At 51.6% G+C, this 138,953-nt stretch overlaps 5 protein-coding genes and 1 non-coding gene across 21 annotated transcripts in view; 3 read left to right on the top strand and 3 right to left on the bottom strand.

Annotated features, from left to right (window-relative positions):
- Positions 1 to 11,334: 11,334 nt before the first annotated feature.
- On the top strand, positions 11,335 to 19,193 carry SAMD10 (sterile alpha motif domain containing 10). Its single transcript, XM_059481030.1, has 5 exons — positions 11,335 to 11,404; positions 13,611 to 13,807; positions 17,237 to 17,405; positions 18,713 to 18,853; positions 19,129 to 19,193. The coding sequence occupies exons 1-5, from the start codon at positions 11,335 to 11,337 to the stop codon at positions 19,191 to 19,193; spliced, it is 642 nt and encodes a 213-aa protein (XP_059337013.1).
- An 8,987-nt stretch (positions 19,194 to 28,180) lies between these two features.
- Positions 28,181 to 58,167, top strand: ZNF512B (zinc finger protein 512B). Of its 3 annotated transcripts, XM_059480898.1 has the most exons (17): positions 28,181 to 28,246; positions 32,095 to 32,217; positions 33,189 to 33,268; positions 34,030 to 34,158; positions 34,508 to 34,680; positions 34,845 to 35,098; positions 35,887 to 35,958; positions 37,934 to 38,068; positions 39,381 to 39,505; positions 41,899 to 41,991; positions 42,773 to 42,871; positions 43,566 to 43,853; positions 44,424 to 44,615; positions 50,790 to 50,891; positions 51,887 to 51,949; positions 53,911 to 54,009; positions 54,366 to 58,167. In XM_059480898.1, the coding sequence occupies exons 2-17, from the start codon at positions 32,097 to 32,099 to the stop codon at positions 54,657 to 54,659; spliced, it is 2,319 nt and encodes a 772-aa protein (XP_059336881.1). In that variant the 5' UTR covers positions 28,181 to 28,246; positions 32,095 to 32,096; the 3' UTR covers positions 54,660 to 58,167. The 3 variants fall into 3 exon arrangements, with proteins under 3 accessions (XP_059336881.1, XP_059336883.1, XP_059336882.1); XM_059480900.1 differs by lacking the exon at positions 28,181 to 28,246 and having other exon boundaries at positions 32,029 to 32,217; positions 43,566 to 43,736; XM_059480899.1 differs by lacking the exons at positions 28,181 to 28,246; positions 42,773 to 42,871 and having other exon boundaries at positions 32,029 to 32,217.
- A 1,049-nt stretch (positions 58,168 to 59,216) lies between these two features.
- On the top strand, positions 59,217 to 80,858 carry UCKL1 (uridine-cytidine kinase 1 like 1). 5 transcript variants are annotated; one of them, XM_059480705.1, is made up of 15 exons: positions 59,217 to 59,274; positions 66,779 to 66,972; positions 67,542 to 67,648; positions 68,011 to 68,181; positions 68,422 to 68,493; positions 69,900 to 70,089; positions 70,484 to 70,545; positions 75,595 to 75,614; positions 77,895 to 77,993; positions 78,332 to 78,425; positions 78,723 to 78,785; positions 79,100 to 79,222; positions 79,523 to 79,630; positions 79,802 to 79,958; positions 80,487 to 80,858. In XM_059480705.1, the coding sequence occupies exons 1-15, from the start codon at positions 59,225 to 59,227 to the stop codon at positions 80,561 to 80,563; spliced, it is 1,587 nt and encodes a 528-aa protein (XP_059336688.1). In that variant the 5' UTR covers positions 59,217 to 59,224; the 3' UTR covers positions 80,564 to 80,858. The 5 variants fall into 5 exon arrangements, with proteins under 5 accessions (XP_059336688.1, XP_059336684.1, XP_059336683.1 ...); XM_059480701.1 differs by lacking the exons at positions 59,217 to 59,274; positions 75,595 to 75,614 and adding exons at positions 62,728 to 62,986; positions 71,809 to 71,825; XM_059480700.1 differs by lacking the exon at positions 59,217 to 59,274 and adding an exon at positions 62,728 to 62,986.
- An 11,688-nt stretch (positions 80,859 to 92,546) lies between these two features.
- On the bottom strand, positions 92,547 to 123,227 carry DNAJC5 (DnaJ heat shock protein family (Hsp40) member C5). 2 transcript variants are annotated; one of them, XM_059480494.1, is made up of 6 exons: positions 123,126 to 123,227; positions 108,615 to 108,678; positions 103,705 to 103,841; positions 101,275 to 101,488; positions 100,064 to 100,235; positions 92,547 to 99,374 (listed from the first exon to the last, which is right to left on the bottom strand). In XM_059480494.1, the coding sequence occupies exons 3-6, from the start codon at positions 103,809 to 103,811 to the stop codon at positions 99,271 to 99,273; spliced, it is 597 nt and encodes a 198-aa protein (XP_059336477.1). In that variant the 5' UTR covers positions 103,812 to 103,841; positions 108,615 to 108,678; positions 123,126 to 123,227; the 3' UTR covers positions 92,547 to 99,270. The 2 variants fall into 2 exon arrangements, with proteins under 2 accessions (XP_059336477.1, XP_059336476.1); XM_059480493.1 differs by lacking the exon at positions 123,126 to 123,227 and adding an exon at positions 114,237 to 114,396.
- Positions 123,228 to 123,486: 259 nt separating this feature from the next.
- On the bottom strand, positions 123,487 to 123,558 carry TRNAE-CUC (transfer RNA glutamic acid (anticodon CUC)). The gene has a single exon. It is a non-coding gene; the product is annotated as a tRNA-Glu (tRNA).
- Positions 123,559 to 125,652: 2,094 nt separating this feature from the next.
- Positions 125,653 to 138,953, bottom strand: part of TPD52L2 (TPD52 like 2) — a 15,900-nt gene continuing 2,599 nt past the window's right edge. For 2 of the 9 annotated variants that reach the window (XM_059480515.1, XM_059480516.1), the window contains exons 4-10: positions 138,719 to 138,778; positions 137,213 to 137,272; positions 133,154 to 133,255; positions 129,276 to 129,302; positions 128,872 to 128,913; positions 127,600 to 127,648; positions 125,653 to 127,386 (exon numbers count right to left, since the gene is read on the bottom strand). In XM_059480515.1, coding sequence (XP_059336498.1) covers positions 127,291 to 127,386; positions 127,600 to 127,648; positions 128,872 to 128,913; positions 129,276 to 129,302; positions 133,154 to 133,255; positions 137,213 to 137,272; positions 138,719 to 138,778 — 436 coding nt within the window. In that variant the 3' untranslated portion in view covers positions 125,653 to 127,290. Of the gene's footprint in view, positions 127,387 to 127,469; positions 127,519 to 127,599; positions 127,649 to 128,871; positions 128,914 to 129,275; positions 129,303 to 133,153; positions 133,256 to 137,212; positions 137,273 to 138,718; positions 138,779 to 138,953 lie in introns of all 9 variants that reach the window. The other 7 variants (XM_059480518.1, XM_059480517.1, XM_059480522.1 and 4 more) reach the window with 7 other exon arrangements.

Here is a 138,953-nt window from a genome sequence, read left to right on the forward strand (position 1 = left end):
GGTGGGGATGAAGATCATGGTGATGTTGAGCTGTGCAGTCATGGAGTTTAACATTTATAGCAATTTATTATTTTTAATGTGACAGGAAACAAGCAACAGCTAAGGGACATCCCAGGCAGCGAGCGGCTCTGCAAGGAGCAAAGCTGATAATTTTGAGCTGTGTTTAACAAACCCTGGGCAGAATGGGGTAGAAAAGGGGGGGAAAGAGCCAGGATCATCCCAGGAGGATCTGGAGCTGGACAAAGCCCCCGTGCTGCTCACCCTTGTGTCCCCCAGCCTTTGCTTGCAGGGCTGTGAGCTGCAAGCCTCGCTTCCCCCCTTCCCTCCTGGTAAAAATTTCCAAGCCAAATTCTCTCTGGGAGCAGAAGATTTCTACTCATTTCACCTCATGAACAGCTTTTCTACTCATTCCTTCTGAGGGGTCTCACTTCCAACTCTGCTGTGTCCCGATGGGGACAGGGCTGGGAGGGGATGGGGCTGATGGGGACAGGGCTGGGAGGGGATGGGGCTGTCCCCACGATCCCGATGGGGACAGTGCCATCCCACAGCCCCCTGCCAGCAGCAGCAGGCTCCCTGCCAGCTCTGGGAGCAGAACCCAGCTGCTGGGAAGATAAATAGCCCCATTTTGCATGCTAATGGCATCCCAACCCCCAGCCGCTTCCCATCAATCTATTTTTGGTTTTTCGCCGGAGAAAAAAAAAATTAAAAAATTAAAAAATAAAATCCCTTTTGCCAAACGGTTGGGGTAGCAGAGAGGGAGGGAGGCTGCAGGGTCCCAGCTCTGCTGTCCACCCTGGAGTGAGGGCAGAACATCCTCAGCACCAGGGAGAGGTGTGGGACACCCTGACTCCCAGCCTGAGATCAGATCCCTCTGAACACCCAGAGCTGCACATCCAACGTCATGGAGCACCAGTGGGTCCTCCCGGTGGGCTGGTTGTGGTAAATTTGGGGGTTTTGGAGGTAAATTGGGTTCTCCCATCCTGCCAGCAGATGAAGGATTAAAGGGAGCCCATCAGGAGCCTCCCTGAGCCATGGATGGATGGGGACAGCAGGGAAGTGCCCAACCTCTGCTGAGGCTCTGAAAGCTGCAGGAATTTCACATTTGGGATGATCTCCTAAAAAGCAGAGCTGAGGTGAGGGATGGCAGCAGGGTCACCTGCCAATGGGGCTCTGGTGTTAGGGCTCTAAACCTTCTCTCTTTACACAGCAACCCTTACACAACAAGAAAACTCAGAGTAATTTATAGGTTAAGTAAAATCAACCTTGAATGAGCTTTAATTGTCTCTGGGGGTGGTTGGTTTGTCCTGGTAAGTGCAGGGCTGTGTGTCCCACCAAGCCTGGGCAGCAGGGGCATTGTCAGCTCTGGGCTGGACACAGCAGGGATGAGCTGGTCAGGATCCAGCCCTCAGGCATCCTCTCCAGCCCAGCTCGACTCTTTGGGCACTCCAGGGGTTTCTCCTTGGGTTTCATTTTGCTACCCTGGGCTGCTGCAGGAACGTAGCCAAAAGCTCGATGGGGCAATTAATTAGCAATTATTCTGATTAATGCAACTGAGGGGTGGTGGGGTGGGAAGTGAGGTGGGGAGAAATCCCTGAGCTGCTCCTGGGATCATCAGGATCAGGATGTGGCTCATCCCCACGATGGGAAGGAGTGAGGCATCTGCATTGTGCACTGTTCTGTCCTCCCAAAACACCTTAAAGCAGGGTGTGAAGCAGGAGGAAAAAATGTTTTCTCCCTGGTACAACAAAATCTGAAGGGGTGAAGGGGCAGCACCCCTGTTAAAGTTGCAAATATGCTGCACTTTAACCTGCAGGGAGCTGCTGCTGGGTCTGCATGTTGGCACAGTGCTTCTCACCAACCTCAGCAGCGTTTTTGGGAAAGGAATTAAACCCCAGAGGGACGAAACCACCCACAGCAGGTCCCTCCTCTCTCCTGGGTGCACAGAATCACCCCAATTCTGCTTTGGGACTCCCCAAGCTCAGTTTGTGTGTGTGTGGCTGAGCAAAGCGAGGTGGGAGGGGATGCTGGGCACATCAACGCTCAGAATCGCTCACAAAGGTTTGAAACTGAAAAAAATCACTGGGATGAGCTCAAAGACAAGCTCCCCAAGGCAGATCCTGCCAGGGGCCGGCATCGGGGTCAGCCCAAAGCCCAGCCAGGAGCAGCCCAGCCCAGGGCAGGGGCACGGCGGCCCCTCGGTCGCACAAAGCCGCCTCTGTGTCCCCGGGGAGAGCAGGGCAGGCGGCGGCTTCTCCCGGGACAACGGGACAACAAACCCCGGGGCTCTCCCGAGGCTGGCAATCCGTGTTTCAAATATCACACAGCGCTGAAGGAATGCATCCGCAGGGCAGGAGCAGCGATGGGACTCTTCCCAAGTGCCGCTGCCTGCTGCCTGCCTCTGGCAATCAGAGACGGGGAAACGGCTTTAAACTAAAAGAGGAGATTTAGGTTAAATATAAGGAAAACTTTATTACAGCAGGGGTGGTAAAACACTTGTTCAGGGAGCTGGAGTGTTCAAGATTAGGCTAGACAGGGTTTGGATCAACCTGGTCTCATGGAAGGTGCTTCTGCAAAAGCCGAGATGGGATGGACTTTAAAGGTTCATTCCAACCCAAATTGTTCCACAATTCTATAAAAATCCCTGTTGCAAAACACCTGCCTGCAAGTCCTGAGCAGAAATCCAGCCCCTTCCTTGTGTGTGTGCCAGTGCCAGGCACAGGGACAGGGACAGGACATCCCAGAGGCGCCAGGAATGGCTGGAGCAGTGTGAGCTCCTCAGCTGAGCCCTGAGAGGGCAAAGAGCCCAAATTTGGCCACTGAAGCCCCACATTTGAACCCTCAGCCAGTGTGGTGCTTGCTGGGTGGTGGTGCCGTTGCTTTGCACTCCCAAATGGGATGATTACTTGGATTTCAGATGTGGAAGTGCGAGAGGAACAAAACAGGGCTTATTTTTAATCCCTGTTGTCTCAGTTCCTAAATTAACACTTTTGGAGCCTGTTCTCACTTGATTATCACCCGATGCCGTGAAATCCTCTGAAGGCAGGATGTCCTACTTAACAAATCAACTCCCTATTAGGTAAATATACATTCTGAAGTTTTAATTAGTCCCATGCTACGACACAGAGGTGCCCTGAGGATTCATCTGCAGCACCTGCCCCCCTCTGCACCCCAAGCTGAGCTCTGGTGTGGGGTGGGGATTTTGCCAGAGCCAGCAGCAGCAGGTGCCAAGATCCCACAGCAGCTGGGAGGGAGTGAGGTGCCTTTGAGAGTCACCTCCAAGCCATTGGAGGTCTCAGGGACAATTAGCAGAGATTCCTGAAGGGTCGTCAGCACAAGGCTCACACTCTCAGCAATCCAGAGAGCGGAGTTGGCACCAGCCACGGGTTTGCTGGGAAGAATCCCCACGTGGGAGAGAGCTCAAGGGCACAGTGTCTTGTCAGGAGAATGTTAATGATGCTGCCCAAATGGGATTCCTTAAAATTGTCTTTTCATCTGGGAATGGCCAGAGTCAAGAGCTCTGGCAGATGGACAAATGTTTCCCAAGGTGCTCTGTGATTTGGGCAGCTGGATGAGCTGGAGGAGGAGGGTCCCTGTGCCAAGGGCAGCATGTCCATAGTCCTGCTCTTCAAACCACTGCCCCAGGTTCATCTCCCACAGCTGAGCCACCAGCAAAGCCTCTGCTCATCACTGCCCCAGAGTAACAGGCTTGGGTCTGGGGGATTTTCACTCGTTCCTGCCACCCAAGGTAGTGCAAGCTCCAACCATGGGCAAGGTGAGGAGTGAAGGTGAAGGCAAAAATGAAGGTGAAGGTAATGATGATGGTGAAGGTGATGATGAAAGTAAAGGTGAAGTGGTGATGAATCCCCCAACTGCTAAATCCCCCAAAACACCAAGTCTCCCATTTGCTTCCCAATTCTGTTGTTCCCTATCCTTTCTGCTCTCTCCATCTGTCCTGTGCTCCCACCCATGGCTCCTTCCTAAAAACCAGTGTCACCTGCCCTCTCCAATTCCCCAAACCTTTCTTCTTCAGTAAGGGGTGCCATTGAAATCATCTGATCTCTGCAGCACAGGGGTGACAACCCTTGGGGAACACCAGTTAATCGATCCCACCGCCCCCACTGGGACCAGCACTCCCTGCATCCCGAGAGAGATGAGAAAGATGAGAGCAGAACACAGAGCACTGGGCAGTTTGAACTCTGGCATTCCCCAACTTCTGATTTTGCAGCCTGGCTGTGTGAGCAGCCAGCTCCCAGATCCCAGAGCAGCGTGCAGTGGCAATCAGAGCACAGCAAATCAATTCATGCCAGGCTGTACCTTGCAATGTAAATAATAAATCGGATTCAGCAGCAATTGAATGCAGCCCAGAGCCCTGAAATCGGGCTTGGAGAAAATAAGAACTTGAGGCTGTTAAGATGCAGCAGGGTGGTGTATGGTCATTAGCTGTGAGATGCTGGAAAACTCTGCTTGGATAATGGTTTTCATTTGTGCTCATTCTAGGCACTGGAATAACAAGTGCAGCCCTGGGATGGTGGCAGTGCCCAACCTGGGGAGAGCCCTGGTGAGGATGGGAGGATCTGCTCAAGCTTCAGTTCCCTAATGGAGAGCAGATGGAGCTGGATGGAATTATTTTGGCCCCAAAAAATTACAACACATGTAAAAATAAAAGCCTGTAATTAGTGGGAATTTCATCAGGTTTCAGCTGGGACAGAAAAAGCCAGAAAGTAGCATTCAGCTGCTGCAGAGTTGCAGCTGGACACGAGGCAGTCTCAGCACAGGGTGGGCTGAGCTACTGCAGGACCAGCAAAACCTCCTCACTCCATCAAGTACCCATGATCTTCTTAAAACACTTTCTTTTCTTTTTTTTAAATACAAAAAAAAATTAAAACATTATTCTTATGTGTTTTGCCCTTGCTGGGAATCGATTAGGAGCCTGGCAGAGGTGTATCCTGCTGTCCTGCCATGTCCTTGCAGAGTTACATCGTGTGTGTCCTCTGATTGGATTAAGTTGCAAATTCACAATTTCACTTGGGGAAACAATATTAAAAAGAAAAAAGACAGTCCTCTGTTCTGAGGGAAAGGAGGCGATCAGGCTCTCAAATAATTACAGAGTGCCTTGAAAATAACCGTGACATGCCAAAATCCAATTAGAAATATATCTATATAAACCTCCACACAGGACAGTTTTTTTTGTTTCAACCCCTCTCTGTGTGCCAGACAGCAGCAAAGAGGGAGCAATGCCTTGGATGCCCTCTGCCAGTAAATCATGAACCTTGGGAAGGTGCAGATGTCACACTGTGAGTGACAAGAGGGTCACCTGCCCAGCCAGGGGCCAGAGGACAGCACAAGCTCCTCCTGGTCTGTGTAAGCCAGAGCCTGACGTGACCTGCAGCATCCCCACCCTCCAACGCTGAGCTTTGGTTCTTTTATTATCAGCATGAAAATAAATTCTTTTCAGGGAGAGGTTTTCATAACACTAAACATTTCCATGCCTGGTTGAGATAAGCGCCATCCATCAGCCCGCACCAGGCAGGAGGCTTCAGCATGAAGCTGTTTTCGATTCTATCTCCCTGCAAGTGCCTCAACAAATTCATTTTGAAGTCTTTGCACAAAAAATTGAGGGCGGGGGGCAGGTAGGGGAAGGGTGTTGGGATTTAGGAAAACCAATCCATGGTGTTTAGCTTGGGAGTGTCTGCTCTCAACCCATGGGGCTGCAGTGAGGAGGGGTCCCCAATACCCAGGTGCATTCACAGCCCCCAGGCCTGTGGTTGGGTGCCATGGGGGGCTTTGTGGAGGTGACATCCCAACAGAGCAGCATGTCCCAAGGCCACCAAGACATCCACACTGATGGATGTGTGATTCTGGTTCCTCCCCCTCGCTGGGTGCTCCCTTTTCCTGCTGATGAGCGGTTTTCATTAACGAGCAGACAAGCAAAGCACCAGAGAAATTAGCCACTTTTCTCCTTGGACAAATAACTTCCGTCTGAAGGCTTTTCATCTCCTCCCTCTCATCCTCGCGGGGCGCGGCGGGAGGAAAGCTGATGTTTAATTACTTCCTTTATTCTCTGAAAAACGAACGTGCTGAATCATCCCAGCCTCACCCCCTCTGCAGAGCCAGGGGCCTGGGGAGGGGTGGCACCCACGGGAACACTGGAGCTCTCCATACCCAAATCCATGTGCAGGGGAAGCCTGTTGGTCTAGAGCTTTCTGCAGGCACTGTCCCCACCTTGTCCCCTTCCCACACCGTCACTGCCTTGGGAAAAGGAGCCCTGGTTCACGCTGTGAGTGTCCCAAGCTGTGTCTTGATTTAGGACTTTCCCTAAAAAACTGTTTAACTCCTGCTGTTTAACTCCTGTTTAAATGTGGAAAGTCCTTAACCAGGCATTAAAAGACCCAAAATCAGACCAAAACCCAAGACAAAGTTGCTGGGGCTGTTTAAAATATGCTTCAGGGTGGGAGGGATTGAGTGAGCCCAAGAGTGATGCTGGATGCTGTAAAACCAAGGATGGCTGGAGCATGGAGCAGGTGTGGGGACCACACCACCAACCCTCCCCAGCCTCAAGGCTTCTCTGAAAATCCTTTGGAATTTCAGATGGATGAGCAATCTGAACTTGCCCAGGCACCTACACCCCACCACACTATCCCCAGGCATTGGGATACTGGTTTGGCACCAGGCTCATTTGCAAATGAGGAGGAAACAAATTCCATGCCCTGGACACGTGAACCCTTTACTGGAGAAGTGCAATTGCTACCAGAAAAATCACAGAAAGCAAAGGCTGGAAGCAGCACAGCACTTATTTTTAATAACAGCTTGGTGTAATCTGCACACATTTCTCAAGCGGCATCAGCCTTTCCCTGCCAAGGCCCCTCTTTAGCCATATTTCTCTTGGAAATTTTCTGCCATGGCTCAAAAGCTCTGTGTGCAGACAAAGGCTGAGGGAGAAATGGGAAATTCAAAGTGATGGAGAACACGTTCTTTCTTTATCTGCCTGCAACAAGCAGCACTGCCCTGCCCGCTCTCTTGAAGCCAGAGGAGGAATGCCAGCTCCCCCCAGGAATTCTCAGAGGATTTTTGCAGGCTACAGGCAGGGTTTGGGGCCTGATGTCCCCACTACACGCATGGTTTGTGACTCGATGTCCCTGCTCCCTGCCTGGCAGCATGGTTGGCTGGCTGACTGTGTCAGCCCTGGCCAGCTCCCAGCGCAGAGCTGAGCCAGCATCCAGCCTTGACAGGGGCTTGAGCCTCATCCAGAGCAGCTCCTGATTGAGCATCCAAAATTTTGGAAAGCTCCTATTGATTTGGGGAGCTGAATTTAGTTTTGGCAAAGTGCTCCACTCTCACACACACAGCTGCACAGCCCAGATCCAAGAGGGTTTTATGGTGTAGCTGTGCAAGGCTGATGAGCAGGCACACAAACCCTACCCCAGGCTGTGCAAGGCCACTGCCACCTGCTGCACCTTCCCAGCCCACAGGGAAGGTGGGAATGCGTCACACAATGTGTTTAAGTTGAGTGTTCTTCCTCTTCAAACAAGGGTGGGGATGCTGCTCTGTGCTGCAGTGGGTCTGTGACAGGGAGCCCTTGGGAAGGTGGAGTATCACAGCCCAGGCATCTGCTTGTCCTTGTTCTGGGCAGCCAGAGGTGCCCCCAGCCCTCTCCCAGCCCAGGGCAGGATGAGCACAGGGTGCACAGCCAGACCCCTGTCCCTTGGTGGCTGCAGGGGCTGGCAGTGACGCTCCCTGGCTGGGTCAGGTGTGACAGCTGAATGCAGGCACCTAAAAAATACCTGTGGGATTGTCACTGGGGATAGTGACAGGTTCTGGTGACACCATTTAGCTCCATGCTGGTGTGCCAAGCCCCAGTGAGGTTTGGGGATACCCACTCATGCAGCACCCCGGGGGTGAGCCCCTTCCTCTGCCTCCCCCATCCAGGGAGCTGGAGATCGGGGACACCAGAGATATTTGGGGTGGAGGAACAAGCAGGTGTTTTCCATTCTATACCCCCTGCAAACATGACAAAAACCTGTCCATGGTGCCTCTGCACCCTGCTATCCCCAGGGACCCGTTCCCGCAGCTGGAGAGCGGCAGGGGGGATGATGCCCGGGGCAGGGCTGGGGGGGATGCAGGAGCGGGGGATGCTCGGGGATGCTCGGGGATGCTCGGGGATGCTGGCGGCAGGCGGCAGCGCGGGGCCGGCGGCGGGCGGAGCCCCCGGGGGTGGCGGATGGCGGCGCCGCCCCCGGCGCGGACACCGGGGCGGGGCGGGGCGGGCGGGAGCGCCCGGTGCCGCCGGCGGCGCGGGGGGCGCGGGGCTCCGTCCCCGCCCGAGCGCGGCGCCGCTGCCGGAGGATGAGCTGCGGCCGGCCCAAGGACATGGAAGGTACCGGGCGCGGGCGGGGGGCTCAGGTGCGCGGCGGGACGCGCTTCCCTCAGCCGCCAACGCGGCGGGCACGGACCTGGCGAGCCGCCCCATCCCGGGGGCCGCCCTCCATCTCCCCCCCGGTGCTGTCCCCTCCATCGTGGGGGTCTGTCCGTCCTCCATCCCCCGGTGCTGCCCCCTCCATGCCGGGGGTCTGTTCTTTATCCCACCCCGGTGCTGCCCCCTCCATCGCCGGGGTCTGCCTGCCCTCCGTCCCCAGTGCTGCCCTCTCCATCCCGGGAGTCAGTCCCTCCACATTCCCCTTTACTGCCCCGTTCCAGGGAGAGGCTGTCCCCCTGCCCTACCCTTGGGATTGTGGTGTACCAATGAAATGGGCTGGAAAATTTGGCTAGAGCAAAGGGATGCAGGTGTGAGGACAGGGCAGGCAGGCCTGGGGGTGCTGGAGCAGGGCAGGACCCCCGGGAAGAGCATGTCAGGGTGGAAGGGGGCTCACTGCAGGCAGTGTCTGTGCCTGTGGGCTCCCACACCTGCCAGGAGAACCTGCCCACAGCAACCTGGAGTCCTGCTCACTGCCCTCACCCCACACTCTCACACTGTCCAACCCAAGTCCTCATGGGGTGCTCAGAGACCTTTTGGCAGTACCCCTGGCAGTCTCAGGAGCACAGATATCCCAAAGGCATGGACATCCCCCCAGACACTGTGCCCATTCCCTCAGCGTGTGCCCAGGGCACCCATCGTGCTTCACAGGGAGGACAGAAAGGACATTTGCCTTTTGTTCCCTTCCTCCGTCCTCGGGAGGCACCAGCAGTGGGCAGCCACCAGCCTGAGCTCTGGCCGGGGCTCTTATCTCATCTCTGCAAGCCGAGAATTCAGAGGGAAGCGCTGGGGTGACACTCACCACACCCAGGGCCTGAGCCAAGTACACTCCAGGGGAAGCTGGAGAGGCTGGAGGGGGTGTCAGTCCTCTTTGGGTCTGGTTTCATCTTCCTCAGATCTTTGGGAATAGCTCAGGACAGGATCTGGTCCATCCTATAGGCAAAGCTTCAAAGATGGGATGTGTGGGGATCCCAGAGAGCCTCACTGGAATGATCATCCCTGGAGGCTCCACCAGCTCCTGCACCAGGGTGAAGCCACATGGAAGGGGCAGAGGGGACCAGGGCAACGGCAATGCCAGCTGAGCTCATGGCTCATACCACTAAAAGCAGGATGAGTTCTTCACAAAGCTGCTCCCTGAATTGAGCAAATTCCCTAGGTCCTCAGAGAGTCCTGGGAGTCCTCAGAGACTTCTGCTCCCATCCACCCTTCACATGCCTGCAGGAACACAAGAGAGATGACCAGCTCCCCAAATCCACCTCCAATTATAAACAAATCCCTAAGTTTATTCGGTGCTAAACATCTCTTTCCCTCCCAAATGCCGTGTGAGGACCCACCCTTAAGGGTCATCACACACAGGCAGCCAGGCAAGCCAAGAGAGTGATTTCATTCCTTGTGGGGCTTCTCTCAAGCATCTCCCCTTAATCCCGGGAATCCTGTCTGACCCGGGAGGCCTGGCTGCCCCCACCGCAGCTGCCTGCAGGCACGGCCCCATCTGGAGGGCAGGTCTGCGGGACAGCCACGATGGCATCCGAGACACGGGGATGCTCCTGAGGCCGTGGTGAGAAGTGGTGGCAGAGGACAGAGCAGGAGTTTTTGCCTGCCCAGGCTCCCTGTGCCCCTGCCCGCTCCTCCTGCAGCTCGGCTGTGTGCCACCGTGTCCCCTGGGCAGCTCCTGGTCACCTGCGAGCAGGGAGCACCGGCGGGAAGTGCCCTGGCAGCCGGTTTGCTGGTGGTGATCATTTCGGGGAAACTGGCGCCCACACGGAAATGCTTTAGCCGGGGAATGCTGCCACATCCTGCCCCGAGGTGCCCAGCCCCGGGAGGATTCCCGTCCCTGTCCCCACCAGCAGCTGCTGCTGCTCTCAGCCTCTCCGGCGCTCACGTTTCACCAGCCATAAAAGTGTCTGAGAGGGAATGGCAGCGGGAGCAGCGCCGGGGACGGGAGGGGACGGGAGGGAGCAGAGGCTGTCCCTGTCCCACCGCTGCCAGTCCCCCTGCGGTGACCTGGACCTGGCCTCCCCCTCCTGCCAGGCTGGAGAGGTGCCCAAAATGGATCAAAGATCCATGGAAACAAGCCGGCAGCGATTCCCCCGGCCAGCAGGCAGTGGGTGTCACTCACGGGGACAGGCAGAGGGGCACAGGGAGCCGAGACCAGCTGGCAGGGACTCGGAATAGTGGGGTCACAGTGGCTGTTTGGGGAGCTGAGCTGAGCTCTCCCCTGCCCACTCCAGCTCAGGCTCAGCCAGCCTGGAGGTTCTGCGTTCCCGTGTCAGGGTCCAGCACAGCCTCTGCTCTGTGGGACCCCCACTTCTGCCGGGACCCCAACACGACCATGGCCATGAGAGCTCTGTCAGGAGCAGGTGCAGCACACACCGAGCCCTACGGCCCCTTCCCCTTAAGGCTGTTCCTCACCAGGCTCCTTCTCTTTCCTCCTTCACCCGGCCGCCCTCAGCCAGCGGTGCTCCGACGCTGCCACACTCGTGCCATGGCTCGCTTGTGCGCTTTGATGCCCGGGGGGTCAGTGTCCCCTGCAGCGGCCCCCCAGGCTCCCTGCCCACCCCAGTGCCAGCTGGCCCTGCCGCGGGATTAGACGGGAGCAGGAGAGGAAAGCACCGAGCATCCCCCGGCTCAGACGCCCCCGGGGCAGCGGGGAGGGGGTGTCGGTGTCATTCACCCCCTGTCCGTGTGCGAGCGGCTCTGGCCGCCCGGAGCGGGGCTGAGCGTGCAGCCGGGGCTCAGAGCAGCGGGAGGGAGGCGCTCGGGGGAATCAGTCAGGTGTGGACGAGGTATGAGGGGAGGCAGGGATGGAGCCGCACTCGTGACAGCGGTGCCGAGCGCTCACGCGCATCCCTCCTCACGCCGAGATGCAGCAGGGCCGGCCATCCCTCTGCTGCGTCTCCACCATCCGCAGCTCGCAGGGACCACCCGAGCCAGGTGAGGGCTCTTCAGGGCATGGCCGGGGGGCTGTGGGGCCGGCGGGCCTGGGGGGAGATGCTGCGTGAGCGTTCCTGGCGGGAGGGCACAGCCGCAGGCTTGGCGGAGAGGGGCGGAGGGGATGGAGGGCGGCTGGTTGCTCCTGGGGATGCTGTGGCTGCTCCCTGTGCAGGGCATGGAAAGAAGAGCCAGTGCTGGATGTCACCCCCTTGTCCCTGCATGGAGCCAGCCCAGGGCTGTCCTGACACGGGGCTCCTCTGTCCCCATCCTTTCCTTGCTCCAAAACGCTCCCGCATGCCCTGCTCTCACTCCCTACCGTCCCATGTCAGGTGCTGCCAGGTGATTGGAAAGTTGGGATGCAAGGGCTGGGCTGGGGAAACTGAGACTGTGGAGGAGCTGCTGGAGCCAGGGCCTCTGGGCTGCAGAGCAGCCACTGCCTGCTCCCATGCACAGCCATGCCCCCAGAGCTCCCAGAGCTGCCTTTCTTCCTGGTTCGTTTTTCCTTCCCACTTTCACCCCTCTTTCCCATCTGCTCCCACTCCTGGGGTTGCCTCCATCAGAGTTTGCTGCAGGAGCAGAGATGCCCATGTCCTGCTGCTGGAGGCAGCTGCTCCATGGCTCCCTATGGATTTGGGTCCTGCTGATGGCCAGATCCTCCTTCCCTCCGCTTCCTGTAGCAAGCCCTGGCACAGCTGAAGGACACAATTCGGGCAGCAACCCCTCCAGACCTGCCAGGTTTATATCTGCCACAGCACCCAGTGGGATGGGCAGGTTCCAGCTCAGAGGTGTCCCAGCACAGCTGCAGTGCTCAGGGTGACAGGGACAGCACAGTGGCACCTCAGACATCCCAGGCTGGAGGGAGCACAGCCCGCTCTGGTCCTCACCCGACAGGCCCAGGGTGTCTGAGACTGCTGGAAGTCACCCAGGACAGGCACAGAGACCACCCCTACCAGTCCTGCCTCTGTTCCCCACTGAGCCTCTCCATGGATCTCCCTCCACCTTGTTTTCTCTAAAATCACTTCCCCAGCCATCAGACAGGTCCCCTGCCTCAGCTTCCCCATGGCAATGCTTCCTGCTGGGTGTGTTTAAGAAACAGCACTGTGTGATGTGGTCTGGGTATCCTGGGACAACCCTTTTTTTCTCTATTTTGACTTTTTTTTGGTCAGTTGTTCTCCTATTGCACAAAGGTGTACTTGAATGGGCTCTTTGAAACCTCTTCCCTCGTAAAACCTGCTAATTAAGAAAATGAGCTGCATCAGGATTTCTCCAGCCCTTCTGCTCTCCCAGAGTGGTTTGTCCTGGAAATGGGTCTCCTTTGGGTGCTGCTCTGCTCTTAGGGGTGGTTCATGACTTGCCTGGCTCCCTGTGGTGGGAGCAGGTGAGCTGGGGGATGCTCCAGTCTTTGCCTCTGCAGATCAGAGCTGCTTATGTCAAGCTGTCTGGCTTTTATCCGGAGCAGCCAGAGCGTGAGCCCCTAATACCCACTCACCCTCCTCCTGTGCCAGCTGGGGCCCTTCAGCCCCCCTCAAAGGAAAGCTTTGCAACCTCATTGTAACCCCAACACCCCCAGCTTGTTAAAACACAAGGAATTGGATTTTAATGACCTTTCTGGGTCCCATCCAAATCAGGATATCCTATGATTCTATGAATAAGGGACAAAAAGCACTTGTTGTGGGTAAATGTCTGTTTGTGGTCGTTATTGAAGGGCTGGTGTGTGTTTGGCCATGTAGCTGTCCCCAGGTACCCATGGCCTGTGCTGGGGGAACTGCCTGCATTCTCTGCTCCCCTTCCCTCGGTGGTGGCTGTTTGCTGCCAGCCTGGGCCATGGGATGCAGCTGCCCTGGGCCTCCTCCCGGTCCCTGTCCCGGCAGGGTGGCAGTGACAAGCAGGAGGTTCTCACCACGTGTTGGGGATCAGCTGCAGGTCCTGTGTCTGCTCGGCTGGCGGGTGTCAAAACAAGCGTCGCTCGTGAGGGGTTTGTGTGGGCAAACATCTCGTCGGGCGCCTGCTGGATCCCAGCGCCAGCTGGCGTTCCTGGGCTGGTGGATTTTCTTCTTGGCAATGGGGAAGGAAGGCAGGAACGGGGAGTTTTTGGAGAGAAGGGCCCACAGCCCGAGTAGAAAAAGGGTAGAAAAGGCACTTTTGGGTGCCCCGGAGTGGGATGGATGGGCACCACGGCCGTCTCTCACCCCCCTTCCCTCTGCAGCCGCCGCTGCCGCCTCTGCTCACTTCAGCTTCTGCCGCAGCCTCCTGGAGCACACGGTGTCGGCCGAGAACCTGAGCTACCGCCTGCAGCGCGCCGCGGGCAGCAGCCTCACCTGGCACGACGGCCGCAGCCAGCGCCCCGACGGCCCCGGGCGCACCGTCAAACTCCTGCGGCAGCCGGGCACCGAGGGCTCGCAGGTACCCACACACACCCCGGGTGTGCCCAGGGAACACAGCTCCTTGTGTCTGCCAGACCCCTGCAGGTACCCACATCCCCTGGGTGTGCCCAGGGAACACAGTGTGTGCCAGACCCCGTGCAGGAGTATCCCCTGTCCCTGCAGGATCAGGCCTTCAGATCGTGCTTTGCTTGAAGTCCTCGTGATTGCTGGGTGTTTAGTTATAGTGACATGTAAACATCATCATGTGTTTTCACCAGGCCTCGTGCTGTGCTGGGGTGAGCTCTCTGTGTCACCTCCCCTCTGTGCATCACCTGCCCTCCCACCTGCAGATGGGACTTAAAACCATTTTGCATTAAGTATGCCAGGACCAAAATCCTTATAATGCCTTAAAATCACTTGCGTGTGTCTCTTAGCCAGGTTTGGACCATCGTCTTCCTGAAATTTGACAATTTTATTTTATTGTACTATGGATTTTGTTGTACTATGACAATTTGATTTTATCGTACTATGGAGGCTGTGAGCCAAAGATTTCCCTCCCTTCACTGCTGCACAGACATAGGAAGGAATATCATCCCTGCAGGTAGCTCCTGCTGCTTCCCAGCCCCTCCTTAACACCCTGGGAATCAGGTTCAGAGTGGCACATCCAGACTGTGAATGCTGGAAAGAAAAGAGGGGAAATCCAAATCCAAATCCAGCTGCCAGCATGGAGATGCTTTTGTATCACAGGGCCTCCTGTCTGGTTTGGCTTCAGAAGGGAGCAGGGACCCCACAGGGATGGGTATGGTCGTGATGCTCTCAGGAGCAGCAGCTCCAGGACAGACAATGTCCCATGTGCTGGTGGCACTGTCCCATCACCTCCAGGTGGCTCCTGAATGGGGACACACCAGCAACCCTCCAGCTGCCAGCTGCGGCTTATCATGGTTCTCCTCCTCCACCTCTATGTGCTGCCCAGGAGGATTTAATGAAAGGCTCTTAATTTGCCATAAGCAAAGAAAAATGCCAGAGCGAAGGGAGGAGATACAAGTTGCTCCTTGCAGTGCCCCCGGTTCCCCCAGCCACTCCTGCCTTCTTGCCAGAGCAGCCTCCCAGCCTTCCTGCCTGCTCTCCTCCACACCGGCGCTCGATATTCACGGCTGAGAGTTCATCAGAGAGACAGCGCGGCTCAGCCGGCTGGAAAACAAACCCACGGTCCCTTTACACCTCCCCTGCCCCTCTGGGCTCACTTGGGGACCCTCCATGGGGAGGGGGGATGCACGCCGAGCAGGCAGCGCGGGCTTTGGGGATGCTGGGACGGTCCCCGGTGCAGGCGGTGTGTGATGAGCGATGTGCGTGCAGCCGTGTGCGTGCCCAGGGAAATTGCCGCTTGTTTGTCACCTCTTCCCCCGTGCCTCGGAGGGTTAGTTGGATAATAGCTGTGGGAAGCCCGCGGGAAGCTCCCGGGAAGATGGTTGTTATTCCCCCCAGCCCCTCCGCTTCTCATCATCGCTCGTTAGTGAATGCAGAGCAAATCGCCGCCTCCTCCTCCTCCTCCTCCTCCTCGTCCCCACGGCACACTCGGGCGCGCTCAGCCGAGTGTGAAGGAGCCGCAGCCGACGTGGGCTGGGGCTGCTCCCGCAGGCAGGGATGTGTCTGCTGGAGCCGGGTTGTCCCCCAAAGGTGAGGGTCTGGTTCAGAAACTGAATCCTGGGTATTGTCTATTGGATTTTCCATCATTTGGAGACGGACTCCTTGCTTATTAACGCACAGCCTCCCAACTTTGCCTTCTTCCCTCTTGCTTGGATGTTCCCAACGAGCTCTGCTTGAGGAACAGTTCCTTTCCAAGCTCAAAGGCTCCCCTGGGCACAGGCAGCAGCCCCAGCAGGCTGGCCATGCTCCGTGGCAATGCCTGGCACGGGGCAGGGAGCACATCCAGCCCAGCTGCCCTCCACTGCCTCCTCTGCAGCATCCCTCAGGAATGTGCCAGTAGTTTCAGTGACTGCGGGATGTCTGGAGTCCCTCTTACACTAATTATCCCGCTCCTCTATTAGACATGCTTAATTAGCCAGCGTTCACAGGCAGAGGTCGGTGTTGGCACACCGTGGGCCACACGTTGCCGACCTTTCCCGTGCATCAGCTGCTATTCCTGCCCTGTCCCCGCCGTGCCTGGGCCATGGGTGAGCCCTGGCAGTCCAATTTCCTTCTGTTGTGGGAAGCAGGGATGCCTTTTCCACCCCAATTTGCTGTGATCCAGCCCAGGACAGTCCCAGCATCTTGGGCACAAGTGAATGCTTTGGAGCAGCAATGTTTGCTGGTGCTGCTCAAGGATGGAGTCTCAGCATCAGCAGCAGTGGAGAGCTCACCAATCTTTCCTGGGTGCTAAAAGCAGAGAAAGGGGAGTTCCTGCATCCTCCAGCCCATTTCCCCGCCAGCCTGGAAGATGCCCTAGGAGAAGCAGCCTTGCTCCCTGGGCAGCCACAGCTCAAGATATGTGATTTGCTCTGTATAAGTCCAGGCTGCAACAACCTTGTGAGGCCAGAGTGGCTGTGATGGGGGAGAGAAAATGGAGCTGCCAAGTGGCTCAGGGTGACACTGGGTGGCTCAGAATGAGACTGGCCAGTGCAGCAGACAGCTGGAGGGAGGGAAGGTGGGGTGGAGGGATGCTGCCAGAGAAGCCCCCTCTCCCTGTGGGCATAGCTTGGTACTGTGCTTGGCACAGCTCAGCAGGTGCTGGAGGTGGCCAGGGCACACTGGGGTGCTGGGGACTGTGGCCCTGCTTTATCCTGGGTGTCTCTGAGCACAGCAGCACCCCAGGAACAACTGTAGGATTCAGAGGTGGCCTTGGACACCTGCAAGGCTGCAGGACCTTGTTGTGACCAGTCAGCTCAGGGTTGAGGGGGTTGAGAGGGAGAGAAAGGGAGAGTCCTTCCTACTCCAGGGCACAGGCTGGCTGCTGGCTGCTTTCCTGGGGAATTCTGGTGGGGATGAGTTTGCACCAGCACCAACATCTGGTGGGGATGTCTTTGCACCAGTTCCTACTCTCCTCCAGGATCTCACTGGCTGCATCCCCACTGAGAGCTTCCAGCAAATGCCCATCTCTGCCTGGTGAGATGGGGACCCTGAGGACCCCAGGACATCTCCTGAGCCTGTGCAATGTTCTGCTGGGCTGGATAATATGTAGGGGAGGGGAGTTGGGTCCTGCAGCAGGAGGCCTGGGAAGTTTAAGGTGTTGGGTCTATATACGGCAGGACAATCAACTTGACCTCCCATCCCCACTCTCTGTGCCTCCCTTACTGGTTCCTCTGGTTTCAGGGTGAGCCTAGAAACTCCAGAGGGTGTGGAGCCAAAGTCTGCCAGCGTCACCACAATCCTATGCAGCCAGCCAGCATCTCCCCCATCCCCATGCACTGATTTCTGTTTTCCTCCTCCCAGGATTGACTCCCACTAACACTCTCCCCTCCCACTCCCTCAGGTCCGTGGTTGTGACCACTATGGCATCTACCACACCAGCCCCACGCTGGGCAGCCTGGTCAAGCCAGTGGTGCTGTGGACCCAGCAGGATGTGTGCAAATGGCTGAAGAAGCACTGCCCACACAATTATCTCATCTACGTCGAGGCGTTCTCCCACCACGCCATCACAGGTACAGAGTGCCCTCTAGACCATTTGCCATTAGCATGTGCTCCTGGGAATGGCTGTTTGGACATTGAGGGTTCAGAAGATGGACGTGCCCCCCATTTCTGTCCCCTCTCCCCATGAGATGCAGCCAGGGTGAGAGCAGGGGACACAGTGACACTGACCCAGGCTGGGCAGGAGGCATCTGCCAACAGGGTGAGCTCCAGGACAGGCTGGAGATTCTTTATTAAATTGGTTTATAAGACAGGGAAGAGTCTTCTCATCACCTAGTTAATACAATAATAGTATTATTAATTTTTTTTAAATACTAAAAAATTTTTGCAGAAGAGAAAAATCTCTGCCCAGTTGGAGTCCAAGTTTCAAAGGTCTTTGTCGAGGTCCAAATCCAACTCCCAATCAAGCAGACTCACCTCTAGGATCTGCTCCCTCCCCTTTGCTCCCTGGGGACAGTGGCTTTGACCTCTGTGTAAGAGCATCATTCCAGCCCAACTTCAATATGTTCAAAGCCAGACTGAGCTCTGCCAGGGCCAGGGGACGGTGGCAGGGAAGTGAGGGCAGGAGCTGCCTGGGGGAGATGAGAAATCCTAATGCAAAAGCTCAGCCAGCCCTTGCTCAGGCAACAAAGGCAGAATTAGTGAGTGTATGCTGTAAAGCAAGGACAAAAGCTGGTTTAAAATCCCTCCTGTAATAGCCCCAGACTGGAGGGAAGTGGCTCGGTGGGGACTGGAGCACTAATGCATTGTGATGGGCACCCCTATTCATTGCCCCAGGACCAGCAGCCCTGTGTGGGAACCCTGTGCTCAGAAAACATCTCCTCATCTGGGAGGTGGAGCAGAGAATAAAAAGCTGCTGCCTGCGGGGATGGGTTACAGGATTGTGCTGCTGATACCTGGCAGAGGCTGGGGACATGAGCTGCCACCCGGCGCTCTCTGAAAGGGAGGTCACAAACCAGAACGGAAGGGACCTGAAAGCTCATCTCGTTCCACACCCTTGCCATGGGCAGGGACACCTTCTGCTAGAACAGGTTTCTCTAAGCCTTCTCCAGCCTGGTCTTGGACACCTCCAAGGATGGGGCAACCTGTGCCAGGGCCTCACCGCCCTCACAGGGATGAATTATTTCCCAACACCCAGTTTAACCCTATCCCCTGCCAGTCCTTCCCCCTCCCTCCTGTCCCTCCACGCACTATGCAGGCAGTGAGAGAGCACTCCCTCCTCAATCCTTCATGCTGATGGGTTCTCCTTTGTGCTGACCTTTCCTGGGATCATCCCCCCCTCTTTGGGCTGGTGGGGCACTGAGCCACTCGGTGTTTGCAGGCCGGGCGCTGCTGCGGCTGAACGGGGAGAAGCTGCAGCGCATGGGGATCGCGCTGGAGGCGCAGCGCCAGGAGCTCCTGCAGCAGGTCCTGCAGCTCCAGGTGCGCGAGGAGGTGCGGAACCTGCAGCTGCTCAGCCAAGGTAGGGCCTATAGGGTAGCCCAGAGCTGGCTGTGGCACAGGGATGGGTTGTGGGGCCATTCAGGGAGCACAGGGGGAGTTGGGATGCGCAGGGCCAGGCTGCCACACACAGCCCAAAATCCATCAGTGGCCCTGTGCATGGAAGGGAAGAGATTCTCTGGGGATGGTGGTGGGTGAGCTGCGACGTGCCACCCTGCAGGCTGTTTATTCCTTCCTCTCCCACCTTGTTCCAGCTTCTTTTGGAAATGTCTCCTAGCTGATCCGTCTGTTTGGCAGATTGCACCAACACTGTGAACCGAGCTCCGCTGGGATGGGCTGTGCATCGCCGATACGAGACCTGAGCCACACGCTTGGAATAAGAAGAGACAGCTTCCCAGACACTCCAGGGCTCCTCTCCTGCTTCTTCCTTCTCTTTCTTTTAAAGGAACACATTCCTGTGCAGGGGTGGAAGGTTTCTTCCAGCAGACACGGCTCTTGGCTGGAGGAAAATCAGCAAACCAGCTGCTGGGACAGATGATGAACTTCCATCCACCTGAGCCTGACGGTTCACAGGGAAAGAGATGGAAAAAAGGAGATGGCAAAAGGCAGGGCTCAGCACTGTGGAGAAAGGGAATGCTGTGATTCCAGGGACAGCTTGGAGCCATGTGCAGGACACTGAAGCATTATGCACTTGGGCAACATCCCAGCACCCAGCAAATCGTGTCCATGCCTTGGAGCTTATTTAGGGAGCTTTGGTTTCCTCATCAGACTGGGCTGCCTTCCAGTGGCCGGGGAGGTGACGTTATCGGTAGCAAATAAGATGATACAACCAGCCAAAAAATTCACAGCGGGGCCAAGACCCCAGCACCCAGCTCCACTTGGTGAGTTAAAAAGGGAGCTGAGTCATCAGAGCTGGAAAATCTGCAAGTGAAAGCAGGCTGGATGCACCAGGAGGGTGCCACGGCTGGGAGGAAGCTGTGCCAAGAGCTCATCCTTCATCAGCAGGCAGAGGGAGAGCCCATGCAGGGCTGGGGGCAGCAGGCTGGGGTGCTGCTGGGTGGTTGTGGGGCTGGGGGAACACTGGGTGCCCCAGCTCCCATCCTGGTCCTGCTCTGCTCCATGGTCCCGCCAGCTCTCAGAGCTGTGCTCATCCAGGCATTGGCAGGTTCCTGTGCTGACCTCCTGCCAAGGGCTGGTGATGGTGCCATCACCTTCCTGATGACCTTCACCATCATTACAGTCAAAGTGTTTGCTGTCAGGTCCCCATCTCCCAAACTCTCCCATACAGAGCTACAGATTGCCCTTGTGGGTAGATAAGGAAAATCCATGTGTAAATCAGGATTTTGGGCCAGGGTGGATGCTGTCACCTCCCCACATTCCACCTCAAGTGATGAGGGTAGGGCTGTGGGTCGTGGGGGTCCAAAAATAGCAGCCCCAAACCCCCTGGGGCACTGGGATGTGGAGGCAGGTCACGGTGCTCCCTGGCTGGGCACCCTCCTGCCTGCTTCTCTGCTGGTAATAAATTAGAGACTGTTATTTTAACTCACTGATCTTCTGACTCTTCCCATACCTGAACCTGCCCTGTGAGTTTGGTCCTTCCAGTCCTTCCTGGGGATTCCCAGGAGATGTCTACAGCCCTAAATCCCTCCATGCAAGGCTGAACATCTTCCCTCTCTGCCTGTGGGTCAGGGGTCTGTGACCCTCAGCTCTGTCTGCAGGGAAGCAGCTCCAGGTCTTTGCTGTGTGTACCCCAGAACACAGGAATTAGAATTTCCTCCTCATTCCACACTGACCTTTTCTAATATGCAGCAAAATTTGCTCTTCTCACCTCACCAGAGACTCACGAGCAACAGAGCTCGGAGAATTTACTGAGTTTAAAGACAAAGAAAAAGAAGCCAGGAAAAAGCCCATCTTGCCCTGATGGGGTTTGTTTGTGTCCTGGTGGGACAGTGGGAGCTGTGGGGAGGCAGGGGGAGCTGTGGGGTGATGAAGGGCCAGAAGCCCAAAGAGCAGAACACTGCAGGTGTGTGCACATCGTTAGAGGGAGACGCTGAGCTTCTCTCCAGAGCCTGGGAGCTGCACGGGGGAAATGCCTTCTCCAGGCTCCAGCTGGGCTCATGCAGTGAGCTGGTGGAGATCTGGCCTGGAATGCAGCTGGGGTGCACAGAACAGTGCTGGGGCTGCCCTGGACCCTCTGGAAAAGGAAGGGTTTTCCCCAGATCCTGCCCCAAAGCCTGGCTGCCCTTTGTTGTGCTCCTGAGGATGTTCTGGCTCTCTCCAGCCCCTCAGCATGGAAGAAAGGAGGCACAGAAGAAAGCAGAAACCTGACCTATTGCACTCAGCCAAAGCCCCAGACATGATCCCTGTTTGGGTATCTTTCTGAGACCCACCAGCACAGGATGAGGTGGAGGAGCAGTGTGAAAAAATGTTCCCAGGGCTGGCAGGACGATGCTGTCCTGCCCCCAGTCCCCTGCTCTGTCTTTGCTCTGATGAGGGTGGTGATAGTGAGAGCAGAGCATCTTGGCAGACTGGCTCTGAACTACTGCTCTGGCAGTGTCTGGTGCCACCTAATGCCCATGGCTTGTCCAAGGGACACCCAGGACTCTGCCCAAGGCAGCAGGAATGCATCCAGGACAGCCCTGACAGGGTTTTGACTTCTGTAGCACTGGGCATACAGCAAAATGCATCTGCATGGTGGATCAAAGGAAGGACAGTCCTCCTCATGAGTGAGAATTTGGGGTGGTGAGTATTGCACCAGGACCCTGGGAACTGGGGGCAGATGCTGCTCAGGATCCTCTCAGACTGAGGCATAGTTTGGTCACTCCTCATCTTTGGCCGAGCAAGAAAAATACCTTCTATTTGTCCAGCACTTATCTGCCAGTGATATTCCAGGCACTGCCCCAAAACAAACAGGGCCGACAATGAAACACAGATGAATCAATTCATGCAATATTAAAACCAGACAACAATTAAAGTAAACAGAAAACACCAGCAAGCATCAGTCAGTCCCCTGCAGCAGGCAGGAGGATACAGGCAGCACCACTGGGGCACAGGGGCAGGCAATGGCCACACAACTCCTGGCTCTGATAGATTTTTTTGCCATTTTATTTGGTGGAAAATCTTTTGAATAAGAGAGCCAATGTGTCACCAGCATCAGGAGTTATGTTCAGCACCTTCTTAGAAAGGAACAATCCAGCAACTCCCTCCCAGTGGCAGAGGCAGTTTGCAGATTCCAGCAAGGTTTTCAAGCAGAAAATAAAAAAGCCAGCAGAAATGCCCATAGAAAATGCATGCAAATTTGTCTGAGTAATTACTGAGCTTGATGATGTAAACACCTCCCGCTCTGAAGCGCTGCTGATTGTGGCTCTGATGCAGGGAATGCTCCCCTTCCCTCCAACCCTGAAATTCACAGTGGGTGCTGACATTAACAGTGCGTGCTGGAATTCACAACCTGTGCTGTCCCTGGCTGAGCGGGGTGGGAGGACACGGAATGCTGGGCACAGAGGTGACAGTGCCTGCCCCTGGCTCTGCTGAGGTGCAGCTGGTTTAAATTGGAATGTCTGTCCCCAGAGGTTTGCATTCTCCATCTAATTAGGACCCATCATCCCACCAGGGCACAGGGAGGATTACAAACCACCCCAAGGCATTGGGGCAGCTTGACATGAGCAACAAGTGCTGGCAGCCCAGTGAGCCAACCCTGCCCTGGGCTGCATCCCCAGCACCATGGCAGCAGGGAGAGGGGTTTGTCCTTCCCTTCTCTGCTCAGGAGGGACCCCACATGCAGCACTGCTTCGAGTTCTGGGGATGCCAACCTCAGAAGGTTGTGGAGCTGCTGGAGTGAGTCCAGAATATGAACCCAAAGGTGCTCCAAGGGCTGGAGCACTGCTGCAATGAAGACAGGCTGAGAAATCTGGGGTTGATAAACCTGGAAAAGAGAAGGTTCTGGTGAGATCTTAGAGCCACTTTCAATGCCTAAATGAGCTGAATTACTTTGAACAAGAGCCTGAAGTGACAGGACAAGGGGGAATGGCTTTAAACCAGCAGAAGCCAGGGTTAGGTTGGATATTAGGAAGAAATTCTTCCCTGTGAAAGAGGTGAGGCACTGGCACAGGCTGCCCAGAGTAGCTGCGGCTGCCTCATCCCTGGAAGGGCTGCCTGGGTGCTGCCCCAAGTCAGAGCATCCCAGGGAAGAGTGAAGTGCCAGCATGTGGCAGGGGCACAGTGAAACAGCCACTCCTGGGATGCTCCAACAGCCACATCCCAGCTCTGGCACAGCTCCCTCTGCCTCATCCACAGCCCTGCTCCCCATCCCACTGCCTGGTGCTGGAGGACACGACAGGGCTTGGGAACACACACACAGAGTCCTGCAGCAATGGCAGCAGAAGTCTTCTGCTCTGGTATGTTCTTGCTGCACATCCAGGACTAATCAATCTTGATTTATTGCTAATGAACTTGAAAACAGTGTTGGGATGGATCAGGTGCCACTCAGGGTGAGATGGATAATATAATTAAGATTTCCTCAAAGGTCCCGTTTTTCTTACCTTGTTAATTAAGCTGATGTGGTGCCCTCCATGCAGAATACGTAATGAGAGGCTGCCAAGACAGAGCTGGCTGTTAATGGGAGGTGATGCAGGAGGAAATGCTGGCTTGGCAGGGCTGGAGACATTTGGGCAGCTCTTTGGTGGCTTGGTCCCCCAGAGCAGCCAGGAGCTGATCTCTGCTGAGAACTCAGCACATGCTTTGCACAAATCCGTTTGGAGCCCACAGGGCAGAGTGTGCAGTCACAGGTGGAGATGGATGGGTTAATCCTGCTTGGGATAGGCTGAGCTACATCGCAGAGCACACCAAAGCACAGCCCCGGGTGTGGGACAGGGCATTTCCTGCAGGAATCCATGAGCAGCCCCGAGCAGCAGCTCTCCCTCAGGGCTGCAGCCTGTGGTGCAGGGAGGAGGGGAAGCTGCTCACTCCCCATGGCCCAGGCACGTTTTTGGTACTTGCACTGGTGGTGACTTATGACAATGAATTAATGGCCTCTTAATAAGGGTGACACTTTCCTTAATTAGAAAGTATCAGAGCAGGGATAATTGCTTCATTTCATTTTGTTCCCCTGTATTACTTCCTTCATTTTTGGTCCTCATTCTCGGCTGCTGGATGCCCTCTGAACACTCTGCTTCCCCAGAGCCAGGAACACTCCCAGGGACTGTGGGCATGGCACAGAGGCAGGAAGGATAGAGAGAAGTGGGTGTGGGTATGGCTGTGGAGATTTCACTGAGACAAGGATGGAGAGGGGTGGGTGCAGACGCAGCTACAGTGCTGCTGCTTCCACCGGGGGGGTCCCAGGTTTGCAGCAGTGCCAGGTGCAGGGTTGGTGGCACATGGGACCATCTGGCAAAGCTGGAGTAAGGGAGAGGCAGCATCCCCAGGCTGGAAGCCACCAGAGAGAAGGCAGCAAGTGTTGGGAGTTGGGCAGCCCAGGGAAGGCAGCAGGACTGAGATAAAGAATTGATCCAAAACAATTGTCATTTGGGTTGACAAGGGCTGTTCCCCCACCAGGGCTCTTCCCTGGATGCAGTAGGTTTGCTGCAAAGCCAAGCTGAACATCCACAGCATTTCACTTGGGCCTTTTTTGGAAATGCAGGTTTGGGGTTTGGTTTTGGCACAACATTCCCAAGCAGCACATTTGCACAGGCTGTTACTGAGGCCTCCAGGAAAATCCTTCACACCCCCACAGAAAATTAGCCTCTTCACTTCCCATCAGAGGAGGCACTTTCTAAAACTGGGAAGGATTTGATGAAGCCACATAACTTCATCACCAGCTGCATCCCCACAGCTCCCACTGCGTCTATGGGGCTGATGGATCCCCATGGGACATGCCCCCTATGTCACCACAACCCTGTAAATTATAAAAAGCAGTCTTAGGGCTGCTGGCAGCTTTACAGCTCCAGCTCCTCCTTGAGGCAGGAGCTTTTCCCCCTTAGCCTTCCCTCTTTGCACTGCAACCATTTGGCTTTGTCGCCATATCTAAAATTGAATCTGTTTGGATTTTCTCTCGCTCTTCTTTTTTTTATTTTTTTTTCCCTTTTGCTTATATTTGCTGAGTGCATTCAAGCACAGGGAGGGGGAGAAAAATAATAAAAAATCCATCAGCATAATTCCTGGCTGTGGGAGTGATGGCAGGCTCGGGTTTCCAATCAGCGGCCCGGGCTGGGAGGAGGCTGGGGCTGCCCCGGATGCTGCAGCACAAACCAGCTGCAAATCCCTCTTTGTTCGGGAATCACTCTCTTTCAGCCTCTGCACAGCCTGTCCCGAGGATGTGTGAGCATGTGGCTGCTCCAAGGGGCTTTGTCCCCCTGCCACTCCAAGGATAAAGGGGGTGCAGCAGCCGGCTGGGATCCTTTATCCCAGGATAAAGCCTTGGGAGACAGAGAATGCAGAGTCTCCCATCCTGGGTCTGGGCATCAGTCATGGCCTTTCCCTCACCCGTCTCTGTGCCTGGTGCACAAGGCTCAGCAGATGTGGGCTCCCAGTGCTCCCAGTGCTCCCAGTTCCATTAAGCATCTCACCATCCCACCAGTGGAGATGCTGGCCCTGCACAGCCATTAGTGGGAGTTTTTGGGATGTCTCCAGAGCAGTGACATGGGAAAGAGGCTCTGCAGACTCAGCATATGTTTCATTCTAACAGACTTTAGGGTCTGAAGGATGCTGCTGCAGCCCCTGGATCAGACATTGGCACAGGCTGCCCAGAGAAGCTGTAGCTGCCCCATCTCTGGAAGTGTTCCAGGCCAGGCTGGACGGGGCTCGGAGCAGTCTGGTGTAGTGGAAGGTGTCTAACTGTGATTCTAAAATGTGCTTTTAAGTTACTTTTTAAAGTGCAATTGCCTCATCAGTCAGGCTCATTCTGGGCAAGGGGCATTTTCCTGCCTCTAGATCCCATTCAGAAAACCAGATTATTTCCTGCCTTTCCGCAAAGGGCGGTTTTCACATTTGTAGAGTTTTAAACTCTTGGCCAGGTATCTTTACAAGCCAGAACTGACCCTTGTAGGGGATACCCAAATTGCTGCTGGGTTTGGGTGGAGGTCGCTGTGCTGGCTGCATCTGGCAGGCACAGGACAGCTCCAGGGAGATCTGCTCAGCACCAGCACGAGAGGCTGGAGAAGCAATGTCAGGACTGCATGGAGGGTGGCAGCACCTCGCTGATACAGGCTATGTAATTGTTTTTTCCCTCATCACCTCTTCCTGGGGTCCGTATCAATTTAATTTCCATGTTCAATGGCTTGGGCTGTTTCATCCCTGCTGCCAAGCACCTTCTCCAGCATCCACAGCTGCAGTGTGTGCCTGGCTGCTGCTCCTTGGCCTCCTCCTGCCTCGGGTGGTGGGAACAGTGGGGACAGTGGGAGCAGTGACCAGGGGGCTAGAGCACTGGGGAATAACGACGTGCACCCCTCCACAGCATCGTGCTGGTCTGCAAGGATGAGCTCTGATCCACAATCCACCTCTGCAGGAAAGTTACCGCGCAAGAGGGGATGTGATGGTTTCCTGTGAGCACATGGAGGAAGGCAGCACCGCTGCCCCTGTTGCTCTTCCTCCTCCTCCTCCTCCTCTTGCCTTTCCCAGCACAGCTCTGCCTGTGAAACAAAGCCCTCCTCAGCATCTGCTTAACATTTGCTGCTCTTTTCAAGTCCATCCCTTGGCCCGCTCTGCTCAGCAGAGCCTGAAAATAACAACAGTGGGTGCCTTTCTATTGCATAATTTCAGGGGTTTGTTCCTCACCCAGCCAGTAGCTGCCTGCTCTCCTTGCCCCTGTCTAACCCAGCATGGCCAAACTCCCTATCTCCCCTCATCTTCATCCCCTCCTGGAGATGCAAATCTGCCCTTTGTGGGTGCAGAAAATGGACATGGTGGCACCTTTGCACACATGGAACAGCTGCCAGGATGAGCGATGGGCAATGTTTACTGCGAGGAGGGGACCTCGAAGGTGCTGAAGGCGCTGCCTGGTCTCAGCGAGCACGTGGAGCTGCCCGAGAGCCACCCCAGCTCTCCCGGAGGCAGCTCCCTGCCTGGGAAGTGAGCCCGCCTCGGATATGCCTCATTTTATACAAAGAAGGTGGGCTGTGCCTGTCCCTCCCACCCTGCTGAGCACCCTCCGCTCCACCGATAATCATACCTAGCAATTACACCGAGATTTCCCTGCTCTCTGCAGACGTTAATTAAGCTCTTTTCCCCGCAATGGAGACAAAGAGGGGAAAACCGCGGGGAAACTCCCGGCTTGGGTTGGGCTTTTTTTTTTTGCACAACTGTGCCACAGGGCCTCCCAGCGCCCGGCAGGATCACGCACTGGCAATGGCAGAGAGGGTGGCCCTAACAGTGATTGCTCTGGGTTCTGCTCTCACCTGGCAAAATTAATATGATTTTCCCTAATTTCTGGGCTACTGCTGGATGCTGGTGTGGCTATGCATTCCTGCAGCCGGTAATCAAGGCTGGCTGTGCCCTGCAGCCCCTCCCCAGGTGCCACAGGCTCTGCAGGGGTGACATCCCAAGCCTGGAAGCTGGGAAATTGCCCCATGGACATTGCAACAGGCTCGCACGCAGCATCATTCCCAGGGGCTGGGGTGGCTTTACAAGGGGACCTGGAGCACCCTGGGTTTTGATGTGTTGATGGATGGGGAGGGCATCCTACCCGCACCTTTGCAGGCAGGATGATGAACAGGACACCCCGGAGAGAGCAATGACATACAGGACACTGCCAACACCTTGGGAGGTAGGAAGATGGGCAGGACATAGAGTAAAGGGAAAGGTGTCCTGCCTCCGACCTGGACGGCAAGATGACAGGCAGGACACTCAGCGCCTGCACCCTGGAGGGCAGGACAGGACGGAGGGCAGGACACGGTGCCCGCACCCCGGGGTGTGACAGAGGCCAGACAGCCCGGAGGTGCGGAGGGCAGCTCGGCACCCTGCCCGCATCCCGCATCCCGCATCCCGCGGAGGCAGCGCAGCGCAGCCCTGCCCGCACCGGGCTCCGGCCGCACCTGCCCAGGTCAGCCCGGTGCGGGGGGCGCTGCCCCGTCCCGCCCTCCCGGGGCGGCGCCCCCGCCCGTCCTCCCGGTGCCGATCCCGGTGCCGGTCCCGAAACCAGGCGAGGCCGGAGCGGCCCGGTGGCGGCGGTGAGGGGCGCGGGGCGGGCCGGGCCGGGCCGGGCGGGGCGGGGAGCGCGCATGAGCCGCGGCGGCGGCGGCGGCGGCGGCGGCGGCGGCGGCGGCGAGGGGCGGGCGGGAGCGCGGCAGCGGAGCGCGGCGCCGCCGCGGGTGTGGGCGCGCCGGGAGCCCCGCACGGCGGCCCGGGGGCGGCGGGCGGCACCGCCTGGCCGGCCGGGGGGTGCCGGCCCTGCGCGCCCCGCACCGCGGCCCGGCCCGCCGAGGTAAGCACCGAGCGGCCCCCGGCCCGCCCGGCCCCGCGGCGGGGACCCCCGCGCCCCGCTCCGCTCCGCTCCGCCCGCCGCCGCGTCGCCATTTTGCCGCTCGCTCTTCCCCTCCCGGAGCGCGGCCGGGCCGGGCCGGGCCCTCCGTCCCCTCGCTGCCGGGCCCGGCCCGCGGGGAAGCCCCGGCCGCCTCCCGGGGATGGGGCGCGGGCCCGCGGGGTGACAGGCCCGGGCGGCGCTGCCCGCGGGGTGACAGCGGGGAGGGGAAGCGAGGGGACGCGGGCGGCTCGGCCGGGCCGGGAGGTGACAGGACAGAGGTTCCCCTGCCCGGGAGGTGACAGCGGCAGCGGGCAGGGCAGAGCTCCCCGCGCCCAGGAGGTGACAGCGGCAGCGGGCAGAGCTCCCCGCACCCGCTGACCCCCGGGACAGGGGGCACCCCAGTGCCCGCGGCTCCGTGCGGGCTCATTGTCTGCCAGGCATGTGCGGGCGCTTCTCCCTTCTTCATGTCAGTGCCCGGGGACGGAGAGGGGAGGGACGGGATAACGCGCCTCGAACAGAAACTTTACACCCTCAAAAGCCTCGTCTGCGCCTGGCCAGAGCCATGTGCGGCAGGAGCGGGGTGTGCGGCCTCTGCTGAGGCTCTCCCTCGGTGGGTGTCACTCGGTTTGGGTGACAGCGGCGGGATGCGCCGTGTCCCTCCGGGGCTGCCCGGCTGCCTGCCGTGCCCAGGGATGCAGCGGCTCGCAGGGCTTCATCCGCCACGTGCTTCCCTCCCGGGGAAACCTCCAGCGAGGGCGATTCTTCGAGAGGAAGCCTCTCCCTCCGCTGCCTTGTCTTTATTCCCTGCAAGTTTTTCCCAGCATCTCCGGTTCTGCCAGGAGTTCATGGGAGGGAGCACAGCTCCTCTGACAGCGACAGGGATGGCAGTGCCCTTTGGCATCCATCATCTGTGCTGGCACACGGCTTGTCCTGGGACAGGCAGCTCCCTTGGCTTTTGGTGTTCGGTGCCTCTGTTGGTAAATTATTGATGATAGGTGGAGAAGATTGACAGGTGACCAGGCAGTTGTCATGCAGCAAAGTCCATCCGTAGGGATGGGACTGAGGTGGGAATCCCGTCAGGAAAACTTGTGGTCATGGTCTGCAGGTGACTTTCTGCTGGTAAGGACGTTGTGAGAGGGTCGCAGCCATCCTGGCTGCATACATGCTCCTTCAGGCCTTATCCAAATTAATGAGCAGGCATTTCTGCATGGTATTATTTCCCCTTTCCCATTCTCTGCCAAATTTCCTGCTGCACAGTGCTGCCAGTGGCTTGGGAACAGTGTCTTTGATTCCCAAATGTCACTTTCCCCTTCCCACAGCCATGAGTTTCCTCCTTACCCTTGTTCCCAGCAATACCAGCTTGGCCTTCACTCATCACGTTTCGGTGCCTGCATTCACAGGAGCTTTTTTCCCTGGAGCTGGAGTGAGATGTTTCAAAAATGTTGCCACAAAGTTCTAAAAAGTTACCTGGAAAGAGCTGGAGACCTCATAAGATGTTCCCCGGCCCAGCCTTCCCACACCACATCCCACCCCTGGCTCATGACCAGAACCTGTGGATGCCTTCTCTTCCCATTACGAGTTGCAAAAGAGTTTTCAACAAAACCTTAAGGAAAGTGTGGAAGAGCACAGGCTGTTGCCTATTTTCAGTGTGTGTTACTCAAAAATGAGTGAGAAGTTTGAACATTACCAGAAACCCCCACAATGGGCTGATTTTTGCCCTGTGGCTCCTGGACAATTCCTCTGTGATCCCTGGGGTTGTTTCAGTGGCCAAGGAGTGGATTTTGGCTCTTGCTGACAGGTTTATGAGATTTTTATTTTTCATTTGGTTAAAAAATAATGGGAAAAATGCAAAGGAGTATTTGGTGTGGAAAAACAGAAGATTCAGAACCTCTTAAGCTGGGCAGAGAGGATTCCTTTGAGGGGACAGATGTGTTCAGGGGGATGAGAGGTGTCCAGCTGCTGGAGCAGGGCTGAGCTGGGCACTTTGGATGTTTTGGGAAGGGAGAGGTGGGAGGGTGCTCACTGGTGTGCTGTGTCATGAGGTGCAGGAGGAGAGCACCAGAGTTGTCAACAGGGTCTGTCCTGGCTGTCACTCTTTGCGTGTCACCTCGAGCTGGCCAGCGAGGCAGGCAGGGAGGTTCTGTGCTCCATCCCCCATGGCATTTTGGCACTAGCCCTGGCTGGATAGAGGTGTCAGTTGTGTGGATTTCCCCTCGGTTTTCACCCCATTGTAAGCACAGAAATCTTGTCTTCAGCTTTCACTTCACTGGTTTTTCGTGAGTTTTTTTTTCCCCTTTTTCCTTTGAGCAGCTTGAGTGAGGGTTGCTCAGAGGTGCCAGGACCCAGCATGGAAAGGAAGGGGACTGGCACTTTTATCCCTGGAGGACTGGGGACAGTAGCAGTGTCCACACTAATGGGAGTGGAGCAGCGATTTGGGAAGGAACCACAGGGACCCCTCTCTGTGCCTGCTCCAGAAAGGAGCTGCTGTCAGGCAGGCTACAAACTCCTACCCAGCTCTCCCACCAAAAGAGCCCAAATTAGTTGAATCAGCGATCCCCATGTTCAGCACCAAATGCCACAGAACCAGTTGGCAAGCTGGAATTTCTCACTTGATCCGATTAACCTTTGTGCCCATGCAAACAACCACCACATATGTGTCACCAGCCAATCACATGCTGGAAGCTTTTGCCAGCTCTTGGAGCATGTGGGCTGCATCCCACATGGAAAGTCCCTGATCCTACACGGAAAGTCCCTGGGGACACCTCAGAAAGGACGGCTGGACCCTCCTGTCCCATATGTTGGTGGCATGGCTGGCAATCTGGCCACACAGGAGATGCTCCTCCATCCTCTGGGCATGAGGATAGACAGGGTGAGTGTGGATGCTTTTTGGAATCAGCTCCTTTAAGTTAAATGATGCTAAACATGTGGGAGGAATTGCAGGTGATGAGTCAAATCCGTGTTTTAAAAAACACATGGGTGAACATCAGCATCCCGTCCCAGCCAAGATCTCAAGGCCATGGTGGTCCAAGGAATCTTTTCCCAGGGGCCTGATGTTCTCATTGTGGAGGCATGGAGGACTTCTTTTCCCCAAATCCATATATGGATCTCCATATCCATCTCCCAGAACAGTCCCCATCCTCAGATGTGCCTTTGCTTGTGCTGTCGGGAGGGGAAGAAGGAACTTGAAGCCGGAGGCAGAGCCAGTCATGCCGTGGGCTTCCTCTTGGCACTGCTGAATGGAGGGGTGTCCTACTGCCCACTTCCATCAGGAGTGAGAGTGGGCCTTGTGCGATAATTCCTGATGTTCATTATTTATAGAGAAGCCAAATTGAATTATTAATACGAAAAATTCAGATAACATTAACAATTCTCAGTTTATAACAGTTTCCCATTAATAAGGAAAATTGGAAATTTATCATTACATCTGTTCATTAAAACTCACTTTTTTTTTTTTTTTTGCTTTTGGTGTCTTAAATGAAAGCGGAGAAATAAACGAAGAGGAAAAGCCATTTATTCACTCCTTCTCTGGGCAAAGCCAGCCCATAATTTTTAATAAAGTCTTTGCCATTGTATGTGAAGGGGAAGCCAGGCTGTAATGAAAGCAGCTTTCCAGCCATGCCTGTGGCGTTCCTCAACTGTAGAACAAATACTCGGAAGCACGTCCCGTTTCTTCTCTTTGTGGGAATCTTGAAGCTGCGTGATGGTTTTCTCATTTCCCTCCCTCCCTCCCCAGCAGCTCTCCTTGCTCTCACCATGTGTTGTTCCCAGCTCCGAGGAGTGAATTTTAACGCCTCCCCTGCTTCTTTCAGAGATGGCGGATTCCTATACCTGTAAAGGTGGAAGGAAAACTGCAGGCTCTAACAAACCCACTGCCAGCAAAGAAAGCAGGACAGAGACGAGGATAAACCCACCGGCAGAGCTGCCCAAGCTGGGTAAGGAGCTGATTTATCCTTTCAGTGGAGGTGGATGGGGCAGAGAGGATTAGCCCAGAGGCAGGAGCTGAGGGGTGGCTGCCAAAACAAGTGCCTGGGTCTCGATGTGTCTGCTCCTCACTTTGACTCACCAGTGAGGGCTGTGCTGGCCAAAAAGCCCCAGCTCTGAGAGCTGGTTGCTGGGAGCAGGAGGGGAGGGATGGAGATGGTCTCTCCCTTCCGAGAGGCGTGTGTCTGGCTTAACGAGATGGGTGTCTCACCGCCCATTTATCGTGTTGGTAGCTAAGTGCTACATCAAAGGATGGAAAGGCTTAAATGAGTTCAGGCCATCTGCTGCCTCCCGTGTCGCGGCCCCCGGGATGGAGGCTTGCTGGCGTACAAGCCCCAGGGGACCCTCACACTAAGGGCTGTCACGCTGATGGATGGCTGATTTCTCTATCCAGGAATCTCCAGGCCCAAGGAGATTTTTCCTCCTGTCTCTTTATGCTGGACAGATCCCCTCTATGAGAGAGGGTCCCACTGCCTTTACCTTGCTACCTGCACCCCTGGGGAGGGTTGGACCCCAGCGATGCAGCTCAGATGGGGCTTCCAAAATCAGTGGCTTTGTGGGGAAATGCGTGTGCCCTAAATGTTTCCCAGATGCCACTGTTACCTTGAGGGGATTAAAGTCATAATTGCAAACAGAGGAGGATAAGTTATTGCTAAAGGGAATGAACTCCAGCTGTCCGCAATATGAACACGCCTGTGTTCAGGAGACTGCTTTTTCCTATGTCACGTCTTATCAGCACCTCATTTGCAGGGGCGCTGGCATTGCCTTCCAGAGGGGCATCTCCAGCCTTGCTAGGACAGACAATGGCTAGCCTAGAGCTGAGGGTGCAAGGCAGGGAGCAGGGAGCTGGGGCTGGGCAGCAGAATTATTGGGACAGTGGCTCCTCTGGCACAGCTGGTGATTGTGCTGTGTCTGTTTGCAGGAAATGCAACCAGTGACAAAACTGAAGGCAGGAAGAAAGGAAGACCCAAGGCTGAGAACCAGGCGCTGAAAGACATCCCTGTAAGACCTCACACACTCCAGTCCCTGAGCCCTCCCTGCTTCACTCCATCTGACATGCCCTGCACTGTACACTCCAGCCAGCCCTATTCCACTGTGGTTCAATCTTCAGAGCAGCCTTGTCTTGGGCTGAGCAAGATCTTGGTCCCTCAACCCCTACATGCAGGCACCCATTACTTTCCAAAGCCCTGGTTAAGGAGCTGTACCCCTTTCCAGCCTTGCTTTCCCAGGGCCATGTCCAGATGACTGGATCCTATCACAGCCATGTCAGGCTTGGCTAATGAGCCAGCAGCAATGGCAAGGGAGTGATTTATTCCCTGCAGAGTTGTGCAGTTTAATTCCTGCCTGGTAGCATGGACAACACATGGAGCAGTTTGGATTGAGAGCAGGGGCATGGGGTGATTTATGGACTAGATGAAATGTGGGGTGATTAAATCAGCCAGGTGACTTCAGGCCTGATTTATTCCCCAGCCTGGTAGGGAGTGTGTGTGTGCTCTGGGAAGCACGGCAAGGTAAAGCCTCAGCAGGAACCATTAGCCTGTGGAGCCTGCAGCATCTGTCCCAGCAGCTCTCACTGGAGTGAGCACTGATACACTGAAACACATCCCTGGGGTCCTCTTCATGACTGGTGGTGGAAGGTGGAAAGGATGGATGGGAATGATCAGAGGTCCCATGTGTCCTCCCAGCTCCTTTGGGATGCATCAGCACACACACAGGCACAGGGTGCTCTTCACTCAGCTAGCTCTTGTTTTTCCTGTTCCCAGCTCCCCCTGATGAACCAGTGGAAGGACGAATTCAAAGCCCACTCCAGGGTGAAATGTCCCAATTCAGGCTGCTGGCTGGAGTTCCCCAGCATTTATGGCTTGAAGTACCACTATCAGCGCTGCCAGGGGGTAAGGAGACTGCAGAACTGTCTGTCCTTTCCAGTGGCTGGCTCTTCCATTACCATCTGCAGGGTAAAGCTGCTCTCAGGCCTTAAACACCAGGAAAAACATGAGATTAAAACGAGGAAATGGGAGGGCAGAGGTGGGCCAGGAGCAGTTTATGAGGTGAGTGTGTGAGAGGAACTGAGATCTCTGCAGCTCAATGTGAGGTCTGGCCCAGAGGGATCATGGACTCTGGGTAATCATTTGGAAGGGCAGAAGGGTATTACACATGATTTATGTTCATGCCTGTGTCAGAAAAAGCCTCTCTTTTGTGATCTAACATCTGTGCTCACCTGTCTCTCCCTGCTCCTCTCAGGGTGCAATCTCAGAGAAGCTGACATACTCATGCTCGTACTGCGAAGCTGCCTTCACCTCCAAAACCCAGCTGGAAAAGCATCGGCTCTGGAATCACTTGGACCGGCCAGTGCCAACCAGCAAAGCAGAAAACAAAGTGCCCAAGGCCATTGGGAAGAGCAGTGGAAAGAAAAGGTACCAGGCTGTGGCTGGGCTGCATGGCAGTGGCACAGGGATGGTTGGGAGAAGGGGAACATACCTGCCTCCATTCCTACAACCTGGGCTGGCGAGGGGGGAGAGGTGTCAGGACACTTGTCTAACAAGCCCTCTTTAAACAAGCCCTCTGTGCTTTGCCCTAGACCTGCTGAGAGTTCAGCTTGCCCCACCATCCATCCCAAACAGGCAAAGACGGAAAAAGCCATGGCCCAGGAGCACGCGGAGAATGGCGAGTGCCTGGCGGAGAGCCGGGAGAGCAAGGAGTTCCAGATTGCAGCAGCTGAGGCCATGGCAGCTGCCACCCCCACGGCCAAATCCTCCAGTGGCAAGGATGTCGGGCAGCAGAGGGGCAGCCAGGCCTCCCTGCAGGAGGAAGACCCCGAGAGGATGAAGCACAGTAAGATTAGAGCCCAGGGCTACGCTGGTTCAGAAGGTGTCCCAAGGGAAGGGGATCTGCTGCAGCCAACACTGCTGAGAGTTGTCTCTGATTCCAAGGGGTGGCCAAGCCTTGTTTCCAGACCTTGATAACTTGCCCTGCTCTCCAGTTTCTTGCAGCTTCAGTGGGAGTTAAAACCCCATTGTAGCTGTGGTGGAAATATTTCTAAAGGACCTGTGTGATGGTTGGATTCAATGATCTTAGAGATCTTTCCAACCTTAACAATCCTATGATGGGATTGGAAATGGGTTGAATTCCTGGCAGCGCAGCAAGCTGCTGTGTCAGCCTGTCTGTCCTGAGTGTTTGAGGTTAAACCAGGATGGTTCTGGCAAACCCATCTTCCTGAAGGATTGGGACAGGGTGAGGAGTCTCTATCTGTCCATGGCCACTGCTGACCTGCTGACCTGCTGTAGGGCAGTGGTTGTCCCCACTATGGTTTCCACTGTTTGCAGCATCAAAGCAAACCACCATAGCCACATAGCCACATGTGGGAGCTGCTTAGCTTTTGCACTAGACAGAGCCACCACTTTCACTCATTGAATTAATCCTGAATAACAGATTTATCCTGGTTTTGTGGAGTGGGAAGCAGCAGTCTGTTGGTGTTTAGTGGGTGGGTGCTTCATTTGGCAGCCTTTGACCCACTCCTAACACGGAGTATGTGCCCACCCTATGCCCCAGGACTGATGAATCCCCCTGGCAGTACAGTTATTTGACCAAATCTCTCTCTGTGTTTCTCTTTTTTGAGTCAGGAAGGAAACAGAAAACTCCTAAGAAGTTTACGGGGGAGCAGCCATCCATCTCGGGGACATTTGGACTGAAAGGTAATACAGGACAGCTCTGGGCAGCTGTAGGTTGTACCTTCTCCCCGGGGCATTGCAGGGAAGTCCCTTCCCCAAGGAGGGGCTACTTGTGATGGAGCCAAAGCCTGAGGATCTCACACTGGAGGAGCTGGCACTTTTTACCATGAGAGAGCCATGAAGGGTGTGATGGTGGTCACAAGGAGAGAGAGACAAGAATGTTGATTCTATGATCAGAAGGCTTGATTTATTACTTTGTGATATATATATTACATTATGACTATACTAAAAAGAAATAGAAGGAAAAGTTCTTTGAAGGCTAGCTAAGCTAAGAATAGAAAAGAAAGAATGAATAACAAAGATCTGTCTCTCGGCAGAGAGCGAGAGCAGCTCCGCCAGTAGTGGTTAGTAAAATCTAAACATCTACAAGAGACTAATCACAGATCTACCTGTTGCATTCCACAGCAACAGATAACCCTTGTTTACACTTTGTTGCTGAAACTTCTCAGCTTTAGCAGGAAAAATCCTTTTCATTAAAATCCTGAAAGGATTTTAATGAAAAGATGTCTGCGACAAAGGGAGTGAAAAGCAGCAGCAGAGCTGGGACTGATTAACCCTGTCTGCTCTGCTCTGGATCTTGGCACTGGGAAATGAGGGGACAGAGGAAAGGATCTGGGTATGTTCATGTGTAACACAAGAGTAACGAGCTGCTGACACCAGTGAGATATGAGAAACATCACCTCACCAGCATCCCACCATGCTGCGTGCCGCAGCGCTTCCAGCGGCGTCGGAAGGAACTCTGCTGCGTAGAGCGGCTCGTGACGCACCCATCCCTCAGCCTCCATCTCCTGGGCTGGTCGCCCACGTTCAGGAGAATGAATCCAAGGCAGAGGAGACATGTTGCCGGGATGTTTGCTGAGAGGAGGCCCAGGAATTGGCTGCTGCAGCCTGACAAAGCAAGAGCAAGTGAGACTTTGGTCATGCTCCATAAATACACCCAAATGGGCTCAGGAAGGAGGGGGAAATCCTGGAGCATCCCTGGAATGAGAGCAACTAGATTCAGGCTGACTATGAGATATGTTCAGCCAGAGAAATAGGAGGCAGATTTCCAGGCACTGCAGGAGGCAGCACCTTCCAGTATGAGGCACTCAGGGGAGAGGCACTAATGGCTTTGAAGGAATTGAACACTGACAAGCAGGCTGGATGTGGTCTCTGTGATTTCCTTTCCTCTGGCTCCTGGGAAGTCTGGGCTTGTTTCCCTTATCCTCCCCGCAGAGGCGCTGCTGGAGGCTGAACCATCTGCTGTTGGTTCCTGGAGAACAAGGTGTCCCCATGACCCAGTGCCTCAGATGGGAGGTGAAGATGGGGCAGGGGTCTGCCTGTGCTCCCCAAGCTCCATGTGGCAGTCACTGCCCAAAGACAAGGGTTCCCCAGCATGTCATGGGGTGCTGTCTCCATTCAGACCCTGGGTTTGCAAGAGTCACAGACCCCAGGTTTAGGGGGATGTGGATCTGACCCTGGTAGTCACCTCATTGCCTCCAGCACCTTCTGTGGAAACTCAGGCACGGGGCTGAGCTGCAGAAGGATTTGGGGATCCAGGGGAGTTAAACAGCCTTTCCAGTGCAGGAACATCAGCAGGAACATCCCTTTTACACACTGAACTTGCTGTTCCAATTCCCTCCTTCAGTTTCTTGCAAAACACCCTATTCCCTTCACCCCAGCCTGTCTGCCTGGCTGGAGGCATCCTACCTCACTTTGCCACAGAGTTTCCATAGTTCATAAACTTGTGTTGGGGAAAATGATGCTGTTTGTAAAACACCACAAGCTGTTAGAATATTGCTTGTCATAATTATGGACCTGAGCCTACATGTACAGCCTTGCAGACATGCAGCCAGCTCAGTGTCCCTGGCTTAGAGGGAGAGATTTTTTTACCTGTTAAATGTGAATTGCTCTGAAGGCATTAAAGTAAGTAGTGAACAAAAATCCTCTTTCTTTACAGGTCTTGTCAAAGCAGAGGACAAAGCAAAAGCTCATCGAGCCAAGAAGCTGGAGGGAAATGCCAGCATGGAGGAGCTGAAAAAGAAACCTCCAGGAGTTGGTGTGAAGAAGGAAACACCTGTGCATCCACCAGCAGGTGAGGCTGGTGGGGGCAAAGCACAGGCAACAGCTCTGTGTGCAGTTTAGCTCCTTTTCTGTGCACTGCCCCAAGCCTGAATGGTCCCTACCTTGATGCCTCCATCCCCACCTTCACCTGCAGCTTGTGGTCCCCACACCCTCTTGGCCCAGCGGGTTGTTTGTTGAGTGAGTTTTCTGTCAGGTTTGTCAGGAGAACCAGCACAAAGTCAGAGGTAGGAGCACACAACTCCTGCCCTTTTGAGCTATAACACAGATGAGGAAACAGCCACTGCTGCTAAAATATTGGTGTGCCACAACTGACGTCCTGAGGAGCACCTTACCTTCAGTTCACTGCCAGGTCAATGTGATGAAAGTGCTGGGAGTTAAGAGCCAAGTTCCACCTGGCTTCACTGTGAGTCAGCATGTGACCCATGTGATGATGGCATTTTTCTAACATCATTCCCATGAATGACACCAGTGCATAACTGTGAGCATAATTATTCCTTGCCTGAGCCTCGAGGTGCAGCCTACACCCAGCACAGGTTGCTTGCTTTCCCTGAGAGCTCTGACAGCAGGAGGAACGCAGGATGTGCAAGATAAACACAGCTGCAGTGCCTTGCACTGCTTTCAAATTCAAATAAACGACTCTCTGATCTCACAGCCATGCAAGAGCATCCAAATAAACAGACTTGGCGGATTTTGTTCAGCCCAGGCTTCCCTTGCTGGAAGGCCAGCGCTGCTCTGCTGAGAACACAGTGTGAACTCTGGGCCTGGGAGCTGCTTTTGGCCCCACATATCTCTTATTTTGGGTTTTTTTAGGACCAGTCACAGCCATTCAAATAAACAGATGCCTGGAAGCCAGCAGTCCCCAGCTTCCTCCGTGTCTGTCAGAAGAGGATTGCCAGGGAAGCTTTCCAGGCACACATCCGGATGGAGCTGAGACGCTCACCTTTGTTTCACTCCCGCTAATTGTTTCACTTGGCAGGGGGAAGTTATTCCAAGCAGGGCAGGATCAGGTGGCTGGGGGCATCATCATCTTTTTATAACTCCCAGTGTGCAGGATACCAGAGTGGTTGGAAGGACCTGGGTCTTTCCCCAGATCACCAGGTCTGGTAACTCCATGTAAAATTGACCCAGTGACCCAGTTTACTTGGGCAGCTGCAGGAGAGTGGGAGAGGCAGTGCTGCATGGTTCATGTCCAGTTTTGGCTTTGCCTGGGAGAGCCTCTCTTTTTTTAATATCAGGAACTTTCCCACTTCACTGCTTTTCAACTTATCAAATCAAGCAGCTGAGGCAGGTTGGATGTAACACCTCTTTCTCTCCCTCATCAGCAAACCCCGAGGACCAGTGGCAGCGGGAGATCAGCGAGAAAGGGGAAGTTTGCTGTCCAACCTGCAGTGTTATAACCAGGAAAACAATTGTGGGACTCAAGAAACACATGGATGTCTGCCAGAAAGTAAGGCCTTGCTTTATTCAGTCAAACACATGGATTTTGGGGAGGAATGGATGTGTATGTGTGCCTCTCATAAATGTGCAGTGATGCTTCTAAAACCTTTCTCAGCTGTGTTTGATAGAACACTTGTTGGTCATCTTCAGCTTGCTGGCTGGCTTGCATTGACCCAGAGGGATTTGGACACTAATTCTCAGCAATTCTGAATCCCTTTGCCCCAGTGTCTCAACAGAGTCAGGTATTTCTAGTAGCTAAAGGAATAGTTTTAAGGCTGGAGAGATTGTTGGGGCTGTCTCTAATCTGGCCTCCCCTGGAGCCCTGGCTGTGGGGTTTCACTGTGTGCTGTATCAGACCAGATAAACTGGTTGCATGAGAGCGTGTCTCAGGGAGAGTCTGAGCCTGGATGTGCTCAGGCAGGCTGTCAGGATGCAGGAGTTCAGTAATGGTGCCGTGAAAAATTGTCTCTGTGCCACTCCACCATCCATCAGAGCACAGGATTACATCTTCATCCGTCACCTGGCGGAGCCGTCGCCACAGAAAGCCAACGTGGGATCGATGCCTCCTGCTTTGAAAATATGTGGCTGGGCTTTGATTCCACATTCATTTGCTGTAAATGCTTCCCCAGCCATTGCCTTGCTGTTGATACAGCAGTGGGAGGCTGCTCTCCCTCCCAAACCCTACAGCAGTCGTACAGAATCCTGCCGCCTCCAGTATCCTCCTGGCCTCAGTGGAGCAGGGATCCTGGCCATCACTGGTCATATTTCCTCCACTTTGGAGCATCTCCCAGGCCAGGCTGGCTGTGTGCAGGCTGCACAGCCAGATGACCTGCTGAGCAGGGCTCTGCTGGAGCAGTCAGCGGTGTCTTCTCTGCTGGAAATATGCCAGCCCTATATTCAGCTGAAGATCTCGGGCTCCAGCCCTTGGAGTGGGTGTTGTGTCACACTTCCTGAGAGGGAGAGTCCTTGCCAGAGCTGGCTGTGCTGCTCTGGGAGCTGGGATGCTTCACAGAAACCAGACAGGACAGTCCCTAAGCTCCAGGTGTGTGACCAGAGGTCCAGCTCTCAGCATTCCATCTCTGAGATGAACCTGTGGCACAACCTGAGTGAGACCCTGCTGCTACAGCCATGTGGGATCCCTATCAGAGCCAGCCTGGGGTTGAGGCACCCCCTCTTTTTAATGACTGATATATTCCTTAGCTGGACAATGGAAAAAGGATGTGCAGGCTCCCAAAACTCTTATTAAGAAAAAGGAGCAGTCTGCACTAAGCAGTCTGCTTAGGGACTTGTTTCCTTTGGTTTTGGAAAGGAAATAAGGGATGAAGAGGGTTGCAACGTGCTTGGGCCTGAAGGAGGCAAGGGCAGTTATATACTCCTGGTATCCCAGGTGGGAGGGCTTGTTGGAATGTGGACATGGTATGTTTTTAAGTGTTGACCAGAGGAGTAAATCCCAGGTTAGCTGCTAGTGGCATGTAATGGGTCAAGGAGCTGTTAGCATCCACCTTGTTAGGATGAAGTGCTTGGGTCTGGGACAAGATTAACTGATGGGAGTGCAGGTGCCATGAGTCACTCCCAATTGACTGCAGTGAGTCTATTCTTCATTTTCCTGGAGTTCCACAATGAGGAGAGATTTGCAGATCCATCTTCATTGCCTCTTCAGCTTTTAGTTCAGTCTTGCTTCTCCTTCACCACTCTCCCTTCAATCATCTGGCAGGAGAAGCAGGAATGACCACGGCTGGCCGGGCACTGGCTCCCTGTCGAGATACTCTGTCTCCTGGTGCCCAGAGCATGAACCTCCTGAACCAGTAAATTCTGGTCCCTGCCTCAGTAAAAGCCAAGATCTGTTCACCCACTGTGCAAGTGCCCCTTGTACCTTGGGGTGTGCAGTTAATGCATTTCCCCACACACTCAGGAGGTCGAGTTGGGTCAAACAGCAGGGCAATGAGAGGTAGAAAATATCCTCCTGTGATTGTGTCCTTAATTTCACACAGCCCAGGCACCCAGAAATTGCACTGTATGCCAGGATCTGTCTTACTTAACAGGACTGCAGAGCACAGTCCACTGGCATTGGTAGATCAAAGCTTCTTCTCTCTCTAACCCTTTAACAGGAAGAGTAAGACGCCAGATCCAGATGTTTTCAGCCAGTGAGGCTTTAAATCTAAATCCAAAATCGAATGTTTTCCAAAAATTGGGGCATGTGGGTTTGATAACAGTATCCTGGACAGCAGAGAGAAAACTGTGAGCTGCAGGCAGGGCCTGGGATGGGAAACAGGGGTGCTATGTTGCCTGCTGGGTCCCACCACTGGGGTACAGCTCCAGCAACAGCCACCCATGGGGTTATTGACCAGCAGCAGCCCTTGGGAGGATGTGGCCTGTCTGGTGACTTGCCTTTAATTCCTTCAGCTGCAGGATGCCTTGAAGTGTCAGCACTGCAAAAAGCAGTTCAAGTCCAAAGCTGGGCTGAATTACCACACCATGGCTGAACACGTCAGCAAGGTAAGGGAGCTGGGCTGTGCTCGTCTTGTGCCTCCTTTATCCATGCAGGTGAGGAAGCCATCCATCAAAAGTCCTCTCTCCATGATCTTTGTAAAGGAGGGATCCACCTTTGGAGCATTTCACACACTGCTCAGCCTGGATGGTGGCCTTCCCCCTTCCTCCTCTGGTAGTGAGTTAGGCTCCTGTTGATCCTGATAAGTAGAGCAGAGGACTGAAAAAATAAAACAGGGTTTCAGATCCCAGCATGGGGAAGATCTGGTGAGTATGGTGAGGTGGATTTTGAGTGGCAAAGCTCTGCCTCCAAAACTGTGCCTGCAAATCTGGGACTGATGGGTTCTGCCTTGCACAAATCTCAAAATCTGATCTTTAGCTCTTCAATGTGCATGGGAGAAGCAGCCACAAAATTTATCATGAATAAATTTTGTACATTTCTGAGATATCAGGGCAAGGCATAACTACATTTCTACATGTCCCATGCTTACCAGTTGTGACTTGTCTTTTACCTCTGCCTTAACCTCCTGCTCTTCAGTCTTGCTGGTGAATCCTCTGTGCAGGAACTGCTCCTGGGTTTCTCAGCTGGCCCTTTGGGTGTGATCACAAGAAAGGCCTGAGCAGATCCAGCACATACCAACGAAGCAGTGGGAGATCCAGCTCTCCTAGTGAGAGGTTCCCTCCAGCCCAGGGCAGCTCCCTGCAAGGCAGGGCTTTACCATCCACTCCTGGCACAGAGGACATGAGTAAATGGTTGACTCTGTCGCTTCTGTTACTTCCTTGTTTCCAGCCTGTTCCTGTGGAAACCGCTGGACTTGGTGAACAGGAAGAGCGGGAAAGGCTGAGGAAAGTGCTAAAGCAGATGGGAAAACTGAAATGCCCCAATGAGGTACGAGAACAATTCTTGTTTCTCGTTCTGTGAAAAAGTGGAAGGAGAGAGTCCCATGCAGAAGGGGACATGTACTCTGCAGGCATCCCTTGGCATGTGCTCAACGTTTCCACCTTAGCTTAGCCGTCCCAATCCCTGTCCCAGTGTGCACTCCAGCAATGGGACAGCCCTGCAGGAGGGTGGGCACAGGGCAGACTGAGGAGCGCTGGAGGGCAGGTTCTGCCTCCTGAGCTCAGGAAGGAGCACAGCCTGTCCTGGGCACAGCATAAAACCAAACCACACCAAAAGCAGAGCCAGCGGGTTGCAGACAAGTCACGAACAGGTAAGGGAGGCGTGTGGCAGAGGTTTGTCCCGCGGGTGTGCTTTGCTCTCCGTTCAGGCAGCGCCTCCCCAGTGCCTTCCCGTCCCGCTGCCTGCTGTGTGTCTGTGCAGAGAGCTCTGTCCGTGTGTTGGGGCAGGGAGTGCCGGGGCGGGGACAGCTCCTCCCATCCCTCCAGGGCATTGTCTGTTGTGCTTGTGCCTGGCTCTTTGGGAACTGTCAAATTCCCCAGCACTTGGACAGGATGGGTTGGCAGAGCTGCTCTCCAGAGTGGGCTCCTCGGGAATGTTCCTCCCTGGAGAAATGGCACCCCAACCTTTTGGCCACGTGAAACCCCAACCCTGCTTAACCTTCGCGTTCTCCCCATCTCCATAGGGCTGCGTGGCCAACTTCTCCAGCCTGATGGGCTACCAGTACCACCAGAAGCGGTGTGGCAAGCAGCTTGCCGAGGCCGACAAGCCCGTGTTCAGCTGCCCACACTGCGGCAAGAAGTACAAATCCAAGGCTGGCCACGACTATCACGTGCGGTCAGAGCACACGGCCTCGGTGAGCCCCCCGGAGGCCCCCGCGGCCCGAGGAGCGGGGCCATCCCCCCCCGGGGGGGACTGCAGAGCTGCGGAGCCCGTGGGCAGGACCGAGCCGGGCAGGGCCGGGCCGGGCAAGGCAGGTGCAGCCGTCGGGCCGGTGTTGTTTTCGCCCTCAAATCACCATGCACGTGTGTTGTACCATGCAGTGTTGGGGGGAACAGGGTGCACCCTCCTCCACCCCTCCAAAAATGCTGTTTTATGGGAGTGGCCAGCAGCATTGCCTTTCCCCAGTGCCCACAGGGCTTTGCTGCAGCCCACCCTGCATCTATGCTGTGCAGGAATAAAAAACCAGACCTCAGGCCGCTCCCTCACAAGCGCCGGCTGCTTGCCAGTGCTGGGGTGGCAGGCTCTATCCCTGGGGAGCATCCCTTTCTGTTGTGTTGATCCCTACTGACAGTGCATCCAACGCTAATCACTCCCTAAATCTAATAACTGGAGACATTTATACACGTGGGAGCACGGAGGGACACAGCCTATGGCTGCTGCTGGGCTCAGGGAGGCGGGTGCTCCCCTTGCTCCCATGCTCCAGGGCAGAGGCACAAAGCAAGCCTGGAAACACACAGCCCCAATCCCAGCATCCCCATCCTGGGCCGGAGAGCTCACTTGTTCTCTTGTCATGCCCTCCCTGACTCTGTCTCTCTTGCAGCCTCCAGAGGAGCCAGAGGTGAAGCCAGAGCCTGCTCCTGTAGAGGATTTTGAGAGGACCCCGAGCGGCCGCATCCGCCGGACGTCAGCCCAAGTCGCCGTCTTCCACCTCCAGGAGATAGCAGAGGATGAGCTGGCCAGGGATTGGACCAAAAGGAGGATGAAGGATGACCTCGTGCCTGAAACAAAGCGGGTGAGCAGCTTTTAGTTCTGCTTTTGGTTTTGCACTAGCTGTACACAGAGATCCCAGGATTCTAGCCTGGCTCCAGCTGCACACGGAGATTCCAGGATTCCAGCCCGGCCCCAGCTGGTTGAGGGTTCACATGTCTCACTTGCTGTGCCTTAAATTAATTAGCTGTGATGGCAGATTTATTGCTGAAGAGCCCACCCAGCGCAGGCTGAGCCGCTGTGGTCTGGAGGCTCCCAGCACAGGCAGCTGTGCCCTTTGAGGAAGAGGTGCACTGGGAAGAGATCAAGGTCTGGCCCCGAGAGTGTTGGGGTGGGAGGTCATTTCTGGTCCATGCTGAGGAGGGAAGTAGAGGCTGGCAGCCAAGAGGAGCATGTGAAGAGAGCAGATCAGCTCTGAAACCATCTCCCTTGTGCTGTCACAGAGCAAAGATGCCCCAGGCAGAATTCCCTCCCTTCCACGTCTTTTCTTTAACTTCTGGGAGATGCTTTCCTGGAGGTAAAAGGCCTGCAGCATCCCAGAGCAGTGCTGCTGGGAGCAGAGACAGTGAGTGGAGACAGAACTGAGCCCCCCGAGCTCAGCAGCAGTGCTGTGGGGTTTGCACAGGACCCCAAAGGCTTGAGCTTTTTGTAGGCATTGGAGTGAGTACACATTAAACCAAACCTCCCTTCTGCCTGTGGGAGGGCTTGATTATTCCTGGGGGTGTACTAAAGCTGAAATTCCCTCAGGTGTGCTCCTTCTGGATTGTAAAAGGAATGAAACAGCAGTAAATCATAAACCATTTCAGTGTAAAGGGAAAAAAGAGAGGGAATAGTTCTTTTTGTTTGCCAGGACTCAATGCAGAGTCTGTACATGAGGTGCAGCCTGTTTCCTGAGCAGGTGACTCTGCAGGTAGGGGCCAGGCCTGTTCCCTGCTCTGAAGAGTTGGGCATCTCTTGTCCAGTGCGCTGAAATTCACTCTGGCAAGATATTGGGCACATTGCAAAGATGAAAGTGAGGATCAGAGGGCAGCAGGACAGTGTGAACAGGCACAGCCCAGAGAACCTACCCCAACCCACGAGAACAGCCCAAGTCTCAGAGCCAGCTTGGAGAAGTGATGGTGGTCACCAGGAAAAGGGGTGGCAGGAGAGCAGAGCTTGCACCAAAATGCCTTCCTGCTCCCATAGCCTGTCCCATGCTGTCCTGGCACCTGTGTCTGCTCAGCAGAAGTGCCACCATGGTCCTGCGGAGACCCAGAGAAGCTAAGCCTGGCTCACCTCTGGTCTGCATGTGGTGGACAGCTGGAAAACCAGCACAGAAACAAACCAGTAGTTTCTTTACCTCCATTGGCACCCCAGTGAGGCACTGGCGCAGAAGGGGATCCAGCTGCAGCTCTGCTATCCACCTTGGGGCAGAGCTGGGCATTTCAGGGCCAGAACTGCTTGCAAACATTTTATTTCCCCAGTGCTTGGTGTTGCCATTTTTGGTTTCCAGATTACTTCAGCTGCTATGCATTAATAACTTTAAAAACTGAGCCCAAAGTACCTGTTTCATTTCAGATACTGTGGGAGAAGTGGTGTGCTGCTCTCTTTTCCCCTCTCCTGTCTCAGCTCTTGCATTCTTCTCTTTCCACTTAGAATTGTTCCCTTTACTCATGACTTTGGGTATTTTCTTTTTTGAATTGAGGGAGCAGCCAGGACCCCAGGCCTGGAGCAGGGGCACATGCTCAGGCTGACAAAGGCGTCGTAAAGGTCCCAGCACTGGTGTAATTGCTCCATGAAGTGCTGGTGGGCTTTTTTAATGAGACATTTCTTGTGTTCAGAGCCTGATTGTTTAAGTTTAACCGAGCCCCATCTCAGTGCTAAAAAGCAAAGAATTGCTGTGAGGTTGGCAGAAGCAGTTTTGCATTAAAGATGGGAAAGGGGGGAATTGGATCAGCTCCCAGATGGCAAAACAAGGCTCTTGAGTTGGAGGATCAAGAGACCTCAGGCCCTGCATGAAATCCCCCATGGATTTTGGAGGAAGTCAGTGTAGTGGGTGAATCCGTACAGAGCCGTGCGTGTGCCTCTGGGTACGTCTTGCAGTGACTGTCACGTTCCCTTGACAACACTTTATAATCTGTTCAGTCTATGACATTTTTTCTCGATGAGCGATGCTGGGAGGAGGTTGGAGGCAGGTTCTGCCCAGGCAGGCTGGTGGGAGCTTGCTGACTTCAGCATGCTCTGAGCTGCTCTGCTCAGCCACGGTTTGCATTGCTCAGGATTGCTTTGCATTTACAAGTTGGTTCAGTTCAGGGGGTAGAAAGAAACCTCCCAGCAAGTGCCCAGTTTGACCTCATTATGGCCCCAAAACAGAACTGCCTGTGGGACAGCTTTGTGTCACATGGAAGGCTCAGAGAAGCCAGCAGTGTCCCCATGTCCCCGTGCCACCACCCCATCACATGTGTGTGGTGGCCCTCCCTGAGGGAGCTGACAGCCCAGAGCCACTGGAGCAGCAGGAGGATGATAAACACCAGTCCACCTTGACCATGGGACTGGTGGGAACTGATGGAATTCCCAGAAAAGCCACCACACCACCACCACCACCTCTTCTTCCCCCTGAGTCGTGCCCAGCCATTGGGAACACACTGCTGGGCCTGCAGAGCCTGTACTGGACACGGAGAGAAGTGGGATGTCAGGGATGTCAGCAGATTGCAGCTGCTCCTTCGCTTTTCAGCAAGCCCTAGGGATTTCCAGGATTCCAGAGGTACAAATGCTTCCCAGCTCAGGTCTGTAGCCAGAGGTGGACGGATACACCCAAACTCCCTGCAACACAGGACAAGCTCCATCCCTGAACTCTCTGATTCCCCACCATGGTCCCAGCAGTCAGTGCTGATTTCAAGGAAGCTGATGAAGAAAGCCACTGCTATCCATCCCTTTTCCAGGCAGCAAAACCTTTTCCCAGGGAAAGGCACAAGCCCATGGGACACAGGGGTTCTCAGCCCCACTGCAGCTCCTGCTCTGGGGCCACGTGGCAGCCAGTCCCAGCCGGGGACAGGGACAGAGGGATGCTGGCTCTGGATGCCGTTGGTGGCCTGTGGTGGGATGTGTTCGCCTTTCCCCGGGAGGATGGATTCCTTCACACCAAAGCAATGGCAGCAGAATAAACGATTGCTGCTCCATCCCAGGCCCTGCGCTGCCTTCGGTCTCTGCTAACCAAATCCAGCATTTCTAAATATACACTGGAGTCTTATTTTCTTGCTCCGATCTTTATTTGCCTCCAGATAAGCTGAAACAGATGGGGTATTTCACAACAGCCGCTTGCTGGGGATGTCAGATGGGGAAGGGCACACCCCTGCTGCTTTTCTGGGAAAAATCCCCTCTGCAGAAGCTCTGTGAAGATGATGCCGACCCTCCTCTGGCCTTTGCTGGGGCTGTGGCCTGCCATGAGCAGCCTTGAGGCTGCAGGTTCCCAGCTCATGGCAGTGGGCTCTGGGATGTAGTGGGGCATGAGAAACAACCTCCTAGAGCAGAGAGAAGAGGCATCTAAAAGGCAGAAGGGGAGAAAATGCTGTGGATATTCCACTGTTTCAGTGTGACACTTTCTTGGTGGAGCTTGAGGTGGGGTTCCTTGCTTTAAGGTGCTGGAGGTTGTGATGGGCTCCTGCAGCCCAGGCAGGAGCTGTGCCACACAGGGATAGATGCACAGCTCCTCTCTGGGATACATGGACATTCCATTTGCCTCCCCACAGCTTGGGGTCTCAGTGTCAGTAGGGGCAGCCATTGAGTTTGCACGTCCCTGTGGAGTTTGGTGTCGTGGGGTGCCAGGGATCTGGAGCAAGGGGCAGCTGTAGGCCAGTCATAAAGCTAAAGGGGAAAAGTCATCTCCAGGCTTGAGGTTTTATACTGGAACCAGGATAAATTCCAGAGCAGAAGAGGCTGGCTTGGGTTTGTCCCCCAAAACAATGGCCCTGCAATGCAGGCAGGAGCCAGGCTGAGCCCTGCAGACTCGTGGCACTGGGGGCCAAACCGGATCCCAGCTCCAGCTGTGGGGCCGAGTCCATCCTTCCTCCCTTGCCCTGCAGACCCTCCAGTGGGACCTGGCTGCTGCCCAGCACCCCGGGTGCATTTTGCCTTCACAGCATCACCCACAACTTCCTCAGGATGGAGAGCTGTACCTTGTGCTGGGGACCTGGTGAGGCTTCAGGGGTGCTCGTCAGCTGAGACGTCCTGCATGGTTCTCATTTAGTGTGATATATTTTGGGGAAGGGGAGAGCTGTCTAGGGAGTAGAAAGGATTGAAATATGAAAGTTAATTAAATAAAACCATCAGTCAGAGGAAACAAACCTTCCCAGCCCAGCATCCTTCGACTGTTCACAAGAGATGGGCTGTAGCCAAAACCAGTTGTAGTCGTTTAATGATTTGGCCATGAAAATTTTCACTTACAGGCTGTTTGAGGAAAATAAATGGAAAAGAAAAAAAATATAAAATATTCCATGCCTGGGGCTTCCTCTTAATAGAGACATAAAGATGACTTTGACATTCCCAGAACCGCAGCGCCCTGGGAAGACATGGGATTTGCATGTTATTGTGCAGGACTGTTGGAGGAGAGCAGGGAGGGATTTTTCTCTGGAGTGGGAAAGCAGAGCAGCAGAGTCCACATCTCTGAACATCCCCCCTCGCCTCCTCCCTGGGGACTGGCAGAGGGAGAGGTTGTTGCTGGGGCTGTGTGCGGTTACCGTTAATGTTTGCTCATTCATGGGATTGATTGGGTTTTAATTATGGAGGCTGTTTGGCATCCTGGCTCTCAGTATCAATGGCAAAAAGGGACTCCTGTGTTCTACCCTGGAGGTGGCATTGCCTTCCCTGGGCTGGGGACCAAGCTTTTGGTAGATGCACCATCCCAGAGCTTCAAAGAGCTCTGCTGGCATCTCCCCCAGCCGCGAAGCACGACAGAATTGCAGCACTGGGGCTCGGGGGAGTTTTCCACATCCACATCCATCCTTAGCACTGTTCACAAGGCCCTGTGCCCCTGCCCCTCACATGGAGCCCAGTGCTCCCTGACCCAGCTGTGCCCTGCCACGTGCCATGGGGAGGGCTGCAGGGGCACATGGATCACTTCAGTTTGAGCGGAAAGGAGGGGCTGGCATCTGAGCCTTCAACATCCCCAGCTTCCCTTTGCAGGGAGGTTTGGGAGCAGCTGGGGTGAGCTGGCCAAATTCAGCTTTATCAGCACGTTCAGGAAAAGTCACGGCTGGAAAAGAAATCCAGCCAGCCTCCTTTTGCCTCCAAACCACCAGCTCCAGGACCTCGGGGAATGTTTGGCCTGGTTTGCACCTCTGCAAGCACTTTGTGGCTGTGCATCCTTTCATCCAGCATGGATGCAGGGATGCAGTTGGGTCCAGTGCTCAGAGGTGCCCATGGAGGGTGGCAGGTGCTCAGGTACCCACACCTGCACCATGCATTGCTCCCACTCAGAAGGTTTGTGGCTCAGAACTGAAACAGCACCCACTGGCTCTAGCAGAGCTCACCAGGCTGGGCTGGCAGTTGTGCTGGGGTGGCTGTGCAGCCCAGTGTCCCCTGCAGACCTTGGCACAGGGCTCAGGGTCAGGCTGTGAGCAGCCCTGCAGGTAGGGCCAGGCACAGTGGCTGGGAGGCCTGGAGGTGCCTGGAGCTGCCACAGCTGCCTTGGCTTGGGCTGAACAGGCAGAACTGGAGTTGGGAAGGCCAGCCTGCTATGCTAACCCTCAAAGTCGCTAATAAAGCGCTAATTAAAAGCACTTGGAAGGAGCAGCCCTGCCAGAAGGAGAGGCAGAGACACAAGAGCCTTTCATTGTTTAACGGGCTGTGCCCATTCATCCATGGAAGGCAGCCATGGAGGCCCCTCAGCCCAATGTGCAGGGTTGTTTATTCCCCTGCTTATAAAACATGGCAGAAGGGCTGTGCACCAAAAGGCTGGGTCCAGTCCTGGCCCTGTGGGCATGCACCCGGGAGCAGGAGCCTCCTCTCCTGTTTGCCAGGGACTCCTCGCTGGTGGCAGGGCACTGGGCAGAGCCACCTCCCTGCTCTGCAGTGCCCAGGGGGAGAATGGCATCTCAGGAAGCCTCCCAAGTAGTTTTCAGCTCCTATTCCCTTCAGAGCAGTGCAAGACCCATGTGAAGAGGCAGGACCATGGACTGGGCTGGGGTGTGCAGCTCTGCTAATCAACTGCTATTGTTCACAGCTCAATTACACCCGGCCAGGGCTCCCAAAGCTCAATCCCAGGCTGCTGGAAAACTGGAAGAATGAAGTGAAGGAGAAGGGCCGCATCAACTGTCCCAACAATGTAAGGATTGTCTGTTCTTCTGTGGGGTGGCTGGTCTCCATCTGCAGGAGGAAGGGGGAAATTTTGGGGCAGAAACCCACTAAGAATGGTTCTCATTGGGCCCCTGATCACAGTGATGCTCAGACACTCATTTCACCTCCTTTCCCTGAGCTTGCTGCTGTGTCTGGTTAAAGCATGTCCCACCTTTGTGATCCTCCTTGTGTGCTGATGCCACCGGGCTTGGGGACAGGGCCACCCTTGGGCTGACGATGCAGCGTTGCCCAGTTTGAGCTCTGGAGCTGCCTTTGGGAAGCTCCTAAGATCCTGACAGGGTGAAGGCTGCACATCCTGCACAGCCTTTTGATGCAGAAAACCTGCTTTTCCCAGAGTTAAGCGAAAATAGATTTAAGCCAAGCTTTTTAAAGCCCTGAGACAAGCACTGGCCTCAGGCATGGTGCGTGTGCCTCATCTCCCTGTGAAACACAGCCTTGGCCCGAGCTGACAGAGAGGTGAACCCCACCCTGGTGCTGAGCCTGGATTTATCGTCCCAAACAAAGCCTTGCTAATGGGAGTTCTGAAGGAGGCAGTTCCCACAAGGCCAGGGGAGCCGGGCTGCCTAATTAATGTCATACACAGGCACTTGGAAAAGACGTTGCTCAGAAACTGGTCATGCTGCTGCCTGGGTGATTTCTCCTCTCTGTTAAGCCTCTGCTGCGGCTCCAAGAGCTCCTGTAGCCCAGCAGGACCTCCCGACAGCTCACAAATGTAGGTTTTTCCACGGAGACATTGGGGGGAGACGTTTCTCAGCCCTTTGCAGAGGGATGTGGCCACATGACTCCCATTAGCGTTAATGGGAAACGTGTGACCAGAGCCCCGGGCGCCTCGCAGAGCATTAACCTCACACTGCTCAGCCGGGGCCCGTGGCCGTGCTGCCTCAGCAGGCTCCTGGCCACAGCTCAGAGGAAGGCAGGGGATGAGGGGGATCGTGTCTAACCCTGCTTTGTTTTTTCCTGCAGTGCTGTGAAGCCATTTACTCCAGTGTCTCGGGGCTGAAAGCTCACCTGGCCAACTGCAACAAGGTAGGTCCTGCCTTTTACACCCTTTTCTCAGAGGTGGCTTTGGTGTTGGGTTTTCTCTTCCCCTCCCCCCAGCTGGTTTGGAAGGAGCAAGGCAAGGGACAATGGCACAGGTTAAAGGACGGTGGTGCTGGAGGTCTGGCTGGCAGTGCTGCTCCAAGTGAGTTGTCACCAGGCAGATGGAGGCAGAGAGGCTTGAGCTGAGTAGGTGGGATAGAGGGGATGTAGCTGCTATTCAGTTGTAGAGAAATGGTCCCACAATACAGGCTTCTCGCCCAAGCCCAGACCTCTGACACACAAAGTGTCATGGGGAACTCCAGACACACTTGGACCCACAGCAGTCCTGCCTTATGTCCTCCTGTCCCACAGCAGCCCCTGCCCAGCTGGTCCCTGCAGCCCCTAGATCACTCACATGCCCTTGGCTAAGCATGGCCAGCATGTCACACAACCACAGCAGCTCAGAGCCAAGGAGCTCAGTGCTGCAAACTGAATGTTTCCTGAGGCAGGTGGGAATCAGGAGTCTTCTTCCATCAATTTGGGCAGCCCTACAGCCCCTCTGGAAGCCCAGCTGGAGGAATGCTGGTGTGGTGCCTCCTGGGATAAGCTGGGTCTGGAACCTGGTCCGTGCAGAGAGCAGTGCCCTCCCACTGGAGGGATGGAGCAGCCCTGAGCTCCAGTGCCCTGCAGCTGCCCCAGGGGAGGGATCAGGAGCTCTGTGTAGGTCCCTCAAATTGGAACCAAGTAAGAGCTGCTAAAGCTTTATACCCTGAAACATTTCCAGCTGCAGCTTCCATTGAATGGAGCTTCCAGGAGGCAGCTCCAGTACATACCCTGTGGTTATTAAAAACACCAACTCCTGCACTCCTCCAGTGCTAGCTGGAACAGCAGCCCTTAATGAGATCATTTAGAAAATGGGCTGCAGAGATCCGGCAGGAGAAGCTGGATTTATGCAGAATAAAAGAGCAAACACGCAAAGACTAGGACAGCTCCTTCTCAGAGAGAAAATGGAGCTGGTTTCTGGTTGGTTCCATGCACAGGAAGCAGCCAGGATTTGCATGAACATTTCCATGAAGCACAGAGCTGCACCCTCTGGATCTGGCCCAGCTGGGGCCAGGTATTGGGAGTCAGCAATGGGGAATTGCTCTGTGACCCCCACACTGCCATCAGCAGGATTCTTCTTCCCCTTAGGGGAGAGGATTTACTTTGAAAGCATGTGCCAACAAATTTGGCATAAATAAATCAATCACAGCCCCTCCAGAACTGGTCTGTGATTCCCACTCTAAAATCCTGCAGAACTGGTTGCAATACACAGAGCCCTAGCAAGAGCAGAGGCTGCTCCCAGGCAGCACCCCATCCTCAGTGGGGATGGATGCACCAGCATGATTTTGCACGAGGATTCCTGAAGCCAGGCCTGTCCTCTCCTGAAATGAGAGACCTGTCTGACTCAAGATTTACAGCTGTGGAGAAATTCCCAGGGAGGAAATATATGGCCCAGAGGGGCCCATCCGTAACCCCCTCATCAACAGAGAGCCCATTATCTCCCACGTGCCATGACCTACAGCAAAGCCAGGAGATCTGTCATCCCACCAGGGCGCTGGTGACAGGAATCCAGTGCTCACCCTGGCTCTTTGACAATGTAACAGGAAAACGAGGTGAGTGTTGGACATAAATCTGATGGTGGCTCAGTCCCAGGGGATCACAGATCTGCTGATAGCGAGGACAGGGGGCAGTGGCCCGATCACCTGATGTTGGGGACACACAGCAGCACGAGTGGCATGCACTGAAACTCAGAAAGAGGATGTGGCTGTGAGCTCCTGACCCAGCACTGAGGCTGTCAGAGATCTGGTGGTTCAGTCATGAGTGTCTGAACCACCTGTGTCTGTTTATTTTGTGTCACTTTGAGGCCAGGGGAGGGCCACCCCTTGGGGCGCTTTGGGCTCTGCAGGAGCTGCTGTGTCTTGCAGGGGGAGCACTCAGTGGGCAAGTACCGCTGCCTCCTGTGCCAGAAGGAGTTCAGCTCCGAGAGCGGCGTCAAGTACCACATCATCAAGGCTCACTCGGAGGTAAGGAAACAGCTGGAGCTGGGCTGGGCTGGTCCCTGCTCTGACACACACATCCTTGGGCTGTCCCTATCCATCCATCCATCCATCCATCCATCCATCCATCCATCCATCCATCCATCCATCCATCCATGTCTGTTAAGAGCAGAGCTGACTAACAGCCTGGGGGCTTCTTCCCTGTCCCCCTTGGTGTCCCTGACACCCCCAGGCTCATTGCAGCAGCTCAGCCTGAGCAGTTTGACCTCAGAGAGGTGATGCCAGTGGGGTGAGGGGTGGGCCAGGCTCGGGGTGGGTGTGCTGGTGCTCCAGTGCCTGCCCCCAGGACTGTCACTAACCCCCGTGTCACCCCACGGACACAGAACTGGTTCCGAACCTCCTCAGAGGCCAGCCGGAAAAAGAAAAACAGGGAACAGCTTTCTTCCAGCAAGGAGGAGAAAAAGAAAAGCACAAACGGGAAGAAAAGGGGGAGAAAACCCAAGGAGAGGCCTCCAGAAATGTCCCCGAAGGGCAGAGAGAGCGTGGCAGCAAAGACTAATCACAAGAAAAGCCTCGAGCACTGGGAAGGCTCCCGGGGCAGCCCCGAGGGGGACGAGCTCGGCCTGAAGCCCCCGAGCCAGCGGAAGGGAGGAGCCAGCAAGATGCCCGAGAAATGAGCAGCTCAGAGACTCGTCTCCGAGGATTCGTTTACAGCCCAGGGTAACAGGGTGGGGGTCTCTCCCAGTTTTATGTCCCCTCCTCCCCATCCCACCTCCTCTCGCCCCACCCTCCTCTCACCCTCTTTTTACAAAAAGAAAAAAAAAAAGACAGAGAAAAAAAAAAAGACAGAAAATACCAGTTAACCACTTTAAACAAATCACGGACCTTGTTTCACACTGGAAAACAAAGAGGATCAAGGAAGCTGGAACGTTCTCCACCCCCTGCCCATGTACATAGCCCTCGGTGGGGCCCCGCTGCCTCCCCCGGCCCGTGGTTCCCCTCCCCTGCACCAACCTGGTGACGCTTGAGCGAAAGAGAAGTGCAATAGCAGCGGGGTGCCGTGGGCAGGGACCCTCCCCAGCGGCTCCAGGGGGAGCTGCCAGGCTGCCCAGCGGCCTCCCAGCTCCGGCTGATGTTTCCAAAGATGTTTGAGCCGGCCGGGAGGGGATGCTGCGGTGTGGGAGGGTTGGCAGCGCTTCCCCTGCAGCCGCGGCTCCGGGGGAAGGTGCTGGGCAGGGAGCGGCTCTGAGGGCTCGGCAGGGTTGGTTTGATTGTCTGCAAGGCACGGGCAGAGCAGGGAGCAGGGGGAGGGATGCACACTGGCAGTGTGAGCAGGAGAGGAGGTGCTCTGCAGCTGGTCAGGTTATAGAGGGTTTAATGGGAAGTTGTGGGAGTGCTGTGGGCACTGTGAGAGTGGCAGTGCAGCTGTGGAGGGGGTGCAGTGAGGGAGCTGTGCCTCGGTGCTGGGGTTGTGTGTGCCGGGCCTGGAGTGCTGTGATGGCAGAGACACGATGGCAGTGCCAGGGTCAGGGGGAGATGGCAGCCAAGGAGCTGCCCCCCAGCCTGGAGGCATCCAAGGGTGATTCAGGGTCCCACTGTGCTCCATCCTGACGGTGCCATCATCCAGGAGGGAGGAATGGAGTCTCAGTTCCCCAGCTGTGGCCACAGGGATGGGGCAGCATCGAGAGACAATCATGGGTCCTGCTGTAGGATGAGCCCAGTTGCTGCCCAGCCACCTCACAGTCCCCTTGTCCTTTCGGGCTGGGACCGACCATAGGAGGAGTCTGCTTCCAAAGATGCATCTGAGCCCCTGACCACCCTCCTCAGGGTGGCAGGTCCCTGGGGTGCCAACCCTGCTTGTGCTCTTCCCTGGAGCTCTCCTTTGCTGACCCTGTCATCACACCTTGCTCCAGCCCAGGGGAGCCATCCCTGGACTGGGGTGTGCCCATCTCCAGACAAAACCAGGCTACCTCGGTCCTTGGGAAATGGGCACGTTTCCTCTCAGTAGCACAACAGAAAACCTTAAATTGATTTTTCCCCTATGCAGAGCCAGGAAATAGGCATCAGAGGGGGAGCTTCTGCTTTTGCTTTAATCAATTCAAACCTCAGTCCTCGCTTTCCTTCACTGCTCCTTGTTGCCCACCAGAGGCTCGGTATCATTGCCTGCTGTGAGCAGCAGCTCAGTCACAATTAACATCCTCCACTGGCAGGTTATTCCAGCCAGGGAGGGAGGACAGGGGTGGCTGAAGCCAGGGTGGCTTCTCAGGGTCCAGGGCCCCTGCTCTGTCCACAGCTCTGGCACCTGGATCCACCCTCTGCATTGCCCAGTGAGCTGGGCACGTGCCTGTGGCTGAGGGAACTGCCTGAGCGTTGCTGGCTGTGCTGGGCCTCGAGGCAATTAGTGAGAAAGCTTAATTAGTCACTGCAGCTCAGCCTGGTCGCTCCTGCACTTCATCAGATCATGTTTGGATGGTGTCACTGGGGTAGATCCTGCCTCCCTGGGGAACAGGGAGAGCTTTGGGAGCTGTAGGACAGCTTGGAACGGCTCACAGGCAGCAGCAGGAAGGGGAGCACAGGCAGAGCTCTGGGTCTGGCACTGAAATCTCTGTGAGGGTGCAGAGGGAGCCTCTGGATCCCAAAATCATGTCCTGCCATGGAGGGAAGCCCCCAGGAGAGCTCCATGTCCTGGCCTAGGGAAGGGAGATCTGGGTAGCCTGGGCTGCTGGCTCGGATGGTCACCACACAATCCTCAGTGTCTCCCCTTGGGCATGGCCTGGGACTCTGCTCTCATTAACATGCAATTAATTGGCTTCTCATTGATTAAATTAACTGGCAGCATTGTGCTCCACAGGCAGGAAGCCCTGGGAGCTGCTCAGGGCAGGGTAGACATGGGAAAGGGCCAGCTCAGGGGGTCATTGTGAGGTCCAGATCAAAATCCACCTCTGCTTCCATAATGAGTGTCTGGCAGGAGCAGGGACAGCTGCAGTGGCCTCACAGAGTGACACCAGCCTGAAGGGGACCCAGGGACCATCTGGGGTCTCAGGGCAGGCAGTGGGAGCAGCAGTGCTGGTGCTGGGGCTGTCCCTGTCACCCTCAGAGCACTCACAGCCCCAGTGAGGGCAGCACCATGGTCAGGAGGGAATTCCTATGAGAAAGTGAAATCTTCAGGGTTTTTTCCCCACTAGTCATCACTCAGAGAGGAACATGTTTCATCCCCCACACTTTCTCCATGAGGCATCCTTTACTCTCCTGCTTGTCCAGGGAAGGTTCCAGAGCAATGCTGGGATCCCCAGCACCTGCCAGTGCCACAACAGGTGAGCTGGCAGGGCCAGGTGACACCACAGTGTCACTGCTGGGGCCAGTAGGTTGAGCCCCTTCACATGCTCCCAGCGAGGCAGTGCCAGAGGGGAATCCACCTTGATCCAGAGGGACAGGCAGAAGCTGTGGGACCACATGGGGAATGAGTTGTCCTGTCCCCTTCCATCCCGTCACCCATGGGATCTGGGGATTTTGTCACCCTGGGCACTGTGACACTGTGCTCCTGCACCTCCACTTTTGGGTAAACCCACCATCCCATCACCCATGTCCCCAAGGAAAGGGTTAACCCTCCATGGGAGCAGGCATGGGCTGCAAGCCTGTGGGAAGTCATGGAAAGCTTGGATTATGGGGAAGTGGGGAACCTCAGCTCCAACACCTGCCCTGGTGAGGTTGGCTGTGTCACAGCAGTGGATGGAGCTGCCTGAGCCTGGAGCATCTCCCACCCCCAGGAACCTTGAGAGCATTTTGTTCTTTTCTTTCTCTCCTCGTGACACCCATCCCACGGCATATCCGAATGTTTCTCGTCGATGCCAGTTATTAGTGCATAAGTGTATTTTGGGGAAAAAATTAAAACAGAAAAAAAAAACACAGAAAAAGGAAAAAAAAATTTCAATTTATCACTTGTAACCATATATATAAATATATAAATATATATATTAAAAAGTGTTTATTTGCAAAAAATAAAATTGTTTTAATGGTAAACTATCTTATAATAAACTCCCGATTTGTGATGATCTGTTCTTTTGTTAATCATTGACAAATCCTCAGTTGGAGAGTACTGTCCGAGCAGCTCCGAGCGGCGCTGAGGCGCTCCCTGTACTGTATGTATGAAACAGCTGTATCGAATAAATGGTTATTGATTTTTTATTAGCACTGTCAGCGCCGTTATTGGGCACTTGGGTGGGAGGTTGGACAAGGGATCTGGGGGGTTTGGGTCTGTCCTTCCTGGCAGTGGCTGGGAGGATGGAGCATGTGGTCACCAGCCTAGGGGTGCCCCAAAACTGGGATGGGAAGGTGAGGGCTGGTGGTGCCAGGGGGATCCCAATGCCCACAGCCCCCCACTCCATGGTAGAAATCCCCCTAAAGCTGTTTCCAATCCACCCATCAGCAGCATCCAGCGTGCCCTGGCCACATCCAGCCCAGGGCTTCTCCACCCTGGGGAGCTCTGCGGGACCCGGGGCCACCCCCCGGCTCTCCCAGCGTGGGAATAAATCCTCTTCTGCTCCCTAATGGCTTTTTTGGCACGGAACCCAAGGCAGGGACAGATTTAGACGGATTTCTCTGCTGGCTGAGAGCACAACCCTTCCCCACGGCGCTCTCGGCTCCCCAGGGACGGGAGGGGACCCCGGGAGCGCTGCTCGCCCCCAGCCCCGAACATGCGGTACCACAACAAACCCCAGCCCCGGGATGATGCTGAGTAAAACCAGATCCCAGCCAGCGCCCCGGGACCCCCACGGGGCCGGGGTCCTCCCAGCTGTCCCCAGTGCCCAGCGACATTGTCAGAGCCCGGCTCACCCAAACCGCGCTTCCCCCCAGCTGCAGGATGGTGGGGGGTGCTCTGTGCTGCGTCCCTCAGCGCCTTGGGCAGGGATGCTGCTGCGGAGCCACCCATAGGTACCCACAACATCACTCCGAGCCCCACAGCACCCAGCCATGCCCAAAACACCCAGCTATACCCCAAACACCCACCCGCACCCCACAACGCCCCCCTGTGCCCCACAGCACCCAGCCGTGCCCATATAGACCCATGTCCCCGCACGGCTCTTACCCACGAGCACAGCGCCCCTCCGTGCCCCCCAGCGCCCCCATGGGTGCCCAATCCCCCCAAACCCCTCCCTCCCATCCCGCACTACAAGTCCCGGGGATCCCCGCGGCAGCGCCGCCCCCGCCGCTCCCCGCCCGCTCCGCCTCTCCCCGCAGCACCATGGCCGCGGCCCCGGTGCCCGAGGGGGCTCCGGTGGAGCCGCACGACAGGTAGGACCCCGCTCGCTTTTCCCCGGGATGATCGCTCCGGGACGGGACCGGCCCCGCGGCGCCCCGGAGCCCCCGGTTCGGGTTCGCCGCCGGTTCGGGGCTTGCGGTGCCGGTGCCGTCCCCCCCGGTGCCACTTCCGCGAGTGGGGCCTCCCCGAGCCCATCGCTCCATGGAACCCCTGAGCTTTTCCCACCAGCCATTTCTTCCCACCCCCGCTTTATCCCTTGTTTATTTTCATCCTTTCCCCCCCCCCCCCCTTTCGTGTTGTTGCCTTTTCCCTTATTTACCCTATTTTATGGGTTTTGCCCTTAATTTCCCAGCTGATAAACCACAGCCTCCCATATTCCAAGCTTGCTCGCACATGCATCCTCTCCATCAAGATGAAGAGTGGGCCAACCTAAACTTTTTCACCCCAAACCCCCATACAGGGTGATTGCCTTCAGCCCCTCCACCCCCAACACTCATGTTTCCCCTCGATTTTCCACCCCCTTTTCCAGCACAAACCTCAGGGGACTGACTGCTCCCAAACATCAATTATCTGGGAATTGCATTTGGAGCATCAGTGCTGCTTTGGGGATGTGGCAAAGCTTACAGGGATGAAGCATCCCTGTATCCCTGCTTGAAGGGTACCAACACCCCACCAACCCTGGAGTCAGTGCATGAGCATCCCTCCTGTTCCCATCCCTCCTGTTCCCATCCTGCATGTTCCAGCAGCTAAGCCCATTGCTGGCAGCTGCCTGTGCCCTTCCTGTGAGTCAGTGGTGGATAGTGGGGAGGATGAGGATGAGAGGAAGGAGTCTCCCTGAGTTGTGCTGGTCGAGTGAGGGATGAGTAACTGGGTTGTGTAACAGAGCCCCTCCACCGTGGCTCCCACTTGGTATAAATAGCAACAGATAATTGGGTTTGCAGAGGGAAATGTTTGTCCTTTTGTGGTGAGGGAGCAGAGACCATAACAGAGCTGGAAGCTCTGAGCGTGGAGCTGCTGAGATGAACCATCAGCTCCAGGGGCTTCGGCCAGGACAGAGCTTGGTACAAGGCTGGGTAAACTGGGAATGACGTTCTGTGGGTTCCAGGATTGGCATGGGTCTGACATGTGACAGAGGGATGGCAGCCAGGTCCCTCCATCCCTTGTGTGGGTTCCTGCATCCCTCAGGCAGGTTCCTTCATTCCTCAAGCAGGTTCATCCATCCCATGGGGAGGTTCCTTGATCCCTTGGACATGTTCCTCCCTTCCTTGGCTATGTTCCCTCATCCCTTGGGATGGTTTCTTGGACAGGGAAGGCCCAGCCAAGAGCTGGCACACATGGATCCAGCCCAACTCAGCAATGGAGGAAACAAGTTTGACCTCCACGCTCCTGTGGTGCTGCCCCCAGGATGGGATCAGGGAGCAGGACCCTCTCCTGGGAGCAGGCATCCTTCCACTGGGGGCTTGGTGTGCCTGCAGCACTGACACCAATCCAGTGACAGTACTTGTGACCAAATGAGGAAAATCCACATGCAGTCCAGCTTCCATCCTTAAATCCCGGGGGAAACCCACCCAGCAGCTGCCAGCACCAGAAGGAAAAGGGGATCCTGGCCTTTGTGCCTGCTTTCCTCTTTTGCCATATTTTAAGTCTGCCATTAGAGGAGGGATTTGCTTAAAAATCACCAGGAAAACCCAGGAATTTCAACTTGTGCAAGAGCTCAGAAGCTGGGAAGGGGCTTGGGAAGCAGAGATTTGTGCCAGCAGGAAGGCTCAGTCCCAGCTGGCCTTTGGAGCCAGGGTGTCCCACCTGGGAGCCCAGTGGGAATGGTGGGTGGGATGCTGGGAGAGTTGCTCCTGTGGCCTGGACATTTAACAAAGGCAGGAAAAGTGGCAGCAGGAGCAGGAGATAAGGAACAATGTCCCTGGGCGAGGGCTCCTTGCCCGTGTCCCGTGTCCCTTTGCTTTTCTGCTTCTTTAATGAGAAGGAGCAGAAGTGGCTCCGGAAGAGAATTTTATTTTTAAACTTCTGAGAGAGCTTTTACAGCAAGAGGGGAGTCCAGGCAGAGACCAGAGATGGAAAAGTTCCTTTGATCATCGCTCCCTTCCCTGACTTTGGGGCAACAGCTACGGCTCATTTGAGACGGGTTACCCCAAAACCCTCCTGTCCCTGTCCCCTGCCTCAGGACCAGCCCCTCATTTCTGGTTCCCATCAGGTTTCCATCTTTTGAGATGATGCTCTGCAGGTCCCATTGGTGAGCAGGAGCAGGAGGGGTGTCCTGATAATCTGGGAGAGAGTGTGTCTGCCCTGCCTCTGGAATAACCTTGATGCCTCGAGGAGGAGGAGGAGGAAAGGGTCTTTTTCCATGTCTGGCCCCATCTCCCGGTGTTGGTACTAAGCAGGAGGGAGCTCCCTCCCTGGAACCCCTCTGCAGTGGGTGTGCAGGGGCCAAGCTCCTGTCTCACCATGCTGGCGTCTCACTCGGTGGCCATGGGACTTTGTCCGGGTGCTCTGTGCCCCTGGCAGAGCCTGGCTGCCCTCCAGTGTGCCCTGTGCCACCTCCTCCCTTCCTTGGCAGCCAGAGGCTGTATACTGAGAGCTGCTCTGCCCCAGTCTCTGCTCCAGAGCTGGCCTGGACCCCCCTGCCGTGGTGCCAACATCTCCCATCCTTGGCACATGTCCCACCCTTGAGCAGCCTCCTGGCTCCCCGGGCTTCCTGCAGCTTGCCCAGGCTGCCTGCCTTCCCTGGGGAGGCCGGTGCTGGAAGAGGAGCTGGCTGGCTGGGGGGGCAAGGGCAGCTGGCAGGGAGGGGGTGCTGGATGGCGGGCACAGCCCATGGGATGTTATTCTTAGCCACCAGCAGCCCCGGGGTGTTGAGTTTCACCCACTTGTTTACTCCAGGGCTGAGGGGCAGCTCTTGGGGAAGCTGAGTGACATGGGGGGACCCTCAGCCAGACCCCCCATCGATGTGAGCCAAGGGAGAGGGGTGAGGGGTGAGAATCCCAAACCAAAAAGCCCTACATGGCCAGCAGCCCCTGGCCCCCAGCCCCAGCTGCCCAACCAGCTGCATGAGGGGGGCTGGCTGGCTGGGTACCCCCTGCCCTGGGCTCATCTCCCCCTGCAGCCCCCTCCCTAGAGGTGTGCAGGAGTCCCTGGGAACTCACCAGTGCTGGAGGACGTGGATGCCACTGTCCAGGTGCCCTCCCTGCCGAGCCCACGGTCCAGGAGAGCCGGGCACCCCCAGTGCCAGGAGCAGAGGCGCTGGGCTGGTGTTTATTGCCTGTGCTGGGGGCGGTGAGGGGAGGTGTCACCTCATCCCCAGCCCCCCTCTTTTTCTTTAATCAAGCCAGTGCTATTAATATCAGGTAATGAACGTAATCTGGAGGTTAAGCTATCCTCTTATGCTGCTGACCGGGCACAGACACTCCCCCTGCTCTGCTCCCTTCTCCTGCCGCCATCTTCCAGCCCTCAGCCCGGCCCCGTGGGACCCTTCAGTGCCCCTTCCAGGGGGACACTCCCTCCATGGCTCTGTGCCCTGAGAATCACCCCGGGAGCCCCGCTGGCACAGCCCCTGCCTCACCCTGGTAGTGCCAGAGGCTGTGGGACAGGGGCTGAAGTGTGGGCAGGGACAGGGGGTGACACCCTCAGTCCAGGCTCAGCCCTGGGCTGGCAGCAGGGGGACATGAGCAGCCCCCCAGCCTTCTCCAGCGTCCGCATCTCCGGCTGCTGGGCCCTTGGACCAGATGGAGGGTGAGTTTTGCTTTGGTTTTGGGTGGAATTTGCAGGGTTTCATCTGTTTGTTTGCTGGAGTGAACTCTTGGTGGCTCCTGTCCCAGTCCCTCAGCCCCAGTTCCTGTCTGAGAAGATTGGCTTCCCATGGGACGTGGCTGCAGCCAGCTGGGCACCTCAGCAGGCTGTGGGGGCTGCTGGGGGGTCCATGGGCTGGGAGCTCAGTCTGTGGGGTTGTTTACAGGGTGCAGAGCCCAGGACATGCTCTCCTGGCTGCTGCCAAGCTCAGGTTTGGGGCTGTGCCATCTTTCCTTGCTGCAGTGGGTGCTTTTGGGACCTGCTGCCTTTGCTGTGCCAGCCCAGGGTGCTCAGGGGTCTCTGGAGGCAGTGGGATGCAGAGAGGCTGAGCACAGGGTACAGGGATGGTGATGGGAGCACAGTGGGAAGGAGAGGGGTGTCAGTAAATCTGTGCTTGGACTAAGCAGGAGCAAAATGCTTCCTTCATTTGTGCTGGCACAACAGCAGAGCTGGAGAGCCCTTCTCACGAGCAGGACCCCCCCAGGCTTCCTCTGGGACACTCTGGCACAGCAGACCCCACATTAGAGATAGAAATGAGCTGAGATGCACACTCTGGTTCATCTGCCAAGGTCCTGGTTTATTCTTCCTCACAGCTCAGCCAACAGACTTCAGGTACAGCAGGCTCCCACTGTGGGCTTCCCTTGCAGGCTCAGGCTGAGCTCACAGCAGCAATTCTCTCTCCAGTTTGGTCAGACCTCCCCCAGCCAGCTCATCCTTATTGGTCACACCTGTGACCCATTAAGGGCAAGGCTGGTTTGGTAATTAGCACAGCTGTGGCTTATCCAGGTGAAGGTTGCCTGTAATTCCTTCTCCTACAGTGCTCTAGCAAGGATGCAGCACCTGCAGGGAAGGCAAAAGCATCCCCAGAAGCTGGGGACAGCCTGGAGAGAGCTGGTGGCAGCCAAGCCCTGCAGGAAGGCTTGGCAGGAGAGGGGTTGCCAAGCCCAGGTGATGTTTCCTTTCCTGTTTGTGTGGCTTTGGCAGCCCAGGGGTTTGGTCTGGTGGGGAGGGTCTGTGTGGGACCAGGACCCTCCTCTGGCAGAGCAATGCATTGGCCCCAGCTCTAAACAGAGTCCCACTCTCTGGGGGCTTCACCTTGTGGGTACAGGGCATTGCAGGGGCTCCAGCACTGCTGCAGGGAATTTCTGTAAAGGAATAGGGAGGAATGGCCAGCGGGGATGGCTGAGATCAGCCAAACCTTTGGAGCAAGAAGAGCCCCTTCCTGGCAAAGGCAGCCATGGAAAACATCTACAAATCTTGAAGTGTAACATTAGGAGAAAAGGCATGACCTTTGGAGAACTCCAGGACAGCCCTACAGCCCCACAGCCATACTTCTCCCAAATAAATCATGGGAATTGTGGATTTGAGAGGTGTAGAATATCATCTGCCTGTTGGGGATACAGATGTAGAGGAGGTGGTGTAGAGGTAGAGGTTTAGGTGATACTGATGGAAATGTGTAGAATTTTGGTGAAAGTCCAGAATTTTATGGATGAGATAAGGCAGAGCACCAACTCTTGGGATGGGATTCAGGTGCTGCAGCCCCAGCTGTGCAGGGGGAGGATGGCTGCACTCCTCTCCCAGGGGCTTGTCCCTGCATCCTGCAGCAATATCCCTCTCTGGGTGTGCTGCAGGCACTGGGAGCAGAATGGAGACATGATGGGAAGGCAAGGTGGGGCTGTGGCTGTAATTCTGGGCCCTGGTGGAGCTGTTGGAGTCCAAGCCTCTTCCTGCCTGCTGGGAGCTGGGTGATGTTGATGCTGGTGGGAGCAGAGCTCCAGCTCCAAAAAACAGAACTTCATCCAACTCAGAGTCACTTTGGGGATGGTGGCCAGGGTCAGGATGTGCAGGCTGGCACAGCAGAGCTGGGTGCTGTGTGACACCAGCCAAGGGGCAGAGCAGCCCCAGGGGCTCTCCTGTCTCATGGAGGCTGACGTGCAGTCCCACAGGAGCAGCAACCGAGCTCAGGCTCTGGAGTGAGCACGGTCCCAGGGGAGGGGCTGGGATGTGGATGAAAGGAGCCGCTTCCTGCTGTGGTAAACAACTGTGTTTGTGTCACCTCTGCTTTCATCCAGCTGAAGTGACGTTGTTTGTGCCCCAGCACCAGCCCTGCTGGCAGCCCCGGTGGGCAGCAGCTGCTGCAGCATCACCCGTGGGACAGGAGACCCAAACATCCCCCCTGGGTTTGCTTCTCCTCATAGAAGGGGCCATTTTTCACAAGGAGACACCCCAGAAGGTTTCCTGATGGGTGTCATCTCTTGAGGCTGCTTTTAAAGAGTTGTAGTTGGGGTGTTTAGGGCTCCTGCTTGAGTCTGAGCCTGGCAGTGCTTGGAGCTGGCTCTGTGTGCCAGGGATGGGGTGTTGGTGTCCTTGTGGGGAGCTCCATGAGTGCCCAGCTTAGGGTGGGCATCGGTGGGAGAGCTCCTGTCACAGGGGCAGGAGCTGCAGCCTCCCTTTTGCCAGCAGGAGTTCAGCAAAGCCAGGCAAATCCCTGTCTCCTTGCCTGCCCCACAGGGATGTGCCAGGGGTAGGGATGGTGTGCCCTGGGCATCCTGCTGTGCCAGGGGGATCCTGCAGTGCCCAAGGGGTTTGCCAGGGGGATCCCACCGTGCCCAGGGGGTTTGTTTGCCATGCGGGGATGAGGGATGCCATGTCACTTCACACACAGCTGGCCCTTCTGAAATTTTGAGCTTTATCTAAAATTGTTCTAAAAAGGGCTGGGGGAGGGAAGGGAAGGGAATTAAGCTTCATACCAAAACAGCTTAAAATCAACCCAAAATCTGTAAAGCCCTGCACTTTAAGCCCTTTCAAGAGCAAGCCATAACAGAGCAGCAGCAAAGCCCTGCTGGCTGGGCTGGGCTGTACCAAACAGTGATGGTTTGGAGCCAGTGGTGCCCAGATCTATTGATTTCCCTTCCAGCCCAGTCATGGCTGGGGAGAGGAGCAGCAGGAGCCAGGAGAGCCCTTTGCACTTTCTCCCAGGGAGCAGACATCCCTCTGGGGCAGCAGAGCAGGAGCAGGGAGGAGCAGGCACTGGTATAAATAATCCTCCCTGTCCCTTGGCTGGCAGCTTATCTCCTGGCCAGAGGCCACTTATCACCTTCAGGCCACAGCTCTCCTCCTGCCAAGCTGGAAAGGGCTCTGGAGGGTGCCTTGTTCCTCTCCCTCTCCCGCAGGGAAGATAAGGGAGAGTGTTTAGCAGTTCAGGGCTTTGGGTGAGCTCAGAGCTCTCTCAGCTCCCAAGGCAAAGCTGATGGCTCTGCCCAGCTTGCAGGCTTGTCCCTGGGGGCTCCAGAAGCTTGGGGGAACCAGTTCTAGGGTGTGAGTGGAGCCCTCAAAGTGGGGAGAGGAAAGGGATTGGGGATGGGAGGATGAGGATGGTTGTGCTGTAACCCATGTGTTTGACAATGATCCCCAAGAAAGGTCCCTGGGCACACCAGGGTGGGTTGTTGCCCCCTGGAACACACCCCTCAATGCTTTGAGAGCTCACTGGGGGATTTATTTCATACAGACATTCCTCAGACAGCAGGACTTTAGGCATGGATGTTTGCATGGCACCTCTTCCAGGTTCAAATTGCTTCTGTGTGAGAATTCCTGGATGTTGTCTGAGGCTGTGGGCGCTGGTAGTGGGGCTGTGCCCTTCACCTGCACAACTCAGGATCCCAAAGACCCTGCTCCCACACCCAGGCAGGTGTGTCCTTCCCCCTCAGGGTAATTTTCCCCTCTCTCCCCACACAGCAGCAGCAGTGCAGAGTCCCTGGACAGGCTGTACCCCGCCGTGGGCTCCTCCAAGCCGCCCCGCAAGCGCACCACCAGCCAGTGCAAGTCGGAGCCGCCGCTGCTGCGCACCAGCAAGAGAACCATCTACACTGCAGGCCGGCCCCCCTGGTACAACGAGCACGGCACGCAGTCCAAGGAGGCCTTTGTCATAGGTGGGTCCCCTCTGCACCCTGCCCCATGGTTCTCCTGGAGGTCTCGGTGGGAGTCCTGCCCCACCACATCCTCGGGAATTGGAGAGGAGCAGGGGGAGTGCCTGTGGTTAGGCCTGCATTGACTGGCTGGGCTGAACCTCAGAGTGTGCGTGGGTTGTAGGAGATCATGCTCTGCTTCTTGTTCCCTCAGCTCCTGTTGCCTGGGCTGTCACAGGTTCCTAGGGAGTCAGTTTGGACTGGATCCCATGCCAGCACTCCCCATGTTACATAACCACCTAACAATGGGTTTCCCAGCTTTTGCTGGCCATGTTGCTGGCAGTTCCAGTACATTCCATTTGACATTTTCCAGGATAATCTCTTGGAGTGCTGTGACTTCCCTCTTTGGAGGTCCCTCCAGCTTAGTGCAACCATGCAGGACCTGGGCTCCAGCCTGTGGTGGGAAGGGAAGGGCTGTGCCTGGGCTTGGTGGCTTCATCAACTTTTCCCTGGCAGGACCTGGGCTCCAGCCTGTGGTGGGAAGGGAAGGGCTGTGCCTGGGCTTGGTGGCTTCATCACCTTTTCCCTGGCAGGCCTGGGAGGAGGCAGCGCCTCTGGGAAGACCACAGTGGCCACCATGATCATTGAAGCTCTTGATGTGCCATGGGTGGTTCTGCTGTCCATGGACTCCTTCTACAAGGTGAGGCTGCACCCCTGTTGGCCTGGCCAGGCTCCTCAATTTGCTGTTGCCCAGGGAATCTGTGGTTGCCCCATTCCTGGAGATGTTCAAGACCATGTTGGACAGGGCTTGGAGCAACCTGTTCTAGTGGAAGGTCCCTGCCTATGGCAGGGGGTCAGAATGAGATCAGTTTTAAGGCTCCTTCCAACCCATACCAATCTGGGATTTTGTGGTAACCCCTGGTAAGGAAACACGTTGTGGATTTAGGCACAGCCATGTGGTTTTCCCTTCCAGTGTCTCTTGTGGGGCAGGGAAGAGTGGCTGGGCACAGCAGAGGGGAGGGAGCTGCCCTGCCATGTGCCCCAAGCTGTGCTCTGTGGCAGGTGCTGACCAAGCAGCAGCAGGAGCAGGCAGCCAGCAACGACTTCAACTTTGACCACCCCGACGCCTTCGACTTCGACCTCATCATCGCCACCCTGAAAAAGCTGAAGCAAGGCAAGAGTGTCAAGATCCCCATCTACGACTTCACCACCCACAGCAGGAAGAAGGAATGGGTATGGGACACTGAGGGGGGTGGGACAGGGTGGGGATGGCCAGGGCAGGACAGAGGGGGAGCCAAGTGCCCCCCTCCAGCCCCTGGCCTGTGCAGTCTGATTGGTGCTGTCACCCCCTGCTCTGTGCCTGGGTGTGTTTTTTGGGTGAGCTGTCACAGTCACAACCCAGAGAGATCTCCTGGGACAGGGCACCTCTGACCAGATGTTCTGTGCCTAACCACATCCATTTTGACTCCACAGAAAACCCTGTATGGCGCCAATGTAATCATCTTTGAAGGCATCATGGCATTTGCAGACAAGGAGCTCCTGAAGGTGAGGAAAGGTTTTGTGGCACTTCCAGGGAGAGAGGGTGGGAGGATGCTCTCTCCTGAGGTCCTGCAGCAGGGAGGTTACCTTCTCTTCCAGGTTACACCAGATGCTGCAGCACTTCCCCAGGTAGGAGAAATAGGGTTTGACTCTCAGAGGAAGAGCCCCTGGCAGAGGTCAAGTGTTTCAGCAAATACCTCAGTCTCAGCTAGTGCACAAACACAACTAGAAACAGCCCACCTCCACTGCATGCTGCAGCTTGCACAGCCAGAGGCAAAGTCTGCTGAACTTCTGCTGCACAGAGCCTGGTGTTCCTAGCATGGAATCATCCAGCACTTCAGGCTCTCTTGGGGATTATTTGGATATATCACAGGATCACAGAACGGTTTGGGTTGGAAGGGACCTTAATGCTCATCTTGTTCCACCACCTGCCATGGGCAGGGACACCTTCCATGAGACCAGGTTGCTCCCAGCCCTGTCCAGCCTGGCCATGAACATTTCCAGGGATGGGGCAGCCACAGCTTCTCTGGGCACTCTGTGCCAGGGTCTCACCACCTTCACAGGGACAAATTTCCTCTCAATACCCATCTAACAATTCCTTCTGGCATTCTGAAGCCACTTCCCCTTGTTCTGTCACTTCAAGCCCTTGTCCAAAGTCCCTCTCCAGCTCTCTTGGAACTTCTTTGAATACTGGAAGGGGCTCTGAGGTCTCTCCAGAACCTTCTCTTCTCCAGGCTGTACAGCTCTCTCAGCCTGTCTCCATCCCTCAGAGCATCTTTGCAGCCCTGACAAATGCTGCAGCAGGCAGTGAGCCATACACAGGCTTAGCCAAGCTCTGTCTGAAAAGTTTCCTCGCCTGCCATTGGGTTGCACTTTCCTGGAGCAAGGATGACCTCCAGTGGACAGCCGGGTGAATCCCCCAGGAGACTCCACTCAGCATCCCCACTCCTGCCTCTTGCAGCTAAGGGCAGAGTCATGAGCTGCCCTGCTGTGCTGGGCTCCTTTCCAGCATTAATTCCCTGCTTGTGAGGGAGGCTTGCAATGAGATGATCTTTAAAGTCCTTTCCAATTCAAACCGTCCAAGGATTCTTTGATTAGGAAGCCAGTGCTTGGTGTGTGTCACGGACAGTAACTCCTCATCTCCTCTTCACTCTTAAATAACATTCAGCCAAAGTGTTGGAGCTGGTTAGCAGGAGGGACAGAGTTTGGAGCAGGACAGGGCTCAGGGGACACGAGAATAAAGTGGCAGCAGGGGGCTCACAGCAGCACCAGCACCAGGGAAAAGCAGAGCAGGACCAGACCCTGTTAAACAGCTGCTGGGCTGGGCTCAGCCCTGGTTGGGGTAACAGGGAAAGGTGGGTTGAGTCCCACACCTAACCAGGTGGGATTTTTCCCCTCCCCTCTCCTTTCAGCTCTTGGATCTGAAGATTTTTGTGGACACGGACTCGGACATCCGCCTGGTGCGCCGCCTGCGCAGGGACATCAGCGAGCGGGGCCGCGACATCGAGGGCGTCATCAAGCAGTACAACAAGTTTGTCAAGCCTGCCTTTGACCAGTACATCCAGCCCACCATGAGGCTGGCAGACATCGTGGTGCCCCGAGGTACCTGCCCAGGGCACCTGTGACAGCACTGAGACCCCACAGCCCCCTGCCCTCAGCTCTGGGCTTTGGGGATTGCTGATCGCTAACCCTAACCATGGGCAGAGCAGTGGAACCCTCATGGGGGTAAGGCTGGTGCCAAGCAGATGTATGGGGGGGAGCCATGGTGTGGCAGTCCTGTGTTCCCCTTGGTATGCCTTTTGTAGCTGCATAGTCCCTGGAGCTCTGGGCTTTGTGGTTTTCTGAACCCTAACCCCAGGTGTAACCCTAACAGACATGGTTTAGGGGTGGGCTTGGCAGTGCTGGTTTAATGGTTGGACTCAATGATCTTAGAGGGCTTTTCCAACCTTTACAATCCTGATTCTGTGATTTTTTTTTTGCTTTTGGGTCACTCCAGGGAGTGGAAACACTGTGGCCATTGACCTGATTGTTCAGCACGTCCACAGCCAGCTGGAAGAGGTGAGAGCTGCCTGGTCCATGGGTGGTGAGGGGGGTTCACAGCCTTGCTGTGCTCTGGGTGCCCAGGTGGGAATGGCCTGGCTGCTCCTGTGCTCCAGGTGTGGGAGTTCCTGTGAACTCCTCCCAACCCAGTGAAGGAAAATGCCCTCTCCCTGTGCTCTGGTCAGTCCTGGCTCCTCTGCCAGCTGTGGTCCAGCTGCAGCTTCCTTCCCTCCCTGGGACAGCAAGTCATGAGGGGACAAACCAGACACCCTCCTGTGACCCAAAGGATGTGTCCCCCTGCCTGCACCCCTCCCAGGGCTAGCATTGTCCCAAACCCTCCACTGCTCTTGGGCTTCTCCTCTTCCCTCCCATGCAGACACTGCTGCACAATCTTTCCAGTCAGGAGCCCACTTCTCCTCTTCTGTGCTGTGTGCAGCTCCTGGGTTTCAAAACTCAAAGTCTCGTCACATTGGAGCCCCAGTCCAGGCACATGCTCCATCACTTCCCCACTGCTGGCTTTAAGTCTTCTGTTGATCCTGGGCCAGTCCTGACCAGTGGTTTGGGACTCTGCAATGAACTGATGGCATTTTGTGTTGCTGTCCCCGAGCAGCACAGTCTCCTCCCACCCCATAGCTTTGGTGATGTTTCAGTCATGGAAATGCTCAGAGTGGGAAGTGCAGAGAGTGTGACCTGGATATAGATGCAGTGGAAAGTACAGGGCTTGATTCTTTCAAGTCTTTTTTGGAGCTCCCAGGTGGCAGGAGCTGCTCAGCCCTGGGATGGGAGCTGGCATGCCTTGGCATCCAGCTTTCCATGCCTGCTCAGGAGGGACTGCTCTTGCAAAGGTGTCTTGGCAGTTTCCTCCTCCTGGAGTATGTGGCTGCCTGCATTCCCAGCACCAAACTCTGGTTGGGAAGGTGGTTTCTAAACCCTCGGTCACAGAAGAAGGCTGGAAGCCCCAGCATCTGTGCTGATGCCAGGCTGAGAAGGGCACCCAGCCCTGAGGCAGAGGCAGGAGAGGGGAATGGCTGTTTCCCCCAGCTCCTGGGTCCAGCCAGGGAATTCCAGAGCAAACCCAGCACCCCCAGGGTGCCACTGCGAGCCAGGCAAAGGGTTGGCTTGGGGAGGGCTGTCCTGGCCTGGGGAGGGGAAGAAGGGCAAAAAGGCTGCATGTGAATTCAGGAAAATACTCCTATTTTTCCTTTTTTTTTATCTTGAAACGACCCTGGTGTTGACAATGCTTAATACCGGTTGCGTTGTGTCTTTGTGTTGCTGCCGCAGCGTGAACTCAGTGTCAGGTAAGAGCCCTCACTGTGTCCTGTGTGTGCAGCCCAGGCATTTCCAATGCCAGGCACTGCTTGGCCTCACCCCCACCCACGGCAGGACTGGCAGCTTGCAGGGCCTTGTCACCCCCATGGTGACAAAAGGCCACCTTCCCTTGGCTGTGGGATGGCAGGGACAGGGCTCCTCCCCCGGGAGGTACTGCCAGCCTGAGTGTAGACCCCTGAGGCTGGGCTAGGGCCAGGTTTGTACCTGGGGGTCCCCAGTCTCTGCTTTGCATCCTGAGATTCTCTTTTGTTTCTCTTCATCCTCTAAAATGAATGATTTTCAGAGCCGCTCTCCACCCCTGATGATTAAAGATCATTAAATATCAATTATTAGATTAGTCAAAGCATCTTGAGAAAAGGATAGAGAGTGACTTTTTAAATGGGCAGATAATGATAGGATGAGGGGGAGCAGTTTTAAACTAAAGGAGGAGAAATTTAGATTGGGTAATAGGAAGGAATTCTCCCCTGTGAGGGTGCTGAGGCCCTGGCACAGGGTGCCCACAGAAGCTGTGGCTGTCCCATCCCTGGAAGTGCCCAAGGCCAGGTTGGATGGGGCTGGGAGTACCTTGGGATAGTGGGAGGTGTCCCTGCCTTTGGCATGGGGTTGGAACAAGATGGTCTTTGAGGTTTCTCCCAGCCCAAACCAGTCTGATACTGAGGGTGGTGGGAGCCCTGGGCCCCTCACTGCGCACAGGGATCTGCCTGGAGGCACCCAAAGGAGCTTAGCACCTTCACATGGCCAGAGGTACCAACTTTCCCACAGCTTCTGCAGGATGCAGAACCTTTTCTGGAGGACTGAGAAAATCCTGCTGCCTAAGTCCAGCAGGATTTCTAAATTCTCAATATCTGCAGTTGGATGCTATAACATGTATGTTGAATTACTTAACCTCTTCAGCATGGGGCCCCAGATGGGACTTCAGCTCTCCTGCTTCCATTAAGAAGCCACCTAGGCTTTCAGGTATTCTTTCAGGGAGCAGAGGGAATGCATTACTGAAGATGGGTTTCCATTTAGATCTCCATCATTGCATGGAGACACTCAACTCAAGTAACCTTAAGATTTACATTTGGTATACAATGAGCTTTTAAAATAACTGAGATGAACATGGAAGAGGCTCTGCTTTACTTATTTCTGCCTCAGCCAGTGACTTCCTAGACTAGACAAGTGGATGTTTTATTTTATTTCCCTTTGCTTGTTTAACACCCTGGGGCCTGATATTTCCATACAGACACGTAAGCTTCCCTCTGTGTCTGGAGGTCCAGGTGGGAAAGTGCTCTTTAGTATGAAGAGAAATTTGTGGCTTTAATAATGGCAGGAATAACATCAGAGAGGAGACTAATATGTGTGCAAATAGGTATGTGTATATAGAGACAGATAGATACTTAAACACACAAAAAATTTCCTTTCTCTTCCTTAATCAAAGGATTGCTCAGTACAAGTGATATTCTTCTGCACTTAAAAATGGGGTATTTAATATATCCATAAAGTATTAGAAGTTTTATGATGGCAAGTTTGAAAAGGTAACTCTGACCTCCAGAAACACCTCCGTAATCACCACACCCACAGGTGGTTTTATGTTCTCTTTAAAGCTTCCATTTATGCCTTTGACAGAAAATCTGGGAAAAAATTCCTGCAAAAACACAAATCTGTTGCTGCTGCTAGAGCCCCAGTGCTTTACTGCTGCTGTGGTTTCCCCCAGCCCTGCTGTCTCTGCAAGAGGAGTGGGGTGGATGGAGAGTCACATTGAGTGAGATGTGCCTGGGAAAACATGGGCTTTTCATCACAGACAATTCCCCATCCTCTTGTCTGGAATTGCTCCATCTAAATGTCACGGTTGTTCTGAAGTCACTGCTGTTTGGCAGTGGTGGGGACACAGGGAGGGCTTTGTGCTGGTAGGATAAAACCTGAATGCTCAGATCTGGCCCCAGTGCCAGGTGTCTCTGTGGTCCTTGTGCTCCAGGGCTGCCTCTCCTGGCCGAGTGACTAGCTGGGACAGGCAGGGAGTGCCTTTCCCCACTCAGGTGGGTGAATTCTGGGGGGTTTAAAGCAAGTGGCGCCTTCCTTGGACATGCAAGGCTTCTTTTCATTCTGAAACCACTGGCTCCTGAGGAGCATGCTTGCCTTCCCAGTTAATCCCTCAGAGCACAGCTTGGACCTTAGCATTCTTAGGCTATTTCTTGTCCAGCTTCCCCCCTGTTTGACTGTGCTCACTCTGGAGTTTTGGTTCCATACCAGCACTCCCAGGTGGGTGTTCCTCCAGGAGCCTGGCAGCAGGAGCTGGAGCAGCCAGCCCATGCTGAGGCTCAGTGCTCCCAGCCCAGCCTGCTCTCCATCCCTCCTGCCACGCTCTCAGCATCCAGCCCCGCTCCTGGAGCCGCCGCTCTTTGCAGCCCGTTCCCCTGGCCAATCAATATTCCCCACCCCCAAGGTCCCGATCAGCTTGGCGTGCCCTTTGCCAATTGTGTCTTTAAATATCAACCCGTGGCGCAGTTTAATAGCCCTTGTTTGAAATGTCAGCCCTGAAAGGCAGCCGTGTACGTGTTTGAAATGCCTTGACTGCATCATCTCCTTTGTAGCTGGATGTCTCTCGTCTGCTTCCTGCTCGATAGCATGTTCCACAAAGAGCCAAGGATGCTCCCTGAAGCCTTCCTGGGAGATGGTCACCCCTTTCTCCCTCTCCCTCTCTCTCTTTCTTCTTCTTTCTATTTTATTTTCTCTTTAAAGCCTTTGTTCTCAGGGGGAAAAAATAAGTTTCCAAAATAAGACGTTTTCTTGACGTGCTCATGGCTGCCCGTCTGGATGTTCCGTCACAGGCCGGTGTTGGCAGAGAGGGACAGGAGGCATCACAGTCCCTCCTTCCCTCCAGGATGGGCAGGAAGTGACACAGGGGATGCCTGCTGGAAGGGCTGAGCTCTTCCTCAGCCTGCAGGCCCTCTCCAGTCATGGTGAGCCCAGGGGAAGTAAAGTTGTCCCTTTACAACATCACCTTTAGCAGGTGATATTCTGTTCAGAGACAGATTTCCCTCCACATTTCTTGTGTTCTTGGCTTTCAGTGTTCTCCAAGGCTTGGAGATGATGATCATGCAGGAGGGGGACCACCCCTGGCAGCCCACAAGCATTTTGCCTGGGAGCAGGGCAGGTTGGATGAAGGATTTTTAGGTTGGGCAAAGGTTTTGGGCCTTGAGTGCCTCTGCTTGCTCTGAGACTGGATTGGAGCCCTCAGTGAGGGCTTGGCATGAGCCCTGGAAGTGTTGAGAGCCAAGCTGGATGGGGCTTGGAGCAACCTGCTCTAGTGGAAGGTGTCCCTGCTCATGGCAGGGAGGGTGGAATGAGCTATCTTTGAGGCTCCTTCTCATCCAAATCATTCTAGCATTCTGTGGTTTACATCCTTCCAAACTCCAAGAGCCACCATTGCGGTGTGGTACTACCTGGGACACAGGTGGGACAGTGTCTCTGCTGTGGCTCCTGGACAGTGAGAGCAGACAGTTCTTTTCCCTCATGGAGCCAGGAGTGGAGCCAGTGCCGTGGAGAGCAGTGGTGACATGCCTTGGTCACCAGGGGGGTAGTGCTGTGTCTGCACAGTGCAGGTCCAAGAGCCATTGATCAATTAGGGGATTTTTTCCCCCTCTGACTAATGACAGTGCTTTCTCCTCTGTTTCATGTCATGTTTGTCCCTCTCCTCTTAAACTCTGGTGTCTCCTGTCTTGTCTCCCCTGAACATCCCTCCCACCGGCTGACCAGAGGAAGCTGCGCTGGGATATGTGAGGAGACAAATGCTTTTGGCAGTGTTTGGTTGTGACTAACAGCAGGGATGGGCGAGGGCTGTGCAGGGTGAGCTGCCTCACTAACCCTGCCAGGGCATCCTGGGGCACACAGCTCATGGGGTCCTGCTTTGCTGGGGCTGTGTGTGGGCCAGACAGAGGTGGGGGCACTTGAAAGAGAAGCTTTATCCCAAAAATGGGAGCTTTTTCCCCAGAAAGCACCATGGGGAGACCCTCACAACACTGAGTGGCTTCCGAGCAGGGTGGTATCCAGATCTCCCTGTCCCCACACTGCAGGGGTGTGGAAGGAAGGTGGGGAAAACTTGGTGACAGATGCTGACAGCATTCCTTGGGGGTCTGTTGACAGCTGAGGATGCTGGGAGGAGTTCCCACTGCTCATGGAGGTTGGAAAACCCCTGGTATCTGTGGCAGGGAGCGGGAGTCAAGTCACACTGTGACAGGAGAGGGGCTGCCCATTCCACTGGCATGGTGGGACGCTGTGACATGGACCTGGCAGTGATGGAGGGGAAAAGTGCCAGTGGCAAGCTCAATCCTGTAATTACCAGCTCCTCTGGTTTAGGCAGCAGCAGTTTGTCACCTGGGCAAACCCAGCCAGGGCCATGTGTGGGTGTGTGGCTCTGTGTTGGGGGCCTGTCTCTGCCCCTTAAAGCAGATGAGCTGGTAGCCCCCATGCAAGCACCAGCATCTGCCCAAGGCCCTCACCACCACATGTATTGGAATCCTGGGGGCTGAGAGGGGTTTAGGCAGGGCTGTGCCCCCAGGATCTGTCCCCAGGCTCTGGCAGGAGAGGGAAGGGAGGGCTGTGGGGGCAGAGCTGTGGGTGCTGCCAGCAGGGAGCATCTCCAAGGGCTTCTAACCTGTAGGACAGCAATTAACAGAGTGAGCTTGCTTCACTGACAGCAGGGCTGGGCCTTGAGGGCTGCTTGTCCCAACCAGCGATGGGGTCTGCACATAGCAGGCAAGCCCATGAGGGTACCACAACCCATCCATGCTCTCTGCATGGCTGCCAGCTGTCCTGGAGTGTTCCCTGCATGGGGCTCTTGGCTGCTACAGAGGAGTGGAGCTGGTAAAGCAAGAAGGAGCCCTTAAGTACCCACAGGCCTTGGGAATGTCTCATTTGGTGTTGGTTGGCCAAGACCAGGAGATGGCTGTGTGGATGGAGGCCTCAAGCTCTGCCCTCCTCCATGCCTGTCCATCTTCTCTGTCTTCCTCTCTGCTTGCGTGCCTTTGTGTGCCATTAATCCAGGTTTCTGCTTGATTTGAAATCTTAATCATGCAGTGCTTTCATTTGCTCTCTTCTCTGCCTCCCTGACATCTCTGTGTTTTTTGCTGGATGCAGCCCCTGGCACGTGTGTGATCTGACGTGTGGCTTTCCAACCCCAGCCCTCCTCCCAGACAAAGTTGCTTGTCCATTCTGCCCAGCCTTGTGGAAGCCAAATGTGACCTTCTTCTCATTACTGCCACTCTCACAGGGAGAAGTGACTAATGGGGCTCCATTGTGCACTTCCCTGTGAATGGTGTTCCCTTGATCCCAGAATAGCTCCCAGCCCTATTCGTTATGTGGAATGAGTCACACAGAGCCAGTCCTGGCCAGCCATAAAGTCTTGAAGCTGTTCCCAATTTGGAATGGCCCAAGTGGTCTCTAAAATAGTCACATTCCAGATATGTACCAGCCTGGCTGCCTGTCCAGTTCCTCGTGGCATCTGGCACTTGTAGGTCAGAGACAGCCACAGCAGCCCCTCCTCACCCCATGAGTCCAAGATCCATCAATAGATAAGACTCTGGAATAGGAGAAGGTTTTGATTTTATTTTCTACTTTCTTCCCAAACAATGGAAAGCAAGATGGGCCAGCCACCTTCAAGAGAAGCTGTGGCTACCCCATCCCTGGAAGTGTTCAAGGCCAGGTTGGATGAGGCATGGATTAACCTGGTCTAGTGGAAGGCGTCCCTGCCTATGGCACAGGGCTGAAACAAAATGGTCTTTAAAGTCCTTTCCAACCCAAACCACTCTATGATCCTGGGTGAGCTGTCCAGCAGGAAGGGCAGGTCCTTGGGCTGCAAGGTCACCCTAACTCCAGTGGTCCTGGTTTGTGGGTGCAGGTCCCTTTGCAGGGCTGGCTGCTCACTCGGCTCAGCTGGATGGCCTCTGTGTGTGTTGGCAGTGTGAGATGACATCTGGGAGGATGGCTCTGGCCATATGCTGTGCTCCACCCTTTGGGCAGCCTTCCCCAGACCTTCTGACCATGTGTTTGTTTTTCAGGGCTGCCCTGGCCTCTGCCCACCAGTGCCACCCCCTTCCTCAGACCCTCAGTGTGCTGAAGAGCACCCCTCAGGTGAGGGGCATGCACACCATCATCAGGTAAAGCCCCTGCTGTGGCTCTTGGGGTGGGATGGGGCTCAGCTGCTGATAGGATAGGCTGGCCTGTCTTTGGGCTTCCCAATCCCACTTTTGCCTGTCAGTATGGTTTGAAGACACAAAATAGGGCAGATGATGGTGGCCCTGCATCGAGGAGCTGTGCAGTTACTGCTCAGTGATCTTGCCAACAGTTTTTCTGCTTTTTACCTTGAAACAGCGCAGTTTCAGGCTCAGATGGTGCAAACAAGGACCAGGAAGGAGCAGGGACTGCCAGACCTCTGGCTGCATCTCCTGGGACACATTTTGGTCCAGAGCTGACGTTGCCTTTCCCTCCCCTCTAGAAACAAGGAGACCAGCAGAGACGAGTTCATTTTCTACTCCAAAAGGTTGATGCGGTTGCTGATCGAGCACGCGCTCTCCCTGCTCCCGTTTCAGGTGGGTTCAAAGCTGTAGGAGCTGGGTTTCCTCTCTGATTCTTAACCCTCGACTGCTGGGGAGCCAGGACAGTCCTGGTGCTGTTCCTCCAACTTTCCCCATGGACCAGTCCTTTCAACCCTCAGATTAAAATACACCAGGACTCCCCAAGTCCTGGAGCAGTGTTGTTGCCCTGGGTGACAATTCTTTGTCCAGCCTTGGTGTCCAAGGCTCCAGCCCCTATGGCTTGCTGACTCCAGGGCTTCCATGAGATCCACATTAGAGCCCCTGGTAACTCTTCTCACATGTTTTTTGTAGAGTTGCACAGTCCAGACCCCTCAGGGACACGACTATGAAGGGAGGACATACAGTGGGAAGCAAGTAAGTGGAAGCCATTTGGACCTGCCTTGTGGGGCTGCACTGGAAGCCGTGGCTGCCATCAGGCTGGGTTTGGTGCCTGCTATCATGAGTATGACACCCTGTACCACCAGGAAAGGCCGGCTGGTGACCAAGGGCGCCCTCAGCAGTGTCGCTGTGCTGCCCATGCCCTCTCACTGAGGGTGGCCTGGGAGAGGTGCAGCCCTCTTGGAAGGGATGTGCTTTTAGATTTCCTATTAGAGTCCCCTGCTGCTGAGACCCAGTGTGGGGTGGTGGCAGCTCCTACCCTGTGTAACCACCCCGTGCATGTGCTGCAGATCACCGGGGTGTCCATCCTGCGGGCAGGGGAGACCATGGAGCCGGCTCTGCGCGCGGTGTGCAAGGACGTCCGCATCGGCACCATCCTCATCCAGACCAACTGCAACACCGGCGAGCCAGAGGTGAAGCCCTGGGCTGCTCAGGACATCTGGTGTTAACCTGTGTGTGGGGTGGGGCTGTGGCTCAGGTGTTTCCCGACAGCCCTTCAGTGACCCAGCAGTTTGTCTTGGCAAGGTTGAGTGCTGTGAAAGCTGCTCAGGTGGGTTTTGCCAGCAGGCTTGTGCACACGGGCTGGTTTGTGCTGGCTCTGAGCTGACAGCCAGGGACAGATAGGCAGGAGGGATCCTTCACTCCTCAAAGAGAAGGGCTCAGGTTGTTCCATTTGCCTGCAGCCTCTAAGCTGCTCTCTCTCCTCCACCCAGCTCCACTACCTGCGGCTGCCGAAAGACATCAGCGAAGACCACGTCATCCTGATGGACTGCACGGTCTCCACGGGCGCTGCAGCCATGATGGCAGTGAGGGTGCTGCTGGTACGGACGGGTCAGGCAGGGGTGTGCTCTGGAGCAACCTGCAAAGCACCAGCCACAGCCAAGCTGAGGGGATGTGCCTGCAACCGGCTCCTCTGTGGGAAGGAAGGTGTCAGGGCACACAGCACAGGCTGGGGTAACTCACCCTGAGCTGTCCCTGTACATTTCCTGTAGGATCATGATGTCCCAGAGGATAAGATCTTCCTGCTGTCCCTGCTCATGGCAGAGATGGGTGTCCATTCGGTGGCCTATGCGTTCCCCCGGGTGAAGATCATCACCACGGCCGTGGACAAGAAGGTGAATGACCTCTTTCGGATAATCCCCGGCATTGGTGAGTGTCCTGCTAGGAAGGACTTGTGCTAAGGGGATTTTTAGTGCTTCTGGTGGGGAGGGGACATGGTTGTCACCAGCAGTTTAGGTCTGGCCTGACATTACCCTGAGCCCTACTGCCCTCGTGGGTCCTGCTGCCAGCTGGGTGTCAGGATCACCATGCTGGGTCTGGGGGCTGCAGGGCAGCCATTGCTGTGTCAGCAGCAGGAGCCATTCCCCATGCCAAGAGCCTCCTCCAGCCCCAGGCAGAGAAGTCAGACTGGGACAGCTGGAGCAGCCTTGTGCCCACCTCCTTCCCTAAACTGACACCTTCCACAAGTTCACCCAAAATAAGATCACTGTGTTCTGTCCTCACCTCTACTGTGCCAGGAAACACCTTCCACCGGGTGGTAAGCCAGCCTACAGGCTGCTCCAGTTTTGCTGTCACATAAACCTGCTCTGGTTCCCCTTGCCTGCTGTGATAAGGACAGGCAGCAGGATGGGTCTCTAGGCTCCCACAGTGCTGCACTCTGACTCTGTCTCCCCACAGGGAATTTTGGAGATCGGTACTTCGGGACGGACGCTCCTCCTGACTGGAGTGACGATGAGGATGCTCTCAGCACTTAGCCGGATGTGGAGGTGCCTCTGGCACCAGGCAGCTTCAGCACCGCACCTTAACCCCTCTGTCCAGTGCAGATTTCTCCTTCCTCTCACCAAGCATAGATATTTTTTTCAAATCTTACATCAGAGATCTAGGGCATATTTTTTCAGAGAAACGTAAATCCTAGTTTGACTTTATGGGCAGTTGCGTGTCCCAGCATAGAGCGGAGTTAATTTATTTTAATTTAAATATTTGCCTATATAACTTATTGGAGATATTTTATAAAGAACAATAATAAATTTTTTCTCTGGTTTTCTTGAACTGCGCCATTATTTGTTATTTCCCATGGGTGCCTAGAGGATTTGTGACCCTTCAAGACTACAGTCCTGGGAGGGAAGATGCCATGAGCAGTGGTGGGAGGTCAAGAATACCACACCTTCAATCCAAATGAAGACTTGGTGCCAGAGTAGAGGCAGTTCCTCCTGCCTGAAGGGAAACCAAAACTATTATAGAGTGTCCAAAGGAGCTGCACAAGGATGATGAAGGATCTGGAGGGAAAGCCATATGAGGAGCAGCTGAGGTCACTTGGTTTGTTCAGAATGGAGGAGACTGAGGGGAGAAACTGTCAGGATCTGCAGCTTCCTTCTGAGGGAGGTGGCGGGGCAGTCACTGATCTCTGTGTATGACCAGGGACAGGGGGTGAGGGAACATCTGGAGCTGTGTCATGTGATGTTTTACATTGGACATTAGGAAAAGGTTCTTCCCCCCAGAGGGTGGTTGGGCACTAAACAAGCTCCCCACGGCAGTGGTCACAGTCCCAAGGCTGCCAGAGCTCAAGGAGCATTTAGACAACAATCTAAGGCACATGATGGGATTGTTGGGGTGTCCTGTGCAGGGGCAGGAGTTGGACTCAGTGATTCTTGTGGGTCTCTTCTAACTCAGGTGATTCTATGAGGTTCACTCAGATCATGAAGAAGCATCAAGTGCCCGTTGTGAGTTCAGCAGCCAAAGTGAAACAGAGCTTACCCCAACTGCAGCTCTTACTCAGTCAGATCTGCTCGAGCCATGGTGAGGGGCAGGTCCTGTGTCTGACCCAGGGCACAGCAAACAGGATGTGACCTGTCACAAAGCAGGGTGACCTCAGTGGAAGGGGAGCTGGCCCCACATGACGGGGTCTCAGCCAGAGGAGGCTGTGACCTCCAGGGCTGAACATGGAGAGTTTTCCTTTCCTGCAGGATTCAAAGTTCCAACCCAACACCTTTGTGCAGGAGACAAACATCCCAAGAGGAGCAAAGCTACCTCTTGTCTGGGCATCCCTGGCCTGGAGCTGGCTCCTGAGGGGTCAGGCAAGGCAAGCAGGTGCTGCTGGCAGCGCGGGATTGGGAGGGAGATGCTCTGCCAAGCCCTCACCAAAATGGAGTCACCTGGTGATCACTCAGTGTGGGCTTGGGTGTGACGAGCCCGAAATAACCATCACGGCTCTGCAGCACATTGTGCAAATTCTCAACCAGATTTAAAAGAAAACACACCCGAGTTCCTGCCAGCACTTGGTGAAAGAAGGAGCCCTCCACTGAAAGCCGCACTCAGAGCCAACACTGACACTTGATTAGTGTCTGCTAAAAATAGTTCCCTGTGTGGGTGGAAGGAGAGCTCATGAGCACAAACACGAGAGGACAGGCAGGCATGGGGGGGCTTCAGCTGGAGCAGCAGGTCAGCAGCAGTGGGTCACTGGGTCCATGGTATGGACAGGGACACCTTCACTAGACCAGGTTGCTCCCAGCCCCATCCAAGCTGGCCTTGAATGCTTCCAGGGATGGGATATCCACGTGTCACTTACTCTGGGGGGCAAAGCATCTCCTCTCCCCCAGCATTGTTGGTGTCTGCCTTCAGGTAACATGCAACAGGACAGGAGGAAACAATTGTGCTGGGGAGGTTTAGAATGCATATTAAGGAAAATTTCTTCACTGAAAGGATGCCCAGACATTGGAACAGGCAGCCCAGAGCAGTGGTGGAGTTGCCATTTTTCCTTAGCAGATCCCTCTTTTGCCTCAGATCTATGCTTTCCCCAATAGAGCCACGTTTTTACTCAGATCTGCACAACCCAGTCTGTCTGAATTCGAGAAGGGTTCGGATAAGGCTCTTGGGCACATGGTGGGATTTGTGTCCTGTGCATGGCCAGGAGCTGGACTCAATGATCCTGATGGGTCCCTTCAACATATTCTATGGGTCAATTCAGCATATTCTATGCTTCTGTGATTATTTTGCTTCAGCAAACCAGCCCTATGCCTATGCCAGCAGTTCCCACTGGTCAACTGCTCCTGCCAGTGGCAAACATGGAGCCATCACCTTCCTTCCCATCCCATGGACTTCTCCTGACACTGGAATACATGGAGCCATCCTCTCTCATCCCACACTGCACCTGCTTGAGGCAGCCATGGCCGATTCATCCTCAAACGCGGTTTCCGGTGAGTTCTGCCCCCGGTGCCGCCATTGCCCTCACGCCACGCCGCCATCTTGGATCCCTCACACTCCCTGTCAGCCCGCCACCTTCCTCTCCCTCCCGCCGCCATCACCAGCGCTATCAGACCTAATTTAGATTCAGGGCTACAAGACAGAATTTGGTTTGTTTGTGACAAACTGTTGGTAGCTACCACGTCGGAAACACTGCGTGGGCGGCAGGCGGCTCCCTCCCTCCCCTCTGCCTGTGCCTCACTGCCCCCCCAGCCACAGGCTCTGAGGCCGCGCTGGCCACAGGCTGGGGTGGTGGAACACAGCAAAAACCACTCTGTTCTTGCCAAACTATTGGTCTAAGGCTTTCTGAGCAGCCCCAGCCATGAGGCTTTATCATGGCAGCGTGGCGGATGCAGCAGGTTTGTGCACCAGCGCAAACCGCTCCACCAGGGTCACGCCATGTTTCAAGCTGTAAAAAGGGCAAAAGTGGGGAGTTTTGAGCATGGCTGAGCCCAGCCCTGCACAGACTCTGACTAGAATGGGTGCTGCTCCAGCCCCTACCTGCTGTCGGACAGCCCAGCCAGGAGTGTATGGCACATGGCGACACTCCCTAATGCCTCCTCCATAACATGGAGACACTGGAAAAAAGGACTGAAAAAGAAAAAAAAAACTTTTTTCTCATTGCAAACCACAGTTCCAGGTGTCTCATTAAATCAGACAAAAAAAAAAAAAAAGTATTAGATTTATTCCTATCACGAGGTGCCCATGGGCTCAGCTGCAGCATCCTGCTATCGCTGGGTTCCACCTCCCATGGCAGGAGCCCCATTTCATCCACCTGCCATCATCACAATCCCAAACCCCCAGTGTGGGACCCCTGCTCTCAGCAGCACCTGCAGCCTCCCACCATCTTCAGGGTCCCAGTGCCCATGTCAGGACCACTAGGAGCAGCTGTGCTTCACCTCTTGCCTGGCATCCAGAGTGACCCAAACCCACACTGAGGTGATCCATGGCAGAGCCTCTTGAGCGCCATCCCCTCATCGCTAAAAATAGATCCGAGCAGTTTAAAAAAAAAAAAAAAAAAAGCCAACAGAAAGAAAAAGCCAACAGGAAAAAAAAAGCCAACAGAAAAAAGGAGAACAATGTCTGCTTGACCATCAAAGAGCAACCACAGTCATTTCGAGCAGGAACACCTGAGACGAGGACTTTCGGGTTGTGTTTTCTCTTTCTGCAGCAGATGGGCTCGCTTTTCTATGAAATAGATGAAATCTCTCCTTGCCTGAGGTAATGGCATGCGGGGCTCCAGTGCTGGGGGCTGCCCCCCTTGTGGGCTTCTCGGGGCTGGAAAGGAGCCAGGGGAACAATGGGTCAGAAGACAAATTCAATTTCCTTTTGAGCTCGTTATCGGCTTGATTCTTATTTGTACAGAAACAGATCTTGTGGGCTGAAACCTGTGTGCTGGCCCCAGCACTCATCTGAGAACTTGGCAATTCATTGCAGGAGTGGGCTGTGCCGTGAAGGTCACCTCCCAGACCTGGTCTGGGTGAGCAGTGTGTCACAGCTCTCCAGACCTTCAAGAGCTGGCATGTCCAGCCCATGGCTCTGCAGGGCACAGTCTTGGCCAATTGTTAAAAAATGCTGAATTTCCGTGTATTATAAATGAGGAGATTTGTCAGGGCTGGCTTCAAACACCCTGCTCCGTTAGCAGAGGCGGTTTTCAGAAGTCGATATCGAAACAGTGGTAAAAAATGGGGCATTTTGAAGCTGTTGAACGAGCAGTGTTGGGCACAGTGATCAGCCGATATATCCGACAGGTCACACATGAAAGTGTCTGCCTGGTGCCACTGGAAACTTTTTCAGCAGCACCTCAAATCAAACTATCTAAGCCATCTGCTGCTTAGAGTGATCCTTGGCCAAACTCACTCACAGAGGCATCCAGAAACATCAAAGGTATTTAAAAGGCTTTATTTGACCTCAGTGCCTTTGAACAAGGGCATGAGATGACAGGACCAAGTGACAACGGCTTCAAACTGACAGAGGGGAGGGTTAGGTTGGACATTGGGAAGAAATTCTTCCTTGTCACAGTGGCAAGGCCCTGGCACACGCTGCCCAGAGAAGCTGTGGCTGCCCCATAACTGGAAGTGTTCATGGCCAGGTTGGGTGGGGCTTGGAGCAACCTGGGATAGTGGAAGGTGTCCCTGCCCAATGCAGTGAATTTTCAGTTTATGTTTGTTGAATTATAGACTCCCACAAGGAGCTGGAAGGGACTTTAAAGTTCATCTCGTTCCGGCCATGGGGTCTTTCCGCTCCAGACCAAGAGACACTGTTCCAGATGGGCGTGGATACTTTGACAGGTTCCATATTTTCATGGCAGGCAGTTTTTCTCCTTTCCTTTTGCCCTCCTCTGTTTTACAGCCAAAATGGTTCTTCTGCACACGCTAAGGATAAATGAAAGATTGAAATTAATTGCTCTCATCCAGATCTTTCCTCTCTGGGTTATGCATCCCTGGAGCATCTGCTGGCTGAGACAGAGTGAAGGGGGATGGCGACAGGCCCACAACCTCTGGTCAGAGCAGGACAGAGCTTTGTCTTGCGGCTCCATTCAGTGAGGCAGCATTTGGGAAACACTTTTTTGGGGTGGTGGGTGGGAAGGAGGATCTTCTTGCTGAACGGGGGAGCAGGACTTCTCTATCCCCTTGGGGGCAGGGGGGGGGAACCCAGAGCAGCTGGACCGAGACTGCAGGATGGCCTTCTGTTCCCACACAGCCAGAACACCCCTTTTCACTTCTGCCTCCATCTAACAGCACTTTCTCATTTTCAAAAGATTTGAGAGAACCACTGAAACACCCATACGTGCTGGGGTTCCATTTCTTGCCTCACTTCTCTCTGCCACCCTGCCTGTCCAGCGTGTAATGGAAATTTTACCGCAGGCGCTCGATGAGCAAACAGGAAGCCAGCAGAGAGCGCGGCAGCTCGCTGTGGCCCAGCTCAGCTCAGCCGGGGGACAAGAAAGGCTATAAAAGACAGCATGGGGGTGGCAGGGGGAGGAGAGCAGGCCAGAGGCGCCAGAGCTGCCAGCGGTGCCGGGGACCTGGTCCTGGGTTCACAGGTAAGGCAGGCACTGCCCTGCACCCTCTTTTTATTCCTTCTGCAAATGATTCCTGACTATTTTTGGAAGTATTTTCCACTCTTCTTGGGGCCACTTGAGAGGATTCTGCCATAATTTATTCTCTGCGTGAAACTTACTAAAACTTCACCTTGCTCGGAAAAAATTAATTCTAATTGGCTTTTACCTCTTCTTTTTCATCTTTGCAAGCCCACAGTACCAACCTTAAAATCCCCCAAAGCTGCTCTGATTTCCAGTGGAGGTATCAGAGAAGGTAAAGCTGGGCACCGGTTCCACAATTCCCTTGCTCCTGTCAGAAAGTTTTTTCTTCCTTTTCTCTGAAGGAAATCCAGAGTGCCTCTCTTGAATAGTCTTGGCTCTGTGTGGGGTACTCAGAGCTACATCTGGCTCAGTCCCCACCACAGAAGTGGGAGGGTGTTTGGACCCAAAGTAAGAAATTCAGAAAGGAGCTGAAAACAGGTTACAGATTCCTTTCACTGTGATTTTTGTGACAGCTTCCCAGGCTCGCTCACTTCTTGCACAGAGCTTGTCAGTGGGAAAAGCTTTCCTTTCAGTTTTGTACTAAGTTAATTCATTTTGATTGATAAGCTTTTAACATTCATTTTTTCCTCCAACTCCCTGAAAGGAGGGTGTAGCCAGTTGGGGTGGTCTCTTCTCCCAGGTAACAAGTGACAAGATGAGAGGAAACAGCCTCAAACTGCACCTGGGAAGGGTTTATGCTGGATATTAGAGAAAACTTCTTCACCACAAGAATTGCCCAGCACTGGAGCAGGCTGCACAGGGCACTAGTGGGGTCACTATCCCTGAAGGGATTTAAAAGTGTGGATGTGGCACTTGGGGACATGATTTAGTGATGGTTCTGGCCATGCTGAGGGAATGGTTGGGCTTGGTGATCTCAGAGGGCTTTTCCAATCCAAATAGTTCTGTGATTCCTCGATTCCCTGGGAGCACACAGGGCAATGTGAGAATGTTTGGGTGGGTCCCACAGACAACCCCACCATAAAACAGAGCCAAGGGGCTGCTTCTTTGTTGCCTCCAAATTCTTCAGAGGTTGGGCAAGGACACGGTGTGAGGCACAAGGCACAAGGCAGGGGGTCCGGCAGCTGCCCCAGCGAGGGGCACCTCGAGGACTGTCTAACCTGAGAATGGTGAAACATCAGGGTCAATCTCAGGTTCGTCAGCCCATGAGATGCCTCCTCCAGAGCAGGACGGGCAGCACCGACCCCCACCAGCCCCACGGCTGCCACCTGCACCCAGCACAGTGAGAAACACAGCAGGGAGACACCAGAGCTTCATCTGCGCCCTGGCACGGCTCTTTGTGAGGCTGGGCAAGGACCAAAGCGGGTGTGAGCCCCCAGGCAGCCAAGGGAGGAAAGTGGCCGGCAAATCCCGCCTGTCCCTCAGGAGAAGCTGCTGGAAGCTCGGCCGCACCTCAGTGCTGGAGCTGCCCCGGCCACGTGTGAGCTGCTGCTCATGTGACAGGAGGCTCCGAGCACCAAAAGCACCTAATTAGGAACCTCTCCGACTCCCTCCCGGATCGGTGCCTCCGTGTGCAGCGAGCGCAGCCCAGGGGTGACTTTGGCATCCCTGAAAGCATCATTAACACTTCGCTCCTCACATTCCTGACTGGAGGGAGAGAGAGTGACAGCCCTAAAAGTGACGGTAATGAATCCCCAGGCAGTGCACAGGGCCCATCAGTGCTGGATTTGTCAGAAATTTATGAAGGGAGCAGGGAAAATAAGGGTATTTTTAACTGTTCAAGTTGAGCTTCCTAAATAAAACACAAGTCGAGGATACACTTGTCAGAATCACTGTCTTTCCTACAATTAAATGATCAATCCTAAAGGTAAATGGTGTAAAACGTGACCAGCCACAGAGCAGGCCATGGGGGCAGGGAGTGAGTGGAGCTGCCCCTCTCTGAGCCTGCTTCTGGCCCTGCCCGTGGCGGTGCAGGAGTGGAAATCCCTGCCCAGAGCCACGGGCTCACTCCTCTGAGACAAGGCGGCCCCAAAGCCCACTGAGGGATGCTCTGGGCACAGCCCCTCCTGCTGCATCTCTCCCTACCGCAGCCCCTGGCCCCTCCAAGCGCTGCTCCTGCAGGGCAGCCCCAGGAGATGGGCTAGGAAGAGATTTCCAGAGACAGCCCAGCCCCATGTGCAGGGGAGGAGCCAACATTGCTGAGCTGGACTCACCAAGTCCTAGCACGGCTTCAAGAAGATTTAAAACCATGCTGGGAGCCCCCATGAGCAGCCAGGCAGCACAGGGGAGGCAGCTCCATTCCCCATGCTGGGATCCAGTCTCTGCTGGAGCTGCTTTCATCTCCCCATGGGATTTGGGGGTCTCATTTGCCCTGAGCCCCCAGCAGGTGTGGGGATGCCCTGGGAGCTGCAGGCAGTGCTCCTGGCAGTGCAGCAGGGCCAGGCCCAGCGCTGGTATTGGGGCAGGGGACAGCACGGGGTCAGGCATGGGGCACAGGGAGAAAAGCAGCCTCAGGTGAAGCACTGGAAATGAGAGAGGATCTCGATGATTCAGCAAAGAAAAGGACGTGAAAAGCTCACAAAGCCAGCAGGAGGCAGCTGCTCCCCCTTCCTGCCCACCCAGCATTTGCTGTGCTGCTGCTGGGAGTTATTCTGCAGCTGGGGTGGTGAGGGCCCCCCTGGCTTGCCACCCCCACAAACCTCTTGAGCCCTTTCCTGTGACCCTCAGAGTTCTGCAGAGCCCTTGTTTTCCATGTGGCTCTTGCCATGGAGGAGGATGGGAGGGGTTCTTGCCATTCATCCAAGTTGTACCTAATGTGGGCTGGTTTGTTTCCCCCCTTCTCTTAAGTTTATTCCTCAAGAGGGAATTTTAATTTTAGAGACAGCAGTGCTTCTGCAAGGTGAAGGAAGCAATTGCTGAGCTCTGAGGGGCAGGCAATGGAGGCTCGAGCAAGGAAGCAGGGAAAGGCAAATGAATCCCTAGCCTGGCTCTTGTGGATCCCAGGATGCACCTCCAGGCGTGTGTCTGTGCCAGGATCAGGCCTGGAGAAGAACATGCCTTTATGTCAAATTGTGCTCCAGAAGCTCATTTCGCTTCCACAGTGAAGTTTTCATCAGTGTGATCGCAGCAGAGGGATCACCGGGAGGAGCCGGGAGGCAGCCGGGGCTGCCTTCACCAAACAACTGCCGGAGGAGCCGTCGGGAAAACTTTCCCTGCGACGTGAAACGCTGCAGAGCTCAGGGCCGAGCCCGCACACGGGTGTGTGCCCGGTGTACCCCTCTGCCATGGGCTCACCTGGCCCCGAGAGAATCGGGGGGCTCCATGGGGTGCCCAGGAACAGCACCCGGAGCAATGGGGGTGTGTGGGCTTGGCTGGCGGGTCCTGCCGCACCCCCAGGCACCCTGTCACACACAGAGGGGCTGTCGTGCACACTCATGAAGTCACACTCACCTCACACCCCTCCCACCCCCTCACCTCTCCAACACACCGAGAAACGCCCCTGAACACATTTGTGTCCGCTTGCACACACACCCCACAGCCCCCAAAGCACTCCCCCCCTCACCCCACGTACCCCCCGGACCCACATGCCCGTGAACCCCCCCCTGCCAGACTCTCCCCCTCCCATGTCCCCCCAGCCTGTCCCCCCCGGCCCGTCCCCTCCCGGCCGTGTCCCCCCGCTCTCCCCCCGTTCAGCACCGCGGACAGATCCCGGCCCCGCTCCCATCACGTGGCTCCCCCGCCCCTATAAAGCGCGGGGCCGGAGCAGCGCGTCCTGCGGGAGGCGCGGAGTCGGCGGAGCGCCCGAGAGCGGTGAGACGCGCACGGGGACCGGGACGGCCACCGGCACAAAGAGGGGGATCCCGAGCCTGGGGGCGTCTGGTGCCGGGGAGAGGAGGGTCCTGTCCCGGGATGGGGGGGGGGGGGTGGGGGTGTCCCCTCTCGAGGGGTCCCAGGTCCTGGAGGGTCCCGTCCCGGCTGCCGAGGGGGTCTCATGCTTGGGGGAGCCCCATCCCAGGGGAAAGGGCGTCGCGTCCTCGGGTAGGGGGTCCCGTCCCCAGAAGGGTCCTGTCCCAGGGACAGGGGGTGGGATTCCCATCGGCGGGGCTGGGGACGCCATCCCGGGGGATTTCATCCCCAGGGGATTTCATCCCTGGGGAGGGGGTCCCAAACTCGAGGGTGAAGCCCCTCGAGTGACCCCTGACCGCAGCGGGGGGATGTGGGGGTCCGGGGTGGGGGGGGGCTGCTCTTGCAGGTTTCTGGCCCCGGAGTGGCTGCGATGCGGGTCAGGATGATCTCGGCTGCCTCCGTCCTCGTCCTGCTCTTCCTGCCCTCGGAGACCTGCTCCCCGCTGCAGTGGCCCCGGGCTCCGTCCCGCAGGCTGACCCTGGCCCCCCAACTCACCTGGGAGCCCTGGATGGGAGCCCCGAGAGCCCCGGTCCCCGGCACCGATGCCCTGCCCCAAAGACTGTGCCTGTTCCACGGGGCAGAGCTCGCCCCGGCCCCCCGAGCCCGGCGGGCGCTGCAAACCGGCAAGAGGCGAGACGGAAAACCCAACTCGCTGGATCTCACCTTCCACCTCCTGCGCGAGTTCCTGGAAATGTCCCGGGAGGAGAGACTGGCCCAGAAGGCGCTCAGCAATAAGCTCTTGCTGCAGAGTATAGGGAAATGAGGAGGGTCGCTGGAGGTGGGGGAATGAAGGAGACCGACCCCGTAACGAGACACCACGGCGGAGCGGAGAACGGGGGGATGCTGTGGGCTGCAGCCGTGCCCCGGGAGTCCCCACCTTGCCTGGCAGTGTTGCTGTCACTGCGTCCCGCGTGTCACTGTTGTGCATTAAAGTCACAGTCGTACCTGCCCTGCTGCTGTGCTCTTATGCTTTCCTGCTGTCATAAACCTGTGGACGCGAACCAGGTCTACCCAAAAACACCAGAGCAATCCCACATCCTTCCCTGGGTGAAAAAACCATTTCCATAAAGAGCTCTGAATGATGCAGGTAGTGCAACCCCGGCTGGAAGCTGCACCCTGAGACCCAGCCAGGGCTTCTCCACTATCCCTGGAGAATGGCTCCAAAAGCTGATGCTCCCCAAATTCATAGCAAGTCTGCACCTTTTTGTGTCACAGCCGGGGATTTGGAACAAGGTTTAGTGCTTGGCGGTTCTTAGAGGAAGGTGAGCATTTCTGTACAACACTGGCAGCAAGGGCATTGCAGCTCCCTCCCTCCCTCCCCAAGCTGTGCCCTCTCTGGGGCATGGAGCCCCCCCTCAGCTCAATCCCCCTCCTGCAAGCACAGCCCAGAGCTTGGAGCAGCCATTCCCATCCCAAACTGGGCACAGTCCTCTGCCAGGCTTGACGGGGCTGAGCTGGGTTTGGGAAGGCTCCCAGGCACTGACAGTCGTGGAGGAAGAAGGAAAATTGTCCCAGGGCCCTGCACTCTGCAGAGCAGGGAAGGGGTCAGTATCCTTCCCCCAGGCCAGCTTGGCCATCCCAGCCTTGGGTGATTGACTGGGGTGGGCACAGGGCTGGACAGGACCTCTGGCACCCTGGGGACATCACAGAGGGGACAGTGAGGGAGCAGAGACTTGTGGGGTTGGGACAGAAATCACAGTAAAGGTCAGACTGTGATAAGACAGGAGTGCAGGGAAGTGGGGAGGAGCATGAGCCCGAGTTAAACAGCTTGGTCTCAGCTTTGAACCCAACCTGGCCTGACCCTGCACCCCACTCCTGCCTCTCTGGAGGGGCTCCTCGGTCCCAGCATCTTTTGGTGTTGTCAGAGCAACGTGGGCCACGAGCAGAGACAACTCCCTCTAGATCAGGCTGCCCAAAGCCCTGTCCAACCTGACAACCTCAAGTTAAAACCCAATTTTATGCTTGCCTCCATCAAATGCAGAACTCACCTTTCCAAAATGAACAACCCCAGGGTCAGAACAGCTGCTGGTGGCACCTGCAGCAGGGACACCCCCACAGCCACCACGGGCCTGGGGACAGGACAGATTTGTGCTGCCTTGGTCCCCACCTCAGCTTGGATCAGGCTCAGAGCACCTTCAGTACATCTTCCGCTCATCTTTGTTCTCTCCATCGGCAACAGCAAAAGCAAACCCAGTGTCAATAACCTGAGTTTCTCCAGAAAAGGAGAAACAGAGAGAGAGCCCCTGTTGCCTCCCTCAGCCCTGCATACAATTCCCACCCCACCAACAACTCCAACCTGCATTTGCACCCCAAATAATCTGCCAGGGTCCAGCATCACATGAAGATCTTTGGACTTTCAGGCTCAAAAGCAGCCCAGACCCCACGGTGGGTGCAGGAGGGGTACAGGGGAGTGGCTACAGCTCCTGCCCCAGATACCCTGCACCCAGTGCCCATCCCAGGGATGGGTGACCTCTCCCACCTCCCAAGCCAGCCCCACCCTGTCCCACAGCCCCTCCCTCTTGCGCAAATAAAGAAAGAAAAACCGGATGGGCATTTCTGCATTGAAAACATTTATTTTACAACAGTGGTTTCCGATAACTTAGCAATCTTTATTTTAGTTTATATTCGGACATACAAGACACAAATTACCATGCTAAAACAGAAAATAATTCCTTCTGCCGTCGCCGCGGGTATGTACAGGAGCTCAGTAGTATCGAGTGTTACAATCCACGAAGTTCAGACAGCCACGTCTACTTACAGACAACTCAAAGTATGGTCCTTTAGTAACATAACAAAATAGATATATGTCTATATTATAATTGCTTCTCAGATGCATTTATATTTCGATTGTGGTGGGTTTGGTTTGGGGTTTTTTTTAACTATTTTTTTCTTTTTTAAAGATGGGCTCCCTCTATCCCCCACCCCTGCCCGAGTTGAAGTGCAGTGCAAATGCAGGCGAGTCTCTCCTGGCATCCTCAGCTCCTTCTGGCTCCATAAAGGGGCCAGGAAACCAAACCCCACAAGGAATTACACAGTTCAGGGCCTTGCTCACATGCAAAATGAACATAAACCGCCTGGGATGTCAGCAGTGACACCAACCAACCCATCCACACCCCACCCCAGCAAGGCAGCAACGGTGGGATGAGAGGGAGGAAGGAATGACAGCCATCAGCTCAGCATCCAGCATGGAAACAGCACGCTTGGAATTGGCAAACTTGGAGTTCATCAGCTGTGATGGTCACAAACAGAACTTCAGAGGTGCCAGCAGTAAAAATCTCCCCAATATTTCCCCATTTCTGCCGTGAAGGAACCCCTGGTGTGCTGCGTGTCAGGAACAGCCCCTGGCAGGAACAGCCTGAGGAGGAGGAGGGCGGTGGTGACTCTATCCAGCATAGCTAGAGGGGACATGGTGGGACTCACACGTGCATCAGCCACAACCATTGTGCCTTCACATGGATCACTGCCAGCCTCAGGTGTAGGAATTTGAGTAACTCCAAGTCCTTAGGAACCCACCTGCAAGAGGAGGGACAGCACCTGGCCATGCAAACCCTATGCTGCTCATGTGGGAACTCCCCAAGCAGGGTGTGGGGAGCAGGAGAAGCATCTTCTCCTGCTCCTAGGACCCATTTATTTATACAACAGGCTCCTTCACCATGTCCTCACCAGTCCCTCAACCCCACAGGTCGGGTTTGGGTTTTCCTGCAGCTGAGAGCAGAGAAGCACAAATTTGTGGCCACACAAAACTCACACCTTCCCCCTGTCTGGCTGAGTTCAGAGCACTACTTGGAGCCAAATCTCACGTTTTTTACCACCAAAGAAAAACCCAAGGTGCACACCTGTTGTATAAATATATACATATGTGCATATATACATACATACACACACGTGATGCTGCAGCCCACACCCTCAGCACGGGGTGGACCTTGCTCTGTGAGCTCACCCAGCCCCATTTTGGGGAGTCCAATGTGGTGACAACTAGGGAAAACCCCCAAATCCATGTGTTCTATCACAGCTTCAGTGATGAGCACATTAACCACATCTAAACACCCCACGTGCCAGCTGCACAAATTCCAGTCACTCCAGAGCTGCCTCTGTGCCCTCTGCCAGCTCTCCCTTCTCTCCTCCTAAGGAAAGCTGGAGCAGGCAGAGCTCTGTTCCATCCAGAGGAGCTGGGACAAGGGGCAGCTCATGGAATTCAAGTAGATTGTTCAATTTTTGGAATGGTTTGACAAGGAACTGCTCACAGACTGCAAGAGAACACCCACAGGGCTGGGAGAGGGAGCAGAGAAGACAACGGCACTCGGGAATGAACAGCCAGTTTATATAAGAGCTTCCTCTATACATATACATACATATATATATATATAACCACCAGAAATTCCCAGCATCTATCCTTTTAACACCAAAATGAACTGTGCATGTAACATTGGCATAATGAAAGTTCATCTTCCAGATTTCTGGCATTTGGCTTGTGCAAACATCAGACAGCCAGCTTCCCTCCCGCGGCTTCTCCTCGTAAAGGAAGTGTCTTCTTGGAAGAACACAGGAATTGCAGTCTTGCTGAGTCCCAGACAGTCCCAGAAAGCCTCCAAAGGCAGCTCGTGGAGGGGACCATGGATCTTGTGGGAGCTGAACACTGACAAATTTCCTGCCACCTGGTGAGCTACTGGCTACGATTCTTTCGAGAGATTTTAAGCAGCTGTTGGTGCAATGAGACACTACAAACTAGATGATCTCCACTAAAATACAGAGAAGCAGCACCAGATGCTGAAGCATGTGAAGTTTATATCGACCTGACACTATAAACTATAACTGGGGGTTCAGTGCTCCAAGATTAATGCATTCAAACATCATTCGGAATTACTGACACGAGGTGGGGACTGCAAACTGCCCAGACCACCCTGCCAGAGTGACCTGTTAAACATGATGCCAAGATACACGTGCACTGGGTACAAAAAAACCTGCAGCATAAATTTCCTATATTATCCAGAACTTGGCAAAAAGATCAAGGGGCACCAGAGGAAGGGCACAAAGTAGTTGAGAGAAGCAGGTGCCTCCCTCAAGGGGCGTGCGTGGTACAAATGCTCTGGAACAGCCCCTCAGAGTGCACAGGTGTCCCTCCCACACCACTAAACTGCTTCACAGAAGGGACAGGAATAGTTTTTCTGCCAGGCTCCTGCCCTGGTTACACCTGTGTGAGGTGTTTACAGGCTGACAGGAAGGGTTTGGAGAGCTGCACTCCCCCGACCACAGCCCTGCCACAGACTGAGTGTTTCTGTGCCATGCCCAAGCCCTCCTCCTCTGCTCTGCCCCTCCAAACCTCCAAGAGGATGCCACTTTAAGAACACTAGGAGTGCTAATATCTAAAGCAGTTTTAAAAGACTACAAATCTAAAAAGAAGACTAAAAAAGGGAACATGGCTCTAAAACATCACTACATGGGACCAGCAAAAACCGACACCCTGTGGGATGCCACTGAGGTCTTACATAAATTTATATACAGATAAATATTTAAGAATTTCCTACAAATATCACTAACAAAATGAGACTGGCATTTGAGGGGTGCAATGCCCCTTCAGTACAGTGCGTTTGGGATGTTCCCATCCCTAGGGAGGATGGGCAGGACAGATCCAGCACCTCCTTTTCCAGCAGCTCCATGTGCCAGGAGGGACAGCTGGCACCTGGGCACTCTCAGCAGCAGCTTTCCCTCCTCACCTAAGCTAGGAATGGCTCTCCATGCAACACAGGGATAAATCAGTATCCTGAACACCAAACTCTCCAGCTGGGATTCACCCTTAGCTACAAGTGCTAAGGAAATCAGTGCTGGAGAGGTTGGAGGAGCTGGATGGAGGCGGCCGAACAACTGGAATGGAGGACTCAGGCAACTTGTACAAATGATACAACTTTAAAGAAACAAATAAATAAATAAAATCCAAGCTCAAGTTTTAATTCTGGCAAAACACTGGACTGAGATGGACAGTGGTCAGGTTTGATTTTGGAGGGAAACATTCTGCACTAAGCAGGTCAGGCTGCAGCACTGGGACGCTGCAACTCCACTTGCCCAAGCTCAGAATTCCTGTCTGAGCTTCTCTGCCAGATTTAAACCATTATTCCCAACTTTGCATTTACTAGGATTCTACTTGGCCACTATGAAGTGCAACTCATGTTAGAGCCCAGGGTACTCCTGCACCTTCCCTCCAAGAGGGGAAAAGTGGGCATTAATGTACTTATGTGCCATGACACGGTTTTGGCTTCAGAGAAGGAATGTTTCAATCACTTCCTTACATAGTTCAAGAAGAACTTCACTAATACACAACGATCCCAAACTCAGAGATTAAGCACTAACATGGGCAAACTTGAAAGAGCTTCCAAAAACATGAGTATTCCTCTAGAATTATGTTTTTCCATTATTCCCTGTAAGTGAGATCTCAGAACGGTTTCCCTTGGAGCATCTAACATCACTCTGGCATGTAACAGAGTAATTTCCTGTTCACACACCACCCACAGACAGAACCAACAGGAAAGCAGTCTCTCTCCAAACTCATCCCTTGCTAAGCAAAGATCTAAAACTGCAAACTTATCCTGGATGTCATCTTTCCCCACAGATAACTGTTCTGCCTCTGGTCCTCATGTGCTGCCACACTTCAGTTCCCTTGTCAGGAGCCTGCAGAGTGACTCCAGGTGTGCCACACACCTCCCTGGAGCCACAACTTCCCACCAGCCTCTCTACTTCTCTGGAAACAGCCCAGAGAGGGTAAGAAATAAGAGCATTATTCCAAATGAACAGTGACAACCAGCCCCCAGCACTGGGGGCAGAGCTGCTCTGCAGCAGAGCAACACCCAGCAACCATCTCCATATTATCCACTGAGATGAACACAGGGACAGGGAATGGAACAGCTCCCAGGGAAGAGCCCCTCCCTCATTCACTGACTTGCTCTGATGAGCCACACTCATTTACAAAGCCAAAAAAACCTCAATACCTTTTTTTTTTTTTTACTATGAACACAATTTGCAGATACAGGCAATTTTAACCAGTGAATGTGGAGAGGACAAAGCCTGCACATGCCCCACCATATTCCAGAGTGCAATTTTACACCAAGAATAGGCTCCAGGCAAAGTCTACAGGGACAGACAAAATTATATTGGGTTTAAGCCTAAAAATGGCTTTTTGTTCAAGGGGTCAAAGAAAGACATTAACTAAATAAGGACCTCAAGCCAAATCATACACAAATGTCCTCAAGGCCATCCAAGTCAGGAAAAGATAAAAGTATCTTGCACTAAACCACCACATTTCAGGTCTGTAAGGAATATGGGCAAAGAAGAAATGACTTAAGGAGTGTGCTGCTGAAATTGAGCCATTAATTAAAAGGAACAGATTTTTTGGGGAATTTTGGAGGCTGAATATGGTACTAAAATCATGCTGATCTGCAGCAAGCTCCCATGCAGGCAAATATGTGCTTGTACCAACAGCCACAGCAAAGTCTGGGTGTGCAAACACTCCTCACTGAGCACTGAGACCTTGGGGAGAACATGTTCTCCTACCCAGCACGTTTAACATGGTTTCATGGCAGATTTCACGTTGCTCATGCAAAGACAGCAGGAAAATATATTCAGAATAGTTCTCTGGGTCCCTGCCCTTTCCTGGCAGCCTTTGTGCAGACCAGTGGATCTTTACCCTGCTTCAAAGCCCCACCTGGAGCTGGTGAGGGAGCAGCAGACACAGGGGGAAGGTGCCAACAGCCCCTCCACAGAAAGAGGGGAAACACATCAGGGGGATGGGGGTACAAGGGACAGTTGAGGCATTGTGATACAAAACCATAATGATTAAAATTAACGAGGCTGTAATTACCCACTGAAAGTGCCAAGTGTGGGTTCTCTGGAGCTGTTCTAGATTTGACTCTGGATCACCTAAAGCAGGATTACTGACAACAATATACACCAGTAATTCAGCAGCTGCCTAAAATGCCTTTTTAGCAGTTAAACCTCAGTAAACCAGTTTCTAGAACAGAATTCGGACTTGATTTGGTTTCAAAATAGTACAGGAAACCTTTCAGTGGTTTCCACATAGTTGTTCCAAAGAAAAGAGAAACAATGGTGTAAACAAATGTAAATGCAAGACAATGTGCAAATTATACAATATAAACACAAAGAATGGTGGTTTGTTCTTTAAAACCCATTTAAGTACTCCACAAAGATGTTCATTAAATTAAAGGGTTAGTGTATTATAAAAGCTTTTAAAAAAAATATGTAATACTCCATTTGCCTATTAAAGTCTCAAATTATTAGAACAAATTTTTAAACACCAATTGTTTTTAAACATTTCTGCTGTTGCCTACTGTCTGCATTTTACCATTTGCTCAGTGAGAGCCAGTTAACCAGTTTCACTTTAAGATTCTCATGCATTCAGAAACAAAGCTGCACTATTTGGTCTTTAGCATTACAGGAAAACAACTGAACTCAAATCAAAACAGAATTGTGCTTGGAGTTAAAATCCCACTGCCACCACCACAGGAGCCCATTCCCAGTTGGTTTTGGTTCCATTGTCACTGGAGATCGCCTCATACACAACGAGCTGTTCAATTTACTCTTCAAAGATTGGCAACTCTCCCTTTTTATTTTTCAAGGTAGATTTATTTAAGCTGAAAACCAGCATTAGAGAGGACTCCAGCTCTGCAGGACTGGCATGTTTTTGGTTCTTGGCTTTGTAAACTTGCTTAGATAATAATGCAGGAATAGAAGGAGGAATGAAAGAATTGGTTTGTTGCACTCAAATGAAAATCCTCAACTTCTAAAGGTCTTCGACAGCTCAGCTGTACAGAAGAACAGTGGCTTCTGTGACACTTTTTAAATCTCATTTTTAGGCCAGTACTGCTGCTTAAAATGCAGAATGTCTCCACCGCACTGATATTGTGACAACTCAATACATTACACCACAGACATTTAACATAACTCCATACATGCTATAAAAAAAACAAAAACCAAAACAAAACAGGAGAAAAAAAAAAACAAAAGAAAGGAAACAAATAAGACCGTAGCTAAACTGCTTTAAATACTGCATGCTACAGCACTTCACGTATCGTCGAGATACGACACTGAAAGGTGACAAAAGGCTGAAGGGATTACAAAATATTTTCGGCAGGTTGGAAAGCTGCCCTCTTACTGTGGCAGAATTATTCCCCCTCCCCATTCTCTACTTCTAATGTTCATGATTCTAGTGTTGAGTTGGCCATGTATTTTGTTTTTTATCCATTCTAATGACAGTGTTTCCTTAACTTAATTAAATCCATCAGTGTGGTAGCTGGGGTGAGAGTCAGCTGTGAGCTGGGTTGTCTCTGTGGCTGATGCTGGCTGTATCACAATAGGTGCATCTGAGGCCTCTGAAAAGTGAAGACAAAAGGCTTAGCACACCAAGGAAGAAACACAGCACTGCATGTTTTGGTAAGCACATCTCCCTACAACCCTTTGATAACACCATTTACACTCCTTTATTAATTCCCTGATTTTCAGTGTGCACACAACAGCGTTCACCTCAACTCTACATGTGGGATGTTTATTACCATTTCCTTTTTCCTGCTGATCCTCACCCACCATTCAGCAGTGCCCATTAAAAATGTCATCAGAGCATACACAAGGCTCTACAGTATTTTAAATTATTGGTTCAATCCTGCAGAAATAGCTTCACAAACAGTATTAGAGCTACAAGGGTAGCAGTGCCACTTCCTCTACACCTGATACAATGAAAGCTGCCTTGACACCCCCAACCTTTGGGTACAAGAGCCCCTTGCTGCAATCCCACATGGCTGGTCCAAATGTTATGTGGATGTGGAAGGAACACAATGATGGTCACTGACTGCTCTGAAGCTGATCCCAGCTAGTTTCAGTGAAGACCCTCCAGGTGTTTGTAGCAACTTTATCTCTGGTATCAGCACCACCCATGTAACTCGTGGCACAAACATTCCCTGCTCATCATCCATACCCCAGGACCTGATTTTTCCTCAACCAGCTCACTGAGCACTCCAGCAGGGACTGATGTTCATCCTAGAGAGCTCACAGCATTTTCACCTACCCCTTTCATCTGACTGCAACTGTGCCTCCAAGTCCTCTGGAGAGACGTAGAATTCCTGCTCTTCGCCTTCGGGAGGTTTCGGTTTACACTTCCCACAGCAACAATTACAGCAGCAGCACAGACAGCAGCAGCAGTAGCAGCCTGTGATGAGCCCACAGAACACAAACAAGGCCTGCAGAGGACAGAAAACACAGAAATAGTCATGACCTGTGTCCACTGTGCCATGACCACAGAGTTTGTGAGACTTGGATACAGAATTGGAGAGCAAAACCACAGCAGTCCGGAGACAGAACTTAGCAGCTACAGCTTTGTACTTTATCACTGAGAAATACTTCAAATTATCTGCAAAAGTGGCTATGGTTGTCCACATCTTGCACTGAGGTGAATACTGCCAGCCTGGTTTGCTTCAGTAATTTCTACCATTTAAGTTAAATGGACTATTTTGCTGCATCTGGAAGAAGGTACAGGTCTAATAAGCACATCTGTACTAAAATTCAGGGGTTTAGGACAGGCTGTAATTCACATAAATAACCCTGGAAATGACTGAGCTGTACCAGCTGATGCACAGGCCATGATGTACCTACAGCAAGGACTTGGAGCAGCCCAAGGCTGTGGGCATGGCTGAGGATTGATGCTCCCAGCATGTCAGCAAGGCAGCTCCATACAAGCCAGGCCTGCCAGGTGCTTATCACAGTTACAATGGGCTAAATTAAAGTCTTTCTATAGGTCACTGTGCAACTGTTTGAAAAAATAATTTTACAGATAGCAAACCAGCATGATGATATAATTACTGTCTTCCTTAGGGGATCAAGAGATGGAGGCAATGCTGGCAAAGGATAAAAAAATGGACCCATGCAATGAAATGCAAAGAGATTTTCTGTAAGCCAGAGTTCACAGTCAAGACTCATTCTGCAAAAATATTGACCAGATTTTATCAGAGAATACACCCCAAATTCTTTTCTCTTCTAAATCCACTAGAAGAGTCCAAGCTTCAATTAGTAACCCAGGTCTTGCTTATTAGACCTGTCTCACCAGAAGCTCCTAGAAAAATACTCCTGAACTCAAGATCACAACACAGTAAGAGAAGGTTAATTAACCCAGTGTCAGAAATTCAGCAAATTTCAAAGGTAAAACCAAGAACAGTTATCAACTGGAGCTCTCTAAGAGTTTCCAATACCAATCCAGAATAACTCCTGTGCCCTTTTATTTACCTTTGCCCACCAGCTGGACAGCACGAAGTATGTGTTCACATTTTCTTCACCAAACTGCTCTGCTACATAGAGCCCCAGAGACCCATACTTATCGTAAATGTTCCGCTTTGTGGCATCCGTCAATATTGCGTGGGCATTATTGATCTCTTTAAATTTTTCTGCTGCCTCTGGATTATCAGGGTTTTTATCAGGATGATATTTCAATGCCAGTTTCCTGCAGAAAGAAAAAAGAGAATAAAACCTGGGGTTTGGGTTCCTGTTTTTTTGATTTGTTTTTTTTTTTTTTTTCTAATTCTGCAGCCTGCCACTCAAGGGAGACTTTTAAGTTGCAACTGTTTTCCTTCATCTGTGATTCAACTTCCCTGTTGATTCTTCCTCAGATGATAATAAAAGGCTACAGCAGTGTCTAGCTTAGTTCACAGGACTGACTTCAGACTGTTGGATTTGACCCTCAAAATTCAATGGAAAAAAATAAGAGACATTGAATAAAAATAGGTTTGGGGTTTTTTTATCCTCAGCTCCAGCAATTTCCATCACTAAGTTTTGCTCCTGCCACAGGAAAGACACACCACAAGTCTAAGGTATAGCACCAAAGAGTAAATAAAAGCAAGTTGCTACAGCTGCTTGAAAAGTGTCTGAACTGCTGCTTCTGCAGTGTCTGAACACAAAAATAGAACACACGATCACTTGTGGTTAATTCACCAATTCCTGTGCAGGAACAAAGTACTTTTCAGTTCAAGCTTTGCTAGAATAGAAAACACTTCTGAGTTTCGAGACATCAGGAAATCACAATGTAGCTCCCCTAATCAGGCCAGATCTCTTACAAATAACAAAAAAATCAGATAAAGCATTGATAAATGTGCTAGTTCTCACATGGCCCAGGCTATTTACAGACACCAGTAGAAATAACTGGCTAAACACCTCCTTATGAAGGGAAAATACGTGCTCCCAAGTAGAAAAATGACACGGAGCCACATGCTGGCAGCTCTCCTGCACCACAAAAGGTACTTGTCCTCCTACAGAAAATGACCACAAAGTCACGTATCTGAGAAAGACAGGAGGAGTCTGCAGACAATTACATGTCAGCTTTGCAGTGGGGAAATGTTCAGACAAACATAAAACAAAGATGTATGCAAGCACTTGGATGTGTCTGCAAGTATCTCACAGCATTTAGAAACCAGCCTGAGTGTGCCCTTGGGACACTTCACAGTGCCTGATGCTGCTCCAGTAAATCATGTCCACAGCTGCCACTTGTGCCCCAGCCTCAGTGAGGGCTGAAATAATCACAGCAAGTTTTATAAACCTGGAAAGGGCTTAGTCAGGCTGCAATAATTAAATATTTTTATTTCCCATTTCCTACACGTACACAAACCCCACAGCTCCAGGCCAGCAAAGGATGTTCAGACTGAACATGATAAAGGAGCAGCAGAGGAAATAAGATCAGCTGAAGGTTCAGGGAAGTGTGAAGCAGCTACATTTCAACCCAGGATCTTGTGGGATTGTTCCTCCAAAGGAAAAACTCACAGTATTTTCCCCAGGAAAGTAAAATTATTTTCCAGTTGCTCGAAGATAACCCATTTAAATCTCCACTTAAAGCTTTTAGGAAGATAAAGCTAATTTTTGAGAATTGTGGAACTGGCTTATTCCTAGACTTCACCATGTAGTTGCCATCATGTAACTTTGGAAGGGAAAAACCCTTGGTAAAAGTTAGAGACTAAAGGAAAACCATTTTGACAATGAGTATCCTCATGGAAAGATGATGCTGACCCCTAGTGTAATCCAAACGCATTGCCACTGGGCACAGCAGCAATTGCCTTTAAGCAGATTTATGGGAAAGGAAGATGCTACAAGATTCTTTTTTGGTAGTTGTTATTTGGTAAGTATGAAGCCATTTCATGTGTCCAACTCTTAAGGAAAGGGATACAGAAAAAAATATTTTAAAACTAATATCTCCACAAAAAATAAGAACTTTTGAACAGAATTCCAGGAAAAAGTAATCATTCATGCTCTGTTTTCATCCTTATTTGTATATTTAATCTCCATCTCCCTGTGCCAGAAGTGGAAATGATGGACAGCAGGGCAGTTCTGCACATCTGTGGTACCCCTAAGACAGATATAAGGCTACATAGTAGGAAGAGTTTAATTCTGATCACAGTCCTAAAATTCTGCTCAAACTTAGGCAAGGACCTTTCAGAATGACATTGTGCATTTTAGAATTTAACTTACTAGATATAAGATGGAAAAATTTAAAGCCTAGGCATGTTTTCACACCCTGTTTTGCAAGAAGCAACCACGTTTTCACCTATTTTTCCCACATATCTTTCCTGCAAAAGGTCTAAATAAACCAACTGAGGCTCCTACATAAATAGACCATTTGCTGAACACTGAATTAAAGTGCTACTGGGACAGGTGTAACACTCAAAGCTTTACCTGTAAGACTTTTTGATATCATCTGAAGTGGCATTTTTGTCCAGCCCCAGCACGTGGTACAAGGACTCCCCAGAGGTAGAGAGTGAGCGTTGCCTCTGGTCTGCCATCTTGAGCTAACCTGAGGAGAGAACTGGCCCCTGCAAAAAAAATAAAGATCAAGAAATGCTTAAGCCAAGGAAAAACCAGGCCTCTTTAAGCAAACTCTCAAAAACAGAGTCTACACATCAAGATTCAGCTTTTATAAAATGTGCTTTGAAAAGGTTCTTTATACGCGTGGAAGGTAAAAAGTTTTAAAATTCAGTGAATTATCAGTGAAAACAACTGTGACGTTGGCACAACAGCAGCCACCCTGAATCCCTGCTGTATAGACTCAACTCTTCTTTCCAAATTAACCCAAATTTCCAAAACCCCAAATTAAGAGCTGATGTGCAGCTATAGCCATGTACTGCATAACACATCTCTCAAATCACTTCATCTCCTTTCTTAGTCTTAATATTAAGATAATTTATTTGTGATAATACCTATAAAAACCACATGACAACAGAGAAGTTGCTGTTGAGGTTGCCTTTTTGAACCACACTAGCATAGGAGTAACTGACTTTATTTGTATTTTCTATTTCAGAAATTACATTTAAAAAACAAAAACAAAAACCAACCTTTCCCACACCTCCCAAATCCCAGTCGCCCATCTTATCACCAGCACCAGGCCAAACAGAATCCTTAGATAAATCCAGTGTGACCAAAGCTGTGCATTCCACAAGGAGAGAGGGAATGTCTGCCCAGAGAGGAGATCCCCTCTCTCACTATTTAAAGTTGTGGCTCCAACATTTAACATGCATTCTAGTTAAAATCACGTTACTTGAACATGGATTAACCTCCTGCTCCAGATCCAAATGTGACAGACCCCAGAGGTGTCCCCTGTGCCATGCCAGGAGCAGATCTGGTTCTGCCCTCTCCCACCCTGAGGAGATCAGCTTTGCTGTTCTTTAGCTGCAGAACTGCAGCCAGGATGAGCATCCAAGAAAAGACTATTGGCTATTTTTGGATTATGTCATTACAATTAGCCCACACCAGATTATGCAGCCTTTGAAAAAGATATTTAAAGCAGCAGACTTTTCTAATTTAACCCTATGTCTTATATAACAAATTAATAACCTCAGCTTTCACAAGGCTGGCTGAAAGCAACACCCTCAGCCCTCACCCCCCTGCACTGCCTGGGAGGAGCTGTGACCACACCTCTGCTCCTCCCAACTCATGGGAATCATCACACCCACACAAGGGGGACCAAGTGACAAGGATGTGGACAGACACATCACCACTGTCTTGTTCAGCTCAGAGCCTGCTGTTGATTCTCTGCCTTTACATCCATTTAACACTGCTCACCAGGCCCAGTTGTTTTAACTGGAATACACTGGCTCAACCAAACTCTCATCTAATCACCTTCAAGAAGCCTTTGGCAATTCTACCTAGTTTAATTTAAAGCTTCCTAGAGAATGCTACAAATTATTACTATTAATAATTATTTGTCTTAACTTTAATTCTCTGGCTAAAAATTCAAACTACACCCCAAATCTGGAAGGTGAATGTGTGGGTAGGGAGAGGAAGTATTTTCTTTTCAAGGACACTGTTCAGTACCAAAAGCTTTCTGTATGGGAAGAAAAGTACTGAGTGCTGCAAGACACAACACAAACAACTCACTTATTGGGGCATAATCTGATTCAGGGAAAGGAAAACCATATTTCAGGAAAGAAACCCTCTGGGCCAGCCTTTCCCACAGGCAGCTCCCAGCCCCCTCTGCCCCGGAGCTGAGGTCAAACACTGATGATCCTGGCGTGTCTCTGCTAATCTACCTAATCACAGCAGCCTGCCCCTGCTGCTTCCCAGGCTCCCTGCTCAGCTCCTCCTGCTCTGTGCCCATCAGCACCTCCTCCCACCCTCCCAGAACCTCCCTGCAGCTCCAGCACACAGTCCCTGCCAGCAGCTCCTGCCAAGGAGTGTCTGTCACCACTGCTCTTGGACAGGGACCTGAGAAGTCAACAGGAGGAAAAAAAAGCACCTTGATTGGAATTCCACATGTTGATTTAGCCCTCGTGAAGAAGGCACTGCTTCAAACAGGAGCTTCCAGGGCATTATGGACATTTTTGCTACAAGCTGCAGCTCTATTTAAGCATAACAAGCTTCCTGTAACATCAATCCAGCGTGGCCTTGGTGACAGATGCTGCAGATCACAGCCATACACCATGTTCTGCTTAACAAAATCTGCACTGCTCAATTAGGGCCAATTTGTTTAATAAAAATGAATTCAGTATGACCCAGGCAGTCAGTCTGCAGGCACAGGGATACAATTCCACACTGCTGCATCCTTAATTGCTTCCATCTGAACAGTGCTGGGGATTCACAGCTTGGTCTAATGGGATGTTAACATTTATTTCTCCAAGCTGGGATGAAATGGACACATTGGCCTTGGCAGGAGAGTGGAGGACAAGGCAGGGATGGGAATTCATCTGGGAAGCTTTTTACTTAAGGGAACAGGGGAGTATTATCACTAGGAATTCAACCTTTGGCTTTTTTAATATAAAACAGACAGTAAAGGTGCAAGTTATTTAAGTTCCAATTTTCCTAAACTCAGGTATCATTTCTGCTGTTTTCACACGTGGCTCTAATTCACAATCCTGAAAGCTGCCCTGCATTTTTAAAAACTGTTGTGTTCAGCAGCAACAAACCATCTGCTCCCTTTTCTATCCAAGCAGGATGCCCTGAAGAGGTTTCTCTGGGAAGGCTCTGGAGAAAGGTAATCTCCTGGATTAACCAGCAGAGTGTTTAACCATCTGAGCACCACGATATCCTGCCCCAGTCAGCTCTACCACAACAGGCAGCTGCATTCAGCACCACCTCACTGAAAATACTCAGATTAAACCTGGCAGGTTATTTATGGAAGTCAGCCTTAATGTTCTAAATACCTCCATGGAAAATTTAACCTTAGAAACACTAATTTGCTTTTCAGCTTCCCAAAAGAAACCCATCAAGTTTCATGAAACTGGTGATACCTTAGTTTCTGCAAGGTCTGCTGACCCTTTTGGAAGTTGTATTTAACTCATTAAAATGGCAAAGAGTTATTACAGCCAAGGGAAAAAAATCCATAGTTCTCTGCCAGTTTAGGGAATTAAATACTCAGAGAACATCCCAAATAATGTCTGCACTGAACAGGGTGACAGCAGATCTGGTGGCCAGAAGCAGGGAAGGAGGAATTAAACTCCATCTGATGCACTGCAGGATGCTGCAAAGAATGTCAGTGGAAGCTGGCAGTGAGGAGGACACATTTTTGCAGGAAAACATGCTGGGCTGTACGGACCCTGCTCACACAGACAGCAGTGCTTGGGACAACACTGAACCACCTCTGCTGGATTTAGGGAGGGCTACCCTGAGATAAAGGGATGGAAGGCTCATTCCATGGACAACAGCCACAGTATGTGGGTGTCATCAGCCTCTGAGCTCTTCTCATTTCCCTCCAGGGCTGAAGCACTGAGTATTTATCCCAGAACAAACCTCTGGAAACTGTAACCTCAACTCTCCCTTTTCCCATCTCCCCCTATGTAAGTGATACAGGCACTGCTGTCCCTTGAATTTCCTTGCTGGAGGAAAGGCTGCTGCAGGAAGGACTTGTGGCTGTTCAGCTGCACTGATCAAAATCAAAAGGGGCACAGGACACCAAACAAGGTTAGCTTTAAAGATCTCCAGCTGGAGCACAATCTCCAGAATTCTAATTTTCTCCATGCCTGTATACTTCTCAGTTTAAGTTCCTAAAAATTAAATAAAATAATGAAATCACTCCTTGAATGGATGTGCCAACACCCAGACCTGTACACAGGTAAAAACTGCATTACAGTGAACTGTCTGCACACAGTGTGGGGAGCCTGGTTGGAAACAGCTGCTCCAGAAAGTGAAATCCCTCTGTGAAGGAGAAAATCCACCTCCTGCTGACACAGTGAATGATACCCACTGGACACAGGACAATGGGAGGTTATTAACCTTAATGGGTATTGTTTGCAAAAGAGTTTGGTTAAAACCAGCACATAACATCCTCTCAGTCTTCCAAAAAATCCCCAGTAACACAGAGAACAGAGGAATCCCCAAAAGGGAAGACAGGCACCAGAAGGAATGACAGACAGACTCAGGGAAGTGCTGGACAGGAGGAGTTGCTGCTGTCCCAGGTCAGCTCAACCCTGCACATGTCAGTAACACAAACTATCAGGAATGCTGTCAAGCCCTCTACAATTAAGTTTTAAGAGCACATTAAAAGATGATTAAAGAGTCCAGCTTGGAAATTATGTTTTGCCAGCTCTTATAAAAATAATGTCTAGTTGATATTTTATTATACGACTTTAGGAAGCACTTGAGTATTTTAGGAAAGATTTGGATTCCACAAAGCATTGCTGCTAAGTAGTAAAATATAATGTTGGTTAAAGCTAAAATTCTGGCTTTGCAAAGATTTCCTGTGCAGAAAATTAACTTACAATAGCACCTAACTTTAGGTGTTAATTTAAAACTGAATTATTCTATACCAACCAGCATTTATCAGTAAAAGCCTAAATAAAAACACCGAGCCTGAAAGCACTTCAGTAAATATTGATTTGTCACAGAAAGGAAAAAGCACCACTGGCCTCCACATCCTGTCCATCTGTCTCAGAGTCACTTAGAGTTGTCCTCACAATCTGGTATTTTTCAAGGGAGGAAAAAAAATTAAAAGGGTGATGAGAGAAGCATACACAAGACTGTGTTACCACAAAAATATGAGGTGTTTTAGCCTTGGCTTCCTGAGGTAGTAAGAGATTTTTGTAGGAAACTTTGTTTCCTCAGCAATATTTTGCCTTTAAATGAGATACAAGAAATAAAAAATTTCCAGAACTCACCTGGTGTCTATTTTGAATATTCTAGGGTGATAGCAATCTTCACACACTTCTAAAACTGATTCTCCTAAAGACAAAACAAAAGCAAATTAGTTGTTCACCAATTCTGAAGTTGAGGATTCACTGATAAATTATCATTACATTACTGGCAGTAAAAACACACAAGTGTTTTATAAATATCTGTATCACAAGTACCAAATAAGTCCTCACAATGTAAATATTTGTCTTTAGAATGATAAACTGTCGAAATAAATGACAAATATTTAAAAATACAGAGTCAAGGCCTCTATGGTTTGAACCAGAGCTTCAGTCTCTTCTCCCTAACTTATCATGGGAAAGACACACACCTACCCAGTTGCATGGAAACTCTAATAACCATTATCTGTGAAAGACTTTGGACTTTTTCAATGTAGGCCTTTGTGAATATATATACTGAGAGCATGAGAAGCATGTTTTTCAAGTCTTGCTAATCTGTTGTGCTGTTAGAGAGAGACTGTAAAGCAGCTTAGCCAACAGAGCAGACCCCAAGCTCCGGCACTGGAGCAGCAGGCACAGCCTGCTCTGGGGAGCAGCACCAGCTCCTCCTGCCAGGACACATTTCCATCAAGAAAACCATGCTGTCAACCAATTTGGATTCCCTCACCCTGATGCAGATGAAAACCAGTCTCATTTTGGTGTACAAGGAGGGAGAGAACCTGAGGTGACCCAGCAGCACACTCGATCTTTCAGCAGTCAAGCTCCAGCATGGAAATAACAGAGCAAAGGGGCAAGAACAGCCTAGGAAATGCTGCATGGTGCTATAGAAAAAATCAGGGAAACTCACTGCAACAGATTAAAATACCTTTCTGATTAAGCAGGTGCAGGACACATCTAACCCACATCACCAATCACAAAGTCACTTATGCATGAGATGACTGAACAATTTAAACCTCGTGAGCGAACTTCAGAGCAGTTTTTACCTGGCAAGTCATCACTTAATTGCCATACAAACCCTTTCAACAGCTTTCAGAGAACCAGCTCTGAATGCACTTGAGAAATAAACTCCTCATTGAATTAATAATTATGCCTTTCATGGGCTGGAAGGTTCCAGCATGGCAAACAGAGATGTTGGGAATAAACCCAGGGAGCTGCTGGCATTGCTGCCCACAGCAGTTGCTTGGTGCCATCTGTAAGAAGCTGCTTGATCCAGCAACACATCCCTAAGTGGGTATGAATGAACCAAGCAACAACTCAATAATCAGCTTATTGTTAATGGATCTGTTTAGTTCCTTTGATAGGAAGCAGCAAAGGACTTTTCCTGAATAACGAAAGGCAGGGAGTTAAACTTTCCCACTCAGAGCCTGTGCAATACTAGGGAGGGGGTAACTCCCCAAGGAAAAATGTGCTATTTTGTGAAGCTATAGAAGCTTCCAGGTTCTCTGCCCCCAGCTTTCTTTATTAAAAATAATCCACAAGAACATTATTTATGCATTTATAGAAAGCTGCAGATTGTTAATGCTGTTGGCAACCAGAATTATGGCTCCCTACCCAGATGAAGACCACCTCTAATTGGGCCACTCATTCTGTTTCAGACAGCAAGCCCAGATCCAAGTATGTTGACAGTCAAATTATGTTCAATTTATGGAAATAATATGAATAGAACATAAAAGGAAAGGGGAAAAAACCAAAGTCCAAATGTAATTTGGAAGCAAATGTAGTTTGAAAAAATGAGCTATCCTGCTAAGGTCAGAACTGGGCACATAATGATGTAAATATCAGACCATGATGTGTGGATAGAAGGTTCAAATATAAGATCCTGGCCTAGGCCTCATCAAAACTCCATCAGCAGAAAAGTTAGTATTTTTTACAGCACTTATATATAATAACCAGCCATGCAGAGACTCAAAATACACAGTCAAGTGTTGTCTTAATCTGGATGCAAGCAGCAATATTTTCTTCAGTCTCACAGCTATGCCAATACCAAGTTTCATTAAAAGCAGGCAGCCTGATTTACAGCTGAAAATAACCAAACAAGACAAAAATAAATTCCCAAGGAAACTGCTTCTTGTAAAAATCAAAGTACATGAGAAACCCATGCCAGGTACTTCTCATCCTCCCTGCCAGCACTGAGCTAGCCCAGCACCTCCCAGGGGTTCACTCCCTCAGTTTCTGTTGCAACTGGCAATTCCAATTTAGTGACTCAGGAATGTTTTGATCTCCCCATCCAATCTCATTATTCAGCAGGCCAGATCCACTGACCCAGAGCTCTACATAATACCCTGCTTGTAATTACTTGTAAATATCTCCCCTCCTTATTACATGATATTCACAATCCAAACAAAAGCAGAGAAGATGAAAGGACAGATGCTGGAAAAGGAATGGAAGCATTCAAATCTACATCAGTGCATGACACCCAGCTCAACAACACACATGAGAAAGGAGGAAGTCTGGGAACAGGAATATATAACTGTCTAAGAATCAGAAAATACAGAAATGAGTATGAAAATTAGAAGAAAAAAGATTAAAGAATGATGAAGATAAAAACAAGCAAAGCCTCAAAAATGCAAACTGAATTCAGCAACACATCAAAACTGTGGTAAATTTTGTAACACAGTGGAAGAAATTTGCTTGGGGAGGTTGCATGCTCTTGCAACCATTTTGCTCATAGCAAACCAGCTCTTCCAGCCTTATTTCTCCTGCAAATTAGAACTCAATTTATGTACTGTTGTATCTTCCCCATACACTGGAACCATAAATCTGCTCAGCACCCTTTTCTCCTCTGCCCAAGAGACAGATACTGCCTTCTCCTTGCAGAAATCAGACATGTTCTCAGCTCTACTGGACAAGAAGCATGTGTGTTTCTTGAGAAGCCAAATCTCCTCTGAGTGATGCAGGATAACTCTTTTTACTGAATAATTCTACTGACAGAATTGTCCCCATCCTGCTCCATACATTGTTACCAGAAAGGGGAAATTATCTTCAGCATACATGGCTTCATAATCCATCTCCACCATGTACAGGAGCTGTATCATGGTTAGCAAGTATTATAAGAAATAAGGCTGCAATTAAGGTAAATTAAATAACCAATATACAAAACAGAAACTCCAAAGGCTTTATTTTCACATCCCTTCTTGCTTACATGACTTGCAAAATGAATCATTACGGGAAAAACAATGTCAAACAGCTGAAGGGAAAGCACTCTGGCTAACAAGTGCAAGCAGAAGACCACTATTATTTTAAAGCACTTTTCTTTGCCCTTAGCTGTCTTCAAATAAAGATTTTTAACCTATTAATCAGAGCACTAACATTTTATATTCCATTAAAGCATCCAAGAGTGTGTTCTGGCATTGCTTATATTTTATATATCACAGCACAAAAGCCTTTCAGCTGAATTTTGCTATTCAGTTTGTGACCTTTTGATAAAGATCATGTGAGAGATCTCATATCCATAAAAACATTCTGTTTTAACATATAAGCCCTGATGGAAAGCTGAGTATCCAAGGAATTGATGTAAATGCATATATCTCCTGGAAAAAAAGAACTTTACTGTGTCCAAATCCATCTGCCTTGGGAACAGAGGACAGGTCTTCTATACTGAAAGACTGTGACACTAAAAACTTCATTAAATTCTCTTGAGTTCTTTTAAAAAACAGAAAAACACAGCTTTTAAATAATTGAAATCTGGAGCAATACCATTTTTCTGCTAAATTCAAGTTTGAAATTACTAACATCCACCACTGCTGACTGCAGGAGAGGTTCCATTGAAACTTGTGACAAACTTAACTACAGTGACACAGAGTTGTTTCTCTAATGAGCTTAGCAGATTAAAATGTAACCATTTAAGTCTGATTGACCAACCTGTTATAAAGACTTGTGACCTTTTACCCTACACAAGAGTAAGATTCAAACCTACCAAAGAAAGCTTTCCATATTAGGGGAGAAAATATGAAGTAATGGATTTGCATTTTCTGTCCTCTCTCCTCAATTAAAATAATTACTCTAAAAACCTGGGGGGGGATGGGGTCAGTGGATTCCCTACTTAGGATTTCATTGCTCCTATTTAATCTTTCAGTAATAATGAATTATTGTTTATGACATCACAGCAGTTTATGTGCAGAGTGCAACATCACAAACTGCACATGGCAATAAAATCTCCACATCTGCTTACTCAGTTAGTTAAAAATCTCTGAAAAATCAGCAGCTGTGTTTGCTTTGTTCATTATTACTTTTAATTTTTCCTCCCTATAAGTAGTTTTTGAATCACTGTGACTACTCACTGCAAGTTCACCAGAACCAATCAGCCAACCCACAACATTCCCTGCTGGGATGAGTGATGCTGATGCCACTTTTCTGAAGAAATATCTTCAACTTCTGCATAGACATAAAGCCCCACTTCTGCTAAGTGGGTTGTATAAACTACATCAATAAAAACCCCTCATATTGTTAATGACTATATCGATATAGCCTAACCTTTAAAATATAAAAGAACTCTTGGAACAGATGGGTCTACTCACATAAAAATGAGATTTACATTATTATGTCACACCTGTAGGTAAGACAACGAAAGGTTTTTAAATAGAAAGAAAAAAAGAAGTCTATTGTCTTGTGTAAGAAAAGGTTGAGAAAATCACATCAGTTGTCAAAACATGAGTCCCTTGGCAGACTGTTACAAAAAGAGAATTTAAGGAGATAACGTTGATCCAAGCAGCTCCTTTTTACAGCACAGGAGGCTTTTGCCTGGTCAAAAAGAAGGAACAAAGTGAGGTTACAAAGAACAGCAAAAAAGCCAAATAAGCAGTTTGAGACACAAAAGGAACAGAAAGGAACACATCTTTCAAACTGCAACTTGGTTGGCGAAGGGCAAGAAAAAGATCTATCCAAAATTAACTTGGAAGGGCAGGGGAAGGTGGCTCCTCTCTGTGCTCATGGACAGCAGTAAGAGATGGAGGGGAAAAAAGTTCATTCCTATCTTCTTTTCCTATCAACTGTGAGGCAGATGAAAAGGTGAATGAGGGTTTCCCCATACACACAATTTAAATAATGTGAAAGTATGGCCTTACCAACTGCAAAACATGTACCAAAATTATTTTCCACCTAATTTGGTGTTAGAATTGCTTTGTCATCAGATAAACACTCTTGGCAGTTTCAATCATGAGCAGTTTTTGTTAAAGACTTTGAAATGAAGACTTTATTTTACTAAGTAAAAAAAGCAAACCAGAAGACCAGTTTATGGCAACAACATCTGAAGGCAATACTCATATCCTCATCCTGATCTAAAATGATCCACTCTGGTGCTTCCCTTTTGAGAAACTTCACCTATTTTCAGATTATTAATCTCTGCTCTTTAATGGCTCTCTCCCACCAAGCACACAAATCTTCCACTTAAAAAGTTATGAATAAAAAGGCAAAATAAGCAGAATCGAACAGAACTTATAAAGATTTTATATTTTCCAGAAACAATCACACAGAAAGCTCAGAAGCAGAAAAGCCAAAATGTCTTTATGTGATTACCAGGAACCCAATGACACTGCCTCTGTCAGAGCCTTTCTATTTCACAGGATATTAGGTTTTATTCTAAAAATTATGCTTATTTATTTAATAATACAGGCAGAAAATAAACTTTCCCTCTCCCCCATTTACTTTTACCTCTTGTATCCAATCAGGTCCTCCAGCCTAAGGTGAAGCATAATTATTCAAGCAGCACATGTATCCACTCAGTTAAGGTCCAAAGGCTTTAGTTCCAGAGATTATTTCCTCTGCAAAGTTAAAAAATTAAGCATATCTAAAGATCCTCACTTCTCCTAATTGCTCAACTGGATTTCCCCAGTTTTTGTGGAGGGTGGGGAAGAGACTATTTGATTATTTCACTTCCTCACAGAAACTGAGCAATTGGTGTCGTAAAAGATATTTTAGGCTTGAAAAAACAACCAAGAAACCCAAATAAAAACAAAACCAATAAAGCATCAGCAGGAGCAAGGGGTGCTCTGATTAGAAATGGGGCACAGGCTGTAGGTAAAACCCCTCTGACCACTGGGAGGGGTGAGCAAAACCCAAACAAACCAATAGCCCCAGAGACCATCTCCAGGAAATAGATATATATAGATATATATAGATAAATATGTCATGGAAGACGTTCTTCACTTCATGCCACAGATTTCTCCCCTCTGGGTTGTGTCAGGTGTTACAGAAAATGGTCTAAAAGCCACAATGAGTTTAATATCTGCCCCATTCAAACCCCCAGCACATGGATATTCAGAAGCATGAAGGGGCTTAAAACCACAGAATTCCACAATAAAATCTGAACTGACCAGCACAACTTGTATTTCCCAAAACTTCTACTTGTTGTTTTGGCAGGAAAATTCAACCAAGTTCCTTTTGAAGGCTGGGTGATGCCAGAGGTGATGCCTTCACTGCAAATATTTCAGTTTCTTCTCAGGTGAATTAAACCAGAGCATATGTCAAGGGGCAAACACACAGTAAATCAGAGAAGCACCTTGGGATACAGAACACATTTATTCCCTACTGATCCCAAATTCATCCTTATGAATACAATGCTAATGTCACAATATTCTTATAATAACCCCAGAATGATGCCCAGTACACCCCCTGCATGTGGGAGTCAGCTCTTTCAGCTACAAATACCCAAACAAATCACAGGGCTGGACTAAAACCAGCTTTAATTTAAACTGGCATTCTCTCACAGAAGACAAACTCTTTGGTATTTTCTAACCATACAGTGTGGTTTCACCAACAAAAAGATTTATTTTATACTACTCCCCCACAAACCATAATGATATTTATTTCCCTGTTCTCTCACTCTGCATACACTTAATCTGCAAACTGCCTGATGAAGGATGTCCTCAGTTCCACCACTCAGTCTAGCAACAGTATTTCATGGCTTAAAAAGAAAAAAAAAAAAAGAAAAGCCAGTCCATAATTTAGAAATAATAGGGTAGCAAAGAATGTATCTGTCCTACTGATTTTCCCACTAACTCACTGGTGATTTAATAAGCAAAGACACAGCTTGAATTGCAGACCACAGACTTAGGTTGAAATCCTGACACATCAGGAAAAACCATGTTCAGACTTCATTTGCAATTGAGTTTTCTAACAGTGTAATTGGGCAAGAATTAAAACACATGTAGATTGTATACACTAGGTTTTCAGACAGGAGTCATATTTCAGAGGGCTTAGAACCAAAAGGCCACTTTTGGTTATACTGGGGCTTAATTTAACCCCATTATCAAAGGCCATTCCCAAGGCCTTTCAGTTTCAGCACAAAGTATGGAATGACCACATTTAGTCTTTTTTCCATGTAAATAACTGGTAATCAATTCAGAAACCCCTATGCATAGTTTTTGACTGATGTTTTTATTCCAGCCTCTGATTTTCACGAACACTGGAGCGTGACAGATGTCTCTTCACTCTGCCTGTACCCCTGATGTGATGCCATCAGTACAATGTTAAACCAGGGTCATTCCTACATGTATTCCCTAAACCAAGGGTATGTCCTCCTGGAGATCCTTAACAGGAACAAAATTAGTTGTAAAATAGCACCTTTCCTCACTGAGGGTCATTTAAAAATAATATTTCATACATCTGCACATTTAAACAGCCTCAAAACAGCAAGAAGAGTGAAAGTCATCACAGATCCTTTTTAACAGCAAGAAGGACTCCCTGGCCTTTATACGGAAAACATCAAAAAACCAAGTCACAGGAAGAAATGTGGTTTTTAGATATGCTGCAGGAAACCAGGGTAAGGAGCTGTGCATTACAGGAGAAGCACAGGAGCTGCAGGGTTTTCATCATCCAGGATGTTGCACACAACATATATTCCATGCCAGGCCCCAGAACAAAGTCATGTTGGCTGCTGGCCCTGTCACCCAAAGCCCTCAGGGAAACAGCAAGGTAGGCTTGGGAAATTACCCTGTGCACCTTCCAAACACCTCCTGATTAATTCTGACTGCCTGGTTTTCCCAAATCAATTGTGAAGAGCCAATGCTCTTCCAATGCCAATTTAAAAGTGCAACAAGAATGAAGTGAGCTAGTATGGAAATCAGGAACTTTGTAGGAAAAGAAGAAGTGAGACTTCATTGGGGAAAATAAATATTTTCACTAGTTACTGTCCAGACAAAAATACTTCTATGGAACATGCATTTATTTTGCTATGTGATAAAAATGGTGTACTCCAAGCAAGAATGTTATTTCCCAGCATTAAAATGAGTGCCTTCAGAAGGACTGACTGACCAGTGATGTGTCAAACCAAACACCAAAATGATAAAATAAGTTTTCTAAAGAAAAGACATGCTTCAGACCCTATTTCTCCTTCACTACTCAGACCAGAAAAACTCCAAGACACACCTCAGAACTGTACAAATGGAGACAGCAGGGTCCCTGTGCAACAGAACTTGTTAGGAAACACATGGAAAATATTCCTAAGTTCTCAAACAACAGCTCAGAATGGACCAGGAACTTAAATCTATTCACTGCTCTGAACAGTAACTGAATCTGGCTTTTAAATTCAATTTAAAACAGGAACATTTCTGGTTATAGCCTCCCAGAAACAGGTCACCTCAGATTTCAGTGGATTTCATGGTCCCTCCCCTCCTCCTCAACAACAGCAGGTGAGGAGATGCCAGGGAGTGCTGGGGGCAGTGTAGGATGCAGGACCTCCAACCAAGGCCCCACCAACCACTCCAAACCTCTTCCCCAGCTCACCACACCCACCAAGGGCCCCTGCCCAAAATGCCACACAGATCAGGTCAGGTGAGCTGTGTCAGATGGGTCCAGTGTGTCACCTCAAAGCTGTCACCAGTCTGACCTGGGACTGCAAAGGGATAACTCCAGTCCCTGAGGATGTGGACTAGAGCAGACCTTTAAAAAACCAAACCAAGCACTGCTTCAATTCCCTGTCCAGATGATTCCACAGGCATCCCACATGGCCTTTGTGAAAGCACATGAACACTTATTAATTTTATTCCCCTTCCACCTGCTTTTATCACAATGTCACATGTCTCCCAAAGGCAGACTGCAGCCCAGGCTCTGAACAGGATCTTACAAATCCCATTTTGTCATCTCATTCCCTTCCTGTACTTCTAACTATCAGAAGCAAGAGCACCAGCTTTCATAATGACCTTTGAACTACAGAGAAGAAAAATTCAGACATTACTTAAAATATTTTTAACAATAGATTAATTGCTTACCCTCAGGAAACTCTGGAAGCAAATGAAATTACAAATATCTCATTTGGTGGGGCCTAGCCTTGGTGGAAGGAATTTCCTGCACCTGGCACATTCAAGATTATGACAGATATTACTACTAAAAACTGCCCACAACATCTGGAGTTTGGATCCCAAATTCCCCTCCTATCCACAAGCAGCTTTAAACATAATCATGTAAATGTCCATTCAGGGACATTCCAGTAAATGTCCCTAAATCCTCAAGACATGAGAAGCAGATACATAAAGAAAATTCTCTGACAACTGACCCAGGCAAAGGCCTACATAAATAAAACTGCACAGCAACAGAAAAACCTGCTAAGATATAAAATAAGTAATGGCAGATGGAATGGAAAAGAATATTTTCATTTGAAGTACAGCCAAAAAATTAAAGACATAAAAGGGGAAATGCAAAGAGAAGACCTCTGTGAGTTTCTGCTTTTTGGCACTGCATCATAGGTCACTGTAATGACATCAGAGAACTCTGGGCTTCTCCTGTGCCCCTGCAAAATGTGAGCAATCTGTACATTCACTTTTTCTACAGATTGTTCCTTAAAAGTCACAAAGGTTCAGAACTCCTGACACTGAACACAACTTTAGTAAGACCCAGATGAAACCAAGGAAGTGAAGTTCCCTGTGACCAAAGCAGAAGCAGGATGGTGTAAGTGCTCAGATATATAAATAAATAAATATTCTCAGAGGGAAGAGGAAGCCCCAAAAGCAGGAGGGGAAAATGTGGGGTGCTGGTGGATCCCTGGTTTGTGCTTTTCTCTCACTGGTATTAGATACTGCCTGTCATTGCAACCAGATCCACTGAACTGTTTACTTGCATCATCCACTGGTCAGAAGCCACCAACACAGAAATACCAGTTAATGAATGCAGACTTATGTCACAAAACAGAAAAAAAGGTTCCTTAGTGATGCTTGGGTAACAGGTAAGCAAATACCACCAGGTTTTTTGTTTCTTCAACCATTTGCCCAACAAATTTTAGATTATGGCATTGAAGTATATTAAAAAAAAAAAGAAAAAAACAAATAAAGAGCCCCAATCTTTCATTGAGAAACTCTATTCTCATTTACAAAACCCTTGAGCAGATTATGAAAGAGGAGCTGGCAGCTGCTAATTTAACTCAGGCCTAGAGGACTCGTTCTGTTTGCACCCCTGTGCACCACAAACCTTCCATTTTCTCCTTTCAATACTTGCACAAGAAGATGAGAAACTTGCACCCAGAGGAAAAATGCACTTGGATTTTACTGAATTTGGCCCTACAACACAGTGGCTCTGAAAACATTTCACCATTAATGAAAGAGGCAGAAAAAGGCTTTAAAAAGGCACATTTCAGTGCAATGCAGATACCAAGTAAGAGGAATTTGAAGCAGTTGCCAGGAAATAAGAAATTTGAACATATGTTAAAACAATCTTATTATTTAAGCAATCTTGATGCACCTACTGGAACACAGGTCTTTCTATCAGTTTGCATGGCCTGAAGTAGGAAGTAAAGTGCCTCTGAAGGTAAAACATGCACTTTCCAACCACTGTGCTTTGTATGTTTTTATTGATTAAGACAATATTTCAACTGAGCCTCTAAGGAAATCCTAAGATATCACAACATTCAAACTCCTTTCTTTCAAGACTGAAAGCAGCCACTGGTTAACCAACCATCATCACCACAGAGCTCCAGTACTGTTTAATTCAAACTACTTCAATTATCAGAGCACCTGGAAAACAACTTCTTCAGGTGAAAAGGAACAGTGCAATCCTTCACACCGGTCCTGGGCACTGGTGATGTTGTGATGTTCCTCATCCCTCCCTCTGGATTCTGCCACGACCCAGCTGTCCCAAGGCCCAGGTAGGCACACCTGAGACAGGGGACAGGCTCACTGCAGGATTCTGTGCCATCTGCTGAGAAGGTGGGGGCACCTCACAGAACCCCAAGCCACACACTCCTGCTCCTGGAAAACATCCTTCTCCTCAGGCCAGTGGAGAGCAACAGAGGATCCTCATCTTCCCAGGCAGAGGCAAAGCCAAACAAAGAGGACTTGCACAGCTTGAAAGCAAACTGTGAGGGAAATCATTTAATGTAGTAAAACTACCTTAAATGAATCCCTGTTTGTGGTTTGACAGGAGAGCAGTGAAGGTGCCAGCAGATGCCAGTTTGCATGCTCTGGGGAGGTACTGGAGTGCTCAGTCTGGGCAAAAGCTCTGCAGAAAAGTTCTGGCAACCCATTTCCAGACATACTGAAAAATATTTTGATCTGGTTATTAACATTAACAATACTTATAAAAATATTGCAAACTGGCAAACTGATAAAAGAGAGAAATATGGCAAATATCAGAGGCAGTTACAGCACTGTTGTTCTAAGTCAAGTTGTTCAGTGGATAGACAGGATTTGCTGAAGGCCCTTCCAGCCTTCAGTTGTACCTGCTTTCCCAGGGAGGATATTCTGACAATTGAGTTCATAAATTCAAAAAATAGTCAGAACAGCAGCTTTTATATTTAACCTAAACCATGATTTCTTAGGTAATCCACTTAGGTTCCCATTTCATACTCCCCATCACACTGTTCAACAGACAAAAATCCTTCTTGAAGCTCACCATGAGAGGAACTACACTGAATAACAGCATCAGTGCTGACAACCACCACCTGCCAAACACAGAACCTGGGAGGCCAAGGGATCTCAACATCAACTCTTGTGCTGTTGGAATCCCAGAATCCCAGACTGCTTTGGTTTGGAAGGGACCTTGCAGATGATTTAGCTCCACTCCCCTGCCATGGGTCAGGACACCTTCCACAAGGCCAGGCTGCTCCAATCCAGTCTGGCTTTGAACACTCCAGGGATGGAGCAGCCACAGCTTCTCTGGGCAACCTGTGCCAGGGCCTCACCATCCTCACAGGGAAGAATTCCTCCCAATATCCAATCCAACCCTGTCCCCTGTCAGTGAAGCCATTCCCCCTTGTCCTGTCACTCCAGGGGCAGGAGTCACTTCAGTACTGGAGCCTTCTCTTCCCCAGGCTGTACAACCCCAACTCTCTCCACAGCAGAGCTGCTCCAGCCCTGGGAGCATCTTCATGCCCTCCTCTGGACTCATCCAGCATGAAAGTTCTTAAGCCACACTCTGGTACTGCTCCATGTTTCCAAAGTATGAGGATCCAACCTTCCTTGCTGCCTCCACATGCTGTGAGAAGCTTGTCCACACCCCAGCTGCATTCCAAGCCCTGCTCCCATCACCTGCAGCTCAACAAGCCTCTGGCAGGCTCCAACCATCCTGGGCAACTCCCCTGCTGCAGCCAGGGCAGTGATGGTGCCACCTCAGCCACAAACCAAAGCAGCTGCCCACAACCCACTGCAAACTGGGACAGGGTCCCTGGGCACTGGAAAACACTGAAACAGTGTTTAATAATCAACACCAACTATGGTCTACACCAGGAGCCAAAACACGCTACAAAACATTACTTTTTTGAGGCACTCACTAATAAAAGATGGTTAAATATAGCACAAAGCCACTCTGGGAAGGAGGGGAATCTTCCACTTGAGCCTCCAGCCTGCAATTTATCAATGCAACACATCCAAAAATTAGGAGGAACATGACCATGTTGCAGCATCTCTCCTTTCATTTAAACACTGTGGACAATCCCTAAGACAAAATAAATGAGGGAGGGAGAGAAGTACTTATTTATGCTCACAAAAAGCTGTTTGGCTGAAAATCCCATCTCCAAAGCCTGAGTTCTCCACAAAGCAGATTCTGCACTGCCAGCAACATGACGAATTTCTCCAAAGCCCTTAGAGCATGGCGAGAAAACCACAGGAAGCTGCTCAATAAAAATAAACTTCTTTTCATCTCACACTCTATATATTAATGTCAATTTCTCTTCCACTCCAGCTTCTGTTTCCCTTCTTGTCTCCCTCCCAGCACACAGCATACTTGATTTATTAGAACTAATTCATTAAAGCAAATTAATTTGGCATCTATTTCTCAGGATCCCTTAGTCAGATTAGGATTCTATCATATTCTACCAAAAGCAAACAAAAATGCAAACACTGATCCTAAGCAACCTGAAACCAACAGATGCCTGAGAAGCTGAAAACGCCTCTAATGAAATTGCAGTCAAAAGAATAAATTCCACTTCAAGGAGGCTGCTACAATTCAAGAATTTAAATAGGTCCAATTCTGACGCATTTCCAAAGGAAATCCTTGCAGCTCTGCATACTTTGGAGAGCTTAATTTACCCAGAGAAATGGGTGAACCACCACTGTTCAGCCACTGGGTGACTGCGGCCTGCAAGTTTTTGCTTCAAAAGCAGCAGACAAACACAGTATTTAAGCACACACACAGCGTTTCCCTTTCCTGGTGATAAGCTGGCACGAGGCAAACATCAGCAAGGAGAATTGGATTATTTCACACCGGTCTGAGATGATGCAGAAGATTTATGGCCTTTTTTTTTTAACCCTTACAGCAGCACAGACAGCTCAACAGCAATGTCTCACAGCGCACAAAAATTAACACCCCAATGAAAACAAACCTAGAAAAGATAAAACCTTTTGGATTTCCCTCTTATGTCAGACAGAATGGCCTTCACCTTGCTCCCCAGGGAGCACGGGCTCCATCAGTGCCCACACTCCACTAATAACCTCAAGGCTTTGTGTCACCGGTGTGGAGCAGGCAGGTATTGATACAGCACAAAAGCAGCAGCGAGGCACTATCAGGGAATCCGCTGTCTCGTTCGGTCCATTCCGTATCTTCAGAATTACCTGACCGGAATTCTTAATTTGAGAGCCAGAAGACACTGCACGAATAAACAGAAATATGCTGCCTATGCAAGTTGCACGTTATAAAGGCTGGATTTGCTTCCCGCCGCCGGTACGTCATTCATTAAGCACCTCATCAGCCGAGCGGCTGCTAATTATTTCGATAAAAATTAAGCAGGATAATGTAAGGAAAGGGAAAGGGAAAGGAAAATCACCCCGGCTTCTGGAGCGAGCCGGAGTGATTCACGGCTCCCACACACAGAGATGACTTTCATTTGGAATTCACCTTCCCAGGCCTTTTGTTCGGGGCTCTTTTCCCCTGCTCCGAGGAGCGGGGGGGCGCGGGCCCCGCACCGGAACCGGGGCGGGGGCTCCCGGGGCGGGGATGCTCGGCGGGCGATGCCCCCGGGCAGGGAGATGCCGGCGGGCAGGGAGATCCCGGCGGGCACATCCCCGCCTTGCCCCGGTCCTCCCGCCTCGCCTCGCCGCGCCGCACCCCCCCCCGCCACCGCCACCGCCACCAGCTCCATCTTGGCCTCCGCCCGCGGCCCGGCCCCGCCGCGCTCACCTGCGGCCCGCGGGCGGGCGGGCGGGGGCCGCACAGCCCCGGGCGGGCGGGGGCGGCCCCGCGGGGCGAGGGCGGCTCCTCGGGGGCCTCGCGCGGGGCCCGGTCGCGGCGGCGCGCGCGCTCCGTCCTCAGCGCCGGTGCCGCCGCCGCCGCCAGACACCGACCGGGACCCGGCCACGGGAGGGGGCGGCGCCGGCGCACTGCGCATGCGCGTCCCGGACACGCAGCGCCCCCGCCGTGCGCGCGCGCGCGCGCGACACGCGGCCGCAGCGCCGGGAGCGCGCTCGGGGATCCCGATGGGAACGGAGGGGGCGGGGACGGGAGGGGGAAAAGCGGGAGGAGAGCGCGGCAAAAACGAAACTTCCCTGACCGGGAATCGAACCCGGGCCGCGGCGGTGAGAGCGCCGAATCCTAACCACTAGACCACCAGGGAGCGATGATAGTGTAAGGTTCTCACGGTCTTTCATGCACTGCCTCCTTGGCCAGGCAGGGACGGTGACACTATGGGACCGGTGACTGTGGCACAGGGATCGGGATCCGCAGTGGGGCTGGCGGCTGCGGCACAGGGATCAGCGAGGCCGGGGCCTGCGGCACAGGGATCAGCGAGGCCGGTGATCGTGGCACAGGGAGCGCTGGGTCGGGGGCTGTGACACGGGGATCTGCGGGGCTGGGGACAGAGGCACGGGGCTGCAGGACAGTGAAGGAGCCGGAGGTACGGAATGCAGCAGCGCACAGAACACGGCCAGGCCATCACTCGTGGTCTGCAGGCTGAGGGTTCAGGGCGCTGTCACTCAGCCCGTGCTCGCACAGCGACCCGCAGCGTGCCTGGGCAGCACCTTCCGAGCATCCCATCCCATCCTGCCACCCACCCAGCCCCACAGCGCCCTTGGGCTCCTCAGGAGCTCACTGGAGAGCCTGTTCCCTTTAACGAAAACGAGTCCTTACAATCAGGACAAATGAAGTATTTAAGCTCATGAGCCTGTTTTTCCCAGTCGGTCAAGTTTCCTGGCTGTTTCCTGGGAAACACGGCTATTTCCCGGTGTTAGGTAAAAACACAATTTCCACCCATCCAGTGCGTCCTGGAGCAGGTGTGGCAGGGGTGGTGGCCTCAGGAACACTGGTTCCGTCATCATTATCCCTCCCATCACTCCTGCTGCTGTGTGGCTTCTCCGTGAGGCTCTAATGGCCTTTCCCGTCTGCTGCCTCTGACTCACGTTTTAAAGAAATGAATGATGATGGACCCTATTTGCCAACAGAGTCATCACCATGAATCACACACCCACACCATCTCCTTGCTTCAGCTCCATGCCCAGCCCAGCTCCTGCAGCTTTCCCTGTCCAAAACACCAGCCGCTTGTGGGGCTCCCCAGCACTGACCTTGGATCTTGCACAGAGTCTGCACCCAAGAGGAGATGCTGAGCCCACCCAGCACCCACGGGGGTGCAGCAAGTGGGCCCAGGCTGGCAGCTTGGCTCTGGACACTGCCCGCTCAGCCAGGATGAGCACAGGCTGCTGGAGTGGTTGTGCAACCCCTCTCAGACCATAAATCTCAAATTCCTTAAGAAACACTTGCAGTGGTTTTGGCTGAGGGTTCAGACATGGTGCCAGCAGGGAAAAGTGGCTCCTTCCTGCTTTTTGCAGTTACTTACTTTTTGATTCTGCTGTTTATCTGCTTTGTGGGATGGAGCCATCTGCCCTCACCTCAGCCTGGGTGCTCCCAGCAGTATCTCTCCTCCAGGATCAGGTCTCACACCAACCTGTCAGTCCTTAGCCCCACTTGGAGAGATATAGTTTTATCTAATGAAGTCATATAGGAATAACATCCCCAGCCTTCAAAACAAACACCCAAACCCCACAAATCCAAAACCAAACCCTCATCACCAAGGAGATGTCCCAAGCCTAGCTGGGCATCCTTCCTGTGCAAACAGCACACTGAGGAGCTCTGCTGGCCTCTCCACAACCTATTTGCCTGCTCTGAACTTCCCTTTTAAACTTGGAAACAGCAGCTCCAGCCACCCATCCACAAGTCCCCCATGCTCTGCTGTTTGAGTGCCAGAGCTTCCATGGAGGTGACTGATTCCCTCAGGTACCACAGTGTCAGGCCATGTCAGCACCCCAGCTGCAGCTTTTCCATATTAGAAATTTCTCTAGCCTCAACTCCCCCTGCCAAGGTTACTGCTGGGATTGCAGCTCCATGCTCCCAGCTCAGGAAAAGGGCATGAGGAAGTTTGGAATTCACCTCCAGCACTGGCCATGGAGTTTGCAGCACCCCAGCCCAGAGGAAACAGCTTGGGAACAGTGTCCAGTATCTTGGAAAGGAAACATCAGATTGTAAATATTATTTAGCACATTCCTTCATGAGAGAGCACCCAAAGAGCCAGCAGATAAGCCAGAGGGATATGATGGAATATTTCACTTGCTTCTTGTCTCAGGCTGCTGCAGCAGTTGGTATTTACCTCATGAGTTCACAACAACCACTCAAGAGAGGATTTCAGTGCTGTTAGAACAAGACAAAGACATTCACCCCATTTTCTCCCAAAGGAATTCTTTATTGACACATTTCCTCAGTCTTTATCTTAAAGAGAAACAGTTCCATACCCAAACTCCTGCAGTCCCCATTTCACTGGCTCTGTTCCTCACAGTTCCAGTCAAGTGAGGAGTGCCCGTGAACGACACTCTACACTCCACCTATGGCCTAGTACATCTGCCCACTAACATCTCATCCCACATCCCCAGGTCTGCAGAGGGAGGGGAGCAGGGGTGGGGGAAACGGAGATTTATCAAATCAGTGTCAAAACTTGCTTCTTAAAGGGTCAGAGGCAGTTCAGTCCCTCCAGGGTGATTAACCACTAAAACTACCCAGATATGTACATAAGTTTAAAGACCTGAGTAAGTCCCACTTCGCCTCTAAGGCACAGAATTGCTCACTCTAGGTATTTCTATGTGGAGGCACCTTGCCTAGAATAAGATCAGGCCTCTAGGAGAAAACTTGGAATTTGTCAGCTCCTGAGCAATGAAGTTGGACATCAAAAGAGCAAAACATCCAGCCCCTGGAGGGACTGTGTGAGCTCCATGACTCTCTACCAGTTTTGTAAACTAAAATTAGAGCTGGGGCTTTCAACTGAGAAACCCATCCAGTCACAGCCAGATGTACCAGCTGGAGGAGCCCTCAGAGAGCAGAGCAGAGTCCCTCCAATGGTATCCATATTCCAGCCTTCAGAAATTCCTCCTCCAAGAATGAAGGGATAAGCTGAGAAGGGAGAAGCAAGTTTCATACACTCGGGAAACAGAGTGCACCACTGAATTTAACACAAGAACTTGCTTTATAAACATGCTGCTATGACTGCATGATGCAAAACTCCAGTGCTCAACAACCAGCTTTAGAACCCTTGCAGTCTCCTCTACAGAAAACAAATCATAAACAAGTAAAGCATAAGTGATGTAAGGCTTGCAGTTCAGCTTCAGAGTCCAAGGGAGCTTTGCCCTAATATGCGAAAGCTTTTTTTTGTTTGTTTGTTTTTACGCTTTATTTCTTTAAAGTTCATTGCATTTAAAAATAAAGATTCTTAGTTTTGTTAAAGCTAGAGCATTAGTGTAACAACGAGGCAGCTGCTAAGTGAAGTTTACCTTTTAAGAGCCCAGAAAAAACCCCAACTGTTTACCCCATCTACCTGACAGCTCCAATGAGAGCCAGAGAAAACAGTAAGAGGAGAAGCCTGGGAGCTCCCAGAGTAGCCCACACAGAGAACAGAGCCAGAAGCTGAAGCTAAGGTGCCCAAGCACTTGGCTTCTCCAGTTACTGCCCTCCTCATGCTGCTCAGGGCCGTGTATCTGCTCCAAGCCATGTCAGACAAAGGAAAACTGTTTTCATCCACAGCAGTGGCATTTCTGAGCTCTTTAAGGAAACTCCAGCTTACACGCTCTCCCAAAAGGACAGCAGTGATACATTTAATCTACAAACTTTAGTGTAAAATATTATTTGTGTACAAAACTTTGCATTCTCTTTATTTGACTTGGATCCAGCAGCAGTGTCTATGAATGAAGGATGGATCTCTCCAGACTGGCTCTCAGCCCCTTCTTGGATTGCCATGTTGTTGCTGTGGTGAAGGTTTGGGAGGGAGGGGGCTCTTCCAGTTGTGCACAGCTGTGCAAAGCCACATCCAGGCCTAGAAGGGAGCGTTGTCTTGTGGAGGCTTGTCCCCAGCTCCAGAGGGGGAGTGTAGGCCGTCAGTGCTGTTTTCCCTGCTGCCCACCACGCGGGACTGGAAGGAGAGAAGAGAGTGAGGACACCAAGAAAGCAGCACTGGGAATACCAAGTCAATTCCCCCTTGTCGAGGTCACCTACTGTAGCCAAGACTTCACATATCTGAGAGGCCATTTGCCCGAATACTAGTCTACAAGAAAAACATTGCAGAAATTAAAGTTTCTGCACAAGGCTTCACTCTCTGTGTTTACAAGACAAAGCAGACTGTTACCTTTATGGTCCCAACTCTATCTTCAAAGGACTTGAAGGTTGCAGAATTCCTTGAAGAAAGAAGAGGGGAGAAAACAAACAACAAATCAAGACAAGTTAGCTCTTAACCATATCAAATGGCTTGGTGTGACTGGGCTCTGTGGCCATTCCCCTGCAGTGACACCATCACCCAGAGCACTTCCAGCTCCTCACAGCCCTTGGCACAAATCTCTCAGGCACATTAAGCATGAACACCACATCCAAACTCTGAAGGAAAACATTTATACCACATGCAGTCCACTCAATTGCTCAAGCAACAAAGGTTGAGGGAAACAAGTCCTAGTTTACTGGTGAATCAAGGCCCATTTAAGTAGAGAAGAAAACAGTTCTTAGCTTTAAAAAATTTCCAACTAAAACATTTTGATTTAAATAGTGGAAAGGGAAAGCTGAGGAAGCTTAAAACAAAGGCTTCATTTTCCTGTATCACATCCCATGGAGAGGAAGGGGAAGGGCCATGCACCTGCACCTATCAGCAGTTTTATTTCTACAGGGGTGATCATTTGCATCAGGAAATGCTCACAAAAATCACAGCTTAATAAATTAATCAGAGCATTTCATATTTCTAGCAAAGAAAACCAGGTCAGCTGTTTGACAGCCCAACAAGCTGCTTGGCTGGCGAAGGATTCCAGGGAATGCTCTGTGCTGAGCATCCAGACCAGGCAATTACTCATCGAGCTGCTCCCCCGGGCCAGGCTGCGGGAGCGCTGGGAGATGACTCGCCTCATCTCGGTTATTTTTGTTCCAAGGCATTGCTTTAGATTTGCAGCCATAGAACAACTTCTACTGATCTGGAAAGAGGATGAACAGAGAGAGTTCTGTGGGCTTGTCCAGCCCTGGCAATTATTTCTCTGGCAAGGAGATCACCAGCTAAGGGAAGGCTAAGGAGAGGGTTCCTGTTAGGATTCACCTCAGTGTCAGCAATGGCTGTGCCATACATTGTGGCAGAACTGTAATCCTGCCCTTCAGGGACCTCTGAAAGCTGCAAGCTTCAACCACACTTTGCTACAGGTGCAACACTTCACTTAGTCCAAGAAAAGACAGGTGCTAATGACCTTAAGAGATATTAAAAAACCCTTTAAATAATCAAACTGCAGGCCGTGCTTAATCCATGCTCAGAGAGGGGCCGGCTCGAGGAAGGAGCTGGTTGTCCCAGTCAGAACAAACCCCCCAGCAGTGATGGAGGCAGCTGTTCCCCCCAGCCCCACTCAGGAGACACAGGCAGGTGCTACATTACCTCATGGCTGGCATACTTATCGAGTGGCGGATGGAGTAGCCGCTGCTCGGAAGCGTTTGGGACAAGGAGGAAAAAGTTAACAACGTGACACCGTGCAAAAGCAGCCTAACCCCACACTCACTGTCCACACACAGGTTGCTGTGGGCAGCCCAAGTGGTAGGAGCCAGCCCTGTCTCCCCTTATTTAACAGCTGCAGCCCTGAGTTCAGTTCCCCAGACACAGGATAGCCAGTATTTAACTGCAACTGTGATACAAAAGTCAATGCCAGGGCATTGGTTTGTGGTAGATTTCTCAATCTGTGTCAAAAGTTTAGGCAAGGCTTAAATAACCAGCTTCCCCTTTAAGGTCTGCAAGGGCCTGGCACAGAAACAAATGCTCTTTTAGAGCCTTGAAGAGTATCTTACCTAAGGGAATGTGAGATGGAGTGAGCCCTGGGAGAGGCCACGGGCAGCAGAGAGAAAAAGGAAGGAATGGTCAGAAACTTTCACAGAGATAAACACCAAATGAGGGACACGGTCACAGAATCATGGGACAGCAAAGTCAACTACCCAGGAGGAAGCCTCTCAAAATAAATCACAAGAGTAAACAAAAAAAAAAGCTTTTCATTAACTCCAGAAAAGCTAAAGTGTTTCTCAAAGAGCAATAACAGCACCTACATCAACTTAGAACCCAGCTGGGGAGGGGAAGGAGTAGATGTGCAACAGAAAACCAAAACATTTTTGCAACATCTATTGCTTTCACATGTTCTTTTAAGCATTTTTTCCTAAACTGAAGGTTTTACCAAGCCCCAGCTATATTGGTAGAGATACCTCCTTCCCCATTTCCCCCTGTGATCCCTCATACAAAGACAGCATTGCTCAGACTTCTGGTGAGGACTTGAGTAAGGGCAACCTGCAATGGATACCTGCACTTCATCTTGCCAAGCCTGCAAATCTCAAAGTTACAGTTCAGAGAACAAATGCACTGCAGGTTATTAAAGAGAAGATTAAAGGTATTATGTTTACCCTGTAACTTGCTTGCCCATTTTCAGGATGGGACTTTGCAGTGCAGCAGCATCTCAGCAGTCTGAAACAACAGACTGAGGTTTCCTACTTCTATTAGGAAGATTACCAGGATGCTCTAAAGGAGCTTCTCCTGCCAGAGCAGTGTTTTATTCCACTTAAATATAATTCTTCTGCAGTAGGAAGCAGTCATGGCAAGCTGGATGTGAAGTACTTGGCAATGAGTACAAGGGCTTTTCCTGACAGCCAGAGTGAAGATGTTGGGCTCTGTGGTTCCATTTCCTCATATATCCAAGTCAGCTGTTTTTGGCAGGGCAGATGCCTTGAAATGCTGCCTTTGCATGTGAAATATATTAACTTTCTACTTACTCTTGCTTAAAGGAGAACAACACAGACAACACATCCATGCACCATGCTGCTCCATACAGAATACCACAAGCACTTGTTCCTTGTTCAGGATCTTGGCCTGGACCTAGCAGAAACCCTTCTCCTTCCATAAGGATTCAAAGTTTACATAAATTCCAGAATCTGCAGGCCCTTTGGGTTCAGGCTAACATTTCACAATGAATTTGCTCGTAGCATTATGTACAGCAGTAAACTTCACCAGACACCACGAAGTGCACAGGTGGACACAAACCCACAAAGCAACAAAAAGGAAACACTTCCAATTTTGCAGTTTACTGGCATCAGTAAAATGCAGGAACAGAATATCTAAAAGCCAATTTACTCTTTAACTGTAGGTGGAGATAACAGAGACATCTGAACAGGCCAAGATTTGAAAAAATCCCACCCACTAAATACATTTCCTCCCCTCAGAGCAATCCAGTCAAGCATTAATGCAGCAAGCACAGTTACAACATTAACTTCCCAAGGTTACAATCCACACACCAAAATTATTTTGACCAGAATACAGCATGTCTAAAGATTTAACATATTACTTGTATTTAAAAACAATTTGGCCCAAGCATTTTTAATGGAATTAGGCCCACACCCTGGGTGTATTGGAGGCTCTGTCCCATCCATCAGGCCTTCCTTGCATTTATCAGCCAGTGAAGGCTGACTAAACAAGGAAATCCCCTCTGTTATCTCAACACTTCCAGTGCTGGAAAATAAACTCGCTTTACAAGTGAATTTGTAGTGTAAGAAGGAAAAAACCAGAGTACAGTAATGGAGGTCAGTGTGGGCTACGAGGCCTGTAAGAGAGATTCTCTGAGAACAGAGATCATCCCACTGGTTCAGAGCAGTGATCACAGCAATACAACAGACTTCACTCCTTGTCAGCTCTGATCACATCCCAGAACACCAGAGTTCACCTGGCAAGGGTGAAAAGTGGGACAGCTCCTGCAAAACCTTATGCTCAGAGTTAAACCTTCTTCAGTATCAGAAAAAGGAACACTTGGATGCAGCACAGGAGATAGAAGTCTGTTTATATATGCAGAGAAAAACTAAAAGTCTTAAAGAAAAAAATCATTACTGTGTTCCCCTCAGGGCCACATATACAAATCCTGCTGAAATAACTTTGGCAGGGATTCCCAAATGATAAAAACAGAAGCTGCCTGTATTTCATAACACCTCACCCAAGGTATTAGCTATAAAAAGGAATGCAGATGTTGAAGATTAGAAAAATCATTGCTGCCAAGGCCTGGCATGTCCCTGAGCCAGCTGTGACAGTGACTGTGCCAGGCCAGCTCTGCCTTCAGGAAAGCACCCCAGCATCCCCTCCCTCCATCACCTGCTCCTGGGATGGCACAATCACTTCAGCAGCTGCATGACCTGCATTCTCCCAGCTCAAAAACAACAGGCAGGACCAAGCCTGTCCTAACAGCTTCTGCCTGAGGCAACCCCAGTTCAGGAGTTCCCCCTGTGGTCCCAAAAAAAGCACAGTTCCCATTCATTTGCTGCAATAGCCCAGTCAGACTGCAGAAACCAGGCCCCAAGTTCATTTATCAGTTTGGCATAATGTGTTCCCACCACATCTTGTGCCAGTATCTGTAATCTGCTGTCATTACATGAAAGTCTCTTTTTCCATCAGACTAGGGAGTTTCCAGGAAAGAAAAGTTACAACTTGAATGCTGGAAAGGGTAGGAAGCCAGCTTGTCCTCTGCCAAATTCAGAGATGTGAGCTTCTGAAAACACCAAAAAACACCCTCCAGGAACACAGTAACTAACTCACTGAGGACAGAACCAGAATAAATCAGGACTATGTGATCAGAGGCCAACAAGTTCTTACCACTCAGATACTCCCGGCCACAGTGGAATAGGAAATTCCCTACAAAGAATGACAGCTACCCATTCAATCCAAGGTCTGAGACAGCAGGTTAAATACAAACTCTAAAAATCCTTCCTTAGTAACCTAGACAGGCTCTCAGTAACCTAGAATTAGCTCTCAAATCCAAGAAAAACATGGTCAAGGGATTCTGCATGAAAAATGCGGATGATACCATCAGTGGGGAAGAAATCTTTGGCTTAAAGTTCTGTAGAAATCTTTAGTTTAAATCTTTATCTTTAGCTTTAAGTTTACCTGAGGAGCAGGTAAATCACCAATTCTAACCTTGGGCTTTGTACAGCTCAGAATCTCACACAGCAAGAACCTCAGCCAGGAGAACTTGTCTCTCTTGGCAGTTTGGAGATATTGAAATTTGCAATTATTTCAGTGGTCATCTACTTAAGGAATGGAGATAATCCCAACCACAGAAAAAAAAAAATAATGTTGTCATAATCTTCTGAATCAATTGAAATTTTCCAACCAACATTAAATAACTGTGCCTGGAAGACATGCTGCCTTTCTCCATGGAATGTCAACACCCAGGGCTTGAAACCACATGGAATGCAGCAAACAGACTTTTCCCTTTTTGTTTTTAATCATAACAGAGCACAGGAGGGATGACCCCTCTCTAATCCAAAGCAGTTACACTGAGAAAACACATCTCCATAATCTAAAAGGGAAATTTTAATTCTAATTTCTTACATATGATATAAAAGCTGCAGTGAATCCACATGATGGTAAAAGGGGAAAAGCTGCTGAAAATGTTTGGTCAGATCTCCTAAACCAAACCAAACTTAAATGCCTTAGAACAGGCTTATCCCCTCAGTAAGTCTTCAATAAGAGTTCAATCTGTCCTAAGCTACAATGCACAGGGCCACACAGAAGGTGGCAGTCCATCAACAGCAACCTGCTGCCAACTAAGCAGCAAAATGGAAGAAAGCCTAGTTATTGTCTGAATTCCCATTCCTGTTTGAAACCAAGATCAAAGCCCTGGAGTGCAAAGCAGAAATCTTACCTCATGTCACCAAGCTTCCTGCTGATAACAGAACCTACATTGGAAAGGGCTGCTGAAGTCTTCTGTCCTGCCTGGGAAAGGGTTTCCTGGGTCTTCTTATAACTACATGGAAAAAAGAATCATAAATTGAACTAACAAGTTGGATCCAAAAGTGTCCCCCCTATTTTGTGAAAGGACCCCATATTAAAGGAAAGAAGCTGGGTTAGTGAGCTGCACTGACTTCACTGAAAGAGCCACTTCCAGATTTGCATACATTCAAATACTTGAAGCTTTACAAAAGCAGCAAGTGTAGTATTAACCTTTCCATTAACCTTTCCTTACCTTATAATTTTGACCATAAATTCTTAAATCTTAACAAATATTTGCTAAAAACCAAAGCAAATCCAATTTCCACATGGAAGCTCTAACACCTCAGCACTGCAGCCTAATTGCTCTGCAACCATCTTTTCATGTTCTGGATAAAATAAATCTAGGAACCTATTCCAAACTATCCTTTCAGCCTTGAGGAAGCCATAGCACTTGATGTGGAGTTATGTTTTGGAGGAAAGAGGCAAGAAGCAAGACCATTATCATCATATAGAAAAGAAATGCAGGAATCAGCATTAGCTCTACAGCAGCAGTTTAGAAATAAATTAGTAGAGAAGTTTCCTATCAGTTACCATTAACCACAATAGGTAAAAAGTTTGACAGCTTTTATTTTTCAGCTGATTATTTGAGTTTATACCTGAGCTGGAGACACTTGAGAACCTTTGTTTTCTCCAGATGAGACTAATCTCAGGAACAAAGATTCTTTGTGTCACTTTCATTAATTCATTCTCCCTAAACTATTCTACAGTTGATGATTAACATCTAGATTTATGTCATTCTTCAGACTACAAAGAAAAGACTCAGGCTGGAAAACAACATTTTAAACTTTTCTTATTCCAAATATTTCAGCTTGAGATTATTTTTTTGCCTGGTGAGGACATTTAGGAGAACAGCTTTACAAACAGCCTAATGTTCTCTCATGCCTGAGCTGCCCTGGCTACAAACACCATGGTGACAGATGACTTACTCACATCTCCTTCTCTCCAGCAGAAATGCATGGACAGCACCACAGCACCAGAACTGGATTTGAGCAATTCCAATTACAACATGTTGGGTTTTGTTTTTTTTTAAATACCACAGCCAAGTATTTCTGAATCACAAATACACACGAGAATTAGGCAGAACAGGGCAAAACTGCATCAGCTTTTCCTTCTTCCTGCTTCTCAGAGAAAATTCCTTTAACTCCTCTAATTCCTGTAATTCCCCTTTTCAGACCAGTTCTTCTGGAAGTCAAGAGCTCCAGAAGAACCTGAGCATGCCCCAACAGCAAGACCTCAACACTGCCTCTGCACAGCACAATTTTCTGTACCTCAGCACAATTTAGGATTGAATTGATCAGCACCAAGGCTGCTTGATCTCATACAAGGATTGTCTTCCTATGGCAACCAGTGTGTTTAAGGAGGATCTCAAGCCCTGCCTACAGCAGCCAGGCTCCTCCCTGGCTGAGCCCTGTCATGGGGTTTGATTTACAGCTGCCTAACAAGTATTGAAGACCTCGTGCTCACCAAAGTATGCAGTGCTGACTCTAGTTCTGCTTGGCACCCAGAGCTCAGCACTGAGGAATGGTTTACAGCCTCAAAAGACACCATCATGGCATTCACACTGCAAAATTCCAGGTACCATTCCAGCTTCAGCAGGCCAGACAGTTTTCTAATCATGTTTTCCACACCTGACAGCAGAATTTTTAATACAACCAAAGAAAAAGCGCCTGGGTGCTGCTGCTTCTGCCTGAGTGTGCTCCTTCCTCCAGCACAACTGCTTGTGCTGGCACAGCAATCTAGATCAAGGCAACAATCTGGATGAAATATAAACTTGGAAGCACAAAAAGCAGCAGCTGGATCAGGTGGCCAGCCTAGTCCTGCACCCACAGCTCCCACACACACGTACACACCTCAGTGCTGCCAGGCAGAGCCAGGGAAGCACAGGGAGATGAGCAGCTCTGTAACCCAGAACTGCCACCACACACATGCACAGCTGCAGCTGTGACAGCAAGGGATCAGCTTATACAAGGCTTTAATGCAACTTAACTACACCCAGCCCTGACCTAGAAGTTGCAACTCTTCTCCTGCAAGTGCCACAGCCTGGTTTTCCATGGGTGTAAATTCATAAGCACTCTCTTCTCTTAGCCCCAGCACAAAGCACAAAGGAATAATCCAAATCTGGGAGTAATAAATATAAGCTCTGGCTAATACCCCACTTTACTCACAGACAACTTGCTGCAGCAGAAGCTGCAGAGATGATCTCTGCCCTGTGCTGTTCATCCTGTGGTATTCAAACATTTCACTGCACCCCTCCCCTATAAACCCTGACAGGAAGGAGTGAAATCTGCACCCTCAAATCCTCCTTTATCCATTAACACCAGCTTCCTCTCACTTGCTTTCATCCAGCAATCACCATCTGAGCTGTCTGGCTAAAGACACAAACTGTGTAAGTCACCTCTCATTCTGCTTACAGTGAAACTGGCTCTAGGAACAGACTGGGGTGGGTTTTTCCCTGTTTATGTATTGCTTGCATAGGGAAAGTCTGTGGCCAGGAATGGCAAACACCAGGAAATTCCACAGCATGCAAAAGCACCATAAGGTCAGGAGTCAGGTCCATTCCCAGCTCACTCAAGAGCCTTGTTAGTTACAGAGCAGAGCAACATTGAAACAGGAAAGACAAATTATTGCAAAACATGAAAGAAACCTCACCCTTGGACTTCTTGAACTTGACTTTTTGCACTCACTAAACTCTGAAGAAGTAGAAACTCTGATTGATTTCTGAAATGTTGCTGTTTCAATCCCCCTCACGTCCCTGTTTCAGTCTCTGCCTTGCCAGCACCCACTGTCACTGTGTCCAGTGCCAAAGCAAGCAGGAAAGCAAAGGTGCCACAGCTCTTCAGGCCCCAAGTGCTCCACAAAAGCACATTTCCTCCACATTTCTGTGCTTATGAAGTACAAGGAAACAGATCTAACCAGAAGCTTTCTGCTCTTGCAGGCACACCCAGGGAGGGACTCTGAACTCTGCTGGAGTCAGCCACTGACAGCGAGCACAAAAACCAAGGTCACTCTGCTTGGCAAGTGAAATGTTGACAGTTTACAGCTTCTTAATCTAGAAAACACAGTTGAAAGTAGACCTGTATACTTCAAAGTTCTTTCTGCTACTCCTACACTTTATCTCTGCTCCTCTTTCACCCGTGTTAGGAAGAAAACAGTGCATTCACACATGCTGCTGATAACCAGCCAACTCCAAGGACTGCACTTTATACCCACTCCAGGGAACAGGAAAAGCTGGCTCACATCTAAGACCTACCTCCCCAGTTAAATCAGCTCAGAAAATAATGACAAAACCTACCTGCACCTACTCCAGCACTGCAAGGCATCGCCCTACATGCTGTGGGAAATGCACAGTGAGAAGGACAAAGGCCAACTTCCATAATATCTCTCCATAATTTAGTCCAGATAAGAATTTAATTTCAGGCATTTAGTAAGAGCACATCTAAGAGAGATTTGCATACTCTACTGGAGTAGAACAGCTGTGAGGTTTAAGCTGGTTGAGTCTATTTGTGGCCCCAACATGACAGGAAGCTGCCCTGGACACTACAGCTCTATTCTCATCAGGTACCACAGCAGAAAGCAAAGCTCCTGCTCCCTGCAGAGCATGTTGGGGTAACAGGAAAGGCAGTCTGGCTATTCCACAGCTTCTCAGCTGAAGGTGTAACATGTGGCACACAGGTTTCAGCTAGCCAGGGGGTCCAGCCAGTTCCTGAGACCAGGCAGGCATTTATAGAGTATCCCTTGGATACTGACCTGAGGAAAAGCTCCCTCTCCCAGCAGAGGCATTTATTGGGTTAAAAAAGTTAAAAGCTAGGAAAGATAAATGTCCAGGTAGATCTGGGGAAAGCAGAGGACTGGGAGCAGAGGCACAGCACAGTTAGTGGCAGCAGACTGGCAGAGGAAAGCATTTGTTAAGGCTGAAGGTTAAGACACTCACGCTTCTGATTGAGTTAATTTTTCATTCCAGTCCTCCAGTGTGCTGCTGGCTGAAAGATATCTACAAACACAACTGAGGTTAGAGACAGCTCCAAGATTCACTACAGATGCTTCTTCTGATACTTTCCACATTATTAGTGACTCTTTTCACTTACAGTATAAGAGGCTTTATTGCTCTGACAACAGCTTCAGCCTCTCTGGTACAGCCAAAGGGAAATGAACTGTTTGAGAGGCAGGGAGACACCTAAGCCCCAGTTTCTTTTGTTTAAGCATGTTCAAACACTGAGCACAAAGAAACAAAGCCTGCAGTTTAAAAGGTGTCAGGAAATGAAAAGCTTTGCATCTTCTTCTCCCTTCCTACATGTTCTCTTGCTGGTCTGTATTAAAAGCACAGAGCAGTGAACTGATCTTAAAGCCAAAAAAATCAAATTGCCACACCCAAAGTTGTATTTTACCAATACAGCAGGAACCAGACAAACAATTAAACTTTTGTTTTTCCAATCTTTAAAAACCATGTTTCTCTATACAAAAACAGTACCTTAAGGGCTGTGACAACTAACTCTGGAGGTACAGAACACACACACTACAGGAGGTGGCTGCTCCCACCTCAGACAGAACACAGAGTGCTCAAAGGAGGGGACTTATCACCCAGAATTCACTTGCCCCAATTAGATCAGCACTACCTTGCCTATTGATGTGATGCTCCCAATTCATGTTTTCCTCTTAGCTAAATCATCTCCTTCAACACAAGACAAGCAGAGAGAAACTTCAGCACAGAAAGCACTCAAGGGCTCCTTAAGTTCAGCTATGCAGCAGGAATCAATGATTCATGTCTAATATCAGTGGAGCTCTAATATAATTAAAGAATTTATTCCAGAAGCCAAAGTAGCCAGATGCTCTTTGTCTGCATTTGTCACCTGCTTGGATATACAGCCAAGATTAAAATTCATGGATTTCTAGTGCTGACACTGGCAAAGGGTCACACACCAATGCAGCAGATTCAGAAGCTCATGAACACATTGGCAGTTGCACAGCCCCAAATTCCAGCTATGGAGAAGCCCCTCCAGCCTCTTCTCTCCCAGGTGGCCATACAGAAAGGCAGAAAAACAGTTTCACAGTAAAGGTAGAGGTTCACTAATAAGACACTGGAAACAACAGACTAACCTATTAATTACCAGCAGAAGGGAAATTGTGGTTACATTTTTGTCCCCTTCTGTCCCCTCCTATTTTTTTTTTTTAATTCAAAATGTGGTCTGGTAACTGATTGGAATTTTTCTCTTGCAATTGCAAGACCATGACAGAGATGATGGCAGTAACATTTACTCATCTCCTCTGCAACTGAGGGATGTTTCTAGCTGGAAGCCAGGCATGCTGGACGTAACAATCCTGCTTCACCCTGCCTCCAGCTCCCAAGCAAGCCCTGATGCCTGGGAGAACAAGGAGCAGCACAAATGAGAGAAGGCAGCAAGGAACAAGGAGGTGATGCTGAGGAGCCCGAGGCACTCACAAGTCAGACTGTGTCACTTTGTCATTCCACTCTCCAAGTTTCTCAGATGTTTTCACATAACTAGAAACAGAAAGTGTTAATGAATATAACTTCAATATTCATTTTTTACAAGACAATGACACAGATTCCAGTGACAAAGGAAAAACAGAAATAGGGCAGGGACAGAGGAGGGAAGATGAGGAAAAAGGGAGAAGAATAAACAGCAAGATGAACAGCTCAACAATCTGCTCTGCAG

This window comes from Ammospiza nelsoni, chromosome 12 (genome assembly GCF_027579445.1).
Source record: "Ammospiza nelsoni isolate bAmmNel1 chromosome 12, bAmmNel1.pri, whole genome shotgun sequence".
Taxonomy (NCBI): Eukaryota; Metazoa; Chordata; class Aves; order Passeriformes; family Passerellidae; genus Ammospiza; species Ammospiza nelsoni.

Bases quoted from the DNA above. Each gene is read 5' to 3' on its own strand.
- SAMD10 (XM_059481030.1), top strand. From the start codon at position 11,335: ATGCAGCAGGGCCGGCCATCCCTCTGCTGCGTCTCCACCATCCGCAGC. The intron at 13,808-17,236 runs GTACCCACACAC...CCACTCCCTCAG, and splicing joins CGGGCACCGAGGGCTCGCAG to GTCCGTGGTTGTGACCACTA. The intron at 17,406-18,712 runs GTACAGAGTGCC...CGGTGTTTGCAG, and splicing joins CTCCCACCACGCCATCACAG to GCCGGGCGCTGCTGCGGCTG.
- ZNF512B (XM_059480898.1), top strand. From the start codon at position 32,097: ATGGCGGATTCCTATACCTGTAAAGGTGGAAGGAAAACTGCAGGCTCT. The intron at 44,616-50,789 runs GTGAGCAGCTTT...TATTGTTCACAG, and splicing joins TCGTGCCTGAAACAAAGCGG to CTCAATTACACCCGGCCAGG. The intron at 51,950-53,910 runs GTAGGTCCTGCC...TGTGTCTTGCAG, and splicing joins ACCTGGCCAACTGCAACAAG to GGGGAGCACTCAGTGGGCAA.
- UCKL1 (XM_059480700.1), top strand. From the start codon at position 62,919: ATGAGCAGCCCCCCAGCCTTCTCCAGCGTCCGCATCTCCGGCTGCTGG. The intron at 62,987-66,778 runs GTGAGTTTTGCT...CTCCCCACACAG, and splicing joins GCCCTTGGACCAGATGGAGG to CAGCAGCAGTGCAGAGTCCC. The intron at 68,494-69,899 runs GTGAGGAAAGGT...CTCTCCTTTCAG, and splicing joins CAGACAAGGAGCTCCTGAAG to CTCTTGGATCTGAAGATTTT.
- DNAJC5 (XM_059480494.1), bottom strand. From the start codon at position 103,811: ATGGCAGACCAGAGGCAACGCTCACTCTCTACCTCTGGGGAGTCCTTG. The intron at 101,489-103,704 runs GTAAAGCTTTGA...TTCTTTCTGCAG, and splicing joins GATATCAAAAAGTCTTACAG to GAAACTGGCATTGAAATATC. The intron at 100,236-101,274 runs GTAAATAAAAGG...TGTCCTCTGCAG, and splicing joins TGTCCAGCTGGTGGGCAAAG to GCCTTGTTTGTGTTCTGTGG.